Here is a 136,726-nt window from a genome sequence, read left to right on the forward strand (position 1 = left end):
ACCACAACTACAGTTATGTTATAAACACCTGGAAAAGCAGATTAGATCAGTCTGATAAAATGCTTAAACAATACCCCAGGTTAATTTTAGTGCAGTTAACATTTCCTGCAGCAGTCCATTAATGGAGATGTCAGTGACATTTTACTGTACAGCATGTCTTGCAATAACTCCCAGTGACTCCTGCCACCCCCTCTCATACCAGTCCTCGTAGCGGCAGGGAGTTTGCATTGAAGCATCTGTTCCCCTGCATCAATTCCCATAAAATAACAAGGAGAGCATCTGAAAAAGGCCTGAGCTCTCTTTTATTTGCCAGTCTCACATTAACATTAGTGAGGATGACTCTCGCTCAGACTGTAAAACAAACCAATAAGCTGTGAAGTTTAGCTATGGGCGGGGGCAACGCAAGTCCTACAAACAATAAAAATCATGGTCAGCTGTCAATTAAACTTAATAATAATAAAAAAATAATAAAAAGCCCTTTTGGCCATTATGGATATTAGTCCTTCCTCATCAGAAAGTCTTACTGACCTTCAGAAAGGGAAACCATCCTGTGGCTACACCTGCTCTGGCCGATTTCTCTGGTGGGGAAGTTCTCGGCACGTCCTTCAGCTGCCCGTCCCCAAAAAGGCAGCGCGGGCAGCTGCCTGCGGTAAGCCGCACTCCCTGTGCCCCGCGGTGGCTCGGTGAGAGCGTCCCCACCTCATCTGCACCTCTGACCCAAGGACACGCAGAAGGGATTTTTTGGTGCCACCTGAAGATGTGCGCAGAGGTGAGGAATAAAGCTGCAATGCAAGAAATGCAGAAGATCAGGTGACATTCGTCCCCTCAGGATGACAGATGGGATTTGGATTCAGGAGAGAAGCAAGGAGGGCGCAGAGTTCGGCCACCCCTTTCTTTCCCGTCCTGGAGAAAAGCCGAGCAGCACCCAGTTTCCATCGGCACCGTCTCAACGTCCCTTCCCATGCCCACACCTGGCTCAACCCTCCCGATATCCCGGTGGAAAACTCATTTCTGTTCCAGCGCTGGCCCTGAGGTAGCCTATTTGTCTTCACCTTCTTTAATAATTTAACTTGTGCCTATCCCCACCCCGCTGAGGGCATACTCTCCGGATGAAGGGCACTGATGTTGAAAGCCTTGTCGTACATCCCAGGAAGGAAAGCTGAACTCTGCCCATTTTCCATCTGAACTGCGTCCATCAGAGCCAACTCTGCTGCGCCGGAGGTGGGGATGAGACGTACGGCTTCTTTGCTTCTGCTCGGTGTCAGTGAAAAGTCTCATATAAAAAAAAGAGCATTTCCCCATGTACAAATAAAGACTTGGCTGAAGTCTCCGCTTAAGATACATCTGTGGTAAGTCTCTCCAGTGGATATAGAAATTTGTTAAACATTTCCATCTGCTGAGGAGTCTGGCCATCGATTTGTCCTTGTAAATTCCTAAGTGGCATTGGGTTTCCAACATTGAAAAAAGGGAAACAGTATTTGTGGGAATATCCAAACCCATAAATATTGCACAGACACACACGCACGCACACAGAAAAAAAGCGTGGCATGTAATGCAAAGGCTTGCTCTCACTAATTAGTACAAGGATTTTAGGAGCGTTCACAAACTCTTCATGAAAATGGCCTTTTAGGCAGGCTGACATCACCCAGATGTTTTTAATTACAATGACTCTGGGACTAATTTTTCTGCTTATCTGTTACTGCCCTCCAGCACTGGTTCCTGTTGATTAAATCTGCCTCAGAAACAGAGTACAACTTTGCTTCTGGATACAAAATGGCTGGAGATCTTCAGTGTCCTGGTGACTGGGTGTTAAGGTTTCGCGGCGTTTTCACATAAGTTAACACGAATAAGGGAGACCAGATCCATGGCACGCTACCTCCTTTGCCTTGTTGTGGATTCAGAGTGTGTTCCTGCCCTCTCTCTTCTCAAAAGTAGCCCTGTGTAAGTGTCCGTGTGTCCCCGCACGTCAGAAGCCAGTGGCCATGGTTTCCAGAGGTGACCAGGACCCACAGCTTCATGTTGAAGAGCAAGAAGATCATCTTCTTTGAACACAAGGTCCTGTGTCCTCAGCAGTGGAAATCACTCATCCCACAAGTGCAAGCCCTTTTCCCGTCCGTGGGTGGAAACCTCACAGACATACATGAGGTTTCATAGGTTGAGACCAAGCGTGTTGTTCCACTTAAGTCAACGAAGGCTTCGCTGTTGAACTTAGCAGGGGTCCTTCCCTTCTGTTTTGGGCTGTGGTGAGAAGGGCTGGGGAACATGCCCTGCCGTGTGTGACGTTTGATGCACTGAGTAACTGCAACCGTACTTTCAAAAGGGAGGTTTGTGGGAACCAGCTTGCTGATGTACACAGTCATTTTGTGGGGGAGATGACATGGACATCCCTAGCTGTCAACTGTGGGCAGGAACCTGAGCTCCTGGGGCTTGTCTTCCAGCTGTAGCCAAGGGCTTCGCACACATTGCAGCCCTTTCCCAGATCATGTCTCCTTGGAGGGGCCCCTCTTGTGACGGGCGGTGAAACATTTCCACGGTGCGGAAGACGATGGTTTCTCCAGGCAGACGGTCGCTGTGCTCAGAGGCAGGGGGAGGGAAGGATTACGGACCAAGGTCCCGGCTCTGAGCAGGAGCAAAGCGGCCGTACCGACGCAGTCTGATGAGAAAGCAAAAGCAAGGTGAGCGACTAGCAGCCCGGGGTCCCAGCAGCAGCCCCTGAGCAGTGTTTTTTTTTCTAAATCATCAGTGATTATCCAAGTTTTGGAGCACTTTAAAAAGCCCTTACAAGTGTGGAGCAGGATTTGGGCTTATTAAATTAAGTGCCATTTATTTTTTGTAAATCTCTGGGAGGACATCACATCAAAGCTTGATCTCGAGAGGTATTTACAATCATTAATTTTCATGGGCTTCAGTGGAGAGGTGCATGTTGCATACGGCTTGGAAGCAGTTTCTCCCAGCAGCCTTAAGAAAGCTGTAGCAAAGAAATGCCTCTCCCGTCCACAGGTGCACCCCCATTTGACACCCCCGTTCCATACCTAACATGGGGTCTGGGGTAGTCTGTATCTCTGTTTTGTCCCAAGAAATCCCTTTCCACGGTAACGTTACTAGCTTTTATGGACTTCCCCTTACGTATTTAAAGTGACTGTAGTTCCACTAATGACTGTAATTGTTCCAGACACCCATTAAGTTTGATTTATTAACTTATTCAATTTCCCATATTGTAGTTTTGCCCACTCTATAAGTAATTTACTGGTTTAATATTGTGGGTCAATACTAATCATATAATCCGTAAGTTGTTTAATTAATAACAATTAGCATGTCCCATCAAGAGCTCATATTCCTGCATGAACAGTGTTAATGTGATTTTTCGGAATAAATCTACCTGTTCCCTCCCCCAACTGTCTAGTCAACTTGTTTCACCAGAAAAGATGCTTTAAGCAGCCATGGTAGCTTGCCATCTTCCGTGATTTTATCAAGTATCTTGTCATATTTGCTTTTCTTAAAGCCTTGGCCCTTCAGCTGTGTCATATCATAGGAACCTGGTTTTCAGTGTAATAAAAAAGTGTTGATACAGCATGAGTGTAGGAAAAGCCCTTGCAAGTGTAAACAGCAGTCTCAAAAACCAGAAGGTAAATAAGAGCTAAAAAGATATATATATTCCTTTCATTCTTATGATTTTAAGCTGACTTCTGTTTTTTCTGAGCCTACTATTATTTTTCAATATTGGCCGTCGGTGTTACTGTAGTTTTTAACAAGGTATGTACCGGTATAACAGTATTTAAGCCCCTTTCCTAAAGACCTCTACAACCCCTCTATGGTGTGGCCACTTAGTTTTTCATGTCATCACAGCAACAAATAACAGAAATTAATATTCAAGTTAGTTAATATCTACTCGCAAACCAAACACTCATCTTCTAGCAAGTTTTTTTCCAGAAATAACTTAAATCTAGCTTCTGAAGTTAAACTGGAATTAACACGCACACCCCCCAAAACCCCACATTAATATGCAGCAACGTGCCCGGTGACATAGGAAAGGCACCGAGCTGGTACGCAGCAACAGGCGGGGGTTGTTCGTGGTCATTTTAACATAGGAGCTAAGCGGGAATGGAAAGGAACTAGCAGGCAGCGTGTTGAAAATGGGAAAGATTCTCATTTGCACCATGGCCGGCCAGACCTGACAGCACATCTCGTGGGCGACGAAAGCTTACAGAGGTTTGAAAAGGATCGCACGAGCTCCGACGAGAGAAATCCCTCCAGCACCGTTACACAGCAGCTTTAGCTGGGGAAGGTCTTGCTGGGAACCCCCACCATACCTCCGCTTTCCCCTGGGCACACACCAGTGCCCCCGCCGGAGCACGGCCGCTGCTACGCCTCCACCTGCTGCTGGGTGGGATTCCCACCAGCAAGTCTTCTCCAGCCTGTTTTTAAATCCAGAAGCAAAGGCAAGGGATCAAAGGTCCTGCTGGAGGTCCTACCCAAAGGACCGCTAGAACAAAGCACGTCAGCAACAACAGAAACAACCCAGCAAATTACACATTATGATTGCAACCAAAGCGATTGTTTCTCATCCCACTTCCTACTAGTATTTCACTATGAAGAGGATATCTGCTAGAGGTAACCAGCGTAAGACACTCAGAAACCACACGTCGCTTTTGTTGCCGTGTTAGCATAAACCTGGACTTTCCATGTGGTCAACAGAAACGCACACGGGGCAGCACACACAGCAGCTATTACGCCTTCCGTGCCTCCCGAACCAGCCCAGGAAATGTGGTTAACCCTACACGTGGTACGGCAACACTAGCAGTGACACAGAAAACGAAACGATATGGAAAAAAGATCAATATTCCTATTTTTACACAGATAAAGAAAGTGATGCAAAGAGAGGTGAAGGCAGAGCTCGAGCACAATGGAGGGAGCCCGCACCAGATCTGAGCTGGCGACTCCATCCGTCCTTCCTCCTTGTGCTCCCCTGCGTGGGATGGTCCCTTGTCTGCATGGTTTCACCATGTCCTCACCTTTCCTCCCCTGAAACCGGCTCTGCTGTGGCAGGTGTCCATTCCCGGTTTGCTCTTTCCCAAAGGAACGGGAGGCAAGGGAGCAACTAATACAAATATTCAAGGTTTCGGAAAAATACCAGACATGGGAGTTAACAATAACTGCTCCCAGGAAGCTTTAACACTGTCAAAAAGATGTTTACCCCAAGATAGCTGGAAAAGGTGTTACAATGCGATCCTTGGCAGTTGCTTTATCTTAATCTTCCATGTTAAAAATTAAAGACTGTATTAATACAATGTCAGACTTACTTAATAGTACTCTTTTATCAAGTTGATATGATGGTAGCTAATTATTAAATGAGTTAATGTATGTCTTGTTATTTAATCTACCATGACTGATAATGAACTGTGTCAAATACTTATTAGATGCTCGTTCCCCCTACACCTAGCTGACACTAACATGGCCCACAATTAAACACCAGTGCTCCCTCACTGCCAGGCACGATCACGCTGTCAAACACGATCTCACTGGCTATTCCTTGCTCCTAAGTGGGAGACGCGTCATCCTCCATTTGTCTGGTCCCAGAAACTGTTCAAGAAAGAAGAAAACCAGGGGAAGTCTGAGGGGAAGTGGTCAAACTGGCTTAGGTATGCCCAGAGGGAGCCAAAACCATTGGTGAAAGGTCAGTGTCAAAAGTGACAAAGTGAAATCACCATAGTTGTGTTGGAGGTTTCTGCTACACCTTGTTCTCGAGGAGATGCTGAGGCAACGTCTGGACTAGCAAAGGGAAGAGCACAGGCTCGCAGGCACACAAGCCGAGCTCTCCCTCCCACCAGGCAGCACGGCTGCCTCCTCCCCAGGCACCATCTCGGGGAGCACAGGTGGGCACAGACCAGGGCTGGACCCAGGAAACCCATCACAGTTCAACACTGTCCAGGAGCGGTGCTGCTCGACTATATGGTGCACACATCCTTGTCACACTGTGGTGATATCCTCCACAGACCTCCTGCTCTCAGCCAGCATGGGGTGCCCCCAGGAGCAATTGTCCCCGCTCCTGTCCCCACCTCCCAGCAGCTGAGAAACCTCCTCTTGGCTAGTCCTTCACTGTCCAACCGGGAGAGCGGCAAGAAACCCAGCAATTTTGTCTTATACTGACTTTCCTTCATCCAGTTCAACATCAGCTTTTTCATTAAGGTGGTAGCAGTAACCCAAACAAAGCCAAGATACCTAAGAAACTTTAGGGCTCATCAGGCCCTCAAAACTTCATTGAAACATCCTTGAAGCTTCACTGCAAGAAGCAGAGCTGCAACCAATTCAGACACGGCTTTTGGTCACAGCACTGCCAAGACTGAGGTTTCCTTCGACCAGAAGAGGTCTTGCATTGCCAAAAGGTGACCACCCCTCACCAAGGGACAGCTACCACAAGGCCACCAAGGACTGCTCGGAGCAAGCAAACTTCTCGATGCATGTTCTCATTGCCTCTCTGCACCACTATTCAGTCCTCCCTCACCCCCAGTATCAACACCCAAAAAAAAAAAAAAAAAAGGGAAACAACCCACCTACCCTCATCTTCATCCAGACCCACTGGCCATCCCATGATTTTGACTTTGTTTCAGGGAGCTGAAGCAGGATATCAAATGTTTGACTTCATCGCTTAGTTATGGAGCTGGCTTCAGCTCGTGTCCATTTTCAAACATCCTGGCCAGGGGAATGTTCCTGCGAGCAGCCTTACAGTCCTGGTTGCGTGTCAGCTTGCTAAGTGCATGGGGTGCATGGGGTTTAGCGAGGCATCTGTGTCTCTGTTTATACCTCTGGAAAACATTCCAGTGGGCTTTCATAGGAATCTGAAGGCTGGGAAAATGAAGAGTTTGAGTTATTCACACACTATTCTCATTTCTCTGGAGAAGACTGTATAGCATCAAGCAGAATGAGGACAAATGTTGGCCAGCGCTGTTGGCCCCTACCTTGTAAGAAGGCCTTGCAAGATGCTAGGGCATTTTGAAGTCTTTTTACTGGGCAAAATCAAGAATGAAGCAACAGGGTATTATATTTTATTTGCTGACTTACCTGGGGGAAAGAGCAGAAGTCAGAAAGTATAATATTAAAACCCAATCATAACTTCAGCTCGTACAAAGTCTCAGGAAGAGGTTTAGTCCTAAAAATGCAAGAAAGTTGTTTGTTTGCCCGTCAAGAAGTCAATTGCAAATAAATTAAAATACAGCCTCTATAAGAAGAGCTTCCCACCTGCTTGTGAACGCCTAAGGGAAATTACCTGAAAATGCAGAAATTGTTATACAGATCAAACAAAAGCACTTATCTATAATTACTGGACTTATCTGTTTGTCTTGGGACTAGCAGCAACAGCTCCCTTTGTTGGGAATAAATTTGGAGCTGCGATTTGTATTCTCTTCTTCTATCTCTTCCACCAAAATCACTCAGGAACGATTCAGTTTATAAAAGAAAATGATTTCCTTAACTTTACTAAATAAAGGCAGATTGAAGAGATTTGGCCAGGTAAATGAGGGAGGGAAAGAGAGCAAGAAAAATAGCCAAAAGCTCTTTAGAGAAGATTTTCTTGCCATTTAATAACTTTACAGCTGGACCTGCTAGTATCTTGAAGACTTTGGAAGGTCTCCTGGGAAACTCCTCGCGTTTCTGCTATGTCCTGGCTCTCATCCTACCTATTCAATAAATAATTATTAAAGTTTTAAGCATTCGCAGAAGAAACTTCCTGTTGCTAAGACTGCGTGGGCTCCTGCCAACTTGACAAGCCAACGCTGCACTGATGATACCAGCATCAAAGCCAAAGGATAATTACCTGGTTTATATGAAGCTGAAGGAAGTGGGTGCCCCTGCTAGTTTGTAATCATTTGCCATTGGCCAGTGGCCATAAGGACTTGTCTCCATCGTACGCCCTCAAGTTTACAGCTTTCTTCTGGGAAAAGCTGTGCCTGTGCAGCTCCCACTCAAGGATGAAAGTGGTTAATCATGCTTTGCTCGCTGTATTAGAGTTAAGGAGGCAATTTTAAAGTGAAAAGAAGAAATCTGTCTGCTGTCTCCTAGGTATGTCCAAAACACATCTTGAAAGAGTGCAGGGCAGACAGTGTACCACACGGACACCCAGACAACCCGTTTGTGCCACACCTGCCCCCATACGCAGTTAGAGACCCTTCCTCCATGAGTTCTTGCCCCTCCAACTGCAAATACACATGACCCTACAGCTGCTGAGAGAAGACAAGTCGCTCCTACCTGAGCTACTGCACAGCGTTGCAGACCCCCAGGGCCAGCAAACATCGAGGTCCCAGATGAGAAACGAGATGCCTGCGCCCCAACTCCTGCGCCCAGCGGCCACCTCCACCTCTGCCAGCACCTCCCTCCCTGCCCCACGGGCTTAGCAGCCAGAGAGAGACTGGGCAAAGCCCCTGTGCCGGGGCCAGGGCGGGAGCTGTTTGTCCTGTCTTTATATCACATTTACAGCAGTTGCAACGAGGTTCTCACGTGCAAGCGGGCAGCTCGGAGGATGGAGCGTGGGGCTCGAGGGTGGGGGACAGCCGGGTCTGAGAGGGGTGGGGGATGTTGGAGGGATGGGGTGGGACTGGCCCAGGGGGGTAAACCGCATGGGCGTAGGGATCAGAGCTGCTCCCGGTAACTTCTAAGCCATGAAACTGTCATTTCAGAGAGGATGTAATTGCTAGAGGAATTACTTAGTTAATCATCAAGGGACAGATCCATTATACAAAAAAAAAAAAAAAGGAAAAGCTCTATCTGCGGGGCTCCCAAAAAATCAATTACTGGAAATGGTCTGCTGTGGGTCCCTGGAACCGCTGTTGGCTTAACTGATTATTTCTAATTTAATACAAATCACACACTCCCCCTCACACTTTCATCCACCCGCTTCCTGGAGGTCGACCTGATGCCTGTGCCTGGATAAAATATTTGATGAATCCCAAATAAGCGCTGCTGCTGCCTTTCAGAGATGAGAATTTAGCTGTTATGCATTTCTGAGGACTTGATTAGACCCTTAGGTGCAGCGCAGAGCTCGTCCTCCAGCCCCCTGTGCAAGAGAAGGTCCCAGGAAACAGACCGGTATCCGTTTCCAAGGATAGCTCCTCCGGATTTCTTCCTTTTTCCCCAAAAAGTCTGTACTGAGGTGCATCAACAGCAACCTGTGGTGCTCCTCCTTGGAGAAAGGTTCAAGTTCTGTTCATCCTCCTCCCACCTACTCCTCAGAGGAAAGGTGCAAGCAGATAAACACACGTGTCTTGGCACTGCAAGTCTTCAGACAAGGGTTAGGATGAATTTCTGAATCAAACACAGTTTTAGGATAAAATTAGATTTTCCACTAAGCAATTTTTTTGCAAGCATTCGGCAAGCTTGCTTTTTCATTAAAACATCTAAAATCAGAATCCTTGCATGAGGAGGAGGGAGAAAGTGAGAAATTTTGACTATAAAGTTCTATATTTTCAATCTCTCTCACAAGAGCTGAAATTTGTTTCTCCAGTGCTGCTGCCTCCCCCATCTCAGGCTCCCTGGGCAGACATATTTCTGCATTTTCCATCACGCACTGTCCCACACATCCCATCAGCGTTGGTGGTGGTGCTTGAAGGAGGTGGTGTACCTGCTTAGCAATGCAACGCCATACGGCCGATGCGCGACAGCGCACAGAGACCAAGGAGGTGAGCCCCACAGGTTGGTTTGAGGAACCCCACAGTTTCCCAGGACGCAGATCCCATCTCCTCCTGCCTCCACCAGCGACAAGCACTGCCTTGGCTGCTGAGGAAGAGCGTTTCATCACGCACTACGGCTGGGGAGCCGACAGGGGAAAAAAGCCATATGGGAAGAAAACCTGGATCCTGATAGCTCTGGAGACTTTCAAAGCGAGTATTTTTATATTTGTAGGGAAACCAGCTTCTGTCTGCATGCAGCTGTAATGTTTATTGGGGCCAAGCTGTGGCAGATGTAAAAACCATCAGTTTGCCTCTGTACTCTCCCATCTCACGGGTCTCGATCACTCACACGCCAGCCTTCTCACCTTGCTTTCTGCAGCCTCGCTGCAATGGCTTGCAAAACAAAACACTGCACACCATGAGGACAGTTAGCAAAGTTTAGCCCTTTCTGGGTTTTTTTTGGTTTTTTTTTTTAAACAATGACTAAATTCACAGGCCAGGTGTATTTGTGTGGTGAAAGTGCAGTAGGCTGTGCGATGTCAATATTTTCCCCTTTGAAGGTGAGTGATACTGAAACTAGCCTCATTTTCTTAACTTCATCTCTTTTTTGCTAGCTTTGGGGTTTTTTTAATACGCAGGAGGGAGTATTTTAGGAAATGTTTTCTCTTCACAGCTTTTTTTTTTCCTATAGTAACCCTTTTTAAAATGCTGACTGTATGCTTGCTCAGATAAATGAGTATCTGAACACACAAGCGATTATCCTGTTTTCATATAATTAATTTTTTTGAGTTTCCATGTGCATTTCCTGCTCATTTGACCATGTAATAATTAATTAGCATTAATTATCTTAGATTGCACCTTCACCATCTACACACACATTCAATTATAAAGGCAGGCTTTTTATAGCCCTCTTCTTTTCAGAGGGGCATCCACAAGCAGTGAAAACATATCCGTGGCAAAGACAGATTTCACACCTGCTAGAGCATTCTGGTAAACTATTTTCCAAAAAACACTTAAGTCAAAATCTAAGCCACAAGCCCACATGTTTTCTGCTGCATCCACACCAGGGGCTGTGGACTTTCCCCACTCTCCCTCACAATCCCTGCATTTGCAAGGAATGGGGACAGTGAGGGAGAGGGAGGAAAGTCCAACCTCTGGATATTTCCTTCCTGGAAGGAAGGATATTTCCTGGATACTTTCTTTCTCTGAATATCTTCAAAGATTGACCCTCTGAACCAATCTCATGGCTTTTTGATGTCCATCTGCCATTCTTCCATCTCCCACCACCACCACCACCACCACCACCACCATCACCACCATCATCATCATCATCATCATCATCATCATCATCATCATCATCATCATCATCATCATCATCATCATCATCATCATCATCACCATCTCCCCCTGGATCTGGCAAACACCCAGTTTAAAGCCCCCATGCCCCTGACCCTTGTTATCTCTGGCAGCTCTTTCTCACCACCTCATGGGCCAACAAGTAGAGCAGTATCTGATTAGCTTTATTCCTGGCAGCTGAAAGGATTTTACCTCCATGCTCCTAAAAGCTGAGTATGTGCTTTGTCACTCTGGGTGAGCATTTTGGTTTCCTTCAAGGAGGATGTGCTCACTTGCCCCAGGTAGAGGTGTTTGGGGAGATCCTTCTGGGGTGAGACATTTTCAGTCACACCATCTCACCACCTTCAGGCAAATCCTGCAGGAGTGAAACTGGAAGATGCTATGGTAATCACTGCCGTCCTAAAATATTAGGGATGAGAGGGCAAGGAGAATTGCTGCTCCCGGATAGCTGATGCTATCTGGATGCTGCATAAACCGAGCTGTAAGGAAATTAGAAAGCAAAGAGTAGAGTGTGCAAAAAGCCCAGATGGTGCTGCTTAGCAGGGAGGGAGGGAAGTGGTGGCACGATTTTCCTAGAAGACCGACCACAGAAGACCATGCCCCTGGGACTGAAGCTTTTGAAGCACGAGCACAAGGACATGAATCATCTGGGCATCGAAAAAAAACCCAACACACCCCATCTAACCTGAGACTGCGCAGATGAGCGTCGTACCGATGCCGGAGATGAATCATCTGCCACCTGCACTGACTTAGAGATGTGACAGCCACGCGCCACGGGAAGCAGCTGGTGCCAAGGGCAGTGCTGCCAAGCTCCTGCGCCCGCACACCGGCCGAGACCACCCTAAACCCCCCCGGGAGGGAGGGAGCCAGGGACAGCGGAGGACGTGGCCCGCTTCGTCTCTGTGCCACTGAGACAGACCCCGTTCACCGATAAATGGTTTGGGGGCACATGATGTATATAGGCATACGTGTGTGTGTGTGTATATATATATATCTATCTCTATGTATATGCATGTGTGTATATGTTTGTGTGACTGCTTCTATAGTCACACATACACCCACAGAAAGCACGTGTGATTTGGCAGCTATTGGCACTGAGTGCCATTTGTGACTTCTGAGAAACTGAACGTCCTGAAGGCACATGTCACAAACCTGTCACCCGGAGGAGGGAGAGGGGTTTCCCCTCGGGGCAGGTAAGCAGCTTTACGCTGCTCTCCAAGCTGCGACGAAGACCTGGCAGCTGTCAGCAGGAGCCCAGGACTAGACCTTAACTGCCTGTGGTGGCAATGGGATACTTGCCCTCAAAATAACTTTTATCCAGGAAATATTTTTTCTTCAGTAAAATTAACATCTTTAGTGAAAAGGGGTACTGCAAAATGAGCCAAACCTGTGTGTTGTCATCAGTAGGCCCCAAGTGAAGGGCTGCCTGCACCCCATGCCCATGCCCCCCCCCTCCATCCCATGCCTTGCTGGGAGGGCTTGGTCCAGTCGCCCTCCCCTGCCCTGTCTCCATGCAGGGGATTCATTTCCTCCGCAGCGTCTTGTGGTGCTCTGGAGGTCTCGCTTCCTCGGAAGGCAGCGAGGTAAAGCCCGTTCCCTCTGGGAGGCAAGCCCCTTTCTGCCGCAGGAGCCATTTCCTCCCCGAGCAGACGCTGTGAGGAACAAACCCAGCCTCTAGGAATGGCCGCAGGTGTGCAGCCCCCACACCTGCCCGCACAGCTGGAGGCTCAGCTGCGGCAGGGAGGGTGCCACCAGCACCCCTCTCCCCCCCCAGCACAAGGGTGAGGTGATGGGAGAGGGGAGAGAGAGGTGCAGGAGCCGCTGCTTCAGTCCGGTCCCTCGCAGGACAGGGGGAGGAAGCCCAGGGAGCCGGGAGAGGGAAATGTTGAGGGGGGCTCCAGGTGGCAAACCCTCAGACTCATTGTTCCACCTAAAATCATGCACATACATACACACGTATTTTCATATACATCTATATATACACCTTTCTTGCTTGAGCTACCTTCAGGTTCCCCGTTGCCAAGACCCCAAGCACACAACCCTTTCCTCCTGATGGCTCCATCGCCGCCTTCTCCCAAAAGAGCTGCTGCAGAAAGGACAAACAAGCGCTGCTGTCACTGCTGGTGTCCTCAAGCAAGGAGGTGCAAAACCAGGGGGCTGGGAGCAAGGAAAGGGACCCCCTCCCTGGAGCACACCCCTGGGCCCACACCTCTCCTGCCTGCACTGGGACGCTGCTGTCCTGACAGCAAACGGATTTTTGCTGCCTCTTTCCCAGGTGGTGGTGGTGTTTGCTGCTTTCCTGGAGGAAAGCCATCTAACTTCTGCAGCTTTTCCTTTTCCTCTCCAGTTTCCCCTCCCTACACTGCAAATAACAGCCTTGCTAAAAATAGCAGGTGTTTCTTCCTGACGTCGCCGGTGGCTCGGCTTATTGGTACGAGAGCGCATGGGGCAGTGGATGTGCGCATCTCATGCCAGCTGCTGCTTTGGGCAAAAGCAACGTAGTCCCACCCATGTGAAGATGGGGGTGGTCTCTGCTGCTTCCAGGGGGGACCGGCCTCCCTGTCCCCTGCCACCCCGACTGACTTTTCTCATGCTGAAAAATCAGACCTATGTTTCCCTGTAACAGGGGGATGAAGGAACTTACCCCACAGATTTGTGGGATGATTGAGGAAGAGCATGTTGAGGCTGTATTTTGACATCATCAGCCTGGTGTTCACCTGCTGGTCCTGACTGCTCCTGGGGCATCTCAGAGCATCTACCGAGGTGCCTTCTGTTCTCCTAGGCTTCCTACATCTGCCTGAGGACTTTCAGTGGGTGTCTCCCTGAGAGTACAGCCATTAGGCAAACCCAGCGTTTGTCAGTTCCTTCAGCCTCCCTTGAGACCAGTTTAGTCAGATAAGATTAAACTAAATGGCCCCCAAATCACCCAGCAGTCCTCTGCCCGGCCACACACACAGGGACCAGCCCCCCAGGCCAGGTCCATCCCCGGTGCACAGAGCTGAAAGAGCAAGGGAGGATGGTTTTCACATGCTGGTGGGAAGCTGGCCAAAGGACGTGCCAACCACCCAGGGGTGTATCTGCCTCTGGTGGCTTCCCAGACCTCCCCCCAAAAAAGTCTTCCATGGAGAAAACTGCTCACCAAAGTATCCCTCAAGTCCTGGGGCAGCAGTTAGGCACATCCGATGACTCTCCTCGACTGGGGATGTGTGCAGCTTCTGTTGGGAGGTAGTCAGTAGGATTACTGTCGTTCATTACAGACAAAAGTGGGGTTGTCAGGTTTTATTTGCTTATACAGATTTTGTTGCATAAAGTAACACCAAGGAGCTAAACTTTGCTGGACAAATTATTTTCCTCACACTAGGTTAACGATTTGTATACAGATAGTTACAGAAACCAGGGTTTCTACACTGACAAGATATTTTCAGAAGAGGTGGTTACAGTTCACCACGTCATGGGGCCATGACCGAAAATCAGAAAGTATTGCCTTGGGACAAGGTTTCCCAAAACCAGGAGCCGGGCAGATGACATTTGTATGAAGGTTGCCCACATCTGCAGATCCCTCCTGCAAAGCAGACCTAGGGATGCAAAAGCTGGCCTCGGGGCTGGCATCCCAGCCAAATCCTACAGGAAACCTCCTGACATCTTCATAGCTGTGCAAATGAGAGAGGGAAAGACTTATACATAAGCATTGGGAGGTGGGAGCAGAATTTATGTCCTTGTGCATTTTAAAGCCTTTTAAACTGCTTTGCCTATAGTGAAATGGCATAAATTAATTAATGCTTAATGCTACTGCACGCTGCGTCAGTAGCTGGCACCCCCAGTGGCATTTCACGCCTGCGGATGCCGCAACGGCAGGCGCCAAGCAGCACCGGCGGCAGCCAGCGGCTTCACACCTCGGGCGGCCGGGAGGGCTTTGCAAAGGGAAACCTTTCATGAGGCTGAATGGCGGCTCCGGGGGCCAGCGCTGTCAGGCGGCTCCAGCAAACAGTGTTTTGTCCAGGCTGCCCTTGCAAGCCAGAGGGGATGGGGAGGAGGGTGGGAGGCTTGGGAGGTGCCCCGTCCGCTCAGCGAGCGACTGACCGCAGCGCTGGGATGTGCCACCACGGGCCAGGGTTGCACGAAGGGCTGCAGGAGGGGCTGGGGGGAAGAGGGGGCTCTCCCCGCTCCCCCCTGTTTTATGTTGAGAGGAGGAGTGGAAGAGTTTGAGGACGAACAACCTCCCTGTTCATGTTAAAACAACACCTTCTCTTCGCCTGTCTTTTCCCAGAAAGATTAAGTTTATCCTTGCACCAGAGCCAAATCCCGGCTCTGTGAGAGCAAACTCCCCCCATGCCCCTCACACTGCCCCTTCTGGGCCAGAAGAGCCCTCGAAAAAGAGTTATGCCTCTCTGGGCTGTGGGAATGCTGGCATCACCTTCTCCCACGTCTCCTTGGAAAGTAAACCAAATAAGGGATGGGGACGGAGGATGAGGAGGCACGTGGGAACTGCAGGCTGATGTCCCCACACACAGAAAGGCTTACCTTCCCTCCCGGCTGCCCTTGCTAGGGGCTACAGCAGCCCAAAATTGGGCTGCTGGTGCTGAGCCCTGCGGGAGATCAAGCTTTTCCTCAGGCTGCCCTCTGGGAGCTGCGATGTTCTCGCTGGAGCAGGAAAAAAAGCAAGGAAAAAGGAAGAAAAAAAAAAGCCCCTACCCAAGCGGTCTCAGATTTTTCTAAATGAGAATTTAAACGGCTGCCAGCATATCTGCCGATAGCAGAAAGCAGATTGCAAGTGTAACAGGATGCAACCGAGTCAGGCGATTCTGGGGAGAGCACCAGAAGGCTTAGGATTAGGACTACTGGCATTCGCAGCCTTTGCTAATGACTTAACGATTGTTTGCGCTGATTTGTGTTGGCTTCGATACACAGAGAGCAACACTTTCTGTTTAAAACTGAGAGAGACCATCGGGGATTTTACTAACTATCCAATGGCTGCTTTCTCATAAATATGTATTTCCGACACCTTAATGTCAAATAAATATGTGGAGGAAATGAACAACCCCCTCCCAAAAGTCAAGTCCCCAGATTGCGCACTCACCAGGACCGGCATTTTACAGGCAATTTCCTACCCAGCAGCATTACCTCAGGAGACAAAACACACCTGCAGGACTCAATAGGATTTAGTGCCATCGAAATCCAGTAAAAAGCACCAAAAAGAGGGAAGAGGTTTCTCCTGTGCAGAGCTATGTCTCCCTGCAGGGAAATCTCTCTCTAAATTCCCCCTCTTGCAACAGCGAGCTGCGCTGCTCTCTTAAATTTAAAGCCCAGGCAGGCTGGACCTCGCTGTTGCTCTCAGAGATTTCTCCTCTGACTTTAAAAAGCTTGCATATTGAAATTAAAAGCATTTCTCCCTGCTTGGGATGTGAGTTTTGCCGCTCGCTGAGCTGTGCCAGTCGGTGCCTGTCCTTCCTCAGGACGCCCGTCCTGAAGGATGCTCTGCCCTTACGGTTCATCCTTTACCGGCACAGAGGCATTTTGGAAAGAATTCCCAAATCTTCACCTCTGGAGAAGCAGCACCAAACAGAGCAGGTGTGCGTACGCTCCTAGCCACACGTATGGGACTAATTAGCCTACGCGAGGTAAGTAACGACAGCTCAGCGCCTATTGTTGGAAGCCTAACAGCAGGAAGAGTGTCAACACTTTCTTTTTTCGGGGGCTCGGAAATAGATGTTAATTGTTAATTCCCATTTAGTGCTTCCCTTGGGATGAGGCCTGGCATACTGTGAGTATATTCTCAAAATCCACTGGCAGAAGGAAAGCCCAAAAGTTAATTGGGGAAAAGTGGGGAAAAAAAAAAATTGCCCCCCCTCCCCAACAACCTGGAAAACAACACAGCAAGCAATAAATCTCTCAGGAGGGACAGCCCCGGCCCCTCGGGAGCCTGCAGCATACCGCACAGGGTACCTGGTTTGCTTCTCCTCCCCTCACTGGGCGGTAGCGCCGACAGCATCCCACTTGCCCCATGCTCGGGCCAGCCAAAATTTGGGAGTCCTTAAAACAGGGCTGGGTTTAGAGCATAGGGAAGAGGAGATGGATGCAGGCCCCTCGCTTCCCCAACTGCCCTGGGGGGGGCTGTGCCTTAAAAAGAAACTTTCCATGGCTACAGCCTGCGGATGCTGCTACGGTGGCAGTGATGGGGCTGCCAACCAGCTCCCTCCGGAAAGAAAAGGCTGTTGGTTTTCTGTGGGACCAGGGGGCGGACCGGGAAGGTGACTGGGAAAGGGAGCAGGGGATGGGAGGGAGGGAGGACCGGAGAAAGACGAGGCTAGGTCAAGCCCTTCGCCTGGCAGGTTCCATTAAACCTCACCCTTTGCACCCAGGCCAGCATGCCTGGACCACCCGGGGCTAACCCAGACCCACCCGTGACTCACACTCACCCCAAGAGCCAAGGCTTTGGAGTCGCCTGGTTTCCCAGCACCTTCTGCTTTGAAGGGGGACCCAGAAAGCTGCAGCTTAAGGTGCCGGTTTTGGAGAAACTTCAAGCAGTCATTACCCGCTCAAACCCCAGATGGTTTAACACAAAGAACGCCAAAATTATCACAGAAGCAAAAAAATAACATTTTTTAAAACCAATCTCACAGGCCTTTGCTGACCAGATCATGGGGGTTGTTTTTTTTTTTTTTAATACTCAGCAGTGCACTTGCATGTTCCCCCGCTGCAATCCATCACGGCCGGGAGGAAGCACCATTCTATTCAACATGCCTACACAAAATCCTCCCAGAACAGACACATCATGCTCCAGGCAGCCACTGGGCTCTCTCCTCGGTGGCCCCTGCCACGGGCAGTCCCACCAGGAGCACACACAAGACCAGCCCGTGGGGCACCAGCCCATCTGTGGAGAGGATGGGGAAATGCCCCAGAGCAGGAAAACACTTCTGCCAGGCCCGCAGGGATGAGGAGACTGATGCTGCTTCCCTGCAAATTGTTTGCAAATACTACACAGAAGCAAGCCGTGTCCCACCCCTCGCTCTGGCAGGTGAGTGTTTGCTGTTTGGCTTTCTGTCCTGTGCCGCCTTGCACCCTGAGCCGGCACCGTCACCTGAAGGGTACCAGCTGTGAGCTGGGGCTGCATCCCCGAGTGCAGCATCTCCCCCCCTCAGTACTCTGCCAATGGGCAGCTCGCTGCCTTCACCACCGCCATACCTAAGAATACCTACACGCCAGGGAGGCAAGACAGGAGGTAACGAGGAAATTGGTTAAAAAATGCAAACTCCTTGCGGCTGTTGGATCAAGAGGACACGCACATGAGATCTCTGCATTCCCATGTCGCTCTTCTCCACTCCTCCCCACCCACAGATACCACCACTGACGTGCAAGAGCCAAAAGGACTTGGAGACATCATTAAAACAGGATGTCCTCGCTGGACACCAGGTGATGCACATCAGGTACAGCGATGGCATGAGGAGGCTTCAGACAGGGATGCAGCAAAACCATGGAGTTGGGAGAAAAATATCAAGAAGTTAGACTGAAATGCAAAAATCATCAAGTGTATATGATGTTCAGCTCCAAGACCAGATCCTGCCCTCCTCGTCTCGGCAAAGCTTGTCCTCAGTGAGCCTCACAGACTCAGACCTGTACTGAAGCCCCCATTAACAACACGCAATTTGTTGCTCTAGAGTTTTGCTGGGGAAGATCAGTATGAAAGAGCCAGCACATTATGGGGGATGTGATGAATGTTACCTGCTGGGAAAACATCGCATTTGAAATGCAAGAGGAGCAAAAGAGAAATTAAGAGCTTGTTTTTCAATGTGGAAAGCGTGGGTCTCACCTAAGTTTGGAGCGAAGGGGTATTATGTTCATCAATTGCAATTTTTTAAGCTAAGATGTCTTTCCTGAGAGCATTTATGGATACATATGTATACATACATATCCTGTCACTAATCTAATATAGACACATATGTACATATATGGTGTCTACCTTTGCTTGAGAGAGACATCTTTGCCTTCAGTACAGCTGACCTGGTAAAATCTCCCCGCAGATGCCCGGAGCTGCTACAAGCACCGATCTCAGCAAACATCAGCTCTGTTGCCCGTTCATTCCCTCTAATGCAATTAGAACAGATTAACATGGGTGACTAGATATGAAAGACAAATGCACCTCACCATCTCTGTCCCACCCGCATTTATTAATTTGAGTCCTACCCTTTTCATAAACTTGTTGCTCTCTTGACCTCCCTCAGATGGAGCACCCTTTTTTTTTTTTTGCTGCTTGAAAATCAAGACGAGTTCTGTCAGGGAGAGACAGCCAGCTGAAACGGTCAAAGCCAAAGGAGCCCCGCAGCAATAGCCCACAAAGTTTCTTTTACCGAGCAAGATGTGGGTGGAAGCTTCATGGGCTCACCAGTGAGCTAGCAGTCGCCTCTCTTGATTCCTTCGGCAATCCCTGGCTTCAAAAGCCCTGGCAGGACTGTGCAATTAATAACATTGCAATTCTTCTGTGTGGGGCATCTTGCACTTTACCTCTTCACTCTCGAACACCAGATGTCCACTCACCAGATGGACCTCCAGCGACAGGGCAGACATCTTCAGGTTAACGGCTCGCATCATGCTTTAATTGCAGTAACAGCACAAATGACATAAAATTGTGATCCACGGACTAGATTAGATGACACAGTCATCTTGCCTGACCTCTCATACAGCACAGCCTTTAAGTAACCAGCTAAAGCACTGCAAATGTTCTTTTAGTCAAACCCTTGGTGGAAAGGCTCTGCCACTTCCCCTGCTAAATTGTTCTGCAACTTAGGAAAAGAATGCCACTTGCTCTTAAAAACAAGAACCTTTCAGACTGAATTTCTCCAGCTTTAGCCCCTGTCCACTGTGTTTTGTTTTGCCTTTGTCTGCCAGATTAAAGAAGTTGCAGCTACTGAGAATGTTTCCCTTTGTAGACATTTGAGGACTGTGATCTTAGCATTGCTGTTCTTAAAATAAATAGGTTGAACTTCTTTACATCTCTCAGAGGGCGACAAGTTTTTCTGACCTCAGAAAAAAGGTCAGGAACTGATGGCAAGCTGGCAGGTCCTCTCCGAAATCTTTCCAACCTGTCAGCATCATTTGGACGTGTGTCCCTCATTCCCAAACAGGTATAGCCTCCCTGTAATTACTTTGAATGTCCCTGCTTCCCTATGTATTTCCCACCAGAATTTTATTTCCTTAATTTGACTTCAAATTTATGTATTTTTATCATATTTAAGTAATTTAAAATACTTCTGAAGCTTGGCTTTGTTGGACTGCCATCTCAATAAATCAAAGAACATTTTCCATTCGAGTCACTCCTCAGTTTACAACTAGCCATATTTTATCAATGCATATTTTAATATTCCAGATTCAGTCCACTTCCCAGGATCCTAGAAAAAAGCAACATTAATTGTGTCCCCTCCTTCACCTGTGACAATGTGGCCTGTAACTCGATGAGTGTGGATAGCCCAGCAAATAGCACATCTCCACTATTTATTTTACTTTCGGCACCCAGATTTTATTTTCTGTATGGTCTCCAACTGGGATGCTGCTGTTCTTCCTGAGACTCTTAAAAAAGTCCGTAATTTTCTTGGTGTGCTGGAAATGCGGGTCTGAGAAGGACTGCAGGTGGTTTCCTGGCCCACCCTTGGCCTGCGTGGGTGGACGTATCCTGACAGGCCCTGCCCTGCTGAGCCTCCGGGGCAGTATCTTCTCTGGGCGACTTGTTTCAGCACAGAACTATCTTTACAGTCAGAAATTATTGTCTTGGCAATAGATGTGCCTTGCTGCCAAGTACCCCAGGTTTTTCTTGTTTTATTTCCAGCGATGTGAAGGGCAGTCGATGCTCGGCATTTTAACAGAATTTAACACGGAGCAGACGACTTACCACGTCCTCACAGCTGCCAAAATCCCGATTCAGCAGTCCCAAACCCTTGTGCTCGGGGGAGAGCCTCGCTGTATAAGCTGTCATCCCAGCAAACCATCTCTGAACTCCCTCGTCTAATATATTACTGGAAGCGCGGCTCTCCAGCTGGCTGCATTTCTCCATCTGAAGCTTCGCCCAGCTGTGAACAGCAGAGGATACCTCCCCACTGGTGTCCCCAGGCATGCTGAGCCTGTGCCCCTTTTGGGGACTGTCCCCCCACGGGCAGGGCCTAGGGGAAGTCCTTCATCACCAATGGTGACAGCTTCATGGCTGCTTACGCAGTACCTTCCCAAACATCTCCCTTCCGACCAAGTGGGCTGTAACAACTCTCCTCTTGACACCCTCCTCTTTTCCCTCTTTATCTATCTCCAAACTCACTCGATAAATCTTCCTCCTGCTTCCTCCCGAACGTCAGATGAAGAACAGCCTTTCTTGGTATTTGCTGCAACATTTAACCCCTGTTTTTTCTGCTTAGTTTTCCTAAATCATCCGTGCCCTTCCCTACCCATCGCAGCTGTGATCTCTCCCCCAGAGTCTCCATGGTGCCTACTAAATCCTGGTTTGCTTCTGGGCTGAGACTCCAAATACTTCTTGTTTATTTTCTGTACTTCTGGCATGATTTCTGAAGGAATTAAAAACAAATCTGTTTATCTTCGCTAAATCCCTCTGCTGATAAGGGTATTAGTGGTCTTATTTACAAATGGAAAAGCAAGGCAAAGTGGGACTGGAAGTAAAAATCTCATAAAGCAGGTCCCTAATTTGAGATGCCCTAAAAGCATCCAGCAGCTGAATTTTCTGAAAAAGCCAAATAACTATCCTCTAAAACTTATGTCTCTTAAGCTGCTTCAGTTTGAGGACATCCGATCAGTAGCACCACCACTTCCTTGGCACTGCAGAAAAAATGAGGATGCTGTCATGGAGGCATGGATCTCATCCACAGCTTTGTCCTGGATGGAAATAAAATAAATACATTGCAGACTATGTGGCAATCAGAGTCAGCGGCCACAATCTCGTTTTCTCACAGCAATCACTTTTTAATACATCTTCTAGTTTTTCAGAGATGGAATTAGCAAGGCAGAAATTGACCCAACAGCTACAATTTATGATTTTTTTTTTACTTTTTACCAGCTTCATAAAATCATTTTTCCCTTGTGTCTCAGCACCCCATTAAAGGAAGGAGAAGACAGGACAGGTTGTCACCGTCGAGAAGCGCCACGGCTATTTTTCATTTTGACAGCCGGTGGCATATTCATTGGAGGCACCGGCTGCGTGGAAAGGTGTAATGACGCTGTTCGAAGGCTGACCACTGGCCACGCTTTGGCCACCAGCCCCCAGCCCTGCCCCGAGGCACCTGCCAACGCCAGCAACTGAAAGCCAGTCCCACCTGCTGCTGCATCACCCCGCCACCCACCGAAAAGGGGTGCAGGATGGTACGTTTCGCCCACAGAGAAAGGCTGGTGAGAGTGAAAGCTGCGCCAATGAGCTGGGAAAGATAGATGGCTTTTCCCCACTGTCCACACACCCCAAAGAAGAAAGAATTTTGTGGGGTTTTTAAGTTGCTCAGGGTGGCAAGGACTTTTGCTGGTGCCTCGGAGCTGCAGAGCCCTGCCACCCGATTCATCTTTTCTTCAAATCCTCAGACAAAAATGTACCTTTTAATATATATAATGTGGTGAGTCTGTGCCTGATGTATGTCTGCATCTTTCAGTAGAGCTTTTCTACAGCTTTTTGAAGAAATGAGGGAGGAAGGGAGACTGGATATAACGTCCTCACATTCACTCAAAGAAAAAGAACCAAACACCTAGCTCCTTCCCCAAGCTGCAAAACCCCAGGATATTGCCAGGTCATGTCCAAACCCAGACCTCTTGCCCCCAAGGAGCTATGGTGCCGACTCCCTGCCTAAAACAGTAGCAGGCATGCAAGAAAAAAAATCAAAGCAAGCTGACAGCTCAGCTAGGACCACAGATGAACTGCTCTGCCAGAGAAGGAAATCTAAAGAGACAAAGACAGCTACAACATTTTTCTTCTTTATACATTGCTTCTAGATTAGAAAATCCACACTAACGAGATCACGGGTACACACGCATATACATTGCTTTTGAACACCAGTTAGCTGCTTAAATGCACGCTGCAAAGCAGTTAGCTTTGCACATAACTTTTATTTATCGGGCAAAATTGATTTAAGCAGAATTTAACTCAATATAATTGTGCCTGCACTAAGGGTACAAACAAACGTGACACAGTTGCTTCTGCTCAGGGGCTGAGAGTTTCTGAATCACGGGGTCGATGGCAACCCTGTGATTAGGTTTGGCCTTCTCATCCGGATGCCCTGGGAAAAGGGAAAGCAACAAGCAGAGTCCCACTGAGGTCGTTAAAAAGGCAAATGATGATTAAAAATGAAAAGGTAAAGCTCTTTATGAGTCGCACAACCATGCAACCGCTGCCTTTCCCAGCTCCTGCCCACGCACACAGCTAAGGCTCCTTCCAAACGCCAGCATCGGCTGTAACGCAGCCCAGGTCTCTGTGTGTCACCCAGGTTAGCTGTTACATCAGTCTCTGCTGGTTTTCCCTCAGCGCTTTTCCCTTTGCAGGACTTTCTTAGGATCCAGCTTTCATATCTGCTAGGAAAGCACAGGCTGCACTTCAGAAAGTGGCACATCTCCTTGGCTTCTCCAAGTCAATGGCAAGACCTCTTCCCTCCTACTTGCGAGATGACTGTAGAAAATGACCAAATTCCTGATATCTAAAGTTGTATGTTTAATCTAGATATTGGAAAATATCTAAAAGTGACCAGTATTGATTCCCTGAGACTGTCACCAGTGACACCAGTGGACATCAAGCTCACCTGAAACAGAGCCATCTTTCCTCAATGCCTAACTACAGACACAGGGAGCCTGTCTTCAGATACCTAATTTAAAAATGCGGTTGCAGGAGGTACGTGCTCAGTCACTCCTTCATCTTCTACCCCGATTTTCCAAGGAAGCCAGAGTCAGTTTCTGAGAAGAAAAGACACTGAGCACCTCTCAGGGACCAGAACCTGTAGGAATTTAGCCCTCCATCTGTCCCCTTCAATTTGCAGTTGACCCAAAGTCATGTTCAGGGACAGGGGACAGAGGACAGAGTGGCTCCTGGAAACAAACCACCATTCAAATTGGGACACTTTTCGGTAAAGCTGAGGAGAAGGCAGGGCCCGGGAGTGACGTTGTGCTGGCTGGAGTCAACACTACTGATGCCCATATCAGAAACAGCAGTGCCGAAGCCTCCTGCACCTGTCCCCACTTTGCACAGGCTCTGCTCGCTCACCTACAGAGGGTTCGTACGCAAGGGATTCTCCTCCATCACCGCCACCGGCAGAGACCAGGGAGAGCATGTAGGAGGCTCTGTGGCCTCATCCGCCTCTCTGCTCCCGTAACGCCACTGCGGAGCCGCAGGGTGAGGGCTGCCAGCGCGCGCGGTGACGCTGCTGGTGCAGCAGACCCCGTGGGCAGTACGCGAGGATGCACACCAGGATGCCAACCGCAAGGCTGTGGAGGGCTTTGAAGATGAAGAGAAAACCAGATGTCAGCAGAGAAGGCAGGGGAAAATTTTGGGAAAGGGATTTGGCAGCTGTAAGCTGCCTCTTCTGCTCAGTCCACCCCAGCACTTAGCTATTCATGCAGTGGTAATATGCTCACAGCTCAGGGGTTATCAGAGGATTTTAATTCCTCCAACAACCAGAGAATCAATGGATACAGCTACCAAATGTTGCTCTAGCCTGGAAAGGCAGAAAGAGATGCACACTGTTACATACAGAGCCCAAAACCGGTGGGCTGGTGGCACCGGGCAGAAGCACTCCCAGTCTCATGTCATTGCTTTAATGATACCATGGAGGACTAATAGTGCAGCTCGGCACCGGCACAGCTTTCCTCCCCAGAGCTGGATTGATGGCGATGGTGGCGTTTCGAGGCTCCTGATGACTGTGTAATGTACTTGACAGAAACATAGCACACCTCACCATGCTTTGGTACAGCAGGCATTCGCCTGTGGAAGAGCGAGCACTCAGCCATGGCAAGCAAGACTGATGGAGCAAGACTGCCTGCCCTCTCTGCTCCCGGAGGCAGGTATTTTGGGGAAGGGCTCCCACGCACTCTGCTCTTGTCCTCCTGTGTATGTTGGTCTGTGGTACCAGGTTGATTCATTTGCTTTTTTGGCTTTGCTGCCCTCCCAAAGGCCCTGCAGTCCGGGACTGGAGATGCCCGAGGGATGCCGGCAGGCTGGGGAGTGGGATAAGCAGAGCAGGGAGAGCTGACTTTGGTCCCGAATGTCACCGACTCAGTTGCATCCAGGATCTATACACAGTGCTGAGAGCCCTTTCTGTGCGGGTCAGCTTCTGGCCTTTTTTTGGAAGGTTATTCCTAGAAGTCAATAAAGTGCCACTCCTCAGGAGAAACCAGAGACCAGGTCTCCATCCCTCAGCCTGCACCTTCCCCTACAGGCCTGTGAGAGGAGTCTCTGCTTCCCCTGCATGAAGGATTCAAGGTTATACTCCCACAGCCGAAAGGACGAGCTGTACCTTCAGACCCCGCAGAGGGTCCTCCTGCTTCACCTCTCCTTAAGCCACCCTTACCCCTGCTCCAGGGTCAGGGGCTTCCTCACCTCACCCCGGGGCGTGCGTTCTGGCCATGGTCCTGGGGGCAGGCACTGCCCAGCAGGCGCCTGAGGTGCCCAAATTCAGCCTTTCCAGCCACAAATGCCCGAGCAATCAGGAGGCTACAGTCACCTTCAGAGCCATAAAACACTGAATAGCAGCACAAAGACATCGACAGCCATTGGCAAAAAGTCAAGGGCTGAAAAGTTGAACCATCTGCAGCTCTTCTCCATCATGGAGAGACACGCGCCTCCCACCAGCAGAATGATGGTGCTGGGCAGATAACACACCGCAGCTTTGATGTCATCCCAGCAGGCATCCTGGCCGTTAGGCACCTTGTTCCCCAAACTCCACACTGAGCTACCGCCAACAGACCAGCTTTCCTGCTGCGTTTCCTCTGCACCGTCTCATCTGTGCGGTCCTAGAAAAGCCCACTCCTGTCCAGGGAAGGAATGCCAAGAAATGACAAATAGCGACCTTTGATGAATTCAGAGAAAAAATAAAGCGGCGTCCTGTTGTGCTGGAGTCCGGCAGGGCCACCCCTAGCTGCAGCCCCAGCATCAGTCCGATCCCTCAGCTCTGAGGCTGGGCTCTCGAGCACATGGACAAGCGGATGTCTCGGGACCTGAAAAAGCCCTGCTGAAAGTATAAACCAAATCAAAATGATGGCTCACTGAACTGGTCCCGTTGCCTTTCCCACACCTTGTCCCTGTAGGGCTTCTGGTGGATGCTGCTGTGATCCGGACGTGGCCCCGTGAGAAATCAGTGTCCCTCGGTGGAAGACAGAGACAAATGTCTACATGGAGAAAGGACATGAGAGATTTTCTGTAGGCCTATCGAGTCGCAGCTGACGGTCCTCTGGACTCCTGGGATTTGCTTGAGGAGGTGAAATGGGCTAGCCAGCAAATTTGTTTCCCCTTACCTCACATAGCTGTTCACACTTTATGATGGGGGGAAGAAAACATGAATAAAACAACATGAAGTGTTGCAGGCTCAGGAGAAACAATTTAATTATGGCTCTGAACTGGTTTTTGCACAGAAATTTTGAGTCAGAGTTGAATTTGGTCCAGCAAGCTACGTGAAGTGGGCAGATAATATAAACCCCCGTATTCCTCAATGCAGGGTAAAGGGTGAAAAATTATTTGCACTATACATCTTTATGTTTCATGCGGGGGTCTGAGGGGGGGCAAGTACATTACATCCCTTCAGTAAGTCAGTCAGGTTTGCTCGTTGCAGCTTTAGAGTTAGGAGGAAACTTCGGCTGCAGCTCGTGCCCTGGCCGCCCTGACATCCTTCACGGAGAGCGAGCTTTCCCTTTAGCAGAGGGGTAAGGCCCACGCTCTTTTAAATCATTGATCTCATTGTGTGCAATTACACGTTGTGTACACAAATGCTCTAATTGCCAAATGACAGGATGCTTTTTACCTGACATTTTCATGAAACGTTTGCCTCGCTGCAGTGGCCGTGGGGGCAATAAGGAACACGACCTGCAGTGACTCCCCCAGGCACCTGTCCTGCAGTCGCACCGTGTGACAATCAGGCCTCTGGCCTTTACTGCTATTAACTCTCTGCTCCGAGAGATCAAAGCACATTACCCTGTTCCCAGCTGATCGCAAAAAGAGCAAAACCTGACAAGGATAGCGGTGGACACACATAGTCTGGAGTGGGATTTTTTTGGTAGGATTCCTGACTCCATGTGTTTAATCAGTTGAGATGTCGTCCCCCCGCCTTTTTTTTTTTCTTTTCATTGCTTACAGATGGAAAGACTGACCGAGAAGAAAAATGGTGTGGCTGTGATAGCCCTAGAAACAACTCCGAAATACCGCTTGAGCTAAGTGCATTTGAGCATATTTCCAAGGCAGCTGCATATCCATACTTTACAGCAGATACCTATTTTAAAAAATGTATGCAACTTTAGGCTGGGAACAGCATGTTCGAGAAGTAAAAGACTTTTCCCCCTCAACTCTTTAAGGGCAAGAGGGTTTGGGTTTTTTTTTTTAAGTTACTCCTTGCTATTGTCAAGATTGGGCATTTTTTTTCCCCGTTTGATAGGTAAAGTTATGGCAAAGCAAAATGGGTCAGATTTTTCTCATGCAATAAATACACTGAAGCCAACAGAACTACTCCAAGGGAGGAATTAGATCCATGTCCCTCTCATTAGGCTGCTAACAGATACCAAGAAACGTGCATTGTAGAGCAAGCGGCATTTGACAGAGGCATGCGTAACAGAAAGCCGTTGCTTTGGAAGCCAAAAGATCCTGCGGTCTGTCAAAATGTGGCAGGGCTGTGGGAGGGCACCGGGTCAATTAGGAGGCTTGTAGGTCAAGATAGCTGAGCACATCGCAGCCGAGCAGGGGAGGCTCCGGTAAATGTGCCTTGTCCTCTGGGAGAGGAGACAGTACTGCTGGTTCAGCAGGATTGCGCCTGGGTTTATTGAGCCTGGTGATTACGACAGGCTGTCATTAGGGCAGTAAAGTTTAAAAAAAAAAAAAAAAGAGAAAGAAAATAATAGAGAAGTGAACCACACCTATGACAGGAAGCATTTAAAAAATGCACACTTCTCTCACATTCATACGTGCAGGTCAGATATGCACGAGTTGTCTCTTTCTTATCTTCAGCACAGGAGCACAGTCGGAAAAGAAAAGAATTGCAGCTCAATGTAAAGCTCCTGCTTGTGGCTTTGGGGTTGGTTGTCGGGTTTTTTTCTTCTTTCTTTTTTTCATTTAACCCACCCAGTCAGCCAGGTTTGCAGCTGCTTGCTCATGCAAAGGGAAGAGAGGGCTGCGCTCCCGCTGAAACCGGGAGCTGGCACAGCAGGGTCCTGCCAAACCCAGCCACCTGCTTTTTCCAGCCGCGAAGGGCACGCGGGCACGGGAGGGATGTGAGCCATGCCAAGGAGGGTCACCTCACCCTGCGCAATGCAAATACTGGAGAAAAGCACTGAGAGAGAGACAGAGGCCCAGCCAAACCCTGTTGATAGTGTGACCTGGATAGGCAGAACAAGATGGTGCGGAGGACGGAGGTGTCTCTGCAGGTGCCGTAAGAGCGGCTCAGGGAGGAGACAGCACTTTGCACCTGCTATGAGGTCGAGCGTGCTCGTTCCTGGCTGGATGTGCCGCACCAGGGGAAAAAGCAACCCTGGGCTTTAATAAATACGCAGACTTAAAAGAGTTTGAAATACTGATTAAAGCCTGCTGGAAATCAAGCAAGTGCTGCGAAAATAATCTGGCAAAACTGAGACAGACCTTGACCGTTCTTTGTGTCATTCACTCTTCCAAAAAGAGACAGAGACTGAGCCTATTTGCACAGGTGTAGGCTGCACGAGATGCTGCTGAAGTCATTTCTGTTGAAGTAAACACAATGCTTTTTGTCTAGAAAACCCATGTATTTTCCTACGGGATAGGGCTTGCCAGGCCAGCACCTTTCCGAGGGCTGGGGAGAGGGAGCTGCCCGTCACGGGCACAGGAGTGACGCTCTGCCGTCAGCACAGAGCTATTTTAGCCAGTTGTAAGGGCAACCTTTTATCTCCAGTCTGCTTCTGAAATGTTTCACAGAAATTAAAGCAAAACCAAAAGCCAGAGAACAACCTGTGATGTGAAAAACAAATTACTCAGCGATGACCCGAACTTCTTAGAAATCACTCCGATCTGCATCGAGGGCGCCGAATGTGGCATTTTGCTAAAGCACTTTCTCACCATCCTGCCTTCCCCTGGTGGGGGACAACCGCGCATACGGCTTCTCCCGGGCACCGCTGATGAGCACAGCGCTTGTAGACCCCCTCCTGCCACCCCTGGCGTGAAGGACACATCCACAGGTGGGAGAGGGTCTGGCTGGGAAGCTAATGCTCTCCTAAAATCCCCCCCCGGCCCCGCAACACCTCTCAGGCAGGCCGGAGTAGAGCAGTCTGGAGGCTGCTCTGGTTTGCGCGGCTGGGACAGCACCGCGGAGGGGAGGCCACCGGGTCAGTTTGGTGCTCAGGACTTCCAGGACGGTGTTTCGGTGGTGTGAAACCCCAGCGTCGGTTCCCACAGAGGCGGTTTTGCATACTCTTACTTCTGGTCCCCGCAGCCGCCCGGCTGGAAAGGCTCCAGCTCCTCCGGAGAAGGAGGGCGGCGAGCGGTGCGGGAGCGGGATGGCGTACGGAGGGGACGGCAGCAGCAGCCTGTCCCCGGCTGGCGAGGGCTGGCAGGCCGGGGGGACACCAAATCCCGCTCCCGGGGCCACGGGGCTGAGACCAGCAGTCAGATGTCCTTCTGCGGCTCCAGCTGTGGCGGGCATGATACCGTTTCTCCTGTGGAGAGCAACAAAGCCAGAGTTTGGGAGCGGTGTAATTAGCCCTGCTCGCCAGGGACGCGCGGGGAGTCACGCACCCGAGCCGCGGGGTGTGCAGACGTGTGGAAGTGGGCGCTCGCCTGGCCCGGTGTCCGGTTGGACCTGCGCAGAGTGGTGCAGCACGTGGGCCCGGGACTCACTTTTGGGGAAAGCCGAGGAGCTTTCGGCGTTGATTTTTTTTGGGTTTTTTTTTGGCTTTTCTTTTACATCGCAAGCCGGCTACCGAGCGGCGCTACCGGTGCCCCAAGCCCCCGGCCGCAGCCGAGGGAAAGCAGCCCGAGGAAGAAGTCGCGGCCCCCGCAGCCGTCCGTCCCGCGGGGACGGCAGACGGGCCCCCGCGGCCGTGGGAAAGAGCCGCCGGGCCCCGGCGGGGGAGGGGGGGGGGAATGCGGGAGGGGGGTGCCCCGGGTCGCGGGGGCTGCCGCTGGCGGGCGGCACCCTGCAACCCGGCGGTGCCCCACGGACCCGCCAGCTCCCGCGCGGCGCGGGGCGCAAAACGGTGCGGAGAGAGGGGGGAAAGCAGAATGGGGGGGGGGGGGAAGGAGAGGGGAAAAGCGGGGAAAAAAACCCCAAAAGGGCAAAAAGCGGCAGCAGCCTGAAAAAAAGCCCCAGGCGGGGCGGCGGCCCCGCGGTCGGGGACAGGGAGGAGGACGGGGGCGCCCCCGCACCCGCTGCACGGGGGCGCACGGCGCCGCGCCGCGTGGAGGGGGGGTGGCGGTGCCAGGGGGGTGTGCTGCGCGCGCGGGGCGGTGCGGCACGCGGGGCGGGCGCCGACGTCAGGGCGCCGCGTGCATATTGATGCGGGGGCCCGGCCGCTTTCGTCAAGGAGCAGAAGGAAGCAAGATGGCGGCCCTGTAGGAGCGGGGAGCGCGGCGCCCGGCTGTGCGTGCTGGATGTCGGCAAGGCTGAGGGACGCGGCAGAGGTCAGAGCGGGCCCCCCGCGCTGGCCGCCTTCTCCCCGGTCCCCCGGGGGTGTCGCGGGGCTGCGCCGCGCCGCTGGGTGTCGGCGGGGGGTGGGCGCCGCGGCGGCTCCCCCAACATGGCTGACTGACAGAGGCGGCGGGGGGCGCCGCGGGCCCCCGCCGCCCCCTCCCCGCGGGGCCGGCCCCCAACTTTGCCTCGCCGCCCCTCCCCGCGTCTTTGTCTGCGCGGCGGCGGCGGGGGGACGGGGACGGTGGCGGGAGGCGCCCCGCCGCCTTTGAGCGCCCGCCGGCCGGCCGGCTGCTCCCCGCCGCGGGGCTGCCCCGCTTTCCCCTCCGCCGCGCCCCGGGCGGCGCTGCGCCCCGCGGGGACCGGCATTCCCACCCCCTCTCCTCGGCTTCCCGGGGCCGCCCGCACGCTGAGCCCCGCGGAGCGCGGCCGTGGGGGGGGGGCCGGGGCGGCGGCGGCGGGCCCCGGCTTTGTGCCGCTCCCCGGCCCCGGGCGGACACAAAGGCGGGCGCAGCCCCGGGGAAAGGGGGAGAGGGCGGGAGGGGGCTTGCGGAGTTTTGGGGAGGGCGGGAGGGGGAAACGAAACCCGGTCCTGGGGGGCGAGGGAGAAGTGTGTGCGGGTGTGGGGGGGAGGGCTCGTTGCGAGGCCTTCCTTTTTCTGTGCAATCTACACGCGCGTTTCGTCCGCGTTGCTAAATCCTGCTGTCGGGGCCACTTGCACAATGTGGCCACGGGAAGAAGGAAAAAAAATAAAATTACTTTCTCGTGCATGTTCCCCTAAAATAACGCTTTCGGCGAGGTCAGACTTGTTCCCCGCCAGATGACAGACAAGAGCAACAACCTTACCACATTTGTAAGTCGGACGCGCAGCACCGTACGCTCGCATCGTGGCGTTTATTGGCGTTAAATCACCCCTTTAGACACTAGTAGTCATTTTAAAATATACATAGTTAAAAGGAGGCTTTTCGGCTCGCGGTTTGGATCTTGGAAATTTAGCAGACCCTTTTTTTGCTAAGTAATTTTCCTTTTCATAGAGTGAGGTGAAGGGAGAAGTGATGTGGTCTAGCGTGCTTCCATCAAAATGTTGCAACCAAAGATCTCATCACAAGATTTGTTTTCCATGATGAGTGGCATGCAAATGTGCAGGCTTTGAGCAGCGATCAGCAGCTCTGAATCTTAGTTCAGTACAATTGTTTTCTTTTTTCTTTTTTTTTTCCTTTTTGAATGTGAAGTTTGGGAGTTTCAGAGATGAGGAGATACTGTCCCTAGTGAAAGCAGGTCAGTGGGTGTTGTTTGTCGGCTAATGAGGCCATTCTATTTGCATGTTAATGGCAGGTTGACTTACTGTGCAGCAGGGGGTGAGTGTAGTAACATGTATATTCACTTGTGTATCTGCATGTGTATTCCACTACGACACTTTCTCTGGAGGTTGTAAAGTGCAAAACAGGACGTGGTTGTCGAAGATAGTCAACAGGGAGATGTTAATGGTCAGGAGTCATGTATAAACGCGAGTTAGAGGGGGATCGGACTGAGTAAAAGGTGGCAAAACCAACACTGTGGTACATGCATTGGCCTTTTAAGAGATGCCCTCGGCACGGCAGGCTGACCGTAGATTATAAATCATTCCTTCTCTTATCTTTTGGGAGTTAGACAAATTTGCTTAAGTGGTGTGTGATGAACGTATTGGCTTCTTTTAAGAGTAGCCATGGAAAATGAGCACATTTCTTTGAGCTCTTAGGGCTGCTTGGCCCTCAACTGCCGTTATATTTCCTAAAACTTCTTTCATTCTTGGTGGGTTTTTTCTTTTCCTGGTCACCTCATGGCTAATTTCTTGCACTCCTCCAAATAAAGGTAAGCCTCTGCAGTTTCTATATAGATTACCATTTGTGTATTATCGCTAAAGGTCTGTGACTAACAATGGTCAGGTAACAGTTTTTAATAGACTGTCATACAGAAACACCACTACTTTTAGCTCTTTCTCTCTCAACACATGGCACTTTGGTTGGTGCTGTCCTTTGATACTTTCATTCTCAGTTGCTAAACATCTGAGTTTTTTTCAAAAGACTCACACAAAATAATACAAACACTGATACTATTTTGCTGCATCTGCATTAAGACAGTTTTGTATGTTTCTTTTTCTGCTCCCAAATGATATTCTTTCTATTATATTTAAGACTGTTGTGTCTTGAAAACATTGGTGAATCTAGCAAGTCAAGAACTTTTGGTCTGCCAGATCTGCTGCTGTTAACACTTTGAAAGAATGTACGCATCTTGGATTTTATCGTTCAGGAAAAACAACAATTTGGAACCAATGTAAATAAATCACTGTTGGGCAATACTTTCTCTTCCTCAGTGTCACGGAAAGCATAGTGTGAACCCTACCAGTGAAGTCGGAAAACACTTACATCTAGCAACCAGAGTGTAGTGAGGAAGTAAAAAAGAGAGGGCAAAGATGTGAAAAATAACAGTACTTAGGTGGTGGGACTCAACTGCTGTTTACGTGAAACGAAGAACTCAAAAGTCATCTTTCAGTGGAAATAGTTGTTTCACTTTTGGGAAGCGACATCAAAAAACTCTGTGAATGCATCAAGGGAACCTCCTTCAGAAAGTGGTTTTGTATTGTCCATTTCAGAACTAATTATTAACAAGTCCTTAAAAGAAGAAAAGGTTGAATAGGAGACACTGAGGCTCCCAAATTTTCCAAACTATCACTGTTCCTAGTAAGGCTTTTAACAAGGACTTTGGCATTGTGCTGATTCCTGGCTTTTAGCCAGGGAAACTGGTATTGTTTTGATATAATGTGCATGGTCTTAGACTTCGGCATGTCAACATTGTTTAAAGAACAAGAAACGTGTGCCTGCTGAGGAGTTATTTTGACGGACAGATTTCCAAGGTCTCTTGTTGGCACCAGTGCTGCACTGGGTAACAGAAGTAGGAGGTTGTAAATGTTTTGGTTTCTGTGTGCAGAATTGGGAGACCCTGTAGTTGGTGTTGGAACAGGGGTTTTAGCTGCTGGAGTTGGAAGGGACTGTTCCCCTCTTGCCCCGAGCGCTTCAGATGCTGCTGGGACTGTGTCTCCCATATGGTTCCTTTAAATACTCCCAACAGCCAGATGGCCCTAAAGGGGGAAAATTTAAAAAAAAAAAAAAACAAAAACCAAACAAAACCAACCAAACAAAAAAACCCCCTCATCATGTTTTGGAACAAATCTACTGCTCAGGTGTTGAAAAACATGAAGTTTGGGCTGGAGTAATGTTACTGACTCTGTTTGGGATTACAGGGAGCGCTTCACTTCTAAGTTACTTGCATGGGCAGTAGAGCGGTTTTTCTCAGTGTGTGCCTAAGCAGTGACTTTAAATCCCTTGCTCCGTTTCATTCCCAGTGGAAGATGTCTCGTGTTTCTACAGGAGCCAAATAAGGGTCTTTTTAAAAAAATTGTCCATTTTTCAAGGTGGAATTTCAGATGAGCTGTCAAATTTGGCTTGTCACAGCAGTGACCCTTCTACCTCTCTCACTTGACTGCCGCACAGTAGCTCTAAGCGTGGTAGCAGCATCTGCAAGCCAGCTTCACAATTGGAGCCTGAAAGTGGTAGAACAAAGTTGCCAAGTTTCAAGTAGAGTTGGTGGTTATCTTGGAAACTGTGCTGGAGAACACAACCACAAATGATTTTGCCAAATAATATACAGTATTTATTTAGTCCAGCTCTCTGATTGCTGTTAAGGCAGTCAGCCAGCCAGCAGCAGTAAGTGTTGTGACATCATTTTGAAAGGCAATGTGCTGGTTCTGAAATGGAGTGGGATGTACTATGATTCATTATTTAAAAAAAAAAAAAAAAAGCTGTAGTCTGAACAGAGATAAAGCGTATGACTGCATCATGGCTGAAAGCCAAAAAGGGAATTATATGAATCAATCACACTTGTAGCATTATTCCGATCCCATACTCCATAAGGCAGTGAATACCTTCTTACTCATTTAATGATATTCTACAGGAAAAATATCCTTTTGAACACTGAACAAGTAACTAGTAATAAGTTGCCATAGTTCCGGTTGTTGCACTTTCAGATCCTCACTGCCTGCATGTTTAATTTGCATAGCTGGTCCCAATATCCTAGATAATAAAATGTTACAAATGGAAAGTACCATGAGTAATCATCTTCTCAGTCACCCATTGAAAAGAAGTCACTTCGGCCTTCCCTTAGGGTAGATGAGTCTCTTAACACAAACAATCAAAAAATCACCCATTTTCCCAAGGAGTTGCTCAGTGGGTGGAGACAGAGGTGATGGGGTTAAGGAATGAAATTCTGAACCTCCAGCATCAGCTGGACTAATCCCAAGAGCAGCTGATGACTGACCCAAAAAGGTTGTTTGGATTAAAATACTGGGAATGTGCCTCGCATTACGTAGCAGGGAGTAACAGAAGGTAGAGGAAAAACAAGGTTTGAGAAATAGGAAGAACAGCTAACCAGCTAACTAATTTCACCCACATATCTCACATTGTTCTTGGAATGAGGAAAAAAAAAAATCCCCTGCCTTATAAGAGGATCAGAAAGAGTGTTCTACTAGTTGTTCATAGTGAAGGATTTTAAGTCTGGGGACAATTTAAAGAAGGTTGCTATGCTTTGAAAGACGCTTTAACAATTAAAAGCCATAAAGATTTAGATCCCTGTTTATCTTTTCAAGCAGGATTGTTCATCTGTGTCAAACACCTCCCAGAAAGCTGAATCATCTTAGCAACCTGAACAAAATTCAGGCTGTCCTTCAAAACCAAAGCTTTCTGTGGAGATGTGGATTCCAAGTTGGAGTGTTGTTGCCCTGTAGCTTACATATGGCAATAAACCCCAGTAGGATTATTCTTAAAAATAAATAGAGGCTTGCAGTATTGAGTCTTCAGTTTGACCTAATTCTTGGTGTGTGTAGTTTTTTTCCTCTTACTAAAAAAAAATAAAAAAATGCAGCATTTTATTGCAGCATACAAAGGAATAGGCTTGTTCTATGCTCGAGTTCAGCAAGAAAGGAAAATTCAGCATTTTAATCCTAATCAAATATAGCATATCTTTTAAGACAGTTTCAAAGAAGTAGCAAAGAAGTGAGCAGGTGAGTGGTTAGATAGCTAAGATAACCAGGAATAGCTAGATAACCAAGTACCCCTTGGAAGTGTCTCCCATGGATACAAGGCAGTAGCCTCAGCACTTTCTGATTAATTACTATGATGCAATTTAGGCAATGTGAAATATCTTCATGTGTTCTACAGCGTTACCTCCAACCTCAAATATATTCCACGTGGGTTCTCAGCATATGAATATTGGTTTCAACAGGTGTATGCATGGGGGAGGAGAAGCTTCCAGGTTTAAGTTGAATTTTTTGCAGATGTATAAAGAGGATAATGACTTCTGCATTCTTTATTCTACATGAGCTACCCTATCCTTAAGCTTACGTTTCAGTGACTAAAATTTTAACAACTTCTCTGCCTAATCTCCTTGCTAATAATGCATAAACAGTCCAAGCTTTGTCTTCCAACATCCTGGCGTGAGCTGCTTTAAGTCACATCGTGTTGGAAAAGGATTTGGCTCGATTGCAGTAATACCCCGGCTTACCAAGTGGGTAGATGTTTAGGTCAGGACGATGACTCTCCATGTGGTTGCACGCACGTGGTTAGAGTGTTTACAAACAGCGTCCCAGCATCCTCAGCAGCTGCCTTGACGCAGCCAGTGAGGACAGAGTTCTAGGAATGTCCCTGGTCCTCACGGGTGGCGGAGGAGGGGGAAAGAAATAAAAAAATGCAGAGTTTAAGAAAACATATCATAGTTTGGGGTTTGGCTGAGCTTTCTGCATCTGTGTTGCATTCTAGAGCATTGGCTCCTCTGTCAGACACCGCTGTTCCCCCCCCCCCCCCTCCTGCACTCGAGCGCAATCTGGGCTGTGTGGATGTGTTTGCCTGGAACGGACTGACCCTAAGTATAAGACGGGGATTAAGGGAATTGTTGCAAAGGTTTCAAATGATTTTCCTACCCCCCCCTCCCCCTTTTAAAAATTTATAAGGAATTCAATCCCCAAAAGCTTTCATGACAAAACAGCTTTTTGCAATACACAGAATCCCACTGTAAATGGCTATATATTTTTTCCTTAATTAGGCATGACTCACTGCCTGTTAGAATACTAGAACAATTCCCTTTTTAAAGAACAAAAAAGAAATCATGAATCCTACTAACTTTATAAGTAAAATCAAATAGCTAAAAGTCTTTATTACTTAATGAGACATGTTGACACAAAGAGGCATTGCTGTTACGAAAGCTAATACGACTGTAAGGCAAGTTTTGGATCTCCATTAGACATAAGAAGCTTGGTGGAGACTTCTGCATTTACTCAACCAAAGAAATAATGCCACCAATCTGTTGTTTTGGTGTTGGGTTTTTTTTTTTTAAAAAAAAAGGAGGGGGAGAAGTGGTGGTAATTATTGAGGTTGTCTTTCCAAGATAGTTTCAAGAAACCCAGATAAAAATACATTGCAGATGGTCAGAAGTACCCAACTGACAAAGTGTTTCATGCCTGCCCCTGTGGACTAAACCAAAGCTGTCAGACAGGTTCTGGTCTCCAGAGACACTTAAAGCCCGTGCGGTGTGTGCACTGTGGGACCTTAGCAGAGGTTCTGCCTCTCATCCACAAACACTATTTTCCAGTCCCGTGCACGTTTTTCAGACTCTTTCATGCAGTTTTGCAGCAAGCGCTCAGGATGGTGTGCAAAACACATTGCTTGCTTTACAAAATGAATCCTAAGAACTGGTTTTTCCTCCTAAGGAAGAAGCAGTTGGTACAAGTGTCTCTTCCATATTCTGAATTTGTCTAGATGAGTCATGGTATTTACCATCATACAACAGAGTACAAAGGCCAGTCTACAGATCTTCTTATACACATGACTTCTACTATTAGTTGTATGTTCGCATTGGTTGCTTCCATTTTATGTTAATGTCTCTTACAATCACTGTATTTTTTGTTATTACACTCCAGTGGTTTCTTTCTCACCTGTCTTAATTGCAAGACCCACTTATTTGGGTCACATCCAGAAGCTGCTTCTGTTTCACTAGGCTCTTCACCTCCTTTTGTTTTCCTTTCTGACTTCTTTTTGGCCCACAGTTCCCATTACTCTTACAGCAGCTGGGTAGCAGAAGGTAGCAAGCAAAAATAAAGAATATGTGACAAAGGCATTTCTGAGTTTGCACTGACTATTTGTTCCTTCTCTTGCCACTTTTAGTGCTGTTGGAGAGATCAAAGGGTAAATGTTAACCCCGGGTCTGATGCTGACAAGAGCGTTTTGCCCTCAACTTCAGTGTCCTTTAATAACTTTCCATATTTGTCCCTTAGCATGAGAGACAACAACTGTTCGTGCAGCACTCACCCCCATTTCATGCCCCCGATACTTTTTTCATCTTTGTTTAATCTGTTTGTTCTTTCAGTGCTACTTCACTTGTGTTTGAAGTCACATACTTTGAAGTTATACAATTTTTATACTTGCCAAAGGACACAAAACTCTTTCAGCTCTTATGTAAGCAAAAAGGAGAAAAGAATGATTGCATATTTCCTCTTGTGTGCAAGTAGCATTACTGTCCTGCTCATGGTAAAATGAGGAAAATGAATTGTTGCAGTAAAGCAGGAGTTGCTTCCCTTCCTCCAAAGTTACTCAAGTTCACAGAAGTGAGATATTTCCTTGAAGCCTAAAGTGCTTGTATAGCTTAATAAAAGGAGTACAATGTATCCCTGAAAGACAACATATGAAAGCTGGAAAATACATTGGACTCACCTTTCCCTGGGATTTGGAGAAGGTGGGGGTATGTGTGTGTATATATTACAGACCTTAACGTATTTTCTCTTCAAATTATCAATATTTTGTTCCCACTGCACTCCTTTGCTTTTCTGTTTAAATTCAAGTTTCTTCTGCCCCAAAAGGTCTGAAGTATAACTAAAATGGCAACAGTAAAAATCAAAAGCACAAAAGCTGAGCAACTAAATAGAGTCAGACTTAACACTTCTTTAATTCATGTAACCAGTAGACATTTTTGGGTAAAGAAAGCCTATGCTAGTGAGTCTCCATTCCATGCACAGTCAGTTTGTGAGAGTACACATCACATACCCAGGAGCAAATAAAAATATTGACCAAATAGGGAGAAGCACTCTTGATATTTATAAACATGGAAAATGCACAAACCGGAAAAATACAGCCTTTCAGTTCTCTGTTGTTTCTACGGTGCTCTCCATGCTTTCCGCAGAATATTTGTTCTCTTTAAATAAGTTTGGACCTGTACTTTTCTGCTTCCCTGTAATCCTTAATGCAGAGAAGAAACTTTTGTAGGTTTGAGAAAGCAGTAGGAAAAATAAGAATTGTGCTGATCTATTTTCTTTTTCTCTGTTACTAGGTGTAGTACCTGAGAAATGAGAGACTAGGCAGGAAAACACAGATTTGTATGGATTTTTTCCACTGTGTCTACATTATGTAATTGACAATACATTAGGTATAGGTGGCTTTTTTTTTTTTTCCCCAGTGCTGTCAGCTGACTTGTGATTGTGCAAACTGATGGCAGCCCTTGCCATTTTCACAAAGCCCTATTCATTTTCCTTGCTCTCACAGAGCTGTAACAGTTTGGCTGTGTAGAGACACTTGCAGGAGTGAGGCACCTAGTCAGTCACGTATTTTGTAACAACTGAAAAAAAGAAAAGTAGTTTTGGGGGTATTTTGTCTTGTTTGAGGAGGGAAGGAGAGGAAATGGATGGAAAGACTTAGAGGCAGGTATAGAAGCTAAAAATGAATTTTTATTTAAAAAACACCCCACAAACCTTTCAAAGCAGTTGCAAGTTAACATATTTTTTTTGCTATAAAATATAAACTCTAGCTGATGGATTGGAAAGAAGTTTTGTCTCTGGAAGAGTGAGTCTGTAACTACCTAATGGATAGCTTCTTTTTCTTGAAACAACTGCTACTAGCTGGTTGGAGATACTTAGTTGGACAAGCTGGAGCATGAGTCTAATTCAGGATGGCAACTCTGATGCTTCTAAATATAAGGAGAGTGGATAGAGTGAGATTAATTATTGCACGTTAGGAGGCACCTCTTATCCCAGCCACAAAACAGAATCCCACTGTGCTTGGGGCTGTACAAACATAAGCCATTTTTGTTCTGTTTTGCTATTTAATTCAGTAGAGGAGACACAGAAAAGGGGTCTGGCAGCGCACAAGGGACTAGAGTGCTAGTAACTTGTGTTTATAACGCAAAGCAGAGGCAGGCAGCTCCCTTCCAAAAAACTAAATATTTGCAGCAAATAAAGTAAAGCTGCTATTGCTACCTGCTCTCTGTGTGTGTTAAGAGGAGTTTCTAACCAACATTGCTGCAGTCTTTTCCCTAGGGTGCTAATATTAATGAGCAGGCAAAACATACAAAGAGAAAGGGTACAAAATTAATAAGCAACAAATGAAAGCCAAAGCACACACAGATCACGCAACGTGGTGCAAACCCTGCTGGAGCCATTCATTTTAGTGTCTTTTTTTTTTTTTTTTAACCCTAGAAGACATACAGGAAAGCTGTGGTATAGCTGGGAAATGAACCCATATCTCCTAAGCCCCAGTGCTTTACCCATGATACCCTCCTTCCTGCTCATTCAGAGGTTTACAGATAGTTTTCTCTGGTTACTAAGATAACAGAAGTATCAATTTTAAGAAACAGAAACTAGACTCAGAAACAAATAGCTTTTCACTTTTTCAGAAGTTGGGTTTTCAGTAGCATTTTCTGTTGATTGACAACACTTTTTTTTTTTTCCCTGTACAAGCCTTTGGACCTTTAAACCAGCAGTGCTCATCCAAAACAACCCAGCAAATTAAATACTGTTGTTCATCTCCTCAGGGAAGAGGATGGCTTTTTGCACACTGCTGTGACTGGAGCACTGTTGAAACCCTCCACTCCAAGTGAGAAAGGGTACAGGAAAGGATGTTATCTCAGTTTTACTGGCGCTGCAGATGTCTCCACGTACCTCCAAACAAATAAGCAAAATCTCACAATGAGCTAATTATAATTAAAAATATGTTGTGTCAGTTAATTGCAATGTGTGAAACCAAGTTGTGTAATGTCATTTCAGTAAGGTACTCCAATAACTTCCATTAACCTTTAATACCCTTGATCCTCCTATTCATTCAGACAAGATTTCCCACAGTCTGCAAACTGTTCCTGTACATCAGCTCCAACCTACCACACAACTTCAGTTTTGATCTGTTTTATCAATTAAAGGTTTGTCAGGGTTCATGAACCCTCACGCTGATGTCATACTTAGTAGCAGAGCTCAAAGGAAAAAAAAAAAAACAACCCAAACCAAAACCAACTTTAATTTGTTGTCAGAAATCTCTCTGCTGGAGATGGGATGCACAAGCCCATGCAGGTGACACAACCTTAGCAGCATTCACAGCTTTCTATGCAACAGTCACCTGTTACCTTCTAGACTTGAATCAGGGACGGTAAATTTTAATGTTGCCTCTCTCCGGTCTTTTGGAGTTCCTTTGGTGTGGGTAGTCATAGCTCAGCGTGCCTGGTTTGGTATGTAGTGTATGTAACCGAGAGCCTACCCTAAGTAACTTCAGTGCATTCACAGACTCGTGATACAATCCATGAAATGCATTTGGAAATAAAATCCGATGGGTAATTTAGCTCATGCAGCGTCTCTGGATGCTGACAGAGGCAGTTGACCGTGAAGGACAGATGGATTTTTCCCTGCCATGTTTAGAGATCCGATAGCACCGCAAACCACTTTGGAAAAAGACAGAGCGAGAGCATTCAGACTCGTTTCCCCCAGTTGCTCCTCGTCCCCACGGTAGTTTGGAGGTTCAGCCAGCCAAGCCCCCATGTGGCTCTCGTGCACGTGGCCACGCTGTTTACAAACACCCTCCCCGGTGTCCCCGAGGCGCTGCGTAACAGGCGAGAGGGTGCCACGCTGCAGGGCCGAGCTCCCTTTGCGTGGCTTTCGAGAGCCCCTGTTCTTCACCCGTGTCCGTGGCTAAAGGCAGGGCTGCGGCGGGCTGGCGGAACCTGCTAGCTTGTTCGGGTTTGCTCGCTTTACATTTGAGCAATGTTCAGGCCAGGGGTTTAGAGCAAGGTTGTCTGTGGTGAGTCAAAAATAGAAACTTTATTGCTCGATAGAGTAGTAGCGCTGGAGAGTGCTAGCTAGACATACACGCAACAGCGAGGAAGGTACTTTCTGCTTTCCAGAGACGCTGTTAGGGAATTGGGTAACATTTACAGTAGGGCAGGATTTCAGAAAGCCTCTGGAAATGAATGGGCACATTTTTTTAATTTCCTGCTAACAACCCGGGGACTGCTTTTTGTCCAGGTTTGAGAGACGGGTCTCAACATAACACAAGTAGCTTGGAGCAGCTAGTATTTGAAACCACAGTTGCATTATCAGTCGGAGAAGACTGCCTTGCTTTTGCTTTGTTTTTGCAGGCCATTGGCACAGAGCAAGAAAGAGGTTTGAACAGCTGTGTGTTGCTGGATTAAAAGGCCTCCCATAGGTGAGGCACAAAAAGACAAAGCATGCTTCTTTCCAGCTGCCCAGCTACAATTGTATTGACCGACTTTTTGCTGCTCTCCTCACGAGTTCAGAGTTCAAGGACTCCTATATCTACTGTACCTTGAGTTCAGATAACAAGATATAACTATACGGAGGGAAACAAACAGAAAAGTTCATGTTCTTCAAAGACGAGCATTTTTCTGTGCTTATTCCCCTGTTTTGTTTTGGGGTGTGCACTGTTTACTTTTCTCCTTTTGTTTTACTCTCCCTCCCCGCGCCCCCTCCCGCTTACCCTCCGCTGGGTGCACACCCTCTTCCAGCCGCCTCTCTGGCTTGCCTGGCCGAGAAGTGCAGACTCAGCAGGGACTGGTAACACTTTAACTCTTTGTCCTATTCTCAGCTCTCCCAGCAAAGGTCAAAGCAAAGGAGACTTACAGCTGCACTTGAAACAGAGCCGGTGTAGGAGGGCGGGAGGGAGGCATGGCGACCACAGGCTGTTCCCCCATCACCCCCACCCTATTTTTTTTCTTGGAGCATAGAAAGTGTATGGCCAGGGTGAGATGAAACTTTCCATAGGTTTTGGGTGGCTGTATCTGCTAATTTCTGGCTAAGAGGAAATGAAAGACTTGTGACTTTTGTTTGTACTGGACATGTCTAGCTTCATGTAACCTCTGCTGATAAACAGAAATAATTTAGGAGTTACTTCCTCAAATGCCTGAAACGTGGTCTTAATTTCATCAGTGCAAAGCCAGCAAAAAGCTATTACAGACACGAAGCCTCGGTTATCTGTCTTTGAAGTCATTTTGGAAACTTTGGCAATGAGCCCTTATACAATTCTTTTTCCTAATAGCCATAGTTTTGCATTGTGTTTTGGGACCATGCTGGCTCCAATTTCAGCGACTTAGGGCAGTAATGAATTTTATTTTTCTTGAGAACAATTCAGCACTGCCCTTTGCTTATGGCTGAGAGAAGGAACCTGCCTGGACACCATCAACATTAGCACACGTCCACGTGTGCCATGTACAGGAAGAAGGTTCCCATTTGCCTTTCGAATAATCCGCCACGGCATTTCACAGGGTTGCGAGGGGCGCGCGCCAGCAAGAGGGTTGGCGCAAGTTGGCTTAGCGACATTGACGCTGGCGCCAAGGTTTACCTCTCCGCTTGGCGCTCCAGGTCATGCTGGTGTCTCACCACGTGCTTACGCGCACATGGCAGCAGTGTTTACAAACATGACCCCAGAACTCTTACGTGCAGTTATGAAAGAGCTAGCGAACGCTGCATCCCGCGTGCGTGAGGGTGACCTAGATCGCCAGTGCTGGGAGTGACCGGCGAGGCGCTCGCACGGAACGCAGGCTCTGAGAGCACATCAGACGTTCAAGGCAGATGATTTTGCTCCCAAACTGTTTTGAAATATCATTGCCACTGTGAGAGAGTTTTCCACCGTGAACTAAAAATAGCTACTATTAACTAGCAGGAGCGGCGGGTAAGTGATTCAGCAACTCGGGGATAGAAGTGACTGTGTTGTTCGGCACCGTAAGTCTGTTTCTGTGTTGAACTGACTCAGAAAGTACATAAAATTTTCGAAGTGGGAAGAAACTGCAAAGCTGGCTTACTTTGGCTAAAATAAAAGAACACTGCGTGTGGTTCCTGATTGACAGTTCCTTTTTTTATTCCTTTAACACTTACACTTGGGCACTAATGAACACTTCGTAGTCAGCTTGTGACCATCCATTCAGGAAAAAGATGCCTCAGTAGTTTCAAATGACACACCTCCATCTACAAAATACAAATACCACTGTATGGCTGACTTGGTTTTTTGACATGGGCCTTAAGAAAAATATGCATAGCCGAAATGCCTCTTTAGCAAACCAGGCATTGTACGCTCAGCTGTCAAATGTCCACATTCTATCTTGAGGTGTATTTTTTAAAAATCACTTTTGGACACAGTAGATGTCTACTTTAAAACAAAAAAGTCTCTTCCTCACCCTTGAAGTTCTTCAAAGAAGTTCGTATTGTACACAAAATTAAAGCAGTTTCCTTCCTAGAAGTTAGCAGTTTATTGTAAAATGGAAGTACGTGGTGAAACGATTAGTTTTTGACAGATTTTAGCGTTCTTGAAGTTTTCTCAGAAATACATATATGTGGAGGAAGACAGGCTATATAACTGTGACTGATTACCAAAGATAAACACAACTTTCTTGAAAAAGCTGCTAAACTAGCAAAAATAACCTATGCTTGTTAATAAATCACTTCCAGTTTTTACTTTTGGAATCAAAAAATTTAGTCCCGCCTTTGCAAAAGCCTGCTAAACAGTGAAGGATTCTTTTTTTTCCTCCCAAATAGAAAGATCGACCTTTCAGAAGCAAACAAGATGGTAGAAAGATGGTCGTTCTATTTTATATCAGTTACTATGACACATCTCCGTACTTGTAAATATCATAATGACAAAGCCCTTAGGAAAGATACACTATGAGCTTCTCCGAACCTCTTCTCCAATGCGATTTAATCCCATTACTGAATAAAACTTTTGTAAGTATAAAGCTAGTCCATAGTCTTCACTTTTTTCATCTATATCCATGGCAGCTCTGCATTAGAGTTGTCAAAGCTCCTGTTCACTATGTAAACAAAATAAAACAAGAGAGGCCAGCATGTGTCCACTCTGGCCTGGTCCCTAACTCATTTCATATGGCCAGATAGCTCTAACCTGGCTGCAGGTCAGCCCCTGACCCATTGCTGGTTTTGTGCAGTCTCCTAGCTGATTTTTATTGTTGCATTTGGAATGTGAGCAAACGTGCTTGCATCGGTTATTGATGTCTTTGCACTGCTCAATGTTCATTACAATGTTCATTACACTGTATATAATAGACTTAGAAATAAGAATGGAAGTACTGAAAATAGGTCACTGCTGTGTTCCTATTTTAAGAGTTCTTTGTGGCATTTCTCCTGCCCTAGGAAAGCAAATCCACCTTACTGTGAAACTGTACAAGTATAGGCAGACTCGGAGAAAGGAGAACTAGAGCCTCACTGTAAAATCTTCTCTAAACGTTTATAGCTTTTTTCCTGGGTACTTCATTGTACACCTTCTGGAGTCTTTCTCCAGAAACCCTGAAGCGCTTTTAAAAATGTTCTGAATCAGAAAGTACTGAGGTTTACAAGGACTGGTTTATTAGTATTTATGATGTCTGTGGGCTTTACAAGTACATTTAACTTAACCAGTGTAAGATCTATACAGATACACAAATGATGTGTCTGGTGCATCTTTGACTCAGAGAATCTTCTTATTGTTACCATTTATGATATTTTCTTACATTATACGAAGAGCTTCTTTTAGTTGCCCAATGAAGAGAATGTAAGGAATGAAATGCTGCTTGTGATGAATATTATTTTATTCAATGCTTTTAGTTGGAGGCAGGATGGAAGAGAATAGTGTAAGATTACCACTGTATGCTACAGGGTGAATACCGCCATTGTGTCAGTTTAGATGAATATCTCAAAATAAATACAGACTCTGTCATGGGTTTGTCCTCTAGGTAAAAAAGTAATGGAAATCTTGTTTAACAAGTTCAGCGAAAGGCACACCTAAAGTTTAATTATGTCTTCAGATGCATGGGTGCAATTCTTACTAAAGAGTTTAACCCAACTACCAGAAAACAGACTTGGGACTTTTGATTTTTCTTATACTTAGAACATAGCTGATCAATAATCACGTCAGTGCATAGTTTGGGGAAAAGAATCCCTTGGTATAATAAACAACTATCCCCAGCTGCACATGCGTGTGAGGGAAAGCAAGAGATTATTCACCAATTTATAATTTTCTGCTAATTCCCTTCTTCCCCCTACCCCCTCCAAAAGCCAATCTACCAAAAAAGCAGAGGGAGATGGTGAAAAGATGAAGCAGCGCCTGTGATATTTACTTAAGGGATTTTTCATTGATGTCTCTTGGAGCCGGGAATCTTGGATGGGATCTGAATTGCACTACCAAAATCTACAGCACTGAATGAGGCAGCAGGACTCCCCCCTGGCCTGGGAGGTAGACAGACAGGGACCACATTGTTCCTCTGTTTCTCTTACTCATTGCTTTCTCAGCAGAACACGGTTCCTTAACAGACCAATTGCTTATTCTTTTTGTGCACAGAGAAGAAAACATACAGAACACCTGCTGGACAATACATTAAATTATATTAACAACTGCCCACAGCACTCAGCAGCAGGGTAGGAACATGCAACAGGCCTGCAGAATATCTGCTCAGCACAAACCACAGGCAGAAAAAGCTTCCCATCACCCTACTTAAAACAAGTCCTGTTAATTCGAGAGTCACAAGAACTACAATGTGTGGCAAAAGAGAACAAAAACAATGAAAGGAACAAGGAGTATTTTAGATTTTTACAGTACTAGGGACTGTATGGCGGAAAATGCCCAGATATGTTCTTAGGAAAGCAAGAAAATCCCACATTACAGACTAAGTTAAAAAGTTATGGCATGCAGCAATGTTCTTCATGTTCACAGGATTAAGCCAGTTGAGGTGCTGATGTTTCTTCCCACGTCTTTCAGTACTACAAGAAACATCACTGTGCTTTGCCCACCAGCCTGTCTTTGGCTAGGGCCAACCTCCGAAGCTTCAAAATATGATGAAACCCCCATTTCTAGAAGCCAAATTATACATCAGCAAAAGAAAACAGCCTTTATTATGTAACAGGCAAACAGCAGAAACCGTGATTTATGAATTCAATAGAGATACACCAGAAGCAGCAAAATCAGGCCTTCTCCTCTACTCATGTTCCACTATCCTGGTAGCTTTCTCCCCGCCCCCCCAATTATTTTTCCTTGCTGTAGGTCCGTGAGTGTGGAGACAATGAGCGTCTCAAGCATGGCAAGTATCGTGAAACTCCATGTAAAAGAATGTCGTGCTCTGGCATAAAGCTTTGATGTGGAAAACTGGGGTTTGTTTAATTTTGGGGGGGAAGAGTGGTCAGCGTCTTCCCTTGGTGAGCCCCTTATGGCCTGTGCAAATTTGCTTGCACCCTTGTCCAGGAAAATTCTCACCAGGATATACTAAATGGAGTTTCCCTGTACCAGTACACAGCAGTGAGAAAAACAGACAAGTTGTTCCTAAAAGTTGTACAAAATAGCCATGGAAGAGACAATGTAATCCATCTTCTTCCCCAAGCCAGATAAATCATAACTGTCACTTTTGACAAATACTTGGATAATCTGCTCTAGAAGACCTCTGCTAGTGCAGATTCTGTATTCTTTCAAGTCTTCTTATTTGATCAACTTTTTTCCTTTTTGGACAGACAGAGCATTCCAGCTGAGGCCTTGCCAAGGCTGAGAAGAAAGGTAACTTAATGCCTGACAAAGCGACACAAACAGGACTACAGCCTGTGCAAAAATGTTTGTTTGTTTTTCTCAAAAGGATTGACATCAACTGTTCAGCTTGATATTCACTGTAACTCCAGGAACTGCTGTTCCTCATTCAGTGTTTGTGCTCGTGATTGTTCCTGCCTTTTGAGACATTGCCCTTGGGTTACCAATACGAGAAACCCCAGAACAACTTCAGAAAAAAAGCTAGTGTATGAAAACAGAGAAGTTGACATCATCAAAGAGGAGGAAATGCATACTGGGGGAATCCTAAAATAAGTAATTACACATTTTTGTGAGGGTCTGGTGATCCACTAGACTCTGAATTTCTTGGACAAGGACTATGTCTGTGTTACCTGGGCACAGTGCCGCTATTCTGTGCATAATGCAAAGAGTTCTGTCCTGCAGAAGAAGATCTGAACAATATCATAAACAGCTTAGCATAGACACGTGCTCAATGTGGCAGTAAAGAGAAGTGGAAAAAACAGATGCAATACAGTATTTAATCTTACTAGTATCTACGGTTTTGTTACGCTGTAGTGGATGGAGACAGAAACATGTTTCAGAGAACCCACAACACTAGAAAAGATTTCTCTTGAGCTGCAGTGCCAGAGGTGTGTGGTTTTGCCATGGGAAGATCTGAATTCTCCTCCTCTTGTTCCAGTGAAATTTTCAGATGAAATTTGCAAGTGATGAGCGTTCCCATGTATTCTGACTCCAAATACAACACCCTGTGCTGGGTCAAGGGTCTCAAAATGGGCAGCACAGAACGAGGGAGAAGGAAGCAGAGCACAGTGAAAATAACACTGGAGGGTGAGCTAGATACCATACATTAAAGGCAGAGAAGGGCTCTCAGGACCTTACCTTTGGCTCTCTAGCACAGTTTGAAGAAAGAGACTATTTGAAGAAGTAACAGCCAACATATTTCAAATTGCTAAAAGGAAACAAATATGACTGGGTGTGCTTAATCTAATGATCTTGCTGTCACAACCTGTTGCTGATACAGGTTCTTTTGTATGTAGCAGGCTTTCCTGTGAATTAGGACAACATCTACGATCCTGTTCCTTAGTATAAAATCCATAGGGGGTTTTATGTCTCATGGTTTTGGCTGTAAGCTGGGGGTTGGCTGAACGCATTACTGAGTGTTTATACCTTTTTCTAAGGCACCTGCCCTTTAGCAGACTACAGTAAAAACAGACAGTTGTTTGCTCCAGTGGTGGCACTTGTCAGCTGCTGCTGGCTGTTTCCCCAGGAGCTCCCTCCTCTAAAGACTTTGCCACAGTATGGCTGAGAGTACTGCTACGAAAACAGGGTCAAGAAAATCTGTTATTAGGAAGCACATATACAAACTGACCACCTACCCCAAGAAGCTATTTTTTTCATTTGTTTGTTTTTGCAACACCCAGAAAGTTGTAGTTTATGCCACCGGCAGCTAGTGTGGTCACTTAAACAGTTCTTTCTAAAGCAGTAACTTGAACTGTTAAATTATCTAAAAAGAGCAAACCAGTGTTGGGTTTTGTTGGTTTTTTTTTTTTTTTTTAAAGATTAGATTGAAGGAACAGGAAAAAGCTCTCTCCTGTAGTTCTGTCCTTTTGTTTCTAGTTTTAATATTTAATGAACATGCAATATTGTTTTAAGCTAGTCCTGATGGTCTTGTGAAGTTAATATTTAAAGCAGATGGCTGCAGTGCTTTAATAAGATGGTTACCATAGAAACACAGCACTGTGAAAGCAATAGTTTTCTGTAATGCATGGTCTGCTCACTAAACATTTTAAAGACTCTTGATCTACATGTAGCAGGCCCAAAAAGGACTAACCAAGAAATGGAAAAGAAAGATAGTAAGCCTGCGCAGAGTATTTACTTCAGCTAGGGTCCACTTAAACCTAGCTGGATAGCTAACATTTTTGTGGCTCACTAAAGAGCTGCTTGAAACAACATGAAACATGAGAAGAGAGATAAGCAAAAATATTGATGGAGGAGAGGACTGTGGGCAGGAGACAGATCATTTCAGTTATCTTTTTTTGGAAGGTGAGTTAGACTCAAACATTAATACAAACAAATTTAAAAGCACAAAACACCCACAAACAGTTAGCTAATACACCCAAATATTTACTTTACAATCCTCAGGCTTTTTGTTTACTTCATCCTTGCATATCTAATGTTGCCTACCAACACACTTGTTGCAGCCTAATGCATGGGGAAGGACACATCGTGTACTTTCAGGGATTTGGGCTTTTTATTACTGCTTCTAGTTTTCTTTATTCTGCCAAAACTGTTTTAACCTGAAAGTGCCTAAATTCTTCTGCATGTGCTAAAGAATCTTCTAGGCTATGACACAGACTTTAGAAATCCTTTTAAAATGTTAATTATGTATATGAGTTTGCACCAAATCAGGATATTTAGGGGGGTAAATGGCAGTCTTTTTGGAAGGGTTACTGGTTCTCCTGAGCAGAACGGGGCAGGAAAGTGCTGCCTCATCTGCCTGTGTCCCTCCCTCCAGGGAATTAAGAAGTAGTTTTCAGCAGTCACAGAGGACGAGTACAGAGGGATACTGGTTGTAGAACTGTAGAAGCTATGAAGCAAAGGTTTCAAAGCAACAGTAACCTGATGTAAAGATAGTTAGCACTTGTGAGAAATGTCTATCCTTTCATAAATCTGGGCATCCTGCTGGAACTCTATCTTGCAGTATAGCTAGCAACAGTGCTGACCTGGCCTAGGTTCATAAGGAACTGGAGACAACCTGGGCATTCTCTTTGCTTCATCCCTTCTTTTTTTTTTTTTTTTTTTTTTTCCTGTTCTCCTAAACTCAGCAGGTGTTTGTGCTTGCATGTTTTTGCTTCCCTTTGCACTTTAAAACACCTAAGCTGGGCAGGCCCAGTTGCAGGGTTTGCCTCTTATATGAAGATGAACACATCATCATTTAAGTAAAAAGAAAGAAGGAAAAAAAGCTGTGAGAAACACTCAACTAATAGGGTTTTCCTCTACCCTGAGACCTAATTTGTCTCATCAGTTCCTGTTTCTGTATGGTCATATCTGATTCTTCTACGGGTTTTTCTATGACTTAAAACTTTCAGAGGAGGAAAACCACATATCTCAAACACCTCCCACCTTTCTGCTTTGTCACGATGGTCCTTACCACTGTCATCCTCTACACAGCAAAGTACCTCTTGCCTACTTTGCACTGTCCTCTAGTTTCTTTCCTTGGAAACGTTCAAATATTATACTTTATCTCACTCATGAGGCTTACCCTGCCTTATTCCTGGTTGTATTTTTCTTTCTGTCACCCCTGCGAAGTACTACTGTGAGCAGCACTGCCCACAGCTTTGCAAGTTTAGCAAGTCTAGAAGTTGAAGGTATTCCCTGCTCTGCTTTACATATTGTCTGCTTTGGTTTAGATGTATTTATAATGCAGCAGTAGAGCTATAGACAAATACTCTGAAACAAATATCAAGCCCTTATTCATGAAGCTCACTATTTTAGATAATTCTTCAGTATAGCATTCATGCTTTGTGGATGAAGAAGCTCACCTTCAGACTTACTCCACGTGCACTTACACACACACTAAACACACAGGCACTGCACTCAAAAACAGACATAGTATCTCTGTCTCTATTTTCATAACAGGAATATTTTTAGGCATGACAGATATTATGAAGGATCTCTGCCCAGCTGCACTCAGGATGGATGGGGCAGGCTATTTTAGGTTATTACATAGCAGTTCTCAAAAAAGAAAGCCGTGGAGCATGCAGGCGAAAGCTTACCAGGGAAATCTGTCCCTGGGACACCAGCAAAAGGAGCCCTAGGGGAACAATGGGTAACCCTGTGGTCTATGTGTAGATTTAGCCCTGGATCTACTTGGTGGCCTCAGGAGGGCTTGCTTCATGTGTGAGCACCTGTTTCCAGTCCTAGCTTTTGACTGCTGCTCTGTGTAGGACTGTAGTCCCTGCACTGAAAAGCTTTTTTCCCCTTTTCCCTTCATTAACTGTAGACCTGAACATGAGTGCTTTTCCACAGTGATGATCAGTTAATCTCACAAATAATGCCATTGACTGCAGTGAGAGATCACATGTGGTTTTAACTGCATCCATGTAAGAAACTCACAATATAGCCCTTTGGAAAGAAACAGCTAACAGTGAGTGGAATCAAAAGCACATTATGTATCCTTACAGTGTCTAACAGAAGGAGGCCCCTAGCTCAGCTGAGGCTTGAGGACATTGCTGTGGTACATAAATAGCACATAAATATTTTTTTCTGTATAATCTGTTAATTATTTGTAAGTGCAAATACTGGGTAGAGGTGCAAAACTCAGGACCCCACCAAGTGAGTGTAAAGTTGAGAAAATCCTTGCACCCTAGAGCTTAAAATACTGCTTTTACAGTAGAATACAAGAGTCAGAAGAGGCAGAGAGCTCTTTGTAGGAAAATAACAACGGAAAAAAAAAACACCAGGCTTAGCAGGGCTTGCAATAGTAACATTTTGCCACTTGTCTGTGGTGCAGTGGCTTATCGTTCACATGAGCAGAAGCAGCAAAACCAGTCTGGTGATCACAACCTCTGGGAGTACTGCTGTTGTGATTATCTCATAGCACTATCTGCGTTAGTCCTAAAGGGCTGGAAATCTTTTACGTTGATGCAGTCATAATTAAATGTGATCCCATTGCAGTCAGTGAAGCTATTTGTGAAGTTATCTAATCACCGGTATGAGTAAGGGGCTCCTAAGTCAGGCAGTAGTTACTGTGGGAAACCTCTGTGGGTTAAACTGAAAGCTGTTGAGAAATATTGATATTTAAATGGCAGACACAGTAGCTGAAGAACATGGGGAATAAGAAACTCTGCTTCTAACGTTTCCTGGCATATGACAGTTTTGATAAAGGGATTACTCTAAACAAAATTCTCAGTCTCAAGTACGTTCATAGCTTTAATTAGACCAAGCGTAGATGGAAATTTACAGTCTGCTTAACCTTCTATTTAAATCTCTCTGATATGTTCCCTTTGCACACCTGTTTGAAATAAAGTGTGAGTGGAAAGAATAACCTCGTGGTGCTCTTTCGGGCTTTCATTGTATAAGATAGGTGGCTGTGTCTGGGTAAGTTGTCTTAGTTACTTAGTATTTAGAGAAATTTTTTTACTAGACAATTGGGATCCATGTGTGGAGAATGCTTGTTAGTGGGTGCAGGGCAACTGCAAGTCAGGGGCTACAAGAGGATACTGTAACCTAAGTAGTGTGAAGACTCTACACTAGCTAAGTCTCATGAGTTGTCATGATAATATGCAACTAATACATAATCCTGTCCCAGTTCTGCCTGCAAATTATATTTTCTTGAGTAAAAATACACTGTTCACTCGTCTAAAACCACAAATTTGAATGTTACAAGCTAAGGAGGTCAATTCTGAGAGGCAGGACCTACCCTCGTAGGTGAAAGTGTGAATATCAAATCTTCAGATATGATTTCACATTAATTTTGCAATACATTCTGTGTTTGTTAGTGGTCTTACATTGCTTAATCTTCAAAAAACTATATGTTGAAGATCCTTACTACAAAATAAAAAATCACCATTGCCTCAAGTGGCAGCTGACAGATTATGGCATTGCAAGGATTATGTGGCTGTACCCACCACACCTACCAGCCTGACTGAGGAGACCACAACCCGCAAGCTATGTTCTAAATTACAGGTGTTGCATATGTGCTGACACTCTTTTTATACATAAATTCTGAAAAGACCTTCTCACAAAAAGTTGTAACCACATGAGAAGACTCTTGATTTATTAAAAAAAAAAACAAAAAAACATGCTCCTTAAACACCCCCACTGCACCCCCATAAAAATGGTGGTTTTCAAACTTAATCCTAAACCCACTGAAGTGACTGAAACAAATGTGATTTCAGTGATCTTGGGATCAATAATTAAGTTTGATTAAGCAAATGCTGCCCAAGTGTAAGGATATGAAGAACTGCATTGACTTTTCATTAGAAAGCTCCCATTAAAATCCCACCTGAATTGTATCTGTAATGAGGGAGGTAAGCCCACCAACCTTTGGGATCAAAGTTTGCAATGATTTATATTTTAGCAGCCAGCTTGCCTAGATGCTGAGTATTCTCTTTTCTCTGCCTGCTGACTTCCTTTCTCCCCCTTCTCCCTCCCCATTATTTACTCTGTTCTTTTGTACGTGCCACTGTACTGTACATTGTGCAGTTACATTACCATTTATCAGATGGAGCTGAAAGTCTAGATCTTTCTCTGTAACTTCCGTGAGCCAAACTTTAAAAGCTTCTCCCTCTCCTCCTCCCAGATCCCTTCAGGGAAGAAGGAATATGAACAAGAATACGCACAGATCTCAAGAATACAAATTATGTTCTGAACAGAAAGTTGGCTCATGCATGTCAATTACTTGTTATAAAGAATAAAATGTTCACCTATAGTTAACCTTTAGAAGGAATGGAAAAAATAAAGTTATTGCTTGCTATATGCTATTTACTAAAGTGGCAACTGGCAGGATGAACTGTAAAGGGGAAAAAAAAGGAAAGAGGATTCTGGGAGAGTAATTTTGAGCTGACAGAGAGAGAGAACATCTCACAGCAAAAGACAAAATTGATTTGTTGCCAGGGTGTGCAACGTGGGAAGAAGAGACATGCTCAGCAGTGGCGCTTAATTGTCCTTTTTATACTCCCTGCACTGTCTGCAGTCAGGGGAAAAAAAAAAAAAAGCGCCCAGTCCTGAGTCAACTAATGCAAATGCAGAGGAGTTTTGGCCTGCCTGATCCAATGGCCCTGCTTAGGCTCATTGCTTACGTGTGTTAAGAAAACACTTGTGGTTTTGGTCACTAGGAGACATGCCATGAATTATTTACTTCAGAGAAAGCTTGTTTCTGGTGTATCTATTAGTACGTTCCTTTTCAAAATGCTTTTGCTTTTTCGTTGAAGAGGCTCCCTCCCCTTGTATTAATGTAAGTAGTGTTTGAGGGTTGCTTTATTTATTTATTTATTGTGAGGTTTTGGTCTGTATTGTGGGTTCTCAAAGCAGTAATATCTTCAGGAGAAGATTGCATTGGCCTGTAGTGGCACAACTGTAAATCTGCCACTCTCATTAGGTAGGATTAGCATACTGCATGACTTACTAATGTAAACCTCTGGAAAAGTAATAATTAGGAGGGCAGGGGGAACAGAAATTGCCTAGCCAGTAGTAAAAGCATCAGAGCTGTTGGACAAGGTAGTGAAACATGCTGCCAACAGAAATCAGATAACCATTTTTTGCGAAGATGCATAAATACGATTAGAGAACCTAAGCTTGAAACTTTTTTTGCTGAATGTTCATGAGAAACTGGACCTCACTCAGTTCTCCCCTTGACTTAAACTCGTGCCGCTCCACAGTGCCAGAGAGAACAGACTCACACCTTTTGCATTGAAGTGTTGCGCTGCAGACCTCTTCATACATGGCGAGGCCCAAAATATCCACTACAGTGTAGTGGATAAAATAAACCTCTTAGGGCACACTATAAGCTAGAAATTAATTGTGATTTTTTAATTTATTTTTTTTTTAAGGATAGAAATATTATTTGCTTGGCATCTCTCTGTTGTCTGTGTACAGGTATAAAGTCTGGCTTAATAACAGAAGCCAAAGGCTTCTCTGCTCACAGTTCAGTCCCAAATGAGAAGCTGATGTGTGAGGTTATTTAGAAGTCTAGATCCTGATCTGATGATGTGTGCCTCAAAAGGCATGAGGAGTAGTTCAGTCTCAAGAGTCTCAGCAAGTCTCTCACTTGCTCCAGACACTCACATTCCTGAGAGAGAGAGGTTGGTGCATAACTGTAATATTACCCGTGGTGATGGTCAGGTGATGGGGAAGTGGCTGGGATTGCTCAGGTCTTTATATTACTCTTGACTTCTGGTCACCTTCTGGAGGTGAAAGCAGAGCACATGAGCCAGTCATCCAGCTAGACCACTGGGATATCAAGGGATGCAGGAACTACAATAAGTCATTCCTGGTTTGTTTGGGGTGGAAGGTGTTAAACAAGGGCATTTCCTTCTTCGGGAAATGGGTACTTGCAATAGAAAGTTATTTTTAGTCAGTGCTCCAGGAGTTGATATATAGAGCCCTGACCTGTCTGCTGATAACGCATTACCTCATTTGCAGCTCTACTGTTGCCGTGCACTCCACTATGTCCTTGCTTGAACCTGGCAGGCACCGTGTGGTACAGTTGTCATGGCATTGTTTGAAGGATTAACTGCAGCGACAAGGTTGCTACCTGTTCAAACCGACGCAGAAACCCCAAACTCTCAGCACCAAAGTATCTTAGCAGTAACACACAAGGGGACAGGCTTACATCTGTGTTATACCAGAACTATCTGGAACAGTACCGTTTCGCAGCAGCATAGGTGAAACAGTCTCATTGTGCTAATGCCACTGTTCAGACCTTGAGCCAAAACTCAACCAGTACGTCTCTGCTGAAATCAGGGGAGTTACTCTCATCTACAGCAGCACAACATCTGCCCTCGTCTCCTCCATTTCTTGCAAAATTACCAGATTTTTTTGGCCAAAGCAAACGGGGCATCTTCGGCAAGTGTTGAGTCTCCTTAGAAAGCCGGTTACGAACGGCCAACAACTACCCAACAGACTCCCTTCCTCCTCTCCGCCAGGTTTTCACTGCTGCCAGCACAGCGCCACATCCATCTGGACAGCCAGATGAGTTGTTCCCTTCAGAGGCGGCCCGGTTGCCTTTCCATGAATTGGCACGGGGATGGCGTGGCGGCGTGCCGGTCGGCTGGAAGCTTTCCGCCAGGAGTACGCGCGTCACCTCTGTGGCACGCTCGACATCCCTTGGCCCGATGCCCACGGCCTGCAATCCCGAGTCAATGCTCAAACTAGGTTTGTCACCCAGCTGACAGTGTAGTGACCTTACTCCGTGACACAGATTCAGTTCCACGGGTCACAGGAAAGATATCGTATAAGCCATTTGATCGTTTTGAATGGGATGTTCAGAGCAGCTATTACGAACTAGCTAGATGGGTAAATTCATCCTCACGTGTATTTTTGCCCATGTAGTCACTAGAGACCTTTCTTCTCATCGTGACCATCACTTTTGCCATTTGGTCACACCACATTAGCTCTAGAAGTAGGTAAGAGCAACAACCTTCATTCACAGAAAGCGGAACCTCAAAATTTTGTTAGTGGCATGGCTTTAAAAGGAAGAAAAGAGAAAGTCTTATTTCTTTATTGTCTCCTTTCTTGGCTATATAAACTTTGTTTCACCTCTCACTTGCTCTGCTCACTTTCTACAAGCGGAAAAGCTTCACTGCTTTATTTCAAAACTTGCTTTCGTAAGCTTTTTCTTCCACTGTATTCAGAACCTCTTTTTTCATATCTAGCCTTCCCCATTTCACATTCTTACTCATCTATTCTTGCCCTCCTTTAAGACCCTTCCTTTTATCTCACTGCTTTTTTTCCCCATGCCCAAAGAAGGCCAGACATCTGGTTAATCTAACCAAGGTCTGCATCTGTATCTGGATACAGACAGTACTCTCCTTACTTAATTCTTTGCAGCCTGCTCACTCCCAAAGCACCTACACATTTTCTGCTTGTGCTACTACCCTGCTTCCCTTCACATCCTTCAAACTTCTCTCTTCAGTTACCACCACCAACCTTTGCAGCTACCTTCAGCTGTTTCTGAAACAGTTCCCCTCCTAAATTAAAAATTAGGAAGGGACTTCCTCTAACACACTTCCAGCTTCCAGTCTTTCTTTGGCTCTTTCACATGTGCATCACTTTGTGTGTGAAATTGTTCTCTGGGAAAACTTGTCGACTGGCACAAAACTCCTACCCTGCTATTGCATGACTTACCATGCATTAAAACAACCTGATTTTTTCCAAACTGCACCACCTCTGTGTCCTGCCCCTTTCTGAAGCACTGCTCTGGGTGCACTGTCAAACACTTCTGATTTGCTTTTCCCAAAACATCAGTTACCAAGTTTCTCTCCATAGAAGACTAGAAAGCTATCAATTCAAAGTACTGTCCTCTAGCCAGTCCCAAATTACAGTAAGTCTATCACTTGAAAAAGATTTGCATGGTTTTACTTCCTACCTTCTCACCTCTCTCTGTGAACCCAGTGAGCATTCCATTCCAGTTGCCTCCAAAGGAGCTCCGCATGTAATCCCCACTGACCTCGCAGGGTCCAGGAGTCAACTATTGTCCAGGCTTGTTTAAAAATTACCTTTTTCTATAGTCTCGTCTCCATTTCCAGTTCTTACAGATAGCGTTCTCTGGTGTCCTCTGACTCGTGGTTAAGGTGGTATGTCTGACAGCTTTCTGCTCTTTGGTTTGAATAGCTTTCCTTTATCCATTAATACCAGCGACGATTCTGCTCATAACCACAAGCTACTGCCATCATGTGTCCCTCTTGTGACTAGAAAAATATATGTTAAACTAGTTTCCCAGCAAAATTAATAATCTTTGATGATACCGTGCATATATGCCTGTCCATCCCCCACAAGGAGAGTGTGAGTCAACTGGCTGGTTTCAGCCATGTATGATAGATTTAGTGCTCCAACTGTTGTGAAGATTGGAAGTTGGGTAAAGGAGAAGAACCCTGTAAACATCCCAAGTGAGGGAACAACAAATACATAACTTCACATCTTATTAAACAGCAGACAGCCTGCATGGGAGAGAGCCCTTATACGTGTTCCAGCCACGGGGAAAAGCTTCTGCTGAAACTCACAGTCACCCAAGAAAAGCAAACCCACGGGACTGTCAGTCTTCCTGAGGCTTGCCGCTCCCAGAACTACCTGCTTGGAAAGCAGGACATGGATCCCAAATCAGGAATAGTTCCCACACCAGTCAGAATCATTTAGCATTTGCATTTCAGCTCAGGAGTAACAAATATTAGTTCACAGCATTGTGTTCTTAACCCTCAAAATACAAGCAACAGTACTGAAACCTCTCGTGTGATTGCATGGCCTGGAAAGACATTAGGTTAGTGGTTTGGTCTAAAAAGCTCTGTAAGTAATTCAGGATAATAAGTATGTGCCAGTTCTGGAGGAATCATCAACCTGTTGGGGTTACTGATCTACTGACTCTGACGTCATAGCACTTCTACTTCTCTAGTGCTGAGTTATTTGTATAACCTGCTCACTGCAGAATAATCTACTCCAGTGAGATGGAGGTAGAGCTTTACGAGATCCTAATAAAGGTCTTTATTCAGTAGAAACTGCAAGACAAATTGGGAGGCTTTGAGGAAGTCTCAGACTACATAGTATTCATACAGAAATAACTACCGTAAAAGGCAAGAAAAAATTATTTTAGATAATGCTAAAGTGATTTAGAATAACCTATGCAAGGCTAGAATGGGGAAGGAAAGCACACGGCTGAAAACACTTGGGAATATTCTGGCTTGCACACAGCGTCACACTCACTAATACAGTTACTCACATTTCTATATATAGCTCTATGTATCCCAGAGATTGTCAAGGTGTTCTGTATAGCTTATATAAATAAAAACCCAACATGTACAGATCACTCCTTTCACTCCTTGCCCCCTCCTTACTCTGAACAAAAGCGTAGTTAACTATTTCAGAAGACGACATATTTTTGTGCCTGTAAATCAAGCTACTTTGTCTTTCTGTGTTGAAGGTTTGCTGCTAACATAAGGGGAAGGTGGTTTTACATATGGAAATAAGAGCCCTACTTCCTGCAGCATTTGGCTTTTCCTTGTAACTGAGTTAATTTACCTGCTTAGCAAGGGAGGTCCAGTATTATATCTCACGGTGGAATTGCTACTGCACTTTTTTTTGCATAACACTTTGACCTCAGCTTCATAAGGCTGATTCTGGCGAGTGTCCACGTATTGACGGGATCTTGCGGAGGTCAGCGGCAGTTCCACAAACTATGTATGGGACTGCTGATCAAATGCCAGAAGCAGGTGTTTCAGAGAGCTGGCTACCAAAACACCAGCAGTACACAGCAGGCTCAGGTACCTTGCAGGAGAGCTGCGTTCGCAAGCATCTGATCCCTGCGTACTGTGGTCACCAAACCTGTCTGCCTGACTTCTGGTAAAACAGGCCCTAAGGACTGGCTCTCCAGAGGCATGTAGATGTCTAGAGAGGCAGATAGGTACTTCTGTAGTTCCCATGAAGTTTCTAATTACATTAACTACCAAAATGATTTTGTAAATCCCCAGGAGGTGCCCATCTGCATGTCTATGTGCTTAAACACCATTGCGCATTTTGGCCCATCTTTTGCTCATTTCTTCAGTCTCATATTCAAGTTTTGTTAAGGTTTCCTGAGCAGTTGCTGGGAAGAACAAAGTCCACCAGCCACCTGGAAGGCGGGCCCCGTGCCACACCATCATTCCTTCCTAGCCTCAGCAGGAATAAACACGGCTTCCCCTCCGTGTTCCCTATGCATTGCGGGCGCTCGACCAGCAGCCTGGCTGCGCATGGAGCGGAGAGCTGCTTCCTCAGCATGTTCCTATCGGGCAGCTGGCTTGGGCCCAGCCAGGAGGCTGCCTCCAAAGCACGTGGATGCACATGCAGCTTTTTCCAGCACAGCAAAACTGTTCCTCTCCAAGTCTGGAGATCAAGGTCCTCACAAGGAGCCAACTCCTTTCTCCCTTGGGGATTTGTCCACTCTGACTACAGGAAAACTCTTACGCGCTCTAAAGTTTCACAGCAATTATTCCCAAGTTTAGACAACAAACAACACACACGCCGCGGAGTAACAGTGAAAGCAGTTCCTGAGCGTTTCATGTACGCACAGAGCTCGTGTTAGTCATGTACAACAGCTAGATAAAATCCAGCCTGTTGCTTCACAGTCTCCGATCAATGTGGAAATTGTCCTCTTGCCCACTTTGCAGCAGTCACCTCACCATTGCGTTCTCCTGCATTTGCTGGTTTTCCCCATTACACAACCCGGTTAGCTATTTTTCCTGAATTAAAGCTACTCCCATTCCTTGCATGTTTCTGTGATTACACCATGATTATCTATGATGTAATTAAGAGCTCTGCCTGCCCATTTGGCATCGTGTACTTTCTGGAGTAACGCAGCACTCTGCACTCCTACTTGGTGCCTTCTGGTTTCCAAGCAAGGCCATGGGAGGACAGACGCTCAGCTGAGCAGCAGAACGCAAAGGGTTTCCTCACCGAGACCTAACCTTCTTGGCTTCACCGAAAATCTGTTTATTCTTCTATATAATACCCAAAATACTTTTGGGAATGCAGAAACAGAACTCTTACGCTTAAGCATATTTCCTCCTTTTTCACTATAATTAAAAGTTGCCTGGAACGACCCACCTTTCCCCATACACCCCCTCTTGCACGACTTCCTTCTGGTTTGTACCTTCCCAGCAATGCAGGCAGCCACCAGGGTGTGGGGGAAGAAAGGGTTAACCACCCTTGGTATTTTCTTCGGACAAAACTGTTTCTGAAGTGCTCTTTCCTTAGCGTGTTCGTTATTGTTGTCCATGAAATAATGAAAGGAAAAACGTGCCTATGTTAACTTGTCGAGGGAAGGAAGCAGGGCAAAAGGCTTGGTTTTAATTAGTCATTTTGTGAACATTTGTGCAAGGACAGAGTCTGCTGCCAAACAGCATCTCAATTAGCGTGTCCCTGTGGGCAGACCTTGCTTGGGCTGATCTGTGGCTTACAGAGGGAGAAGACGCAGAAAGGATTTATTTGCTTTTTTTATTCCCCCTCTCCTTTTTGTGTTGCTAGGAGAGGAGACTGATACGGTGGCTGGTGTCTAACTGGGACCAGTGACCCAGTTCACTAAACCTGGCTTGGCTTCTGTGGGATTGGAGTGAGGTGGTGCAAAAGAGTGGACTGGAAGCCCACCAGACACAGAGCAAGAAGCTGTTTCTAGTGTTTCGTTAGGGAAGAGAGGTGAAATGTGAAGCAGTGAGACAGGAAAGGATCTGAGAAAGTGCAAGGACACTGAGCAAAGACATGCAAACCCAGCCAGCAGTTTTTGTCACTGACCAGTATTTCTTTGCAAAGACCACTGTATTTATCAAGTTCTCCAAACTTGGAGGGGATATCGGGGAGTGTGTGTGCATGAGAGAGAGAATAATTGAAGGAAAGGAATATTTTTTGCTTCACAAAGAATATTTTTTTCCTGGTGAAAACAAGGTGTGCATACAAGGCTTCAGAAAACACAGGATATTTTACCACACAGGATATTTTAAATGTTTTGGCGTTTTTGTCACACAGCAAAACAGTGTTTTGCATCGCCAAAACTCCCTGAGGAGTGCAGTAGCATTTCTCAGCATGTTAATTGTCAGATAATGCAGCCGGTAGCTTCTGCTCAGGAGAGGGGGGTGGCAGTGAAGAGATTAAAATGATGATTCAATCAGGAGACTCTCAGAAATCTGCCTAGTGACAACTCTTTTTTTTTTTTTTTTTAAAGACTCAGGCTCTGTGGCATAGTTACAAAGGAGGAGTCTTAATTAAAATTAGCAGGCAGATGAAGCATTTGAATGGGCATCTTTCAATTCTTTTCAGCTCAGCACAGTAAACCCTCTTCTCTGTTTCTATCTTTTCGTACAACAGCTTAAGTTTGCTTCAACAGTTTAGCTTGTCCATTTTTTTTCCATCACAAAAAAAATTCCCTTAAATTATACTCTCTCTAGAATGCAATGCAAATAACTTGCATTTCTATGATTCCTTTCAACCAGGAGCAATTTAAGAGGCAGTTCTGCTTCTTATCAGTCTGTGAGTTAGTCTGTATATCACTCGCTATCCTCCGTTACAGCTTGTGAAACAGGCACACAAGTGAACTTACGGTCTGCATCATGATTAGCTTTTGCTGGGCATCCATAACAGAAGTTACATGTGGTTTATTTGCAAGTTTATCAGATCAGAACAGAAATGTTGTTGAGCTCTGGCTCCAGCTGCTTCTGTTTCTGACACCTGTTGACAGTTAGGGATAAAATTTCCTGCACTAGGAACGGCAAGCAAAAACTCAAACTGTGCAGATCATAAGGCTAAAATAAGCCCTTGGGCATTCATATATATATATATGTAAATAAATATGCAAGATTCTCCTGTTAGTGGCAAAAAATCATGTCATACTACATGAATTCAGATATAGGCGTTATAAATGAGAGTAATCAACAATTTGATTTGCACCCTCTGTTTCACTAGCCATTAATCATGCAGGAGAGCAGGCAAAGTTCCATTGCCTGCTTTCACCAGGGAAATGAAATGGGTTTGGGTTTTCTTATTTATGGTGTCACTTCCTTAAAACAAACTGTCCTGACAGAGCAGATAGCAAAGAAAGCACATACTCTTGAGTAAGTGACAACATTTAAAGGACAGACTGATGAAATTAATTTTCTGATTATCATCATTGTACAGTTAAACAGAGCACAAAACGAGGTAACTTGGCTTTTAAGTTTGTTACATTCCTGGATTTTGGAACAGTTTCAGCTCAGCAACTTGCTATGTGTGTACTTTACCAGGCAGAGCAAGCCAGCTTGCTTAATTTCTTGCTAGGGTTTGGTATTAAAATGTAGATTCAAAGCAGATGGGGATGTTTCTGCAGCAGCTGAATAGAAATACACAGAAATTGAGAAAACTCCCTTCCCCCCCCCCCAAAGTCAGCTATCATCTCATTCTGACAAAGGCCTATTCTTCTGTGGACTGCATAAAATTATCTGTCTGGTGAAGATCTGAATTTATGTACTATCGAGGCTTTTTGTGTAGTGCTGGCGAGCCCTTCGGCCAGCAGCAGCCACATTGCTCGCAATGCCACTATTACAGAGGAGCAGGGCAACCTCTGTTCAGGAACTCCTTGAACGCTTGTTTTACATACAAAGCGAGGGGAAAATAAAACAACAAGAACCAAAATCAGTGAAACAGAAAATGACTTCCTAGATGGCTGGTACCTCATTGGCATTCAATCTAACCTGTTCTGTATTGAGGCAGCACAAAGCCATCCTCCTGGATTAGAGGTTAGTAAGTACAGACAGCTGGTTTCCCCCGGATCTCTCCCCGACACTGACCTTGCACAGGGAATCCCTCCCTCCTTTATCCTTAGATAAACTCCCATCATCCCTGAAACTGGAATAACTGTGCCATCTCACAGTCACGTTGCTTCTGCATCTGTCACACATCATTGTGAACCACCTTTGTTTTCAGCGGGGAGTTTCAAGTCATTACCTGCCTAAAACAAGATTTATTCAATGTGTTAGTGACTCTGAGGGTTTTCTTAACCCAGGCACAGGAAGATTTCCTGTATTTGCGTTTTTCTTTTCTTCTCTATTAAATAAACATTCCATCAGATGATGATCCCCCCCCCATGCCATCCTTTCTTTCTCTAAAAAACCAGGATTTTCAAATCTGAACGCTGATCTCTGCCATTCCACCCTTGGTGGGTGCATTTTCCTTCTACAAACTTTGGACCACCCCCGCCTCCATCTCCTTTTTCTTACGGTGTTTTCGGTGCAATTGATCTCAGCTGCGATACTATGTATTTTCTCCTTCCCCTGGGCAAAACATCCCCCCCAAGCAGTTTCTGTCTGTTCTTTCCCTCCCTGCTTATATAGTAACTTACCTTTTAGGAAAGCACAACTGCCTCCCCCTGTGATACTGTCCTTATCTCCTCCATGCACAGCAAGAACAAGAATTTCTACTTCTTGAGAAAACACCCGTAAGCTCACGGAGACAAAAGGTCAGCTGTGACAAGGATTATGCATTTCTGTAACTCCCTTTTCTCCTAATCTAGAAAAATTCCTATTTTATGTCTGAACTACAGAACTAGAGTTTACCCTTGCAAAAACAATAATCTTGCTACACCACTTGTATCACCTACTACAAGGTGAAGATACTGCTCTTCATTATGACAGATTTATTTTTCTGGATTGCCAAAATGCCATTTAAAGCTAAAAAATAATCCCTTTCCCTCACCCCTAAAGATATCCAAGAAAAATCTTAGCGCTCTCTTAAAATTGGGAAGAATAAAAGAAAAAGGAATACAGAACTTTTTCTGTAGGACAAAAAGTATAAGCATGAGATTTGCCTAGATTTTCTTCCTTCCTCAGCAGCTCTCAAATACAACTAATGTTGAAATGAAAACAATAAAAATGACCAACTGTGAGGACTGTGTGAGGAAAGAAAGAGATTTCTGCCCATCCATTACTGATTCAGTTTCCCGCTGTAAAGCATTTTGCGGTTCTGATTATAAGACAGACACTGACCATGGACCAAAGTCATATGGGATATGAAAATACATACCGTTCTGGGTATGGAGTGTCTTTTAGTAATATCCCTCTTATCTAAGACCTTGTAGTATCATTTTGATTTCCCTGAGCTTTGACTCAAATGCTCAGATGCTAAATTGTCATGAGGAGAAATGCAGCAACATGGATGAGTGGGATTTTGGAATACGCATTCAGGAGCAACATCGTACAGGGCAGGAAGCTCTAACGCAATTACTTTGTGCATTTTAAAATCACCAAAGATTTTAAGTGAAGAAACACAGTTTCTCCTGTGTCATCTGTGGTGACTTGACTTTAACTAAGCTTTGTGTCATGACTAAAAGATAACAAGTGAGAGAAGTGTGTAGATCTTCCCAGCAGATGATCTGTTTGACAGCATAACTTCGTCAAATGCACTTTCTAACTATAACGCTGAAAGAGAAGGCTGATGATCTTTGCTCTTTGGAGGTGTCAGGTACTTAATATTATCCATCTTCTTTTCTTCATTCAGATATTATAAATCTACTTTTTCCCCTTTTAGAATATGACAAATACAGAAGCTAGACTTCAAAATTAAAGTGGTTGGTTGTGTTTGCCTTTTTTTTATTAAAAAAAAAGTCTCACAGAAGAGTTTCCCTTTGAGCAAAAAATACAAAGAATGCAAATAAACATAGTCAAGCAATGAAAAACTCAGTATTACAAAAGAAGAGCAATGCGAGAGTTACTGGGGCATGACCAATATGAAAAATACCACCACTGACTACTTTTCCTGTTATTGAAAGTAGCACCTCTAAGTTATTAGAGTCTCAAATGCTTCTGTGTAAAATCTAGTCTCTGGTCTAGTCAAGTTTTCCTGTCCGTTGCAATGGATGCAAAAGTTTATGGTCCTCTTTTCCATGTATAGTACATGTAAATGAACATGTAAATAAAGTAATAAATCACTATGCGCTTATTTAAGTAGTTGTACCTAAATCTAAATGATGATAAGGCCAGAATGCATACAAAAGTTAACACAGATGTTACAGCTGCTCCTCTCTTCAGTCTGCTCCGTGAAAACCCACTAAATCTGAAGTCAACAAAGTTCATTTAAAACTTAAAAGTATAGCTATTTCTTTTACAATGTCTATGAATAGATCATCCTTGAATTTCTGGTCAGAAAAAACCCACCCTATTATCCTGTACTTCGTGCTCTACACTTTACCATGCCAAGCTGTACATGGCGCGTGGCCTGTGGCCACTGTTTACACACAAGCGAGCTGTGATTTGAACAGGCAGATGCACAGCCTCACACTTCTCATGTTAGGAACTAAGTCTCCTAAGTATTCAAATGAACGACCGTGCATAGATACAGACACTGCCTACCTGGTGCCCAAAGGGGAGCCAAAGGTGGGAACAGCATTTTGCAAGCTGCATTCCCCAGGGATGGAAAAGATGCTGGGGTTTCCCAGCCGTGTCAGTCTGGGATGCAGTGGCAGTCTGGCCACCCCAAATCCTTCAAGGAGAGTTGCTGTTCAGTGTAATGTGTGCTAGTTACCATCTTCACGTCTTCGTGTGTGAAATGCAGTTCTGCTCTTAAAAGATAATATCGGCAGGACTTGCCTTAATCTGGTTCTGTATATTATAAATATGTATCTGTACTTTAAACAGAGGTAAAAGCGAGTAATTAAAGTGCTTACAAAATGTGTTTCCTAAATTTTGCACGTCATTACATATTCGTTACTGTAATTCCCTGTCAATCTGTAGCCGCGGTGGTGACTTGTGTTGGCAAAATAAATGGCGAAGGCTGATGCCCTGTTTCAGCTGGAACATAAAATGAAGACTAAGTGGTGTCACGTGCAAGGCCCATTGTCATTCAGTAACCCACTGCTCGCTGCGGGGAGCAGGAGGGCTCCCCAGAGACAGTTAGCCTCAGAGAAGTGGCTTTATAAATCCCAGTCGATACCTCAAGTCAAATGAGCGTGTCTCCTGGTACCAGGCTAGATGGGAGGATTTCAGTGCAAGTCAGCAGGATCAGGGAAACATACAGAGGGTCATGTGGGCAAGTTCTTATAAAGACTCATTTGAATCAAAGTTTTTTCATTTACTTGGAAACGAGTGCCATAGTTGCAAAGCAAGAGCTTAAACTTTCAATTAAGAAGAAAGGCTTTTCTTATCATCCATACCTGGAGGAATTAGCTTGGTTCTCCTGCCTTTTGGGGCCCTTGAATCACTATTATAATTCTAAGCAACAGACAAACAGAGCACAGAAAATAAAACGCTGTAATCATTTCAGCCAGAATTTCATTACAGTCCTAACTCCTTTGCACACACAGGTTTTCTGTATGTATCCTTTTGCTGGTATTTCTTTAAACAAAAGCTTTTTATAACCAATAAAAACAGTGATAACTTCTAGTTCCACAGTCAGTGCAAACTCTGCATAAGTTCCTAGCTGACCTGAGCAAGGGGGAAGCCTTCTGCAATAAACACCCAACGAAGGTCACTGCCTGCCAGTCCCTGGGGACAGGCTAACCCCGGTGGCTGCTGCAGGAACATCCCAACAGGGGGAGACTTGAAGACCAGGTCAGTTGGCAATCCTCAGTAATTTCGTCTCCAAAAACTACCGTCAGCGTTTGTACTCATCAAAGCCTTCAGCTCCAGTCTCTAGTCGCTGTGCTGTCTTCCTCCAACTTCAACTTGTGCAGCTTTGCAGAGCACATTCCCCTGTCCCCATCCACTTCCTCTTGTTAACCTTGTCATGGAAAATCTCTCTCAAAACCTCTCTCTGTCTTCCTTGCTGCTATCTGAAGTACACCAATCTTTCCTCCAACACAAATACAATCTGAGACAACAAACAGAGGGAGAGTTATTGCTGCTGACGGCATATTTTAATCTTTTGTAGCAATTTCCTTTGTAATCCCGATTGAGCTTTTCGGTATTCAGTAGATGCAGGCTCTCCCCAACTGGTCTCTTGTAAAAGGGACTGCAAATTCTTGAGCTTTGCATTTCCCTCCTCATAATCTAAAGCAATAGCAATGCTTACTAGCATCTAGTTATCTGCATGATAGCCTGTTTGATCAAATCAGGATTTAAAATCTAACATCCAAGAAGCATCTCTTATATCATGGAAGTTTTATTCTTTTGCAAGGCTGCATACATTGTTAGAAAGCAGTTCCTCAGCCATCAGCCCACAATACCAGACTGGTTTTAGCATAATCTCAGGATCTTGTCTTGAACTCATTGGCAGCCGCACTGTTAGAGTTAAAGTGTTTTGGTTTTCTGTTTTGGCTTTAACATCTTTTTGCTGATTTCTAAGTATCTTGTTTTACAATAGCCTCCTTCAGGCAATAGAGTCCAGAGCAAAATTTAATCTTCAGAGAGCATAACAAAAGAAATCAGCCTTAGTTACCAAAAGATCATTAAGTAGTAGCAGCTGGTTTTAAGACATTCAATTTTTTTCAATGAAGCCAGAAAAACTAAAGCATAAACTAAGACTTTGTACTGCCTGATTATATTGCGGTATACAAGGAAGTGGGACAGGAGGAAAATGAGGAAACAAATATTTAACATCAGAGTAGCCAGCATCCTGATTGTACAAGTCACCTGTCATAAGCTTCTAACAGCTCTGAAGACCTCTATGCCTCCACACCTCCGGGAACAAGGGCTGGGGCAGGGAGCTCAGGCTCGGGGAGCTCAGGAGCTGCTGGGATCCCCATTGGTTTCCAGGGCACTTCATGCCATAATTTGTCTGCAAGATGTGGCATGCAGCAGTATGGGAACACATACCCAGTCTCCAGTGCTCACCTGATTTGCTTTAGTCCTCCACATGCTTTTTTAAAGGTTAACTGCAGGTACTCCAGAATATATTTTTCTGCCCATCTCATTTTTAGTTCTAATTTTAGGTGCAGCTAACTTCTCAGAACAGTTGCTTAATCATCAATACCTATCATAAACTTTTAAGATCATTTTGGTTTGGGGAGCTGAGGCATGCTTCTGATTTATTACATATCAATTACACGCAAGCTTTTGTGAGCTAGATGATGCTGTTAGGAAGAGCTGTTTGCTGGGGAGTGTAATGAGTGGATAAACTTTGCCATTCATCATTGTCCCCCACCTTTCCCACAGTAAAATTATTAGCTCATTTTCTCATAATCAACCTGGCTGACCCTCAAATTGTTAACAAACCCAAAAATAAAGTGGCCTTATAGTCATTCAGTGGTGGCACACGTGTTAGCTTAAATGACAGTATTACACATTTAGTATCCTGATAGCTGTCTCCTTTCTTCTCCCCCCCCCTTTTTTTTTTAATTAAAGGAAAAGCAGCTGTTCATTGCCCCCAAAGACTGTAGAAGTAATACTACCAAGCACAGACTGTGTTGCATTTTCTTCTGAGCAAAACCGGTTGCGTATGTCAGAGCTTAATGCCTATCATCCTTGCTTTGCCTCCAACCCTGTTCTCTCCCTGAGTGTTTTGGGGGAGTGGAAGAGGGAGTGAAGGTTTGTGTTGGCAAGAAAAGCAGCGACTGTGCTGCGCAATCACACTTCACGTACAAGGACGCACATAAGCTTACGGGAACTCGACCAGCACAATGCAAGGCGTTCATCCCTTCACCTGCATTCCTGAGCTTATGACCACCGCAGCTATTAGACTTCTGGCTGAAGGACTAGTCTGGCAAACACTTTGCATAACCCTGCCAGCTAGGAGCAGTTCTCCAGGACTTGCGGGATCAGGCCCTCATTGCTGGAGGTGTGGGTTTAAATAACGAAAAGTCACCTGACCCTTCTGAGGAGAGCTCACCCAAGGAAGGGTGAAGAGAGGCATTTAAAATGCTTCCATTAATTTTCACCGTTTGTAGTAAAGATGTTTACTTAAGCTGAAAAGAAGCTATGATTTATGAGTTTCATTCAAAGTAGTCCTGTACCTTAGATTTGTCTATAGTTCCCAGCTTTCTAAATCCAGTTGAGTGTGTACTTTACGATGATGAGCTTTTCGTCCACACTGCCTCTTTGTGCACTAGGAGCGTGACTGTGTTACGGACAGACAATAATCAATTAGTGAAACAGTATCTCGTGACTGAGAATATGAAATGGGCTTTGCGGGAACTGACAACAGCTCTTTTAACTCACCCATTTCTGTACATCTCTTAAATATCCCAAAATATCAAAGGTCTTTCATTAGAGCTTCAAACTCTCTCAAATCCACGCGGGCCACTGGATACCTCGGAAGACTATGAACTCATGTGAGCCGGCAGCAAATGGCGAGTTGCCAGAATGAAGAACAACCGACTGTTTTCAAAGCTTTGAAAATATTTGAAAAGGAAGGACACAGAGAGAGGAGTGTTGCAGTTCCCTTCAGGACTGCTCAAATACCACTCTTCCAAGTGTCAGCTGCGGGAATCTGAAAGTCTTAGTGAGAGTTAAAACACAATCTGCCAGTTTTCCGCCCCCCCGCCTCTTTTAGCTTGGCGGCAGTGAATTTTATGTCTCTTCATGTTGCATCTCGCCATAAAGAGGAAAATTTAAACAGGAGAAAGAATGTGCTTTGAATTGTTGGAAATTAAGGGAAAGCAGGAATGCCAGCTTGTTCTAGGATCCCAACCCTTTCTCAGCCCAGCAATCCCAAGTTTTTATCCAGTCTTGTAATTTGGTTAAAGGGAGAAACCTTCATGTTAGAACTGTGTTTTTAAACAAACATCCCATTCACAATATCTAGACTTTTTACTGGTTTCCAGTTTCCCTGGAACACCAAAGGAAGATTCCACCAAAAGGCAAACCCCTGTCTCCCTGTAATAAGCTTTTTTCTCTCTAGTAATTCTCTAACTAAATGTTTCTCGCCACAAAATACATAAAATTCCCCATATACTTCCCATTTATGCTTAAATGTTAATAAGTATTAAATGGCTATAGATGAAACCCGCGATCTATAGAATTGAGGATGTAACAAGATAAGAAGGAACTCAGAAATGGCTTCAGTTGGGTGGAGGCATGAACTGGAGCCCATTGCTTGATTCTCAGAACAGGATCAATAGCAGCCTTCTAAAGGAAAAGCTAAAAACTTTCTCGCCAAGTAATAAAAAGCTAATATTAGGAAGGGGTGGGGAAATGACTGTAGCCAAGATGGTAACTACAGGAAATCTGTTTTTCAAACCAACCTAGGTTGTAACTCCTTGATAAATTCTGGCACAATGTGAAGTGGGTGTCTCTTGACTTACAATTTATTTGGGCCCTGGGCCATTTTATCTAAGATTAGTCAATGACCAAGTTCTTTCCAAGCTCGTTTAAAATGAAAAGTGTAATCCCACATCTTCATCTCCAACATAGAACTGAAGGGGATGGCAACAGTACCCGTGCCGAGCTCTCTTATGTGCTCAGAACTGTGGCAAGGCAGCGCCAGCTCCCATGTTTTGTTTCTCTCTCTTGAGTTGTGCTTTACTCAAAGTTAGATCTCAACTGCTCTTAGGTCGTCAGCTGGCTCTGGTCATCAAAAACACCTTGTCTTTCATCTCCTGTACATCTGGAGAGGCAATTGTAACTATTTTCTCAGATGTAGATTTCAGCATGATAATCCATGCCATTGTTGTGTGTAGATTGCAATAACCCACATGAAAACTGCTCCTGAAGACCACACACGAATGCAGAAAGAAGCTGAATGGCAACCATAGCTCTGGGGAGCATCTTCTAATAGACCTCTAAAAATGCATTAGATTCTTATCTTCTGTGGTGCCTCAGCAACAGTGGAAGTCAGAAGAGATGTTTGTGCCAGTAGATCACAGACTTAAACATACTGAAATCAAAGGCTTTAAGGAAAACAACCTCCTCTATAAAGCTCTGCTCTAAGTAATGAGCCTGTTCTGTTGATTTCAATGCGATTTATACAGTCCCTCTCACACTGATGGAATAAAACTGATTTTAGTTACTGGGGGGAAAGCCAAGTTAATTCATACAGGTATTTGAAATATTATATAGGTACATATGATAGCTGCTTGTATATCAAACATCTGAACTCAGGGAAAATCTAGCACAACGTGGCATGTGCATAAGTCTCCAAAGAACAGACTGTTTGTTGCATTTGCTTTGTGACCTCCATGCACCTGGTCAGGGAACAAACGGTGTGGATATAGATCCACCCAGGGAGGAGATTGTATGTCACGAAACAGGTTGTTTATTCTGTCTAAGAGGGGAGCATTAATAACAGTCTTCAGTTACACGGGGAGAAAGAAGCCATAGCGCAGAAGAAAAAAAACCTGCACCGCGAGTCTGTGGTAGATGGGAAGAGACAATCTAGGGTTATGTTTTAAATGGTAGCAGCTTTCTAATAAGTAAGGTTAATGAAGCACTGCATGTAACTGTGGATTATTATGCAACCCTCATCATTAGAGACCTTTGAAAACAGGTTGGAGTGGACTGGTACAGGTCTGGCTGGTGCTGCCCTGGAGCTGAGGAACAGGGCACTCATCTCCTCAGGTCCCTGACAAATCTGTTTTTCCCATGTGTTTATGAGCGATTGGTTTGGTTTGTAAGTCATGCAAGGCACAAATTGGAAAGCAAAAAAAAAAATCACAAGTGGGCATGAAAACACATTTTTAAATCAAATCAAATCACGCAACAATTAAAACAGCACAAGATCTTTCCAAAGCAAGTATCCTTGTTTTGGCTCAGCTCCTCCAGCTTCACCATCTGGAAGTAAATCCCCAGAAAGACGTAGGAAACCAGGCAGAAGCTGCAGTGGCACGCAGCATCTCGCATATGGACACACGAGTATGCGTGGCTCACCACCCCCGGCAGGGATCCCCAGCACCTGCCCCTCGCGTATGCCGGTGTGCACAGTGGACGCTGTGTAGCGTGGGAGCCGTGTCTCTGTGCTGCCTCTCATTTCTCAATGGCCAAGAACAGGAGCCAAAAATTGAATTTGCTACAGCATCCCAGCCTAGGTGAGACAAAGGCATGAGAAGAACAGAGGAGGAATGTGCATAGGGATGTAAAGGCTACCATAGTGAGGCCAGTGAAGGGGCTGAAAGCTATGCTTTGTCATCTGGACATGGGGGAGCAACAGTCAGAGTAATCCTCGAAGTCATCAACCCTTATCTCTGCATTCTCCCCACTCTCCTCTCGGTATGACCTTCAGCTTCTACTTTTGGAGAATAAATTTAAGAAAATTGCATTCTGTTTTCATCAGAACTGGGAGACCAACGGGATTTCCTATTTGAAGTACAAAGGATAATGGAAAACAGAGCTGTGTAAATAGCTTTCAGAGGACGCTGCAGCCCACAACGTTTTACTCGCTTCTACCAGTTCTTCCACCCACATGCCAAACAGGACCATTTTTGTTCCTGTTTTCTAATGTTACTGTCCCAACGTGATGAAACCATGAAATCTTTAGTTTGCCAGTGTTTTTTCCTTTGGGTCCTCCCTTTCTTCTTTATAGCATGGGGTGAAGAGAGCCAAGAGAATCTCTTCCAATGCTTCTAATTCTCAAGGAGGATGTACTACTTAATAGCAAATTACTTAACTCTGCCAACAGCTGTGATGAAATCATCACGGATAACTGACCTTCAACTAGTGTCAGGAAGTCATCAACCCAAGAAATCCGTGCTATATCCAGGTCTGAAGCCAGATGGACAAAGATCACAGAAGCTGGAAGATAATGATGACACTGACCTCTTGGTAACCTTCCCTAAACAGCAGGTTGATAACATCAACTGTGTCTTGAAGAACCAAGCCACCAACGCTTGCTTATTCTGGCGTGCTCACACAAAGGCAATGCCGCACTACAGAGCTCAGTCAGAATAGCATGAACAGTTAGCTATTGCTCTCGGATAGCTGATTTTAATCAGTGGCCACTATCATCATTACCATTTGACACATGGGGTAGCTGAAGTATGGAGAGGAAAATCACGCCTCAAACTACACCATTTCTCCAGAAATCAAAACCAGGTCTGAGCACCAGTTGTGCACCCAATAACACCGCCCACCCTACCTTGCCAGCCTTTGCCTACCACACCTAACCTAGCACAATAACTGGCTGAGATGAAGAAAAAGAGAGACTTGTTTCTGTTTTCCTGCCCAACATGTTTTCTGATGTTGAATCCACAGGCAGTGGTGAATTACCTGAGCGATGCCCTGTGTGGGTTGCAATTTGAAACAATTTTGCTGATCCAAACTTCACAGGCACACAAGAGAAGTTTCTCATTATAGTCAGGGACAGAAGCATCTCACTCAGCGCACACTTATTTGAGCATCCCCAGCATTTAAGACTGTAACTCCCTTCCCCCCAGCCTTCCTGTTACAATTATCAACTGCAATGATTCTCAAAGACAGCAAAGGTGAAAATGGTGGTTTAGTTCAGCTTCTCTGTATTTGTGAAAGATGTATAATATTCAAGGTGGTGCTCAAGAAATTAAAATATGTTGGTATACCAACCCTCAAGGTAATGTCAAACAGGCTGACTTGGGAAGTCCTAGAGCTCTATGTAATGCCCTGTCAGTATAAACCACCTGGATCCACCATACTCCAAATCTAAACCACAGAAATGAGGTTACAACCAGCAAGAACCAAGCATAGATGCCAACCTCATCTTGAATGTTCTGGTTATGACAGCAGGAAGGTCCTTTTGTCTCTTAAATCCAGCCTGGTTCTAAAGTTCAACCTTTTGGGAAACATTTCTAATCTAGTCAGACTATAGTGGCATTACAAGCGACTTGAAGAGTTGCGTTCTTCTGTTACAAGTTCTACGTGGTACAATTAGGTGCAAAGTTTGTATAGGGCATAAATCACAAAAAAAAAGAGGAAGTGGAGAGCTGCATGGTGCGACACTGTAATTCCTATTTACTCGCATTTTATATTCCTGAATTCATTTCCTTCACATAATTGGTTTTTTCCACCCGTATTGTAGCAGCATTTAATTTTCACTCCCCTTGATTTTATGCAATTGTTAAAATAGTGCAGTTTTTCACGTCTGGGTAGATATTATGCAGTACCCAGTCTTGGTGATGGTTATATAATGTAGCAAGGGGAAATCACTGTGCAGACCAGTTTAGCTTTACTCTCTTGCCCTCTGTATTAAGGTCAAAAAATCAAACTGATTCAAGTGCTTTTGCGATTAGATCATTGCATCACTGAAATGCAAGAACTGGTGTCAATAAATTGTGGGGGGGGTAGCACTAGTTCATTTAAAAATGCATGAATTGTGAGGCTTCTGGCTTGGATAAGATTTAATGAATTATTAATCCTCCTATTTCACAAATCCCATGCTCTTCATTCCCTTATGTCTGCTTGTATCTATATTCGCTAGTCACCATTTTCCCTGTAAATTGAGGATAAATTAGCTATAAATTAGGTAACAAATTTTAGCCATCCCACATTTTCTTTTCTGTTTGACACAGATTATTCCTAGATCTAAATGCCAGAGAAGACAATTATATTCATGTAATATGACCTCCTGCAGAATACAGTCACAGAGTCTCATCCAGTAGTTTCTAGATTAACCCCTTAAATGCTATTTAAAGCAATGAGAAAGCAATACAGCCATAACTTAAAAACTTCAAGGGACAGAGAAGGCACAGCATCCTTGGGCAAGTTTTTTCCAAAGCATTGATAATGCACGGAATAAATACACTATCCAAATGAAGAGACAGCTGAATGCAGTGCAGAAGGACCCCATTGTAAGCTACAGAGCCCAGCTAACGACAGAGTGTCCTTGTCCTTCTGGGGCCTCCTTTACATCTGCCTTGAAGTTTCACTGTGTTTTCCTCGGCCACCACACTTGCAGCTGGGCAGCAGTGATGCTGGTGGGGAGCAGAGCAAATCCTCAGGGCATGTTGTGGGGTTCAGAGCCTCAATTCACCTTGGGCATGAATGCAATCTCTCTTTCGAATCTGCTTTGGACAACAGGGTTAAAATTCTCTCTTGTGCCTTGGCTTCAGAAAAGGACGTTAAACCCATGTTTAAACAACAGGCCCACACGGGGTTTAGTTTCTGATGGTATTGTATTTATGACAAACTACCAGCAACCCTGGCTTGGGAAGAAGCTGTTCTGTGAATGGCAAACCACCCAGATTCTGGGCAGGCATAGTCCTGGTCTTGCCTCTCCCATTAGTTTCCATGTGGAAGCTTGCTTTGTTTCTCAGTGTATAAACACAGTGCACCTTATGTGTGAAACATATAGGAAATCCTTAAACTATACCACAGTTTTCATGCGTGCAACATTTTATCCCAGCAATAATGGAAATGTCTCACTAATAAGGAGCTTTGATGTGTTACATCGCCCATTAGCCATCTGAGTTAACTGCACATCTTTTCTCCTCTAAATGACATTTGCAGCTTGCTTACAGGTGTTAACCCAAGGCACAGCTGAAGCAACCGCTACTTAGGCCAGAGAAAAATGACACCCCACGATAACCACTCTGCTATAAATCATGGTGTTGAGCATCATTATAACTGCTTACATATCTTGTTCCAAAGTTAAAAAAAGAGAAAACTTTGACACAGAATTAAATCAGAAACAATTTCGCAGGTATGCAAGTCCAGAAGATTTAAGGTTTTAGGGCAGAAATTGAGCTTTCTGATAATACCATGTATGAGTGTCCTTACGAATAATTCTACTCATGCCTTTTCTAGAATTTTCATTCATTCTTGAATTAGGTGAGGAAAAAATAATCCCTTCACTTTAGGAGCTTTTTCACTTGTTGGAAGTTCAGGATTTAGACACCTCTGCCAGCGGCATGAGCTTTGGAGGAGAGAAGCAACTGCGCAACAGCAGTTAATAATACATAGCAAATTAAGCCAGAAGTGAAGTTAACTACTATACCCAGGCGATAGGAGCAGGAGAATGTAAGCAGAAACTACAACTTACCAAACCAGAGTTTGGCAAGACATAGAGGTAAATTCACCTCCTGTCTAGAAAGTGCTACAAGGGTTTCTTGTCTGGGAGCAATTTAGACCTCTGTGTCACCTGGCAGTGGCAGAAGGGTGCCGGCAGGATGGAGATTGTGGCAGCACTCCAGGAACAACCCAGCAAGCCATCAACAAGCTCCCGGGTATCCAACTTCTGCTTTCTTGAGTCTCATCCTGATAATCACTCGAGCACAAGTCAGCTGAGGTTGTCATCTGAGGAGGCATATTTCTGCCAGGGAGAAAAACCTCTGAGGAGATATATTTCTATCCCAGCTAACCCCAAAAGGGGAAACCACCCATCTGACATCCCACCTTTTGGTCCTTTTAGGGTAATGAGTACTCTAACACAGCATGCCCCCACCTACTTTTTCTACTGGGAATCTTGCCCAGCTTTGTAGAAGATTGTACTCCGCTGCCGTGGGTATATTTGTCGATTCATTCAGCAGAGCTGCTTTGCATTCACAAACTCCCCAGATATGGGTGCTATATAAAATAAAGTCTGAACCTCTAGAACTGGCTAAAAGTAAAGAAAGATTTTCTATGAAAGAAAATGACATAAGTAAGAGCACTTTTGTTGCCACACAAATGTTTGTCGTGCTCATAACAACACTTTCCACGGTTTTTCGGTATTCCCATATTGATAGAGGTGGCAGGAATATGCCAAACTTGCTCATAAAACAAACAGACCTCCCCCTCAAACTCTCTTTCAGTAGCTAGTTTCCAATTTGTGCCCCGTATGTGGCAAGAAATAAATGTACATACATTGCTTGCATCTGAGAAAGTCAAATGGTGGTGGACTGAATTATAACTTGAATGCATATTGGTGGGATGAGATGCTGATCCATTTGCACAGTAATGTGCTATATTTAAGTCACGCATCGTGGCATCTTCAAAGAGGGCAGTCATAATTATGATGGATTAGACTGCAGAGTCAGTCCTAGATGCAGTAATTGTTTCACAGATGCTGCTGATGTGACTTGAATTTCAAATGAATTATAGCTGAAGAAAAATATGTGGAGCTACTAAATGGTCTGGATAAAATACAGTTATGGGAAAGAGAAAAAAGGCTAACTGCTATGCTTAGGGAAAGGTAGATTTACTTTGAGAGGCAGATAGTTCACCCCACAACAATTATGAAAAAGAGCACAGAGACTTTGCAAGGCGCAACCAGGTCTGCTTAATAGTAGCATCAAGAATATCTTCATAGTGTCCCAAGTAAAACCAGTAATAAAAGTATCGCTGCCATTTGTCTTTTGCCAGTTTTAAATTACAAATAAATGCTTTGATTTGTAGCTGCTTGAGCAAGATTTGTACTCAGGTGTGACTCAAGGATTGTGAATAACTGAGTGTAGACAGAGACAGAAGTATTAACGCAAAGTCACCACAATCCTAGATGCATTTCAAAGAATGGAAATCTGGCACTTTTAATCAATGAATTAACTTTGTCTTTTAAAGAACCAAATGACTCCGGTGTCCTTTGCAATGTCTAACACCAGTGCCTTTTACACTGGAGGTGATCAGAATTTGGGAGAACTGGTTGACTCATACCATGAGGTCTTTGAGAATACCATCATTAATAATCCTTGTCACACAGTGAAGATAACCTTGCAGTTTTTGAGGATGGCATGAACTTAAGACTTATTTCTGAAGCACAGTTGTGCTCCTTTGAGGGGTTTGCAAGCTAAGTTTAGAGAAGTTGGGCAGCCCCCACTTCTAAACAAAAAGGTGTTTTTACCTATCAGTAAGGAGTTGAGAAGAAAGATTGTCTGGGAACTCTCGGAAGGAATTTAGTTGCAACCCACATGGTACACTAGAACACAAGCAGCAAGGAAGACTTTGAGGGCCAGAGGAAGTTTCTCATGGCTCAATCACACAGACTAAAACTTTTTTTAAGGAAATAAATATTTTAGAAGCAGCTTGACAGCACAGTGTTAATTACAACAGTGCTTTTTATTTCATTTCATTTCATTTCATACTTGTGAAATATAGCAGCCTACACGCTCATGTCTGAGTTGTGGTTCAGCTGCATTTCTAGGTATGAAAGGTGCAAAGGCAAAGAATGGTTTCCAAATTAGACTGACATTTTATTTTTGAGACACTCTGGGAGCATCATTCTGCTGCTCGGCCTAGAATGACACATTAGAGGAATCCTTTTCACACTGCTTTCTGTTAAGCATGGAATATCATCTCCCTGGGAAAGCTGCAAAGGCTCATGTCTTGTGGTACTTTAAAGCTAGGTTGGAAAATATAGTGAAACATATCTAGAAGGCAAGAAGCCTACCTTACCTTGTCAAGAAAATAGGTAAGATGGACAAACATTCTTTTCCATCTCCCTATTCTTAGCCTTCCCTTCAGAAATTCTTTTTTTAAGTACTGTTACTTGCAGAGAGAACTTCTCTACTTCTGTCATACAAAACATAAATTGAGTACAGAAGGAAAAGAAAAAAAACTTCAGGAGGTCAAAACTAAATCTAAAACCAAGTTTGGGATAAGGAGGAAGTGGATATAAGTCACCATATAGGTGCTTGCCAGTCAAAATGTATGTTTGAATTGTCCTGATGCTGAAGTGAGAGCTGCAGGCAGAAGGAGATTTTGCTGGATGTAATGAATCTTATGAATTAATATTATTTTTAAAAGCATTTTAGAATCATATTACTCAACTGAGTAAGGCAATACTGCACTGGAAACTATAAATGAGATGTTCCTTAGCATTAGTTTAAGAAAAAAAAAATAAAATTAAGATAAATACATAAGCAGTGCAACTGGGATGGGAGAATTTTTTCAGTAGAATAGTTCTTCCTATGTAGTGGCAATACCTGCCACATGTAGTGCTTCTCCTGACTTTGCAGTCAGACTAGGGATGACCTACCTGGTAATGGAGAACCCTTCAGATTCCCCTTTATGCAAACTAAAAATAAAAGCATCAGGACAAAGACATGCACGAGTCAAAATTTTCTCTGTGCACTCTCACATCTGTAAGACCCTCTGTCAGTCTGCCTTCTGTCATTTGTGAACCATAAAGCCAACAAAGAATAAATTACAAGCAGAGTCAAACAAGGGCTTTATCTATGTTAACTGAGATTGTGAATCCTGGGAAGACCCATGTGAACAGGATTAGCTTGTCATTATATGGAATTTGTTCCCTGCACATTGTCAGTACTTTTATCCAATGAAAAACTTCATTTTATAAATAAAATATAAAGTGTATATGAGAAACTGGGATTTTCCATCCAAACAAAGAAGAAAAAAATCCTAGCTCCACAGCTGCAGGGCTCAGTTCAAAACCCAAATGCATAGTTTAAGCCATGCTTGATGTCTATATGTAAATTTGAAAGGATATTAATACCTGAAAAAAATACGACTTCCATCAAACCTTTCAGAAATCTCTCGATTTGTTTCTGTCAACATTACCAAGATGTTGATGAACAGTAAGAGTTCCTACGGACAAGCACGGCTTTGTCTCACACGTGTATCGTGCCACTTGCGTGGTCTTTAAGAATCCCAGTTTTGACAGACCTTGTCAGACAGCCGAAGACAGGAAAAAGGAGGGTTTCCCCTCTAATTTTCAAGCTTGGTGGCAATAATCCTTCGAGCAACACAAAAGAGGTTCAGCACACTTAATCTAATGGGATTAGCACCAAGTCTGAGAACCATGGTTTTGTCATAACTTTCTGCCTTACTAAGGAGAAAGAGTGATGACAGAGGAGTCTATGCAAATCATTCAAAAGCAGAGAATATTTTTTGCACCATTAGGAGAGATTTTTTTGGTAAAATATCTGCTTGTGTGTTAAATGGAGGTAAGGAGCCACTCTGTATTTCCACTATCTTTTCATTGACAAACCTTCAAGAAAAAGGGAGACACGGGGCTGCAAAATGTGACAGGATAGTGAAACACCCTTCAGGTGTGCCTGCAGGCTCATGTCGCATGTGGGAGCTGGTCAGTGTGACAACGGGTGCTTGAATGCTGCAAGAATTGTCGGTAATTGACTCTCCATCAATGGAAACTAAAATTGACTTAGATTCTCTCCTGTTTCTTTTCTCTTTCAGATACGTTCAGAGGGTAGCCTTGTGGATGGCCCCGGAGCAGGCCAGATGGAACAGGACAGAACCAACCATGTTGACGGCAATAGATTGAGTCCCTTTCTAATACCGCAGCCTTCTCACGTTTGCCAGGCAGAGCCTTCTGCGGTGAAGCTACAGAATGGAAGTCCAGCAACAGAGAGGCCTGAAGTTGAAGTAAACGGAGACCACAAGAGGCTATTCATTAAAAGCAATTATGGAGTGCCCCACCTGAAGGGAAGTCCAAACAACCGCGTTAGCCCCGACCTTTTACAAGAAAAGAAAGCGTATTCCAAATATATGCAAAATGGTGGGATAAAACGCACTTTTAGCGAGCCCTCTCTGTATGGACTTCATGAGAGCAAAAAAGCGAAACAAGACAAAGAGGTAAACGGAGAAAAAGCTGAGCCAGAGGATAGTAATGAAAAACCAAGCGTCTCCAATTGTTACAGTGAGAAGAAACCCGAGAGTTTTACAGGACAAGAAAATGAAGTTTCAGATTTGATACAGTCTACAAGATACAACAGTGGTGGTTCAGAAAACCCTCATGACCTCCTGATTCAGGATGAGCAGGAGCGGGAAAACATTCATTGCCACAACAGGGACATTGTCTTACTACTTAAGAACAAGGCAGTGCCAATGCCTAATGGTGCTACAGTTTCTGCCTCTTCCATGGAAAGCATGCATGGTGAACTCCTGGAGAAAACACTGTCTCAATATTATCCAGAACATGTTTCCATAGCAATGCAGAAGAACACATCTCATATCAATGCCATTACCAGTCAGGCTACTAATGAGTTGTCCTATGAGACAACGCATTCATCCCATACCTCAGGGCAGATCACTTCCCCACAGACCTCAAACTCTGAGCTGCCTCAAGTGCCAGCTGTAGTGGTTACTGAGGTCTACAACACAGAAGACTCCAGTAAGCCACCTGTATTGCCAGGTAGCTGTTTGCTTCAGAAACCAGAACTACAGCTACAGCAACAGCAACAGATTCCGGGCTATGATCCACACCAGTTACCCGTAGGAAACAGTACTGTTCGTGGAAGCATAGGGCAGGCTCCCAACCAAGACCTCTCTCTAAGTTCCAGCAGTAACCTGCAAGCTCAGAGTGCCACTCTGGAAAGGTTTTCTGAGCGAGCAGAAAAAAATGGTGCTTTCTTTAAACAGAACTCAACGTTTCACAAAGATTCCTCCACTCCTCCTGCTCCAGAAATGAACAGTGCACTGTCCGTCGTGGTGCGAGAAGGACACCATTCCTATGACAACAGATGTGATGAAACTCTTCCTGGGGAGATAAAGAACGAAGGGCAACAACAGGGACCAATGTCAGAAAGTCCCGGCCTCAGCCAACAACAACTTCACCCTCAGCAGAGACTTCCGCAGCAGGCACAAACGTCACAACAAGATATCAGTGAAAGCAACCCGCAAGCTGCTATGGCCGCCTCAATTCAGCAGCGCCCAGAAGAAATGATGCCGGCGTCAAAGCCTCCCCTCCAAAACCTGCAAGTGCGCGGAAGCGAGGATGAGTTGCAGCAACACTATCAGCTTTTCCCAGGACAGAGAGAACTCGAGATTCCTCCCGACAAAGAAAAGGACCAAGTGAAAGAGCCTGTGCCACAGGCTCAACGTTACTCAAAACCAGCCTGGATAGAACTGGTTTCCACCCAGTTCCGCCAGGGAGAGCCTCCCCAAAAGCACAGCGAAGCATTATTGCGATCAATTCTTCAGTTCCAGGCAAACACAGCCGAAACAGCCTATACAAAACAGTATGCTGGAAGTCCTGATGCATTAAAGGGGCCTTCAGGACAGCCCCAGAGCCAGAAGATAATGCAACAGGAACAAATTCCTCCGCTGTACAAAAGCGAGACCTCCCAGCTGCAGCCGCATCCCACAGCTGACCAGCAGCTGCCGTTCCAGAAACACTCACCACAGCCACAGCTCACGAAGATGGATTCCCTGCTCAAGTCCCAAGTGCAGCAACACCCTCCACAGCAGCTCCATTTCCAGCAAAGACCAGAACAACGCACGGAACAGCCTTTAGGGGCCCCATTGAAACAGCAGCACTTGAATCCCCAGCCCGGGGAAAATGAGCAATTCTTGCATTCACACATTTTGCAACAGATGCTTCAAAAACAGGCACAGCAGGTGCAACTGCCGTGCAGTCCGCAGCTAACCCCAAACCAGCAACAGGCTCTGCAAATGAAAAATAAAGACATGCCCCAAACCATTTCCCACTCCCAAAGCAAAGCTGAGCAGCTGCTAGACAGGACATCCTTCAATCAGCTTAAAGTAGATGAATGTTTTCAAACTGGGAATAAGTACATGAAATCAACTGCATTCCCACTGCATAACCCTCAGCTAGGCCTAGAGCAGGTTCCGAGCATGAACAACAAAGCTCCCCTTTACACTCAGAAAGCAAACGCTAGTCTGCAGCATCCCTGCCCAAACAACGTGCACTTGATTTCTGAGAAGAAAGAAAACGCCGCAAATGTCGAACGATTTGGAGACAGCAAAATGCAGAACTTGCAACACGTGCAGTATTTTTCAAATAACTTGACCGCAAAGCAAGATGTGAATCACTGTTTTCAAGAACAAGAGCAGCAGATGCAACAAGCTTCAGTTATACAGCTACCGCCACTCCAGCAAACACAATGCTATGGTGCTAGTCTGAACCAAGATCTCCCAAGCCAACAAGCTACACAGGTTCCTCAGCGGTACTTACCACACAGCCAGCAAAGTGCCCCACACTCCCAAGACCAGAGAAGCTGTCATTTGCAGTCCCAAACCCCTAAGGATTTTCAAAAGCATGCTGCTCTAAGGTGGCATCTCTTGCAAAAACAGGAGCAACAAGCATACCAGCAACCCAAAACTGAGATTGGTCCCGGTGCACCGCGCAAGCCTATAAAAATTGAGGCTGGCACAAAGTCTAATGTCTGCATGCGTCCATCAGTTGGACAGCTGGAAAACAAAATGTGGAAAAAAACAATTAAACAAGAGAATCAGCACTTTGGCTGCGAGAACATGCAACAAAAGAGCATCATCGAGACAATGGAACAGCAGCTAAAACAGATACAGGTCAAATCACTGTTTGATCACAAGACTTTTACTATCAAATCACCTAAACATGTGAAGGTTGAAACAGCAGGCCCTATTACCATCCTATCAAGAAATACCAGTGCTGCAGATTTTGACACTCAGACCCCAATCTTAGATCAGCAAGCCAACTCGTCTGCTGAAAAAACCCCGACCAAAAGAACAGCTGGAACTGTTCTCAATAATTTTTTAGACTCACCTTCCAAGTTATTGGATACTCCTGTAAAAAATTTATTGGACACACCTGCCAAAACCCAGTATGATTTCCCATCTTGCAGCTGTGTTGGTAAGTGCTGAGATGTACTAAAAACATACTAGTTCACAGGAAGGAAATGAGCCTTCAAGTTGGGATCACGGGGTTAGTTGGATGTTTTTGTTGGAGGATTTTTTGGGTTGGTTTTTTTTAGAACAGTAATTAGTAAAGACTTATAAAACTGCAATTTTATACACTTATGCCTACTCCACTTATCCAACCCTACACACAGGCCCTTTCTCAATATTTCATAAAGCAATTACCTATTTGCTTTTTCAGTCAGAATGCTTATGGCCAGTAATGCATCCCCTCACATCCATTCTCCTTGAGCAGCAGACATGTAATGACAACATGCTGAAAAAAAAAGTAGGTCATAACTTTGTAATCTAATTTATTTGTCAAGGTTAGATATAGCATTTATAAAATATGTCCTGGATCCAAAACTTGAGATCCTTATGCCATTTTTTGCTCTAACAGTGAAATTGCTGAAATTTCCCTCAGCAAAGCCTAAGCAAAGAAGGGATAACAGATTATTCCTCACTTGTTGCAAGGGTTTATCCTCCCTTTCACGCAAGGCTAAAGAGATCAGCAGTTTCTTAGAGAACCTACCCAAGCAGCGCCAAAAAAGCAGCAAGGGGAAGCCTCAGTGTTTTTTCATGGCATACCTGATCTCCAGAAGCTGGAAGAATAGAGCAGAGGGAAGCAGAGCAGAGTGACAGGAATGGCCCCATACCCTGAGCTTCCATACAGCACTGACACTGCACATAGCCAGGTCTAACAGGCACTTGCAGACTCTACTGGATAAACTATTCAGGCTGAGACAAAAAGGTTCAGCACCAAAAAGCGGTGGGGGGGGGGGGGGGGGAATTTAAAAAAATCCTTGTTATAGTTTCATTACTGGGATTTGGTACCAACTACAAAAGAGGAAAGTTGAACCAATGCTCCTCCAAAACTGCAAAATGAACCTTTCTGCCTTTTTGAATGCTTGGAGCTATGTCTCAGAGATGATCCATGGGAACAGAAAGAGGAGGTAGTGGATTTCCAAAGCTCCCAGGAAGAAAACGGGAAGCCAGTTCCTTGCTGTTCCTTCTGCTTTTTTATAACAAACAACCTACAAAACATAGGTTTTTTGAAAACACTGAAGTTGTTTGGGTTTTTTGCTTGAGACAGCTTATCCAACGTAGTTGGCACAAGTTTTTCTGGCAATCGTTTCATTATTCTCACTATTTTTTGAGCCAGTACTGCAACCGCTAACTAAGCTAAAAGAGCTTATTCTCCACTTGCGTTTTAATTCTGCAGCCTCAGCAGACCCTCTAGTAAACAAAGGAGCATGAAACTTAGTTCCTGTCCTCTTTGAAGAACCCAGTGCCACAGCGTAATCGATAGGGCTTATTGTTCTTTCCTACCAATACTTGTCCTTAGGAAGATGAAATTCAGTCATTCCCCCATTGACACGTTCAGGTTTATAGCATGCCTTCATCATGCTTCTGGAGGCTGTACGTCAAGGGCAGCATCACCTCATCCAGCCTTTGGAGTTAGCATGGCAGACAGCATAAAGTCAGCCCTCAGACAAGTCAGCACAGCTCCACCGTCTCCTCCCGAACCCAAGCAAAGCCTCGCCACTTCTTTCTCACTGCTGGAGCCTGTCTCCTGATATCAAACCAAATGTATAGCATATATTGTGAATCCTGACATGGTTCTACCTACACACAGAAAACTGAGGCCACGTTCTTAGCATACAAGCATTTTGACTAAGCCTTGTGCAGGATTTCTTTCAGCAAACTTTTTCTTTTTTTTTTTTTTTTTTTTTTTTCATTTCAGAGAGTCTTTCTGTGGGTGGCAGAAATTCTCTATATAACCTTTACTGGCCACTTTCTCAAGCTGTAGGTTCCTACACCATAACATGTCTGCTGAAAAACAAGTACCATACAGCTCACTAATGTCAATATTTACCGTTATTATCCCATTTATCCTCCTTTCCAGATACTGGGAGAGGAGGAAGTGGGAGAAGGAGAAACAATTGTTCAGTGATAACAGGAGAATGCCTTTTGAATTTCAGTGTAGAGCCCGAAATGTGAAACAACTGTTTGTGCTAGCAAAAGGCACACAGTCCGTATCATGGCTATTTGCAGGATTAGCCACATGCTTTGCATGTTTTGTACAAATTGCGTGGGCATACTTTAGACATGTGTTTGAAAACTCTGACCCCAGACCCATACAGCAGTATTCTAACGAGCTAGATGTAACCTTTACAATGTGACTTTTTACATGAAAGAATTAAGCTTCGAAGTAATAACCTTTATTTTGTTTTAAACAGAGCAAATTATTGAAAAAGATGAAGGTCCTTTCTATACCCATCTAGGAGCCGGTCCTAATGTGGCAGCTATTAGAGAAATCATGGAAGAAAGGTAATTAGTGCAAAGGCACAGGGCAGATTAACGTTTATCCTTTTGTGGATGTCAGAATTTTTCCAGCTTTTGCACATAAAGAAATAAACAATTGCAAATCAAGTAATTACTTGTAGGCTTAGCTACTCCAGTGTTGCCAACATTACGCACTGTGCTATTCACCAGAGAGTCACAATATTTGACAGGGCTAATAGTCTGCTGGCTGGCACAGGCTCTGCACTTTGAGACAGATGCCAGCAAACCCAAGCAGGAACAAGTATTCACCAGCCTGCCAAGCAAGACGGTTGGCAATGGCTGCAAAAGCAGGCACGGACCTGGTGTTCCCTCTGGGTAGGAGAATGCCAAGGTAGAAGGAAGATGAAGAGTGGAATAACAAACTCCAAAATTAGCTCTCCCCAAAAAAATTACTAAGTAGATTTAGCCCTGTAGGGTTGTACTGTATAACTCAGACATGTCCAGAGGAGAGCCACAAAGTTGTTGGATAGGATTTCAGCCCAGGAACTGATAAGTAGTTTTGTGAAAAAACATCCCCCTTCCTTGGAGTTGCACAAAAACAGCCTTATCTTGATTGTGGACAATCCCTGTATCATGTTGCATCCCGTGATACATTTATTACATCAAAGCCAACCAAACCAGGAATTTTGAACAGCACAGATTGGATACATGATCTGTGCTATTTAAAAAGATGCAGAAGTGCAAAACCCATGAGCCTTTCTAAAGTATTTAAATTAAAAACTGTCACAAAAGTGACTTCTGCACTGTGAATTCTGCATTCTGCTTTACTCGTAGCTTTTGGATTGCATAGACATTAATGGCCACATTTTGAGAGGTATCTGGGAATTCAGTTCCCCTCTGAACAAACAAGCAAACAAAAAGCTCCCCAGTAAGTCAGAGACAGATGGGAATTTGATTTGGTAATACCTTAAAAATCTGGACTCCAGAACTGCAAAGAAACACCAGAACCAAAAACGCAGAACCAAAAGCAAACGGGCATTATTGCAGTGCTGTGTCTGAGCTAAGGAGCGCCGTTTCTTAGCAAGGTCTGTTAGCTTCTGCTCATCGCTGCTCGACCATGGGCTGCTTAGGGCATATTAAACCCTTCAGATTACCCCTAAGTCCTAAGGTCCTTTCTCTTTCTTAGCACCTCCTTCCCTGCGACTCCTGCGCAGGGCTTGCCCCAATACTTGCTTTCAGCTCTGTGAGCAGCTTGAATGCATGTAAGCTACATAAATCGGCTTCTTCCTGCAAAGGGGAAGCGAACACTGACCCTCCTGAGAAGCTTCTTACAATTTGTTATCTCCAGCACTCTCACTGACTGGTTAATTCTTTAGTGTTTACATATAATAAATAAAAGAGGAAAGTCATTCATGTCATGTCAATTATTAGAGATGAAACTAGAAATGAAAATCATTTCTTTACTTTGGAATGTAATTTTTCATCCTTAATATTGACCTCACTTTTTTTTTCCTGTTTTTTCTTTTTTCTTTTTTTTTTTTTTGCATTTAATTTCATTTCATGTTGGCAGAAGGAAATCCTGAGAGATTATAGATAACATGCATCTACTCAGCCAGGTTCAGCAGAGTATAGCAGCAGCCACTTGAACAATGGCTAGTTTTCAACTGTTCATATGGTATGAACTGTGCGATTCCCTGACTGAAGAACTCCAGAACTCCTCCTCGTTAGTTAATTTTGTATCCCTGAGTAAAAAAAGCACTTAACTATAAAGATACTCTCAAGCACATGTGTGCAGTTGGTGACACTAATCACAACTGAATATGGGAATATTGACTATATTGAATATTGACTTTTAAGGTATCAGCACTACCAAACAAACCAAGAGTTGGATTTAGACTTGCAGTTAATATTTTAGCTATACCAGAACAAATTTCTTGCAGAATCCATAGTGGATACATACCTTTTACCTCTCCCTTCTCCCAATCCCTACTTCATGCTCAGTGAGTTTTGCTCTGGTTTTAAAGCCAATCAGATATGGCCTGAAAGCAAGCATGACAAACATCAGGCACAAATTCCTTTGTGACAGTTGGAAAGATTTGAGACAAAGTCCATTTCATTTCCATTGTGTAATGTACAACATATTTCTATAGCAGCATCCGCACAGTTGTCCTGCAATCCAGATTAGCAAACTGACAGAAAATGTTAAGATTTAAAAATGTTTTTTTGATGTGGTTAATTAAAGAAACAAGTGTATACTAACATCCAAGCCTAAGTAGGAAAAAGTGACCTAACAGTTGCCTGCAGAACATGTGTAGTACAACTTGATTTTATTTGTATAATTTCCTGTGACACTGAAATTTCACAATGAGATCACATCTAAAAATAAGCATTTTTCATTTCCTTTACAGGACAGAAGTTTAAATACAAATATTTGCTCTTAAGTATGTCACCGAGATTTTAGTGCAAAAACAAGAGGGATGAAAGGTCAAAAGTTCTCAAAGCATTAATAAATGGCTGCATAACAGGAAGGAACTACCTTGATTGCTCTGTAGGTAACAGGCAAAGAACAAGGAGATTGTGATTTAGTCCTTACACTTGGTTATTTAAAAAAAAAAAAAAGAAAAAAAAGAAAGGGTAAGGCCAATGAGACCGGCAGATACAAGAAATGGGGATGGAAGTGCAATTTGCCCAGTCCCCAAAATGCAGCCAAGTCAATGTGGTAGCTGGATTTGCTGCATATTTCCACCCGATCCATCAGAAGATGTGGAAAGTGGATCCCATTTGCTCAGGGTAACAGCACTACTTGCATGTGGGGCTAGATTCTGCCCTGATGGACTAATCACCTTGATTAAATGCTTCAGCCAGAGCTGAGCTTGCCCGCCTTGGTCGCAAAAAACCACACAAACGGCATCATTTGAACACACTTAGTGATCCTAATTCAGTATAGAAGTCAGGCAGAAATAAATAAGTAACAACTTATGAGCAGATGATAAAGTAAAGGAAATGGATATGATGCAAGTTAATCATGACTTAACTGATTCACACTGTATCTAAGCCAGAAACAAGCACAGAAAATTAATAGTGATTACTGCATGTCAGCTGTTCCATGACAACTTAATTATATACATTTCAGAGTAGTAACTTTAACCCAGAAATTAAAGAAAAATGTAAAATTCCTCCCCAAAACAGAGACACTTCAAGTCCACTTTTCCAAATGTCATCTATAGCAAATTCTCTACAGAAACAGTTAAAAGTCTTGGGAATATAAATGTGATATGGATAATTTTTACTCATCTGTGATGTACATCTCTTAACATATCAACCCACCACTATAATAAAATCAGCAAGATAAACCACATTGCGCATCCCTCCCTGTAATTCATAGTGTTTATCTTTTTTAAGATAAGACTGGCAAATGTACTCCATCTTTTCAGTGTTCATGCAGAACCAGACAAATATGCTTATTGTACATATTTTTGTTTGTTTAAGATTTGGACAGAAAGGTAAAGCTATAAGGATTGAGAGGGTTGTCTACACTGGGAAAGAAGGCAAAAGTTCTCAAGGATGTCCAATTGCTAAATGGGTAAGTGATGTACACAAATGTTAAGACTAATCTAGTTCAGTATGATGGTTCATGTAAGCAGACAGCACATAGCTGACACTATGACACTTAAAATAGCTCAACGGCAGCAGTACCACAGGACGCCTGTAGCCTGCTCCCAGCCCTGCCTCTCACACTCCATTTACTTGTTGCATGGAGAACAGCAAGAATAAAATTTGGCTTAAAGGTATGAAAGCCTGAGAAGGAAGGCAGTTTCACTTAGATTTAAGATTCACAACACCCGACATTCTCATTGCTGTTTAATTTTAGCTTACAGATAAGTCCAGTAAGTGCACTACTGTGATGTTTTTAAAATGCCCCATTTGAGTGGCATTAGGATGCCCTTTTAGCAAACACTGTTGGACTTTGGCACAAATTAGCAAATGGTTTGGGTAGGCTGGGGAAAGGCAGGATGAGGAAAAACTGATGCATGGTTACAGTCTTTATGCACGCTAGACTGCACCTTTTTTTCAGAAATACCCACAGTAGCACAAGCACTGAGAAGCAAGGACACTTTTATTTGAACAACATCTACTGCTCCTGTCATCACTGTAATGTTTGTATGTAGTAAGGGCAGGTCACAAAACTGAGCGGCCAATTACAAGTTTAGCTGCTTAAGTTCGGGAGGGGAAGGGAGAGAGCTCCTATGTCCCTTATTTAGTCCCTCCCTTAGCTGCCTGCCTTTCCCTGCATGGCTCCTGCCCTCAGCGCAGGTGTCCACCATCCACCTCTGTGCGAGGAGGCATCTCACTGCTCACTTCCTTTTGCCTGCTAATCAAATGGGGCCACTCGTACCATAGTGCAAATTCAGGAGAATATTCCCACTGAATCAGAGCACACGGAATACCTTTACAAAGCTGGTTCCCACCACCACGGCTTTCCATGCCATCAGTCAAGCTTAGGCTCTTAGAGTCAGCTTCATTAAACAGAACGGCCCATATCACTAAATGAGAAAAATGGACCAAGTTTCCAGAAACAGAGAGTAAGACAGAAATAGAAGTATTCTCCCCACATGCACACTGATGCTGAGGTTTCCTGTTCTCTTGCCCTTCACATTAAGAAACGCATTGTTTGTGTTGGGGCTCCGGGGGGGTGTGTTGCTGTGCATGCAGGTAGTCCGCAGAAGCAGTCAGGAGGAAAAATTACTCTGCTTGGTGCGCGAGCGAGCGGGCCACACATGTGAGACTGCCGTGATTGTGATTCTCATCCTGGTCTGGGAGGGAATCCCAACAAGCCTGGCTGACAAGCTCTACACCGAACTCACCGACACCCTGAGGAAGTACGGCACGCTCACGAACCGGCGGTGTGCCCTGAATGAAGAGTAAGTAGAACAAAGGGTATGCTTGCCAAACTTGCAACCCCACCTTCAGCCTCTGACCTGGCATCCCCACTCATGTTATCATCCTGAAATATGCATAACCTTTCCAACTATTTCAGGCAGTTTGAAAACCTACAAACCTTGTGAGAAAAGCAAATGTTCTTATAAATCAGGGAAAAACATCTTCCCAGAGTTGTGACACATCTCAGTATATTTAAAGGAATAGATCTCAGCAGGGCCCAGGACAGCAGATACTTCAACCTTGAAATAAAAACTAGATGCCCTAAATCATACTGTAAACCTACAGAAGCCAGCCTGAATCTAAAGAAATTGGACTATAGCATTTTCTCATGTCTTTCCGACAGCGAAGAACATTTATACCAAATTTAACATATCTATCACCGTATGTTACTTTAGCTTCATGGGTAGTGTCATATTTCAGGAATTATTGCTTAGCCCCTGTCGGAGGGCTCCCGCATTCTTGCAGTGCCGTCAGCATATGCCTTTTTTGGGTACCATGAACATCACTACCTAACAAGGCACCATGCCAATATACCATCTTTCGAGAAAGCCAGATTTCTCACAGAAGCATAGAAACCCCATAGTCCTTGCTTTGCAACCATGAAATGATTCACTCCAGTAAATTTTTCTGTTGTAATGTGTATGCCTCCCTCTTTCATTTCTTCATTATTTCCTGATGAAAGACAACCCAAGAGCAGTGATTCCCCAGAGCGCTGGTAGAATGCTGATGCCCACTGCGGGCGTGCCCCGGGATTAGCCTGCTGCTAATGGCCATATTCTCTTATTTTTTAGACGGACTTGCGCATGTCAAGGGCTGGACCCTGAAACTTGTGGTGCTTCATTTTCCTTTGGTTGCTCCTGGAGCATGTACTACAATGGTTGTAAGTTTGCCAGAAGCAAGATTCCAAGAAAGTTTAAGCTGATGGGGGATGACCCAAAAGAGGTTGGTGTCCATTTCTAAAATGAGCCTTGTTTGCAAGGAAATGTTTTCTGTCACTCTGCAAATAGAGATACAGTACAAGAGAGCAGGGGCCAGAGCCCTGCCTGAATGGCATACATGTAGGGTAATTAAATAACTGCCAGTCAAAACTGATTGATTCCAGTCACTGAGCCAGCTGAATTGACTGTCCAAATTCTGACAGCTGGTAAAAGCCCTGAGACTTGAAACCATGTTTGCAGGCTTTCACAATTAGAGGAGAGGGCACGGCCTGAATAATTGTGGCTGTATTAGGCCCGCAATCGGGCATTCCCCAGTGGCAGAGCGGAAGTTCACCAACTGGAGGCACATAGCATTGCAACGGGGAACCAGAGCAGGCTGCATGGAGACAAACATGGTGAAACCCCAAGATGACAATAGGAAGAAGAGGATAGGAAGACTCATTCTGCATACAGTCCTGCCCCACTGAATGTTTCCAGACTGGGCTCTGTGTTACAGCAAACTGGCAACTGTTTAAAATGAGTCAGAGTAATAAAGAAACATTGACCTTAGCCTAGGCACAAGATACCTTTGAAGTTATGACTGCAGCAACTCCTGGACACCTCCAGCTAGTCATGTGTCTGGGAGGCTCCAATGGCCCAGTCTGTTTTTTGGCAAGCACGCGCAAATTTAGTACCTTGCTTGTGCACTGATGCATAATGGTCCACAGCTTTCACTGTATGCTGATGTCTTACACAAATCGGAGCATTTCTTTCACACGATCAGAGAGCCTGGTACTTCTGCATCCTATGGCCTGTGCTGAGAATTGCACGCTATTTAGAATATCATCACAATTAACATACAGTTTTTCCTCCCCACTGCTGTTCTACGGCTCCAAGAATTACAGAATAGCTCTCCTTCAATCCTGCTGTGGCACAAAGCCTTCTTTATCATAGCCCGCAGTCCTAAACTCCCTAAATTTTCTAAGCTGGATACCTGGCCAGAGCCAGGGCACTCTTCCAACTTGCATTCCCGGATTTACTTCCCATGGAAGCCAGAGCTGGGCAAGGAAGATGGTTTGTTCCCACACAAAGTCAGGGCAGCCAAAACATGTATCCAGACCAGGGGCTGGTCCCATGGCATAGACAGTTTGTAGACAGCACAAGTAGGATCCTCACCAATAAAAACTAGAAGTAACACTTACAAAGGGTAACCTACGGGCCATACAAAAGCTCCAAGTTGTGGCAGCAGCCACAAGGTCACAGCAATATATTTTTGACAATTTCATAATGTCATTTTGGAGTTCCAAACTAGGATATAGTCCCACAGTAGTAGATACAACAAACTTTTAATGCACCAAACACGTCTCTCTCAAACCCACAGGTTTTTCACAGCTCTTCACACATTCCTAAAATAGACAAACTTCTAAAAACAAGTATACCACTCCAGCATGCCCCTGTTCTTTATGCACTTCAACTAAAAATAAGGGTCTCACATAAGCAAGGTTTTGAATTTGGGATTCTCATCCTAAGAGGATGGGGATCAACTCTGGAGTATGTTATTAGAGTTCGTCAATTTTAAAGAGCCCTTCATTTTGAGAGTGTGTACCTCTCCTTTTAGAAAAAGAAGTGTGGTCATTCCTACCTCCATATCACCAACTACTAGATACATCCACAATTCTTCATTGCTTAAGAACTGGGAACTTTCTGAAGTCTGAAGTATTTAAATAATTTTAAATTGCTGCATGAAAAGATATTTCAGTGTGTTGAAGTGCTGTCATTGCAATGTGCAAACCCCTTAAATTAACTAGATTTACTTGATGGACCATTCTGATATTATTTCTCTCAAGCTTTCCTGAAGGGTATTATTTTCCCTGTTGGAGTTTTGTGAAAATAATGAGGATCATCACACTTGGATCCAAAACATTTCCATGTTGAAGAATGTGATTCTTCTTAATATAAAGCAGATTAAGATTACAGTATGCCATGTCCTCTTGCAAGGATCACACTACACTACCACTTCATTACTTTAAAGGCTATGAAACGATAAAATTAAAAGGAGATTCACAACAGTTATGGTCTAAACAAGAATGATAGTGGTCTAGGCCTTTACACAACTATCAGTGTAAACATAATTGTGGAAAGATCCTAACTTAGATCCCATACATACAGTATGGAAATGTCATTGAACTCTATTTCATCTCCCAACAGGAAGAAAAACTAGAATCTAATTTGCAGAATCTGTCAACCCTGATGGCACCTACCTACAAGAAGCTTGCACCTGATGCGTATAACAACCAGGTATGGTGGGGAAAAAAGGAATTGGAGCAGTCATGCAAATAACCTGATTTTTACCACACTTCCCAGTGCTTCAACCTGGCACCAAACCATCACGTACATTTTGTGCCAGCATTCATAAAGACAAATAGAAATGAACAATTCCACTTAAAATACTTTCAAAAGGAAAACTAGTGGAATTTGGTCCACTAAATAGAACAAATCTTTTCACCTACATCAACACAATAAAATTACTTCACACTTGAGCAGAACTCTTCAGCTCTACACCACTAATTTCTGGATTCAGCATGATTCACCAGCCAAACTAGCAAAACAGCCGTGAAGATGGTGTGAGATTGGCAACAGTGCCAGAAGGCAGCGTACCATATTGCACTCGAGTCCTGAAGCCACAGTTTCAGTTCTGCTCTCTGAAGTGGCAGACGAATTTAGTTTTCACCAAAATAACCATTACAAACATGCTTCTAAAGTGAAGTTTCACATTTGAACACACTCTGCCCTGCATATGCATGCAAGTGCCTGCACCACCCTTCTTGCATGAGGGGATCGTGCACGCACGTTGTCTGAGAAGCAGTGTTCACAGATACTAGCACATTCAGAGCTGTTATGAGGTTTCCAGTTGTGGCTGTCTCTCACCTGCATTTCTTTACCAAACGTCTTTCAGATACGTGCATCAAAATTTGTCAGCATATCCCTTGCAAAACGCATACCTGCTGGCCTTCATTTTCGTTGCTCAGATTCACTACCGTTACAAAGACTCACAGAACTTACAGTCTCCAAACTATCAGCATCACTATAAACTATGACATCTTCTTTCTTTCCTGTTGCCAGCATCATGCTGTAGCAACCAGCACCAGACAGATTTTCAACTGTAATGGAAACAGTAAAGTAACGCAAAACTGTCCATTTTTATTTGCTGTAAAACTCACTCCTTTACTGCATTATTTAGTAGCAACTAGACATGGTAAGCAGATTGAATACAGACTTACTCAATTTCACTTACCCGATCAGATAATGTTTGGAGACTCATTATGGAGGAAACTGTGGCCATGTGCCCACTAGCTGTGGTTATCTGTCCAAATATCTGAGAGACATTCTGCAAGAGAAGAAAAGAAGAAGAAGAAGAAAAAGTGAGGGGGTGGTGAACAATAAAATGGTTCTTTGTTTGGGCTGCTTTTCCCACAAAAATTCACAAAAGAACTTTTCTCCATGTAAGCCGTGATCCTGCCCGACACTTCTTGAAAATACATGCTTTTACAAGTTACCTGGTGTAATAAGGCGCGCGTATAGCTTGGCCTATTTCAGGGGTTTCATGCACACCTTGTATTTGTGGAGAAACCCTGATCAAGCTCATGTCAGTGGCTTTAAAGAGAGATGATCAAGGCCTAATTTGTATGGTATTGTAAAAGGTTCTAAACCCAAAAAGCCCTAAAACCAATCCCCCCTTTGAACCCTGAAAAGATATTTCAAATTCCCAGATTTATTCTAATCCAAGTCTGGATTACTACTGGATTAAAATCTAGAATTGGAAAGAGTCTATTTTTCCAACTGGACCCAGCAGAACATCTCAGAGAACAGTTGCACCGATACACTTTAGTCAGCCAGTTATAGTCTGGATAATGTTCCAGACCACTCAGTTAATTCCAAAGAAGTTTACATGTTTCAAGTTTTGTTTTGTTTTTATATTCAGATTCTAGGGAAGTAAGTATTCCAAATTTTTAAAATAAAGGTCTGTGAGCAGACCAGACCTCTGTTTAGTGATCTTGGATCAAGACTTGACAAAACGTCTAATTTCACCTTAACTTAAAGTGGGATCCATTAAGTTCCATTAAGTGTAGATTTTTTGCATTAACTTGAAAGGTTCAGGAATTTCAGCAGAGGATTTTACAAACATGGTTTCATTTTTAATTTTCTAAATAAAACGTGAAACCTTCATTTGTCTAAGGCTTAATCTTCCATTACAAAGTCCTTTATTTTTGTGTAAGGTTTATTGTTGCATTATCAACTCTTTGTAAAGCTCCTTAAAAACAGTGCATGGGAAGAAAGTACTGTCTTGACTGAATTATGTCTGGCTTTGGTCAGGGGTTAGAGTTGTACTAAAGCTAATGAAATATATGTGTAGCACGCCAAAATATTACAAATCAAAAAGCAAATTATTATTTTTCATGAAGTCATTCTGAAGTCAGTTTTCTAAAGCCATTTTCCCTTAACAGCTTGGTATATTTCCAATCTACACAAACATATCACTCTTACAGTGCCAGACGCTGAAACCATGCACTGCATTTGTCATGTAAAAACACCAACCACTGGCAGAGAATCAAAAGTAATACACAAGGAGAAGTATTATTGGCCAATTTCACAATCACACCAGAGACGAAAGGTAACGGGACAAAGCAGCAAGGACTGAACTACAGATACAAAATTGTCATCAAATAGCTCGATTTTATTTGCCTTCAAGATCCGTATGTTGCCACCTCCAAGGCATTAGGAGACATGCATGTTGCCACAGCAGAGCACTCAGTGCCGATTCCGTGTACTGGTGCATCCAGCTCGGTTGCAGCGATACCTGTCATCTCTTTCCAGATCGAGTATGAACACAGAGCACCTGAGTGTCGCCTGGGTTTAAAAGAAGGTCGCCCATTCTCAGGGGTCACTGCCTGCCTGGATTTTTGCGCTCATGCTCACAGAGACTTGCACAATATGCAGAATGGGAGTACACTGGTAAGTCCGTGATGCATATAGCCTCCTTACTCCCGCGCTAATTTCATACACTTAATTCATTATCTCCCGTCTGTTTAAATCTATACTTGCATAACGCAGATTGCTAAAAAAAGAAACATTAAGCAGTAATTGAGCTTATTACCGCATACATATTTTTTCATTCAAACAAATGAGACTTATGGTATATTAAAGAAAGATTTAATATAGAAGTGGTAAAAGAGAAACCGTGGAGACAATGGAAAGAGGGTCCCAGCAGGGCTGAAGTGCCTGTTTCAGCATTCCTGGCACAAAATGGGTTATATTTGTCCTCTTGAAACACTTTTTTTTCCTAACAACTTTGCATTATATCTTCTAATAAAATAAAAATGGAAACAAATAACTTCTTTCCAGGAGAGTTTTAGAAGTCGTGGATTTTATTCCTGCTTGGGATGAGCAGAAGGTCTGCAAGCCTTGCTATCACTTTTATTGTATATGTGCCCTTTAGTGTCTTTGGTTCTGATCTCTAGCACGTACAGCAAAGGTTCTGTAGAACATACCAGAAAAACAAGCTGGTTTTCAATGTGTTTCTGTTCCCTGCCTACTCTCTGACAATACAGTGAGAAAGAATAATCTTCAGTTCTGAATAGTCATCATGGTTGTTATTTGAAGCAACTACCTAGATTCACAGTGGAGCCCTTATTATGACCAAAGAGAATATCTACTTTTGTAATACCAACTACATTTTTCCTGTTTCCAGGGTCTGACTTAATTGACAAGTCAACCACCACCAATACAATAAATATTTCTAGCTGAGCTTTCTTCCTAAAAATGGCTGATGCAATGATTTTGCTACAGAATACGTCTGTATCAGCATCTTTTTTTCCAGTACGATCCTCCTAATACCTGTTCTAGCTGGAGCTAACACAATGAGCATGCTGCATGACATAACAGTAACTTCCTTAAATCTTATTATTAACATTATAGTGACCTGCTCCTTTGCAAAGTCCTGGAAGTTGCCATTGTAAGGCCCCTGAAATACAATGGCAGTATGTTATATTGCACACTATTTCTAATAGGTAGCTAGCGGAAAAATCTTCAGGTGAGTACAAGGTTCCAGGTTCCACTGTTTTAGCTCTCTAGCCCCACGGTACAATGGATCACACAGTTTATTTCACATCAGGGTAATTCCTAACTATACTGTTTATTTGAGCACAAGTACAAGAAATAGATATATATATACCTTCTGTTTCTATTAACACTGTCCAACAGAGCAACAGAAGAAATGAAATTGCAGGCTTGCCATAATATGCATAAATTGCACAGGTTACAAATAGCTTGCCAGATGCCAACGCTGACAGTGGCAGGGCAAGGTAAAATGCACAGGCTGGTATTTCAGATCTCCGTCTCAGACTGGTTTGAGAGAGTTACTCTAACACACCTTTCCAACAGGTTTGCACACTAACTAGAGAAGACAATCGTGAAATTGGCCAAACACCAGAAGATGAGCAGCTCCACGTACTCCCATTATACAAAGTCTCTGATGTGGATGAGTTCGGAAGCACTGAGGGCCAGGAGGAGAAGAGGAGGAATGGCAGCATCCAGGTCCTTACCTCCTTTCGCCGGAAAGTAAGGATGTTAGCAGAGCCTGTTAAGACCTGTCGGCAAAGGAAGCTAGAAGCAAAGAAAGCAGCTGCAGAAAAGCTTTCCTCCTTGGAGAATGGGTCTAACAAAGCTGAAAGAGACAAGTCTGCTGCAGCACGCAACAAGCAAGGCAACTCGGAGGCAGCAGGTCATGCAAAGCAGCTAGCAGGTAAACACATGAATCGATCGGGATCTTTATCAACAGCAGTAAGCTTCCTAGAAATTAGGGCCACTTCTAACGAGTCTCAAGAAAACAATTATTCTCAGCCCAAGAACATTTTAAGGTGAAAAGGGAAGAGAATTCTTGAAAGTAAATATCAATATTGTATATTTATAAATACTGGAGTGTCAAATTGTGGTCAACTCTGGAGAAGCAAAAAAATATGTTGTTTGAGAAATCCTTTATTGTTGGATAGTTAACAGCTATAGAAACCTGGTGCTTTTGCAAACTCTGCTTGCCATCCAGTGTATTGTAAAGCACCTTTAAAAGACTAGTAGTGCTAGAAGCCACGAAGAGAAGTGTGTGATGCCACTGCCAAAGAAAGAATGACCTACACATCACTCACTGTCTGCCACTGTTACAGAGAACCTCCTAATTTGAGGGGATTCAAGGCTAACCTCTTTACCACTATTTATACTCTCTGCTTCAAGACCAAAAGCAGAGCAGGTTTTTCCATAGTGAAGTAAGAGTCTAAAAATCCACTTAACAATCCCTGGCAGTTTTCATCAGTAGATTTGCGAGTCCTGAGCAAAGGAATTCATCACGACTATTTTATTGTTACAGCAACTTTCTCAGACAGGAAACAAGAGATACATCCAAGGCCACCCAGAAGGCCACTGAAATACCTATGAATAGAAGCCAGCTGTCCCGTGACCCAGGCTAGGGTTGTAACCGTTAAACGATGCCATTTCACTTTAATGAATGATGGTTTTGCTCTTATGTCTTCAGTTAATCTCACTTGTTACTGTTCTATCAGTGAACGTCACCATTGGTGTTTTACATAAAGCTAGGGACATTTTTTTGAGACAGTTCTATTAATATAGATGAGAAGAATTATTTATTCTTGGTGAAAAGGAGGTCACCTTGTGCATGGCTGTTGTGAGCACTTTGATGCTCCATTTCATGGGCTACTTAGATGATGATTCAACTCTCTGGATTTTGTGCATGTGACTCTGAAGAGATTGCACTGTCCTCTTTTTCCCCATTGCCACTAGCATCTGATCTCACTGGATACATGCCAAGAAGGATGACTAGCCTTAGTATTTATTCAGCTTCTTAAAGGATGGTATTTGAGATATGAGAAAGGGAACCTCTGTTAACATATCATCATGAGATACTTTTCTTAGAAACTTCATAGATCCATATCATGAAAAGTCCACAAAGTGTGTGGTTTGTTGGGATTTTTTAAAAATAAAAGCTTGTTTGTTGTGTGTTTTCTTCTTCTTTTCACATCTACAGATCTTTTACGTCTTTCAGGACCAGCCACACAACAACAACAGCAGCAACATCCACAGCGCACTCTCCCTAACAACCCTCAGTCAAATCCTATTAACTCGTACTCGGGTTCAGGTTCTGCAAATCTCTATGTAAGGTTGCCTAATCCAGCCAATGCTTATCCAAGCTCTTCATACACTTCAGATCCCTATGGAGGGTCCAGTCCCATGAACCTCTATACAACCTCATCACAGCCTGCGGGGTCTTATTTGAATTCTTCCAGTCCCATCAACCCTTATTCGGGATCGTTAAGTCAAAATAACCAATATCCACCCTACCAATGCAATGGAAACATACCTATGGACAACTGCCCCTCTTACTTGGGCTCCTACCCTTCCCAGCATCAGCACATGGACTTGTATAGTTGCCAGAGCCAAGACCATATGTCTAAACTAAGTCTACCGCCCATTCAAACATTATACCAGCATAGGTTTGGGAATAACCAGAGTTTTGCTCCCAAGTACTTGAATTATGGAAACCAAAATATGCAGGTAGACTCCTTCAGTAATTGCACCATCAGACCAAATGTACACCACATAGGGTCTTTTTCCTCTTACTCCACCCATGAGCCTGATGGCCATTTTATGGAGGTTGCCTCAAGGTTGAAATCTAACCTGAGTAATCCGAGCATAGAGTATGCCTCTATGAGTAAAACCAGTGAACATCACCACGTGCAACCCCCTCCACATTTAGCACATGACTATCATTCTGCTCCAAGCATGTTTAGTGGTCCTCCTAATTCACTGCATCTCCAAAATAAGGATAGCGAAATGATTTCACATGCAGTTAATGGTTTGTCCAACATGCTTCCAGGTCAAAACCATGATAGGACTACTCCCCAGGGTGGTTTAGATAAAACTGATGTGCTGAATCCAGAAAAAGCAGAGGATCCCGATGAAGTCTGGTCAGATAGCGAGCAGAGCTTTCTGGATCCAGAAATTGGAGGAGTGGCAGTTGCTCCATCTCACGGGTCAATTCTCATAGAGTGTGCAAAACGTGAGCTCCATGCAACGACCCCCTTGAAAAACCCCAACAGGAACCATCCCACCAGAATATCCCTTGTCTTTTACCAGCACAAGAGTATGAATGAGCCAAAACACGGTCTGGCTCTCTGGGAGGCAAAGATGGCTGAGAAGGCAAGAGAGAAAGAGGAGGAATGTGAAAAGTACGGTCCAGACTACGTGCCTCAGAAATCTTACAGCAAAAAAGGAAAGCGGGAGCCTGCTGAGCCACACGAACCCTCAGAGCCAACGTACGTGCGCTTCATCAAGTCTCTTGCACAAAGGACACTGTCGGTCACCACAGACTCCACAGTAACTACATCTCCATATGCCTTTACACGGGTTACAGGGCCTTACAACCGATATATCTAACTTCACACCTTTGTTGGTTACCTCATTTGAAAAAAACACCTTGTCGGTAGGGTAATTCTTCTGTAGGTTTTGGGGAAGGCAAGGGTGGAGAACAAAACAGTGTTTTTACGAAACTCATCAGTGGAAAAAGCCTCGGCACACCAGCAAAAAGAGGTAATCTCACTAGCGCACTTATTTTCCACTGATCTTTAAGTGGTCACAGATGGCACGTAGGAAACAAGACCAAAGCATCCTATGCAAAAACAAAAACAAAACAAAAAAGTGTTTCGCAATTTACATTTGAAAACACTGGCTCCATTACTGAAAGAGATAATCTGCAAATGGATATTTTTTTTCTTACAGTTTTGCACATCTGTGGCCACTTTTAATGTCATCAAGTTTGCATAGTCATGGAACAGGAGCAAAAAAAACCCTAAAAAAATAATACTGTAGTATTACAACTGCAGGAATCTTAAAATAACATCTGGTGCTGAATCTATGATGTACTGAAATACTGGAATTATGGCTTTTTAACATGCAGTTTTTACTGTAAACTTATTAGTCTCTTGATTTTATTTAACAAAGTAGATAAATATAAAACATAATGAATAGACAGCAAAACACTGAATTTGTTTGGATATTCTAAAACCATGGTGCTATCTAAGAGAATGGTGTCTTTATTTTAACAGTCGAACAGTTAATGCCTTTATAACAAAATGTCAATGATGTAGTCAAATGTTCTTCAACAACAGGGAGGACCTTTTCATTCATGTCTGTATTGAATTTACCTGGTGTTAAAATAAGCTTACTTTTTAACATATGGGAATTACAAAGACCTCTGGATTTTGCTCATCCAGTCAAGTCCTAGAAAAGGACAATAAAATATATAGAGAGATATTTTTTTTTAAATAGTGTTTCAAAAGCACTTTGTCTACCTAAGCTTGGCAACTTGAACAATGCTAAGGTACTAAGACATTAAAAAAAAAAAAGAGTTTACTTTGATTTTAAAATGCAAAGATAATTTTTTTAAACTAAAAAAAGCTTTTAAATACTTTTGTTTTAGCCATGCATCTGCTAGTGGGCTACATATCCATTTTTAATACAGTCAGTTATGGTAAAAATGGGGCTTACTGGATATAAGGGAATACTTTAGTACACAAAACACATGTTTTTCTGGTGCTCATCTCACACAGCTATACTGTAAACTGTTTTCTACAATTATTATGACAAGTTCATTGCTCAAATATGTACAGTTTTAAGGAAAGAATTTTATATTAACCACAGGTAATAATTAGCAGCATGCGACAGATTACAACTAGTTAGCTTGGGCTTCTGCTGGTTTTAAAAGATCTGTATGCTCTTCAAATACTGAATGGCAGATTGCTTTTGTGTTGATAATTATGTACATTGTGGTGTAAGTCATTTCTCGGTGCAAGTGTCCTCTTTTCCAGGAAGATTGAGCAGACCGATGCCTACACAAGATGAATGAAACAGGGTTAGTTCTGTGTGATTCCGTTGATTAAATAGAAAAAAAAATAGGCAGCTGGCTTGCTGTGGTGGTTTTAAATCATTAATTTCTATTAAAAAAAGCAGGAGAGTTGTATAGTAAATTAAATTGTAAACAAAACTTTTTTTAACGCAATGCTTTAGTATTTTAGTACTGTAAAAATATTAAATCTATATATATTTGGGTTTTGAGCTGAATTCACATCATGGTGCTACTCAGCCTGCTACAAATATATCATAATGTGAGCTAAAAATACATTAAAAGGTTTGAGTGATGTTCCTACTTGTCATATACCTCAACACTAGTTTGGCAATAGGATATTGAACTGAGTGTGAAAGTTTATATATTGTATACCATCTTTTTCCCCCCAATAGCCTTTGAAAAAAACAAACAAACAAAAAAAAAAACCACAAAAAAAAAACCTCTCAATACTTGACATTTTAGCAAGTATAACTTGAACTTCAACTTTTTTTTTTTTTTGTTCTAAAAATTCAGGGATATTTCAGCTCATGTTCTCCTATGCCAATGTGTCACCTGTGTGTATGTAAAGCTGTTGTAGGTTAAAAATATTATTCTTGGGTTTTTTGTTTTGTTTTGGGTTGTTTTTTTTCCAGGGATTTAATGCTTTTCTTTTGAATCCCTTCTCTAATTTTTCTTGTACATGTATTGATGTAACTAAAACTAATTTTGTAAATTCGTTAGCTCTTTTTATTGTAATGAAAGTGTTTAAGAGATTTAGAATGTTTTGCCTGTTTCAAACAAATAAACAAAAAAGAAAGTAGAATGCACTGAGCTGATTAAAGGGAAAAATGTAAGGCAGGGGTTTGGCAAGTGACTGTTTGCTAGAGTTGTTCAAGTCACTCTCTAAACAAGGCTTCTTGGATACTGTAATAAAGAAAATAAAATATAAAAAGGTACAGTCTGTACAAGGGCTTCCCTAAACATGCAAACCTCCATGTCCCAGATATATCTTGTGCAATATACTGTAAGATTAAGTTTGGTCGAAAGAAATTTTATCTAACAGAATCACAACCTAACTCGAGTAAATCAAAGGAGGCCTTTGGGTTTAATGGTCAAATATTTATTATGGCAATTATTTTTTTTTTAATTCTCAGTCTGTGACTTTACCCACTGCATTGAAACAAAAGTTTCACCTTTTTTTAAAAAAAAAAAAAGATGGTTATATGTCAGATTAATTAAATCATTATAAATCTTCATCTTTAGGTGATTTTTTTTTTTTTTAAGTCCAATATTATTCATGTAATCCATAGTAGATCTTTGGTTAATATGCCATGCACCGTCATTTGCCAAACTGCTGGCAGCAGGAGCAGGAAGCTTAGTTTGTGAATCAGTTTTGTATTGTAAATACCTGAACTGTAATTTTTGGTGTACAGAACCCTGCCTCAGTTGGAACGAATGACAAAGCAGACATAAAATTGCTTGTATAGGATTATCAGGTTGACTATAGCCATACTTGAAGATGCTTCTGAGTGGTGTCAACTTTACTTGAATGAATTTTTCATCTTGATTGACGCACAGTGGTATAAAGTTCACTTCTAAAGCTAGTGGTTAACTTGTGTAGGAAACTTTAGCAGTTTGACACTAAGGTAATGAACTTCTGTGTGCATTTTCTATGCTTATGTTCTACTTTTTTTTTTTTACTTTAGTTTCATTCATTTTCATGAAATGTTTGGTATGTCTATAAAAAGAATCTGAGGATGGTTATAAATACTGTAAGTATTGTAATGTAATGCAGGTTATTTGAAAGCTGTTTATTATTATATCATTCCTGATAACGCTGAGATGTGGGTGTTTTTAATAAAATTTATATTTATTTAATGCACTCTAAGTCTGTCTTGCAGAAACTTGTCTTTCACGCTCATTTTTATCAGCTAACAACAATGCCAGTGCAGTGAAACGTGGCCCCTAGTACCAGCCACGAGTCGAGAGCCCCAGGGGAACCAGACAACAGTTATAGGGCCAGGGAAACTGCTAGCCTGGGGAAATTAAATCTAAACCTGTGTTATGAGAAACGGAGGAAGTTGCATACTTCAGCAGCTTAGAAATTGAATGCATCAACTGACATTCCAGGACAACCCAAAATTTTCAGTGAAGCAACCGCCCACACGGGTTTAGCCACCTCCATCTTCCCTGACTCAAGCATCACACTGGAACAAAATGCATCACGAGGGACTTCAAAACCGGAGATCCAGACATCGCACCTGTTCCTAGGTCTGCTTGGACCCTTGCCTCTATGGGTTGGGACGCTAGCTGCCTGGCCCAGGCTACTGCTCAATAAAACCTGTGCTTACAGAAAAGGAGGGAGGCATTTTTATGGGCAGGAGGAGGGTGCAGAGTATCACTGCTGGGGTCCTACTGGCATTTGTGGACACGGGTGACTACGGCATATTCGCTGCTTGACTTTCCTCACTGCTGGAGTAACAGCCGCAAATGCGCACCTGGCAGAGACAGGGCAAGGGGGAGACTGGGAGTTCATTGGTTTATTTGGGCTATTTACCTCTTTATGCATTTTTCAGTTGATTTCAAATTACTCCCAAATGGTGGGATGCTCCAGCAGTTGGTGTTACTGTGCTGGGGAGGTTTAGATTGGATATTAGGAAAAATTTCTTCACCAAAAGGGTTTAAAAGACACGTAGATGTGGCACTTGGAGACATGGTCTAGTGGTGGACTTGGTAGTGTTAGGTTTACGGTTGGACTCAGTGACCTCAAGAGTCTTTTCCAACCTAAATAAATCTCTGATTAAGAAAAAACAAAATTATAAAAGCCTAAACCCTCACATATAATCTAAATCACACATAACCTGGAGAAAAGCAGAAACAATAAGACTGACTGAATCGATACCAGGACACACATTCTTGCAGGCACCAGACAAAAGCTTGTTTTCATCGTCCCTTCTTTTAACTTCAAGGGATATCAGGACCAAATCCTGAAATACTCTCTTCTGTGGGAAGAGACAGAAATTGCTCTCTCCACGGTTGCAAAAATGTTTCTGTGACAATCGGTACTTGAAAGCTTTTCAAGCTTTCTTTTTTAAGACGTCGAGTTTGTCGTCAGCCCTGGTTACCCCATCATCCACCACTGCCATGCGCCTTGGGAAAGCCCCCCCACTCTCTACATTCATATGGCTAAGTGTCCTAGGGAAGCAACGATTTAAAATTTTAAAAAAAAAGTAATCTGTAACGTTCACCCCTGGCTCTCAGCATACTCCCAGATGGGAATGTCTTGAGGCAGGCTAACACGCTGCAGCAGCCAAGTGTTGCTCTTTCCTGTGCGCAGGTGCACTTTAATGCATTAGACAGCTGGAACCGACAGATGCACTCGCTTTAACAAAGGTCTATCACCCCTTTGGCCTTCCCCAGAAAAAAAAAAAAATCCTGCCATTAATGAGCATTCCCACCGGCTGCCTTTTAACGTAAGTGCCTCTGTCTCCAGCGCCCTTCCCCAGGTCTGGCCTCAGAGGTGCTGCTAACATTGGCACAACGCGCCCCCAGCCAAGGCCACCGGGAAGTCAAACCACGGCTGCCGACCACGCTTCTCCCACAGACACGGGCTCTGCCCCAGACGAGGGCAGTTTGCTCGCACGCCTCAGGCGGCGGTGACCGAGGCACCGCTTCGCACCACTACCCAACCCACAGGCTGCTCCTCCTGATAAATGAGTTACAACTGGGGGTGCCCAGCTGAGCATCCAGCTCCCAGAAGTAGCTTCTGCCTCGCCTTTCCTCTTCTCTTACCCATCTGTTCTGTCCTCCTCTGCCTTTTGACAGCTCACAGAGAGGACAATACGGGGGTTTTATGGGAATGCCTGAAAAGCCTGTGATGACAAGCCAAGCCAGGATGAACAAACCCCAGGCAAAATGTAAGAGCAACAGGTGATTGTGCTCCAAGATACAGAAAAGTATCCAGCATGGAAGAGTGGGGAAAGAAAAAAAACACTTAAACAAAAGGATTTTTTTTTGGAGAAGTAAAGCACCTTACAGAAGAAGGCAGGGATTAAGAAGTGGCGGGTAACGATGGCTTCTCCATATGCACGTTTTCACCGCTACTTTCAAATATGAATTAGGAAATATTTAAAAAAGCCTCAAATCTTTCCACTCAAGTAAAACCCAAAGCAGGGGAACAAGACCTTGGATCTAAACGTGAACCCTGTGGCTTATACCACATATGCAAAACAGAGCGTATAGAAACACACGTTCTCCTGCCCGTAGGCTGTTCAGAAGAGCACGGCATCATGCTGGCTGGCAGAGCTACCAGGCAGGGCTCTCCGTTACTTCCACACTGGCGTGACAAGCGTCACACCGAACTCACTGAAGCTTGCTGATAGTCCAGCAGCACCGAGATTAGAATTGGTAGATATCATCATCTCAGCAGTAGATTAATACTCTGCTATTTAACTGACATAGTAACATTTTTTTTTTCTGAAAACCATACATCTGTCAAGTTTCTGTTACATTCATCTAATGCAGACACAACTAATAATTTTGAGGCACTCAGTAAATGACGATTTTGTCTCAGAGGACTGACAATTTTACCCCCACCACCCCATGAGCTACAATGACAGCTCTCCTTCCATCACTCTGTGCGAAACATTTTGGTTCTCAACTAAGTTCACGCGTTAAGTGGGTCCCTTTACTTTGACCTGTAAATGACTCCCTAAGTTAGTTTAATTAGGGCAAATATCGTACTAGGAGAGATTCTTGCAGAACTTACAAATAAGTCAGCTCCATGTTTTACTTACATCACCTCTAACCAGCAAAAGGAGTAACTGATGTGCATGAAGTTAGCACAGAAAGCGTTGCTGATTTAAAGAAAAAAAAATCCTTCTAGTTAGAGGGAAGAAAAATCTTGCATCAGGGTAAGAAAGTCAGAAAGGAGGAGGAAAAGGTCCGTTAAAGATCTACTGCTATCCTTTCTGCTCTTTCCGATCAGCAGAGAAAACTGGGGCTTGAAGCTGCGCACTTGAGCTGCACGTTGCAACAGGAGGAGCCCCAGTCAACCACCACGCTCACTGTAGCCACCCTGCAGCAGAGCAGGGTGCCGGTGGCCCCTGCCCACCCAGGGGAACGCAAGGGAGGGATCCCCAGATGCTAGGCCATGGGGAAGGGAATTACATACGTCCTACACCGTGGTACAAAAACATACCCAAGGCCCTTCAGTTTAGAAATCTCCTTATTCTTGACTTCAAAGGGTCGCCTTCCTTCCAGGTTTGGAGCCTGCATCTGTTTCTTTCAGATGTAGGAACAAGGCACCACTCTTTCTCCTCCAGACCATTCTGCCATTAGTTCGGTGGTTTGAGTACTCACATCCTTGACATTCAGGTCCTCCTTGTCCAAACGGATTCAGAGCACCATCTTACAGGAGGTAAAAGGCTTAAAATACTCTGGGGTACACACAGGCACACGACATCATCCCCCTCCTTCCCATGTCACGTAAAAAAGTACTTCAAATCATTATATGAAGGAGCAGGGAGAGGGAGAGCCTGCTATTCCACTTCCTTTTAAGAAGGGGTTTAATCCTCAGTGTAAAACCAGTGCCACTCTCTCGATTCATAATCCCAGCAGAAACACAGCACTCGCTGCTGGAGGAGGCCATGAGAGGGTTTGCAGGTTTTATTTCTTTTACAATCCAGCCAAGCTAATCACGGTTAACCTGTTTCTCCCACTCAGGATTTGCTTCAACTAGCGCATTAAATACTTTGTCTTCGTAGTATTTTACACAAGGAAACCCATCCCAGGGTGAGCACATTTCCTTCTAATGTCATAGCAACACAGCTGTACACTCCTAAATCACGGCAGAAAAGCCGGCCCGGTGCCTGGCAGGAACAGCTTGGGATTGTGGCTCAGCTTCCTTTTAGCTTCCACTGCATTAGCAACTGGAACCTCATTGGATTTTCAGGCGTAATCATCTTCCTCTTATTTTTCTGCTCCTGTTGTGATTATTTGTAAAAATGACAGCACCATTATCTTCTTGTATGTAAGCCTTCATACAGACCACTTTGGTAAAGAGATTTAACTGGAGGGGATGGCTTAAAGTGCAGTCTGCTCTGAAAAGGGATAGGGAAAGTGGCATCCTGGGGCTCCCAGACTGCGTTTCAATTTTTGTTGTAGCCAACGTGCCTGATTTGGAAGGGGGGTGGCATTTCCTCCCCATCTATCCCTCCCCAGACAGATGCAACTGATCTCCTCTGACTAGCCCTTCTCCCCACCTGTGTAGTCCTGGCTCTGTTGACATTTGTACAGGCGTAAAGCCGGTCAGATGGCAGGAATCCAGTTCTAATTAATGGGAGCAAATGGTTTGCTATAAACAGAGGGAGGGTTGGCGTGGGGGAAGGTGACAGATGTCAAGCAAGGGGAAAACATCTATTAGCTGTTCCCTCCACCACCACCCCCAGCACCCCCAGCACATTTGTTGTGCATGACAGCCCTTCAGTTCAGACTCTGGTTTAAAACATCCAGACTCCATATAACTGGGTCTGTATTTGAACCTTTGCAGCATCCGCACAGCCTTCCTAAGGCAGGATGACAGGATAGTGGAAGGGACCGTATAAGGCAGAATTGTAAAACCTCAGGCTTGCCTGCTCTTCAAGAATTTATACAGTCTTATAATCGGTAACCCTGGCAAATCTCCCCTCTGTTTGTCTCTTTGCTGTTAACACTCTCCATGCCAGAAGCAAGCACGCAGTTTGTCAGAGGGCTGCAGTTTGCAGGCAGTTATTCTCCTAGTTCTTAAGATGGAAACGACTGCTCGTTTGCACCAAAGCACTCCAACATCTCTGGTGCAGGATGCAAACAAGAGCAGCCTGTTTCCACCTTGACCTGGGTTCCTGCGGCACCCTTGGGCGAGCTGCAGAAACTCCTCAGCTGAGCTGCTCCAGGGAAGACGGGGACCAAGGCCGCGGCACGCATGCGTCGCAGAGGACACCCTGGGTTCCTCACATCCAGAACCCCAGGCAACAAACACCAGCAGATCTAATGGTAGCACAGAGGAAACTCATCAAGACAGTGCCACTGTGGGGAGGTGCTGGGCAATACCAGCCAAACCGAAGCAGTACAAGGAGGAAAAGGGGGTCTGACAGTTCCCACAGCAAATTGCCAGATGCAAATCCCAGACGCGTAAGGTGACAAGACAAAGGTGAGCCGCTCGCACAGGACTACCAAGAGAACACAGGGGACATACTAGATCTGCTGTCACGGTAATCTTCCCAGCAGCAACACACCGGTGTTTTACAGAAGGATTTGCGACGCAGGATTCCTAGCCACAGCACAGGCATGGTTTCCAGGTTAAATCAAATTGAAAACTAGATGCGCTTTTGTCAAGGAAACCAGGTCAAGTGTAGCCATGAGGTTTCAGACCTCCTGCAGCTGTGTCTGTTAACGTGAAGAAAGCAGCGCTACCGCCTCCTCCTCCACACTCACTATTGCTGCACAGCAGCAGCTGCTTCCTTGGCCAAGGCAGGCAAGCAGCTTGCTTACACATACTTAGACCCCACATTTTAAGTGCGAGGGGAAAAAAAAGAAAACTTCACAAAGACTGAAGAGAACCTGACAAAGTTTCTGTGAATCCAACAAGTATTCCTACGTGCTCTCTTTGTGCATTTGTAGTAAGACGCTATAGAACTACTCGAATACAGAGCTAAGCATACGTATAGTCAGGTATAGCTGACTGTGTTGGGTTTGCGTGGCAAGGTTTTTGTAGCGGGGGGGGGCTACAGGGGTGGCTTCTGTGAGAAGCTGCTAGAAGCTCCCCCTGTGTCTGACAGAGCCAATGCCAGCCGGCTCTAAGATGGACCCGCCACTGGCCAAGGCCAAGCCCATCAGCACCTCTGTGATAACATATTTAAGAAGGAAAAAAACAGTTAGAGAGAGCTTTTGCAGCCGGAGAGAGGAGTGAGAAGATGTAAGAAACTCTGCAGACACCAAGGTCAGTGCAGATGGAGGGGGAGGAGGAGCTCCAGGCACCAGAGCAGAGATCCCCCTGCAGCCCCTGGTGAAGACCATGGTGAAGCAGGCTGTGCCCCTGCAGCCCATGGAGGAAGGATGAGGGGGTGTAGAGATTCCACCTGCAGCCCGTGGAGGACCCCACGCCAGAGCAGGTGGAGGCACCTGAAGGAGGCTGTGGCTCATGGGAAGCCCACGCTGGAGCAAGTTCCTGGCAGGACCTGTGGACCCATGGAGAGAGGAGCCCACGCCAGGGCAGGTTTGCTGGCAGGACTTGTGACCCCGCGGGGGACCCACGCTGGAGCAGTCTGCTCCTGAAGGTCTTCACCCCATGAGAGAGACTCACATTGGAGCAGTTCGTGAAGGACTGTCTCCCGTGGGGGGGACTCCATACTGGAGCAAGGGAACGATGAGAGGAGTCCTCCCCCTGAGGACAAAGAAGCAGCAGAAACACCGTGAGATGAACTGACTGTAACCCCCATTCCCCATCCCCCTGTGCCACTGACAGGGGGCGGAGATTGAAGCCGGGAGTGAAATTGAGCCCGGGAAGATGGGAGGGGTGGGGGGAGGTGTTTTAAGATTTGATTTTATTTCTCATTCCTCTACTCTGTTTTGCTTGGTAATAAATTAGATGAATTTTCCTCTCTCAGTTCAGTCTGTTTTGCTCATGACGATATTTAGTGAGTGATCTCTCCCTGTCCTTATCTCGACCTACAAGCATTTCGTTATGCCTTTTCTCCCCTGCTTGGTGAATGAGGGGAGTGAGAGAGCGGCTCTGGTGGGCACCTGGCCTCCAGCCAGGGTCAACCCACCACACTGACATTTGACTAACTGGGAACATTAGCAGTCGTTTTCTTCCTCTTCCTAAGAAAGTAGCTTGCTGCCAGTTACCAGTTCTACATGGCTGTTAGATTTCTCTGTAGGTAGATCTCCACTGTGTAATTTATGGACTATTGCTCTAGCTACCGCCCTCTTTTGGGTGGGGGGGGGGGTTGTGTGTTATACGTGTCCTGATAAAAAACAAACTAAGGAGATTTGCTGCATATTTGATGTCTGCCTGCTTGCCTTTATAGCACGGACTAAGCAGTGAGCAGATGCTGTTCGATCCACGGAGGGCCCTGCTGCTAGTGAGTATTCCCAAACAGCTCCTGGTAACGAGCAAAGTTCTTGCTTGTTCAGTTAACTCCGATCAATCAATTACAGTTAAGAAGAGAGATTATACGTTACACAAGACCTCTCGTTAGAGGGGCTGGAAAGAGATCTCTTACCTACCACACATGCAAACATTTTTCACAAATGTAGCTGGGTTCCTGTTAGGAAGCACGGTCACCGTTTTTAAATGACTGCCAGAAAAGATTCAAGCCTTCGGTGCAGGGGAGAGTGCGAGAGTGTTAGTCCAAGACTTGCCCCTCCTCAAGGAAGGGGATTCCTCCTGCCACTCAACCCAAATTATAATAATGCTGGGCCAGAAGGAGAGAACTATGCCTAAGGGGAAGCGTGACTCTGTAGTACAGGAATGGAGAGCTCTGCTGCCTGTTCTCATTTCTGCTTATGGATGTGATGTTAATATTAAACAGCACATTAAAAGACAGCGCTCACAGATAGCACTTGACCCCTGCCTTCCTCTTCATAGGAAAGCACCTTCCCCAGCAGGCTCTCTCCTTCCCCAGCTACGCTTTCAAAGCGGCCAAAACAGCGGCGTGATGCTTGTCGGGAGCATGGTTCCCCTGAGCAGTGATCAGAACTTAGGCAGAGGAACACTACGTTTTGGGGTCAGGCCACGCTTCCCTAGGAGCTATGCTGCAGGACTCCCGCTCTCAGCAGTCCTGGGCAAATATGAAAACAAAATCCAGCTGTTCACAGATGCCAGGGAGATGCATCACCTCCAGGGGTAAGTACTGACTGAACAGGGAATATACAGACACGGGAATGTTGTAGCAATAAATACATTAACAATTTAAGTGTTCAGATACTATGGTAACAGCACCTGAATTACATATCCTTGAACTGGGAGAGCTCAACTGCTTTTTTTCTGTTTACGTTAACTTACTTTCCTGATTTAAACTTTCACCCCTTATGAGATAAGCCCTATTAAAACACTTGGCTTTCCCACACCTCTGCCTTAAAAATACCTCCTTTAGAGAAGTGTTCCATTGTCAACCTGCAGTTTATAAAAAAAAGGGGGGGGGAGGGGAAGAGAGAGAAAGGATGAAAGAGACAGCTTTCTATAAAATCTTCCAGTTCATCTAGCCCATCTCAAAGCAGGTATAGACAAGAATAGCTGCTCAGCGTGCGTGGAAAATTGTTTTACTAAATGTGGAAGGAAAAGCATTGATTCAATCTCATGGACATGAGAAGTCAAAATTGCACAGAGTTGCCATTAGTGCTCTTGCTGCTGTGAAATCTGAAAGGAGTGGAACGGCCACTCGTTCAGAGGCCAACATAAAGGCAATGAAGGAAGCCAAAATTACTCTTCTGAATTTCCTCTCACTGCTGCTATAATTGGGCACCCCAAGGTATTCTCTTCTCAGCCACAATAGTGAGCAGTCAAACCTGTCACTGCATATATAGTAGGCAGCACAGAATTGACAGCCAGGGCAACTTTTTCATTGATTTTTCATAATACGATCAATAAAATATTTCATTATGACCCATAAAATCCTATTTGCATCATCAAGAAATGGGAAAGATGCTGTCTGGAAAAAAAAAATTTAAAAAATAAACCCCCTAGAGATGCAGATCTGCTGACTGCTTTTTTCCAGTAAAAATCCATAAAAAATTATTTCTTTTCTGATTCTAATCATACCACATCAAGTATTGGCTAGGTGCGAGGGAAAAAAACCAAAACCCACTGGTCAGAATCAACTTTCAGCTATAGAAACACTACACAATTCAAGAATGACGCTTCTAGTTGTCTGGGGCAGCTAGTTCCACATAAAAGGACCAGCTTTCAGCATTCCAGGCATTCAGTATTGCCTTGTTCAGAAATAACCGCACAAACTGCTAAACAAAACAGCCCATCGTGCAAAACTTTTTCCAAGCCGCCTTCAGTGAACTGCCCCAACCGTAAAGCCCCGAAGTGCACCTCACCGCTGGTTTATAGCTCTGCGGGTAGAAGGGCCGCATCCCAACTAACCTCTAGAGCTGCTGGGGATTGCAAATGGCCCTGGGGCAAAGGGTATTTTCCACTTACATGCACTTTCTAGTAAAGGTAAGACAAGACAATCGGAGGTGAAGATACTTAAATTCTCTTCCTTTAGGTTAACTCCATATATGTAGAAAGCAAACTCCCTGCTCTCCCCCCACACCACTCTTATCACTATGGTTTAAGGGAAAGAAAGAAGCAACGTCTTGAAGTCTAGAAGGTACGTGGCCAAATACGCTACAAGCTCTTGGAGCCTTCCAAGGTTTTCAGAGTGCACAGCTTGAAACCTTTTAAAGCCACCTGATTATTGGAATATAGGCAGGTACTTCAGCTTCTTTTTAACATCTCACATTAACCATCCAACACTCAGCTAGCCACTTTGAAAAGTATTTGAGTGCAGACCAACTGTAGATTAGATCACATAAACATCTATTTCCATTAAAATATTTTTTTTTCTTCCTCCAATTACAGATTTACAAAGGTAGACCTTGTTTATACAATTTTTGATTGCTCACAAAGTAGTCTATGGTACACTGCAAAACCTGGGATATAAGTATTACGGATGATGGGAAATGGTTTATGAAATGCGTGGCTTTCTAGAGCCTTGCTTAACAAGGCTGAGCTCAGACCGTGAGAGCTATTTAAGACAGTGCTGCCCTGACCCTCTCGCCCTTTCAAGATGCAAGAAACCCTCGCAACAGCTTCGTTCGCCAAAGGTCCTTCCCAAAAGGCAATTCGTAAAGTTTTAAAGCACTAAGATTACACTGGATGTTGGACTTGTGGGAAAGTTCAAGGCAAGACAATACAGCCGTTCTGCAGCGTACTACAGAGTAACTGCGAAGGTGTAAGAAACAACGCAAAAGCAAGTGAACTGCACTCACCCTTGCAATTTGTCAGTAGGGGAACAACGGAGCAATTTTTGCACGACTCCAGGCAGGCTCAACACAGTTTTTTTTACTCCAAGATGCACACAAGCTATACTGAACAAGAAGCACCATCTTTTGACTGCTACCAATCAAAGCACGACATGGACTGCGGATTTCTGAATCTATCATATGTGACAGAGGAAAAAACTGGCTCGAGAGAGAGAAAAAGGAGAAAGCTCCATCTCATTCAATTTCCTCCTTAAAAGAAAAAAACAGAGTGAAAATCAGCATAATCCTGGCATAATACAGAAGGGAGGAGAAGAGGAAGGACAGTCTGGGGAGAAAGATTGCGACACTTTCTTGCTGTGGATGCGATTTTACAGTTGTCTGTTGCAATGCTGCAGGAAGTGAGGCCGAGACAGAGAGGATCATTTACACAGCAAAGGTAATCTACTGAGTGTCTGGTTCCTTGTTTTTAGCATAGGCCTCCATCCAACAGGCTCCACAAGCTGGGACCGGAATGCAAGCCGTGACCAGGCAATGCTACCAACAGAGTGCACCCCTGGGAACGGAGCATGAGGAGCTCAGGTGTAAAGTGAACCCACAGGAACGGCAGAGAAATCCATCTGGGCAGCCAGAATCTAGTTTTCAGAGCTGGCACCAGAGCCGGCATGGGAGTACCAAGATGTCAGTAACGACCGCAAAAAGTCTCAATCCTCTTCGGGGTCAGATGAGTTTCTGCAGTTTCCAAATTCCTCCAGGAATTTCAAGATTTGCTTCTCTGCATCTATTTTTCAGGTGCTGAAGGGATCTATTTTCTCAACACGTTAGAAACAGAATTTAGTCAGCACCATTACTTCTGTAACAGCCTAGACTTTTCTACATCAGTAACAAGACCTTTCTACTAAGAAACCACTCTCTCTTCATCCCTCAACAGTCTCAGCACTTTAAACTTCATCATACACCGACTGCAGCTTTGCAGAAGCCATAGTACCCTTTCAGAGCTCTCTTCTACAAAGCTCACCACCCTGACTCAACAGCATTAGCTGACAAAGAAAATTAGAAGGAAGAAAAAAAAAGGCATTATGAGAATTATTAGGTGACCTCTATTTATCATTATGTTATTTCTGTTCACAGCATATTATTTTAGTAGATTGTTTTGAAGTCTCGCTCTACATGCTTGTCCTCTGCCCTCCATCAGTCCAGAAAAAAACAAACTGCTGATACCTTCATGATATTTTCCTGCCGTGGAGATTTATTACTATGCCCACCTATACTAATTCCAGAAAATGAACAAAAAACTTCTGCCATTGACAGGAGCTCACACATGGCTCTGGAAGGGAACATCCTCCCGGGTTCTGCAGCCACTGAATGGCAGCTCTTGGTGTTTGCAACTGAAAGCGTTTCCAGAAGATCAGAAATCATACCTGTGGTCTCTCTTTATTCCCCTCCTCTTTTTTTTTTTTAAAATCCTCTCTACCTCCCTTCATCGCATGTCAATAACCAGTGTGCCATACCTGTAGAAGCCAACATTATAAAGAGAATAGCTGTAGCCTGTAAGGAAATCAATAAAGGCTGTTCTCATAGAGTAGCAAAGAATGAGATCTAAACCGAGATGCTATGTAGAAGTGAAATTTATTATATGCATTTTGACCCTTTCATCTTTTTCATTTTAAGAGAAGCACAAAAATATGAACATTAAAGCCCCTCACTTTAGATACTTTCAAAGGAAAGTCAGTGACCAACAAATCAATCCAATCGCTTCAAGTTCTCCCACATGGGAGCCACACCCAGACTGCGGGGGTTTACATTGGATTTTAAGGCACCTTGAAAATGAGAAAGGAAAAATGGAGTTGGGGATGACTAATTCCCTTAGGCTAGAAGATGGCATGATAACTGGATCACTAATAAAAAGAAATTATATTCAAAAAGTCTAGAAAAAAGTAATACCCTTTAAGGTAACAAGCAAACAGGAGGTAAGGAAACCCCAGGCGTGAATGCCAGAGCTTCTACAGGCATTAGAAGAAAGTCAGTCTCGCTCTGTTTCAGTGTCTTTCACAAGAAGAAAACACACACTGCTGTAACCAAAATAGACATCTTGTAAAACGACCTGACTCATTCTGGATACAGTCAGCATACAAGTTTATTTATTTGGTTGGTAAACTGTCAGTAAGTTGTCTAAACAAGTTATGAACATCTAGTTCCTCCACCTGCTCCGTGCCAGCCCTGCTCACCCTGGGCTGGTTCCCTGGAATCGTGGGCCAATTCAACCAGTGCTAATTAGTGCTCCTAAGCCTCACTGGTTTGAGTAGCTACACTTCTAACACAGTTTGCTCCTTATCAGCTGAAGGGAGAGGTTTCATGCTGCAAAGTAAATGCTTGCAAGCTCCACAGGAAGAAAGCATAAGCTATGAGTTCTTGCTGTAATGCACAGAAAGCATTAGCAACATAAGTAAACAGAGAGAGAGGTCAGTAACAGCCAGTTAATAAACCAATTCACATTTCTTAGCTGGAACTCAGTCTCTTCAAATTAGTAAAAATCTAGCTGAAGCCTGCAGCGCTTCCAGATGCAGGCAATTTCTCCTTTGCTTACTATCTCAAATTTCTCTTTGGTAACCCAGGATTAAACAGTATCATTCCTCTTGACAAGAGGTTTTACCTGTTTCCTTGGGCCCCAAACCACTTAACCTAGTTTAGACATACAAGCTCTTGTGCTCAACCACATATTTACTTCCAAAATGTGTTAATTATTACACTAACACAACAGTTCTATCAATGCTGTATTAAACATTCAAACAATCATTAGCTATAAGAGTATTTAATCACGGTTCAACGCAGGAGCGGACTCCTCCATACATCACAAAACTCCTTTTCTGTTTCTGCCGATAACACACACGAGCCTTTCACTTTCTCAGGGCACATCACAAGAGCCTTTATCACAGCCCCACATTCATTCCCCTGCCACATCAAACTGGAATGCATGACGCACCCCACATCATGGCTCATCTTTGGTTTTGCTTAGGGAACACCTCCGGGCAGGGAGCCGAGGACACGGAATGACAGACACCTCACTCTCTCCCATGTAATTTTATCCTATGTGGAACACAGAGAGAACGTTGACAGTTACACCACAGGATACAGCAGCACAACCCAGAGAGCTTTTGCTGTTTATAACTGGATTATTTTTTCATTTATTAAGCTTTTTTTTTTTTAAAAGACATTACATAGTGAAAACAAGGAAACAAAAAAACCCCACCCACCTATCCCCCATCAGTTGCCAGCTACTCTATCACACAAAGAATTTTCACACGTTTCAGTGATTTCTTCCATGGCAGGGCTGATGGCTAACAGCAAGGAATTTAGCCCAAGTAGGAACTCGAGCAGCTCCACAGGTAGCGTTGCAGGATCTAACTGATCACCAGGCCTTGAGTGGAACTTGGGACTGTGTTAACACAACCGCTGAGCTTACTCAAAGCCCAGGAACAATCAGGTACCTCAAGAGGAGATGCAGGGGCTGCCAAGTGGCACAGCCCAGGATCCCTGGCAGAAGCTCCTACAGCCTGCCTGAGGCCTTCAAGGGCTTATCAGAAGCAGTGTCACTGGTTCAGAATGTACTTCTCTGATTAAAAGTAAGCACCTCTAGCCCTGCTCTTACAGCAGGAGTCACTTCCTTCACACCACAACTAGTTCAGCGTTTAGCTAAGATATGGTAGATTAAACCTCAAAGCCCCTCTCTTTCTAGAAGGGATCCAAACTTATAATTCTTAGTTCCCAAGAAAGCATCCTAACACTTAAGCTAACGGTATCCCACAGCCTGAGCTTTCTCCTCTTTTCCCAGGGCTGCTCCTGCATTTATCATTCCATGGAGAAGAACATGAAACACTAGAGCCTCCCTCTCCACTTCAGATACAGGCACTCGGACCACAACTCTCTCAGGTTGCAAGATTAATTCAAAAGGATGGACGAAGGCTGCTCCCACTGAACAACAACCCATTCCCACCTCACCGAACTCCATTGCGAGGCATGAGGTGCGGACTCCAAGTCCTGAGCCCAAGGAAGAAATCACGCTTGCTGCGCCCTCACAATTACCGACTACCGTAATGTCCTTTCTCCTGCTGAGCTTTGCATCTCAGCCCTGCTGGGAAAGCACCTAGGCACAGCTGCCATTTTATGAAGGGAATTAGACTTCCATAGTACCACAATATCTGAGATGGCCATAAAAAACAACAGTCCTGTTAAATCCTGTCAGTCCAGTTGCATTAGTAGGACAAGCAACACATACTCTGAGGTGCAAACATGGTGGGAAGGGTAAGAGGCAACAAAAAGACAGCTGTTAGTGCCCTCCAACATACACTTAAACTCCTTCAAGATTTCTTGCCAGTTAAGCTGCTCAGTGCTTTCCAGACACACCAGTAATTTAGCCACATCCTTTTTAAAGTAAGCCTCACTTTAACTAGGCTGATTTAAGATCTCAGGAACAGAGCATTGCATTCAAACAACACTGAAGCTTTACAAACACCAAAGGCTCTAAACCGAACTCACCTTCTGAACCCGTTCCCTCCTGAAGGCTGCTAAGACCTGCCTTGAAAAGAGGCCTCCCCTCCTTTGCTTTTGCCTTGTAACCGAAGCTCAGAGGCAGCTGGCCTTTGCAGGGTGGGCAGCCAGCAGGCCTTGGGCAGGGAACCCTGCCTGCACCTGGGGGAGCAGCCCCCACCCCGGCACTGGCTGCATCCCAGTCACACCCACCCTGCGGAGCTGTAAACACTTGCACCCCGCACGAGCCATCAGAGAGCAGGTGAACACATTACTGAAAAGCTGTGGTATTGTGTCAAAACCAGAGCGGTTTCATTTGGATTAACTTTCCTCCTCAGCGCTGCCTGTGATTCCCACCTATAAATTGAAATACCGTACTGTGCCCTTAAATGATTCTGTCTCACAGGCATGCCAATTTATCTTAAAAGAAGTGGAAATGACAGAACCTGCTTTTTGCATTCCTCCTGGTTAATTGGATTTAACTGGGTGGGGAGGAAGGGAACTCTCCCTCCGCTGGTTTGGTTACTTTCTATGTAATGCTGTAGTTCAGCTTTTCCCTGACACTACGGAACCTGGCCATCCCTTGCTCAACAGCAAACTCCCATTCCTGCAGTCCAGACAGTTTCTGTGGCTCCACAGCAGACTGTCTGAGATTTCCGTCTAGGGCACAGAAGCATAATTATACTAATTATGAGAGAGAAAAGATAATAGATACAGGAGTTCTTTTCCCTGATCAGCTCTAGGTCAAAGCTTTACCTACAGCTAACAAGGAAATAATCTATTAATGAGCCCACATCAGGAACCAGCATAGTCACAGCAGTACAAACACAGAAAGCCATGATTCGCAACAAATGGGGTAGAGCTGCATTTTAAAAAATGGCAGAGTCTTGGGTTTATTTAACTAAAGACATTATTATCTTGAAACTACAATTGCCTCAGTGCTTGGTCTTAGCTTAGAAAGAAGGCATCCATCCAAAGCAATGAATGCAATATACTGAAATTTCAGAGCTCAGGGCTACCAGAGTAAATGCTGGAAGTCCAGAACAACCTTTGAAAATGCCAATGCATTATACCAGCCATTTGGAAAGTTGTTTTTTTCTTATTTCTCCTGCTAAGCATGCTGCTTATTCGAGAGAAAGATACCACCCATTCCCAAATTATGGTAGATCACCAGGACTCCGGGTGTTAGAGCACCCCAGGCAGCTTAGAGCGTTCTAGAGAAACTGGGCTGTTTTTTTCTTGTACAAATATTTTATTATGGATTTTATATACAAGCGGGACACTGAGAAATTGATTGTTAGGTCCACAGAAATATCAGGGCAAGCTTTGCATATGCTACAGCTGGGGTTTTTTGTAACTGCTGGTAAATGTCCCACCCGCAGCAGAAGTGCAACGAGACACAAGGAAGTGATTTTCAACGCTGTGTCATCTATGCTTCTAAGAGCAAAGTGATGCAAGCGTTATAAGCTATCCTCGCTATGCCTTCACTGTTGCTGTGACTGATAAGCTTTATCAGGGTAGCAGGCTGGAAGGAAGCCTGTTTTTTGTTTTGCTTTTTTTCAGGAAAGAAACCGTCACACAGATGCAAATCATGACTGACAGGTGCTCTGACAGCAGCCTGCAGTGCAGATGGGACACAGGGTCTAGCTTTATGTTAGCTCCTCTAATTCTGTTTCAGCTGTCATAATTGTGTAGTTATTGGGGGGCTTACTGTAAATTTAATATGGAGACTGCTAGGAGGAGGGTTTGGGAAGAAAGTAGTACCAAATACTACTTTTTTCTGCACAAGCACATCCTTCAAGAGCATCGTGGCGTGAATGCCCCCTAAGGAACAAACTATTCATCTATTTGTGGGCTTTGGTTTTTGGCACAGCAGTGCTATGCAAAAGCATGTAACTGTTTTAGTCTCTAGATTTTGCAGCAGAAGCAACAGTTGTGATCTCAGCGAGTAGGTTCCCCACGCAGGAAAGGGCTTGATGCTTCAGAGCACGATCCACGCAAAACAACTCACTGCAGGATAAGCTGGTTCAACCAGCACCGGGGAGCGCTAAGGAGAGAGAAGCTCCTTAAACTCACCTCTCTGGGGGGCTCTTCATGCAGGGCAAGAGGAGGCCCTTTTCATTTGCAGTTCAGCAGTTTGAGCTCTGTCCTGCCTAACCCTTTGCTCTCATGAGGAAGGGCAACATCTTTACTACACAGCGTGGCCAGAGGAAGCAGCAGTTTCCTTGCCCTTCCTTAGCGGTTAGAGCACTCGTTCAGGATGTGGGAATTAAACATAGATCTGAGTCCCAGCAAGCAGACTGGGAACTATCTGCTCAGTTTTGCATAGGCTGAATTTCCTCAGAAATTGGCGACCTGAACACTTTAACCTCTGAGCCATCGTGTAAGACGACACCTCTGAAAGCTGCCTGACTTGAGCACTGCAGGGAGAGCAGCTCGTCTGTGGCTCAGGTGAGAGGGATGTGCCCCGCCACTCAGCCCTGAAGAAAAGGCACATGTTTCTGAGAACGGCAAATAGCAGCACTGTCCATGTCTGAGGATGTAAGCGTGAAAAACTAGGATCAAATAGTTTCCAAGTTTAGATGATCACGAGCTGGCTGCAAGGGAGGTGTACTAGTTCTTCCTGCAGACCAGTCCCTGCGACACCAATGCTCCAGAGCAGAAGCGGGAGAGATGGCATCTCTTATCTACAATAATCAGAGCCAACAGAGCCCAAGTGCGATGCTTCCAAACAACTGAGAAATAAATAAATCGAAGGGCTATCTGCCCCTTCGGGATATTAAACAATAATATCCAAAGCCACGCTTGTTGCCCTGTTACTTACTAAAATTTCCCAACAAAAAAAGGGGCTAAAACTCTCTCTGTCTGCTATTTTTATTTGCCCATTTCCTCCCACTTTGTTGATTTGCTGACGTATGTGAGAGCACACACATGGTATAGTTTGAGCATTTTACTTTCTGTCCTCCCTAGGATAATGTTCCATGTTTTATGGCTGACCATCAATCCGGGATCCTGATAAACACTGATATAACGAAGGCTCTTCAGATACCACCAACCTTTTTTTAAAAAGGATTTCATTTCCAAAGATAATGGAGCTATCCAAAGCCTGGCAAGTCAGTATCCTATCTTATATTAAAAAAAGTCTGACAACCTCACGTCAAAGACAGAGGTCATAGCTGTTTTGTTTGTAATCGTAGTTAAGAGTTTAGAAACAAATAAGGAAAGCATTCACTGCAATGAAATTGTTAGATTCAGTTGCGGGAATGGGAGAACTAGCTTACACTCCAAACAGGATAAACCAGCTCATATGGGTTTACATAAAACGCCCTGAGTAACAATGCCAACACAGTGTGTCAAGTCACTGAACCAACAGAGCACGAGATCAAATTCCTGTTGGATAATCAACAAGTCCTCTGAGACAGACTGTGCTTATCTTCAAAGAACTGGTATTCACCTACTGATTCTTTAAGGTGTCTCAGGCCTATACACCCTAATTTTCTTTATAAAACCTTACAATGTCAAAATGACGGTAAAGGGAAGGGACCAGCATGGCATGGAGAACATCTCATCTTCTCTGTTAAAATGCACCTTTTTTGGCTATGGCTATCACACCTCTCCCAATGTACACAGGATGGTGCAAAGCACTCCTTCCAAGTCCCCTCCTCACGACTCCGCTTTCTCCGCTTCTCCTCATACTATATTCCAGACTCCTATCCAGTGCAATCAGCCAGCTGAAATGGCCTTGGCTGGTGTACATCTGAGAGTATACACATCATCCAGAAATTACTCTGTATTGCCACATACAGAATTTAAACGTTATCTTGCAGCGCGCTGGGTTTCTGCTCTGGCAACTCTGCCTCAGTATGTCCCTGTGCTTTTATTTCTGTAATGCAGCAACAATTCAATCACAGTACCAATCTCAAATACGTTTCTAGAAATGACATGGCAGAAGTCCATTTTTATTTGACCCAGCAATTACAGATCGCAGGTGCCTGGTTCTTAGCTTTTCGGGTAATTTACTTGTTCATGAGGTTTTGGTGCTTTTCAGGGGTAGGGTTCTGTTTTGATTTGAAAGCAGGAGAAAGAGAAGGGAAAGTAACTGGTAACCTTAAAAATTTGTCAACATGGAAGTTGTGTGTTCTTTTTCAAGTAATGCATGTTATTTCCTGCCTTTTTATTTGTGATTCCAATTATTCTTCTGTTGACAACATTGGAGTCAGGGGGCAATCTGCTCGCTTTCAACTATGTTGACCATGCAAAGCAGATTTTAATCTAAACAATAAGCAGATTCAAGTCAGAAATAAACATGCTGGTGTCCAAATAAAGGAAGCCTACAGAACATTCTCACAGTAAGATTTTTCAGGATTGGTTCCACTGATATTTGTTAGTAAAATCAATCGGCAACAGCCCCTTTATTGTCAGTAACAACGCAAAACATAGCAATTCCAATCATGATTTCCATTTCTTAACATTTATACAGGCCACTAGTTTTTGGGGCTTTTTGGCATTTGGGTTTGTTTTTTTTTTTTTTACACAGCATACATGTAGTTAAACAGAGGATCCAAAATGCGTCTGCCCACCCTTGTCATTGCCTTTCCCCTGACCTATTTACTAAAGAACAAATTACACTGCAGATTTATGGGGTCTGAAAAAAAGCTATTAGTGAGAATTTGATTTGCATAATTCAAGTATCACCACTGAAAAGTAAATGTTATTCATTATCATAAAAAAGCAACAAAATTGAAGTGGTGTTATTAGGTGGTCACTTGCATTGCAACGGGGAGAAAGGTCAAAAGCATTTACTGTTTTTTAAAAAAAAGGAAAAATATCTTCAAAGTAGGTCACTTCCAAACACCTATTTCATTCCTAACAGCAATTTACTGTAGCTCCCATAATTTATGAATCCCAGGAATGCACTTAAACATCTGCAATTTCATTATTTCTTTTACACCATTAGGTTAAAATTTCAACAAGCCATTGCGCAGGTAACAAGTCGAGAAGTTGAGGATTACTATTGCAAGAGAAGCAATGAACCCAGCTGTTTACCATGATCAAGAAAGGATTATTTCCTGTGACAGGTCATAGCAGAGGATTTTCTTGCTGTTGTTTAATACCTGCAACAGCTGAAAAAAACAGCTGCTTAGTTTGAACATTTCAAAATTCCCCAATGAAAAAAATAACCTCTTTTTTTTTGTGTTTTGGGGAGGGTTGTTTGGTGGTGGTTTTGGTTTTGGGTTCCCCCCCCCCCCCAAGAAAGAAAAAACTGCAGAGCTCACAGCCAACTTATTCCAGATCTCTCAAATTCATATAATTCCACTCCTCTTTTACCAAAACATAGTGGTCTTTCACGAAAAATAGCAGAGCAGACATGTCATAACAGCCTCATGAAATAACCAAAGCCGTTTACATACATTCAGCATAAGGTACTGAAGTCTTGGAGCATTTCCAGAATGGCAGAGGAAGTATTACATAGCCAGTAGCCAAGAGCCTCTCACTTCTCCTGCCCTTCCACAGAAGCAGCTGTGGACACCCCTGACACGGTAGAGCAGCATCCTGTCCTACTACCAGCGCAGTCTCATCATCCCTTTAGGATACGCTTTGCCTCATAGAAGATGAGCTCGCCTATAGCCAGGGTCTGGCCCCTTATTCCAGTTTCCTCTCTCCTTGTAACTTTGGGAAGCAGAGCTGACGTCTCAATGACTCCACAGCTTTCACGCACTTTCTCCAGGAGCTGCTTCATCACCACATCCAGCTACACGTGACTCTCTCATCCTTTTCTGATGTGTTCCGTGAAACCAAAGGATTATGGCAACAGAACTGAATTAACCACCTCCCTGTCTGCTTTTCCCTCCTCTACCTGATTTTTTATTTAGTGCTGGCCTAAGTTTAGAGACTGCATATAGCAGGTTTGATTCAGCAGTTCTGCTAACGATAAGTACCACCACCAATGGCTTGCTGCACCTTACTGGTAACAACTCCTTTTAGAAGCAGCATTCACGTACGGCACTGTAGTTTGCAACAGGCTGAGAGCAGTAACTCACTGGCTTCCCTTCATCTAGGTCAGGACTTCCCAAACCGTGGTATGCACATCATGCATGATGTGCAAACCTAGTCTGAAGAGATTGTGCACTAAAACCAGACCCACCCACAGTTGTTTCTCTGGAGGAAATGGGGACAGTAAATACTGCCCATGCAGCTGAATGCTTCTTCCTGTGCCTGTCAGCAGCCCCAGACCTGCCACCATATCTCTTTGTATGAAAAAAGTCAATCCTCAAGGTGAAAATTAGCAATCTTTGAGCACTTACTCATCCGCACAAGAATTCTTTGTGCTGCTTTGCTCTCTAAGCCTGGGTTTGCAGAGAATCAGGCTCTGTGCACAAAGGTATTTCACTGTTCACTATTTTCACATGTCCCAGCATGAAGCACAGCACCAGAGACTCTCCTGTACCACATGACAGTGGGCCCCAGCAGTCTCTCTCTGCCTTCCCCTTCCCTGGCTTGTCCTTCTGAAGTAACCAACAAACAACTTAGTGAGGATGTGGATAATGTGACCACACAGCTGTGCTCAGTCATCTGACTGCCATGTGGCATTAACTCGGCAGCTAATCTGGATGAAGCTGTCATTTCTCCTCTTCTTACCTTTTCTCTTCCCTCACCTCCTCTAAGTCTAGTCCTAGAGATTCAAATGGCATTTTTCCACCCAGGGCATTGAAACATTTGTCACAAACTCATTTCAACATCAAGAAAACAAACTTCAGGACATTCAACAAAAAGTCTCACATCGGGGGGGGAAGAAAAAACGACGACAGTAACTCCCACCTCCATGCAGCACACCTCCATAGGAAGCAGCATGCTTCCAGGAAAGCGGTACCCTGAGCTGACACACTGCACCACTTCCCCTTTCCTGTCCCAGTCCCAGCACAGGCAGCGAGGGGGAGAAGCTCTGTGGTTACTCTCTCGGCCCCTTCTGCCAAGCAAGGAAGAGCGAGGAAAGGGAAGGAAGAGGACTACCAGAGAAGGCAGCTTGGCAGCTTAGCTACCCCTGCTGATGGCAGGCAGAAGTGCGGGGCGCCGGGTGTCACGGGGCAGCCCGCGGGGGCAGCCGTCCCTGTCCCGCTGCGTGGGTCTTGGCCAGGCTCAAGGGGAGCCCGGGGAAGCTGCAGCCATTCCTCACTGCTCAAGATCAAGCTCCGTATGTAGGTGTTTAACCAAGAGTCACCCAAAGGTCACTAAATTACTCAGGCTGCAATAAAACTTGAAAGCCCTGATGCTGTAAATCTGCCACTTGCCATAACCACTAAATGACATATAGAAATCAACATCTGTAATACATCTTCAGTTTCACAAAGCATGACTGCACTTTAAATTTGTGATCTGGAATGCAAGAGACAATTTTCCAACTAGTTCAAGAGGAAAAATTAACTCAGACTTAAGCCCAGTGTTTGTTTTGGATAATGCTTTCATTTTAAGTTAATCTTTATGCAGCTCCCTCCCCCCAAATGTATTTTCTTAAGGTTTGAGCTTCTTTTCATTTGCCTGCACCACTGAACTATGCTTTCCAACCAACTTCCATATGTGATTACGTTAAGGAAAAAAAACATTGCCTGTTCTAACTTATTACAAAGAACTGGACAAAGCCACTGAATACAGGGAAAAAAACCCCCTTTTTTAAAAAAATTTGGAAAACCATGGTAAATGCATGACCAAATGTTACAGTTTCTGCAAACATGGAAGTACTCCTTCCGTTCCTCCTGACGTTTCCAACTACTCTTTTCCTTCTTGGGTCAGTGCCTGCATTGTACAGGATCTTTTCTTGAGAAGACACTGTAACTAGGAAAATAATACAAGATGGCTTGAGAGCTTGATGGCTTTAAGAAGGGAATGAATCAACTGTTCCCCCTAAGCTCATCCTCCTTTCAGAAGTGGTTGGGGCCTAAAATAACTGGGGAAGTTGAAGCTACCATCTGTATAACTCCTTTCTAAGCACCACCACGGTCTGACCATATTCTCAGAATGAGAAACAAGCTGCTGTGGTCAAAGTGTGTGTCACAGGGTTTTGCCGAGTTATACAGAAAAGCTGATGGGCACTCAGAAACAAACAAGGGAAAGAGGGGTGTCTCTCATTTGCTCCTGCTCACAAGTATAAAATTAGAGTAGTAAAACACAAGGTGGGGAAAAAAAGATCCCTCAAAAAATCCACTACTTACTTTCACCTCCACAGCTGTCTTAGAACCCTCTCTTTCTCATTTTCATATACATCACCTCCATAATGCGTATTGCCTCCTCTCACCTTGAGCACCCAGACACCTCCAGCTCCAACACTCTCTCCTCCAAATCTGAGCGCACAGGCCCTCACCGTGCCTGAACACCCACCATTCCCAGCCTCAGAAACACCAGCTCTGCAGAGAGAAACCTGTCTACAGCTCTATTGCTGTCTAATACCACGTGGCAGATCAATTTTTGCTGTGTGTAAGTTCCTCAACTTTTCATTCTCCACTGTGAACCCCTTCTGCTGCCTTCTTGTCTCAACAAAAAGGCAGAACTCCCTGAGGGCAGCCACATTGCATACAAAATACACATGGGATGCCAAAGGTCCATCTTCTGCAGAAATCACTTGTGGCTGGATCATACTATCATGCTAACTCCCTGTCAGCCCTCTCCAAGATCATCTGGAATGGGTCTAACTAGAATTAACAACTTTGGAACGGGAAAGGAGAGGGGAAAAAAGGAAAAAAAAGAAAAAACATGAACAAAAATGACCTACTGTTTGCCAACAAACAAACCATAAAAGTGCCGTTGAACTTCTCCTTTCTGTGCTCCTCAGATGGTTCTCTTTTTCAGATGGAAAGGGGAACCGTAAAATGAAAGACTTTTCTCATCCTCTTTCCAAACTGGCATGATGAACATCCAGGGTTTGAGGTTGTTGTTAGGGGTTTGTTTTATTTATTTTGAAGGCTGAATGCTTATTCAAATTCTGAACTTCATGGTCACATCATGCTACCACTAGCTGTGACTCCACTAACAACCTGTTCATTACTGTTTAAAACAAAGCACAGAGATTTTATTCCTGTATTGCAGTCCCTGTTCTGACACCATCCATGAACAGACCATTTCCCCTGGCTGGAACAGAGCAGAAGAGACATCCATCGCTAACCATTCATGCCATGCTTTGCTCAGAGTTACCACTTCCTCAAATCTGCTGACATCTTTAGTCTGGTTATCCCTCTGTTAGCCATTTCTATCAAAATGCCCTTGGTTCAGTTGCACAATCAAACCTGTAAATCTTTGCAAGCCTAATCTGAGAGGTGGAAACCTCATGAGGCATTTGCTACAGTTAGATATTGTGCATCCACAGCCTTTTGGGGACAATCTACTCAACTGCCTCAGTCTTAACTGTAAAATCTCTCTTCTAGAACTACTGCTTAATTTAACATAGCTAAATCATGCGTTGTCAAAAGAAAGCATGTAACGTTTTCTAGTCCCCTGACAAGAGGGAGGGAATATGGAATAAAATCCTGGATATGCTTACCTTCCTATCCCTCCCTCTCAGGGGTTTCAGGTCCAAGCTGAACGCCTCTTGGAACACCCTCTACCCCTGGTGCACTAGGACTTAAGATAGTAATTAGAGCACAACTTCCAACAAGGGCAGATCTGCCTAAGCCTGTTCAGAAAATTAAAGAGGAAAAAAAAGGAAGAGATCACTCAATTGATTATCACAGCTGGTTTTTGCTGATAATACTGTAATCCAGTTAATAAAGTTGCAATTGAGTTTAACTTGGCTCCACATCCTTTAATGTAAATATTCTGCTGCTGGCATTAAACATGTTAACATTTGAGCATATGGTTGAAACACCACACTTTTACTGAAACAAACATCATCAGCTTGAATAAAAAAACAAATACCCAGACTCCTACACCAGAATTTCTTATTAATGGAAAACTACTAACAAATAGAGTTAGTTATTGGGACTGTATGAATATTTCAACGTAAATGGCTACAGTCCCATCACACGAATACTTTCAGTCACCCTGCCAAGGAATTGCCTCTAGTTTACACTTTCATCAACATGACAAGAATGGAAGTACGCAGAAAGACGAGACCTCAGTAGGTCTGCAGTAGATGCAGAAATTTCTTCATACAATAAAGGATTTTAACCACCTATCCCTGGCACCAGCTGTGAGGTGACAGTTCTCTGTCAACACTGTAGAAGTGTAGGTTAGTAATTTCCAAATGCCAGCTCAAAGGGTTTGTGAAAACAATTCAAGTGCTGCTCCCTTAACTCCTGGAAGGCAGTAACTCTTCACAATTTGGTTGCAAATGAGAGAAATACGTGTTGGCTGGTGTCATTCATGGGAGCCCTAGGACTCAGCTGGCAAAAGGACACAATAGATAGGTTTTAGTCCAGGGAAAAGTACTTCCTCACGGTGAGTCGCACTTCATTTACTTTTATTTTCTTTGTGAATACAAGGCTTCCTTTTCTGGGCCTCAGCACCACGCAGTACGTAGACCATCAAGACATTAAGATAGAATAGTATTGTTAATATATAACTGTTTGTCAAACAACAAAACCATGATACTACAGTATAGAGGTTGAAGAGTCAGGGTAAGTCTCTGTAGAGTTCACCTCCCTCACATCTCAGCCACTGCCCCCGAGTAACCCACTAATGTTCACTGCTCCTCAAGTTCTCTCAATAGCAGAACAGGAATAGCATTTAATTCTCCTCGCATCTCTTACCTGTCTTTTCTACTTAGCTTGCTAGCTCTTGGAAATGCTATGTATATTTCAACGTGCCTACTACAATGCACTCTGATCATGATTACAACAAGTTCTAATAGATGAAGAAAATGGTTATGGCTGCAAAATGAGGTTTTTTTCATTATTCATATGCTGGAAAATAGCATCTTTTAAATCAGAAAAAATAGCTTCCTAGTTGTTATGTGGAAGGAGCATTTCATTTTTACGGATACTCTGTGCCACTTGATTGGTCAGAAGACTTCAGTGCAACATTGTTTCAAAATGAAGAATGTTAAAATAGGCATTTTTAAATAGGAAAATTTACAAATTGAACTTTCAGAAAGCAAAACCCGATTATTACAGAAGAGAACTGGAAGTGAGTCAGCTACCTCTATTCACTGTGCAACTAATCATCATAAAGAAACAATTTTTGCTACACTTATTTTAATAAAATTATATTTAGAAAGGGATCAGGCTCTTAAGTTAAAAGGAAAAAAACCCTGAAGTTTTAGGAGCTGGTGTGTATACGTTCATTAACTGGTACAGTTTGCATGGTCCCTTCGTAGTAAAGGACACTTCCCCCCCTGCCATTTTTCTCCCTTCTCTGAAAAAATAACTTTTGTTTTCACATGAGATCACCGGATCACACATTCAGTGAAAAATATCACACGCTGTGCAACTTGCATACATTACACTTTCAGGCAGACCATGAGCATATTGGAATGATTCAGATTAGCTATACTACGTATATAATAAAGAGCTTGCACGTCACAGAAACATCATTATGATATTTTCAAGAGTTGTGTCACTTCTTCCAAGAAGTGTGAATTGAAAAGAAACATCTAAGGCTAATTTGCATTTCAGTTGGAGGGCCCAAAACCCATTCCAGCTCAAGATAGAGAGCTAAGTGAACCAGAGAGCAACTTTTACAAAGCAGATTTTCATAATCAGGGAGCAACACCTGTACATGATTTGTAGATAATAGACAAAGATGTTCTGATGACACTTAGGTCCACAGAAACACGAATCTCAATTCTCTTCCCATATATGGATAAGAGATGTCATTTCCCTTTACCTCATTTGGGTCCCCTCGTTCTCTTCTTGTTCTCCCAGTTAGCTGCACGACAAGCTACAACTTTCTTCTCATATGCACTTCACGATGACCCTTGCTCAGCTGCCCTGCTCCCACCCTGACTCCTTTTCTCTTGCAGGATTTCCCTTCCACACGCACAGCTATAGAAACTTTGACAGGATTCCAAAACTCCTCGTCTGAACATTTAGAAGCTTTGTGCTGCCAACCTACAGGGTCAGAGAGACATCTGTTAGTAATTAAGGCTTCCTTGACGTCTAAAGTTTTTAAGCAACTAATGCCCACAACGTTTCTATAACATAAACAGATACTGTCCCTATTTATAGACACAAAGAGAGAGATATTTATGTGGTTTATCTGAGTCAGAAAATTGCCCAAGTAAAAGTCTAGGAATTCCTAAATTCTCAATTCCCAAATTATCACATGCAAGGATAAATTATCTAGTTAAAGCAAGGCAATACGGAGGCAAGAAGTAAATTTCAGTGAACGGCTCTGTCAGGGGAATTTTGTCCTCACCTGACTGTGCCTTCCCTCTCAGCCCAGCTCTCCAGCGAGAGCAAGCTGCCAAATGCCGCTCAGCTAGACGTGATTTTTTTTTACCACACAGTAGGTCTTCTAAATAGCAGGAACTAGCAGGATATTTTCACTTTGACTCTTAAACCAGCTTTGTTCCCAAGCCTCCTATGATTTAGAGTTAAAAATGCTCAGAACTCCCAGGTGGTCACGAGTTACCCTTTGAAATTGGCTTTTTGGCACTTAGGAACACCATGCATTGGCCATTAGGGGACTTAAAGACCTGCTTAAGAATTGAGGCTTGTCTCCTGCAGAACTCACAAGGAAGATGCCAATTTACACCTTGAACTTTCACCACCATTGATGCTCTTTTCACTCTTCAAGATAATTACACCATCAGACAACCCTCAGGCAGATCGGTTGGACTAGCAAAGCCTGCATCTTCAGCCAAGTCCTTCAGAAAGCCTGTCAGTATAGCTAACCTTCTCACTGTAAACAAAGCTGAACGGATCCTACGTTCTCCTAGGCGCTGGAAGGAGTTTTCCCCTCTCAGTGCTGGGGAAGTGTAAGGTCTCTGTTTGCTAGAAATCAGACCACTCACAAAAGCAGCTTTTCAACCCATTTTACAAGTAGCATAAAGATTATGTGGTCTGCCCAAGCCCACAAGGTACACTACAGAAAAGCAGAATTCAAAGTTAATTCTTTGTATTCCAACCCAGGGCTTTTGACACCAGGTAGATGTTTACTCTTCAGCATATTTAAAATGTGAAATACAAAATGCTGAAGAAAAACTCCAAACCAGTAGTTGGTATAATAGCAGCAGACAGTAGTCAGATACACAGAGTAGACAAACCAGTTTCATAACATTCCAATATCCCTATCTTAATATACACACTAATAAATAAGCATAAAGCTAAAACCAGCTACAAAGTGCAGCTATTTCAGCCACTACTCTCTTCATCCCAAAAGAGAAGCTCACATGGCCATCCAGTGACCTATTAGCACTGAATGCTGGACACGAAACCAGATCTTCAGGTCTGAAAAAATCTCCTTAATTTCCTGGCAAGTATTAATGCATTTTTTTGCAGAAACAAAACCAGGAGTGCAGCTGGACACATAATTTGCATACGTGCTGTAATACCTGAGTAATGCAAGTATTATTCCTTCAAAGGTAATAAACAAAGAAGTTAGTATTAAAGTTGGTGACATCTGTGAAGAATCTAGAAACTTTATTAGGATGTTTTAAGGGAAAAAGATAATGGGCAGCAGTGTTCAGACACCATATATTCTTCATGCACAGAATAGTGCAATTCTTTTTGGCATCTACATTTTCCCTTACAAAGTGAAACCCTTTTTTGACCCTTACAGTAGACCAAATAATGAACAAAAATCCTACTTCTGACTTAACATACTGATTCACTGAAAGATTGACTCAGTTGTAACTTAGATCAAGAATGACAGAAAACATGCAGCAGTATCTGAATTCTGCCAATAGCTCTTAAAACACTTAAAAGCTTCTGCCACAAGAACTAGCAATGAATTAATTAGCCAAAGCTGAGAAATAATCACAAAGTGACAATCTACTGCAGTGAGCTTGGCTTTTTTTTGTCTACCCTCTACATCCCATCTGTAGATTCAGGAAGAGAGCACTGCATACATCCAGCTGCACAGAAGAGTAAGCTGTGAGAAATCAAAGACTGTATGTGGATCAGTCAGTCAACATTGCTGAGCACCCAGGTCACCTCTGCACAACCCAAAAGACTCCCAGAAAGTCAACAACAACAAATACAATTGCTGTTTTCCATTGTTTCCCCCACTGAGGAGACCAAAGATTAAATTGCTACTTCCAGGCACTTAGGGGGATGCAATTCCAACTTCAGTGTGGTAGGTAAATGTTCTTCCTTGGCACATGCATCCTATTGACCTCTCCAGTTGCATGACATCAGTATTGTTATGTATTGCTGCAATATTTAGGCAAAATAGTTTTAAAAAGCATTCCAGTCACTCCTATTTCATGTTGTGTTCATTACTTTTATTTACCTGAATCTCCTAAATCTGTCTTCCATTCTTTCTATTCTCTTCCAGCTAACTTTTCACCTCTCTGTTCTCTAAAACCCCAATCTCTTGACCCCAGGGGGTGGAACCCAGGTTATCAAACCTGGCAAGAAATCACCTTAAGCTTCTGCCTTAAGAGCAGAAAAAAAAAAACTTTTTTACACCCTACTGACTTAGTATTGGTTTTGCCTTTTAACTGGACTAAAATCAAACTACAACCCATTAAAAAGATTCCATCCCAGTAACAGCAAAGAGAAACATGAAACAATACTTCAGTCAGTTTAGGACTGCTTCATACTATAGCTCTCAAGTGTTAACTTAAGTGGCAACCACAAGCAAGCTATGGTAAGGCACTCTCCTTGCAAAACATCTACAAACAGTTCTCCCAAACACGCTTCAGAATTACTTTCTATTCTTCTGGAGGTTTTCAGAGATTTCTGTTGTTATTAACAGCATGAAAATAGCATCCTAACAGTGACAATAGCACACTACTTTCAGAATCCTTTTATTTTCACGCTTTAAAAAATAATGGAACGTTATTTCCACCTACGTAAAAGTCAAACCCCATGTTTGACTGGGGGGACTGAAGTGTGGCCTCCATGTCAGTAAAAGGTACTATTTTGAGCAGCAGTTAATGGTCTACATATGTAAAAAAGAACCTTCACCATCACAATAGTGAGGAGGAAAAAAAGTAACCTCTCCTTTCTCTTCAAAGCAGACAAAAAGAGGAAATTGAGATGCAAAGTTATCCTTGAAAGAAATATATACATATGTGTATTATATATTCAACACAGAAAGTACAGTTAAGATGGATTTATTTCCTGGGGGGAAAAAAAGGATACTTATTTCTCTTAAAGACATCTTTTGAGGAGATATTAATATCAGATATGAAAAAGTTCTTTTCATAAAACTACCGAGAAGTGGACACTGCTATGGTAAGCTTCCCACTACAATGAAACCGATTTTAAATACAACAATATAGGCATATAAATACAGACAAAAATATCCAGCCTGCAAAAAAAAGCCAAAATAAAATAAAAAAATGTGTTTATTGTGCAGACTTGATTTTCCCAAGATCTGAAAAATATATTCTAGTTTCTCTGTCCCATCCCCCTAATCCTCTTATTAGTGGACATTCACTCCACAGCTATTTCATTATGCTTCATTTCTGAAATCCACACATCAGTAGCATTCAGTACATGTTAGCGGCAACGCTACATGTAACAGCACGTCTTTTTATCTCACAGGAAAAACCTTTAGAAAAATGTACATAAACACAAGTTGAAAGTAGTCTGAAGAGGGTCATCTATTTATATACTCTACATGTAAGAAATATTTTAACATTGTCAAATTTATGTTAGTATTGGGCATTTCCAATCACTTCAATATTCAGCTTTCCCAAGTGCTATTTGTTATTTTCTTGCACAAAGTCTAATCTGATCTAGAAATTTATTTCTCCTTCTGAATTCCTATCCACATACCATCAATAGTTACAAATTAAAAAAACCACTACTAAAATTATTTGAAGTAAAAATGAATTAACTTCTGACCTACTCTTGATAGTTCAGCACAGGTATGTTTGTAATCAATACTTGTTTTTCATATGCATACAATTTTTCATTCTATCTCAAAAAAAAAAATCAAAAAAATGACAGCAGTGACCACTGTATAAGGAAGATAATTTGATTTTACACAGTGCCCTTCATTGTCCAGCTGTCCCTAAGCACTTTACAAAACAGTAAGCCCCCTAGATGTACCACCATACAGGCAAATACAGCAGCTGTTCTGCACTCTACAAGAGCTCACCTTTAACCAGAGTAATCTCATACTGACAGGCTGCACATGAACCCAAGACACTAAGGAAACATTTACTCTATTTAAAAAAAAAAAGAAAAAAAAAGGCTGTTACATCTGTAGGTATAATGCTGCATGTACTTTGAATTCTTAAGTGTAAAATAAAGCATGGAAAATCAGTACTGTAAATGTATGTCGGATGTAACATACCTCTTGACTAAAAAAAAAAAGTCCTTAATATCTAAAGTTTATGTAGCATTTTTCATACCACACCTAAACTCTGTGTATAAAACAATGCAAAACTCTATGAGTAGATAGAGCTCTCCCGTCTGCATAAGTGCCGAGGCCCAAACTGAGATTTCCCAAGTGACTGGTGCTTATACACTGGACAATATTCTACAGGAAAGTCTCTAAACCAGGAAAATAATCTCCTAAAATCAAAGAACCATTCCCAAAAGCAAAAGCTTTTTTTCTAATAACTTATTCTTTGTAAGGAAAAGTTAGTTCTCTATGGCAAGCCACAGTCTAACTTTTTCAGTTCTTTATCTTCCATTCCAATCATGTGTCAGCAATATTAACCTTTTGTTTCAGTCATCATACAAAGCAGACAATGCTCACCTTTGGTCTCAGTAACAAGCTAGATAAAACTG

General features: G+C 44.0%; 1 protein-coding gene across 1 annotated transcript; it reads left to right on the top strand.

The window, feature by feature from the left end:
* Nucleotides 1-30,693: 30,693 nt before the first annotated feature.
* TET2 (tet methylcytosine dioxygenase 2) lies at nt 30,694-105,465 on the top strand. The gene is made up of 10 exons (XM_054824502.1): nt 30,694-30,816; nt 80,817-84,213; nt 86,498-86,588; nt 90,033-90,126; nt 91,257-91,465; nt 92,276-92,426; nt 94,610-94,699; nt 97,277-97,414; nt 98,843-99,203; nt 100,494-105,465. The coding sequence occupies exons 1-10, from the start codon at nt 30,787-30,789 to the stop codon at nt 101,900-101,902; spliced, it is 5,970 nt and encodes a 1,989-aa protein (XP_054680477.1). The 5' UTR covers nt 30,694-30,786; the 3' UTR covers nt 101,903-105,465.
* Nucleotides 105,466-136,726: the final 31,261 nt, after the last annotated feature.

This window comes from Grus americana, chromosome 4 (genome assembly GCF_028858705.1).
Source record: "Grus americana isolate bGruAme1 chromosome 4, bGruAme1.mat, whole genome shotgun sequence".
NCBI lineage: Eukaryota > Metazoa > Chordata > Aves > Gruiformes > Gruidae > Grus > Grus americana.

Bases quoted from the DNA above. Each gene is read 5' to 3' on its own strand.
- TET2 (XM_054824502.1), top strand. From the start codon at position 30,787: ATGTCGGCAAGGCTGAGGGACGCGGCAGAG. The intron at 30,817-80,816 runs GTCAGAGCGGGC...TTTCTCTTTCAG, and splicing joins GGCTGAGGGACGCGGCAGAG to ATACGTTCAGAGGGTAGCCT. The intron at 91,466-92,275 runs GTAAGTAGAACA...CTTATTTTTTAG, and splicing joins CGGTGTGCCCTGAATGAAGA to ACGGACTTGCGCATGTCAAG.